We start from the raw sequence: 144,179 nt of genomic DNA, 5'->3' as shown, positions 1-144,179 counted from the left end.
AGTGTCTCACTGCAGTGTTGCTTGCAAGCCCTGAATAATTTAGCTGTTAAACAGAACTCTGTTATCGTTATTCCACTGGAATGCTAGTTCTGTCTTGATATTTATTATTATTATTAAAGCATTTCTACATCAATACTTATTAATATTATAATAATGGTGAAGTTTGTTTGATCACTGGACGAATAGAAATTTTTTGCAAATGCAGAAACTATTTTCAACCGTCTTCAAAGAGGACATTCTCGATTCATTTGTATTTTTTTATGATTCTTAACTCCGTCAGTTCTAAACCGATTAGGAATTTGTTTTTTATCTGAAGGTTAACTTACAGATAGATCCCATAGAAATTTCAACAAAATCCATTCAGTAGTCTAGTTTTTAGATCAAATTTATGATTAATTAGGTATTGTCACAATTGAAGTTGGTTTATTTGTAAAACACAATCTTTAATTATTAACTAACTAACTAATTAACTTACTAGTCATAGATTAATTTTGTAACTATTTGTAATTTATATTTTTCTTACCAACATAAAAAAAATACACGATGGCACATGTTTCCGTGTACTAAATTCAAATATTTTTAAACCAATGGGTCTACAAAACATGTGACTGTGTATTTTGTAATGATTGAAGTTGTTGTTGTTGTTTTTATTTCTGCGGAGCAAAGTACATGTTTGTAAATATTGTGCTCCGTGAAAAATTTTAATTAATATACACGACGACCTTATTATAGTGACATTGAACTGAAATTTTAAATGACGCAAAAACATAACAGGTTGATTGATCCCTCGATATCATTATCGGTCATTGCCTCGAATATCATTGCTGATATTTTTAATAAAAAAAATGTTATGTAAAACCAAGTCTTTTACACGCCTTTTAGATACGTAAAGAATGTTTGAAATCTAATACATTATTATTGGGCGGAAAGGGATTGTTAATAATGGAGACTAAGAATCCTATTGCTAGCAATATACCCAACCAGTCGACCTCCACGCGATTCTCCTTGGAAACTATCATGGTTAATTCCTAATGAATTCATCATGATGGGCTAACTGGCCTGTTTTCATTCTCATCTATCACCCTTCACTGGTGCTACGCTAGCGTATCCCGTTAGCGCAGGCGGGGTTACCATACCATTTTCACCCAGCAAAAAAAAACATTATTATTCGTCGTGTGGTCCTTTCACAGAATGGGCGACTCATTTCTTTCCCGTGGGTGTCGTAAGAGACGACTACGGGAACTTAATGGTCGAGGCATAAGCAGTAGAGTCCCTCTGAAAACATTACCAAAGACTAAGAGTGGTTGCCAACCTGGTTGCCAAGCTTGGCAATTACTCGCAAAACTCCTCTTATAGCAATAGCATATGTTCAGCAGTGATCAATTAATGGCTGACAAGTGACGACCTCAAATGCATTGCAGGTAGTTAGTTGATGGAAGTAGATCAGGACTGTTCTTTATGGCAGTCTATGGGGAAAGCCCATGTTCAACAATGGACAGATAATGACTGAGTTAATGATGACGATGATACATATAAAAACGCAGACGAATTGTGAATTTGCTCGTTTTAGAAGTAGCTAAAAGAAAATTTTGTGTGACAATCTAAATTTGCGACTGTCATGCTAGTAAGTTATCTCCTGTTAAGCTTTTTAGTTCCATTAGCAAAATTCTCGTCTTTTAAACTGTCAAACAACCATTTAGGTAATAGTTGCATAGCAAAAGTCTACAGTTAACCAATGAGATTACTATAAGAGTGAAGAAATTCCGCTAAACATTTGACAATTGAACTATCGAAACATAGAAGACGGTCTTTTAACTACGACAAAAGGTCGTTTTGTGTTCAAGGAGTGATATATTTTCTGGCCAAACAGGAAAAAGGACTTCGCAACATTCAACGACAAAATGGTTTAGTCTCGTAATATTTTACTTTCAGCTTTCACTTCTTTTCAGTAGTCCGCCTTTCGGGGAGTCCCGTATATACGAGATGGGAAAAGAGTTTCTGTAACGGGCACTCATAGTCGCATTGCTAGCATTGTTTCCTGTTAGATTGACCTCCACGTGAATCCATCACGGTGGGTCAAATAACATGAGATTCATCCCACACGTGAGAATTACCATTTCATTGACATCCACGAAAACATCTCAGGAGGTACGAGATGGTCAAAAACATTTGCAATCTCAAAAACAATCTTGAAAAAAGGCGCTGTCAGACTGCGGAGGTCTGAAAATTATGATAGTGTTTTTTAAAGAAATCTAGTTTTGTAATCCATTAAAGCGGTAGGTATGACGATGGCCTTGTAATGCCGTTGAACTTTATAGAACCTAATAATCTTTTTAATCATACATGTAACGACATGATTCATCAAATTTTTTTAATGATTCCTATTTTATAAGTTGATTACGACATGTAGTTGTCCAACTACATGTAAGAACATTTATTTACCGCGTCGATAACAAGTCAACGATAATATTCAGATATTACCAGTAAAATTCAGATGTAGAGTAGAATTAAATTTAGATTTAGAAGAAACAAGAAGAAGAGAAAGACCTTGCTTCTAAAGATAACAAAAGAGGTATAGAATATGAAGGCATCCTCCATACGTAGTGGAAAATTTTCTTTTTTATAGAAGAAATATTTTACGCAACTTGAACGTAAACTATGTGAAAGCATTTGACTTAATTCCACATGAATATAATAATGAACCAAACAGCTCATACTTATCTACTGTCAGATTTTGGTTTTATTTGCACCATAAAATAAATACTATCAGTTGACTTTCCCAACTACTTTTGGAAATGCCATCACCAGATCAAAAGACAAAAAAGAGTTCGGCCTTCTTCTTTGTTATAATTTTAATTTTGGTTGTGGACAAGGTTAGTTATCTTGGTATTTCCATTCTACTTCGTCCGACCTTGTACGTCTTCCTTAGACAAAGCTTTGGCTTTCTTGTCTTCATTCACGATATCCAGGTAGCGTAGTCGTTGGCTGACTACGAGATCTAATACTATTTATTTGTAAATTTAAACATCTGTAACCGAAGTAATCGACAAGTTTCTGCACAACATGGCCATAACATTTAGTAAAGAGTAGTCCAACCTTTTATTTAGAAATCATTAATTGCACAATATTCCTTTTATATTGGCTAAAGCGGCTTCTATTCTTATATACCATATCTCCCGGTCCTTCCTGAAAATTTACAGTTAATTCTTGGAATCCCAACTGGCTGACTTCATTCTACCATACCAGAGGGAGACTTTGTACAAAAGTCGATTGCTTGGGTACCTCTGTCCCATTCGTGTTTCTACCGTGAAACAGTTGTGTTTGCGAGGCTGTGTTTCAGTTTGAAGGGTGGGATATAGCGTGAATTTACTGGGTACAGAGGAATAACACCCGAGTCATCAGGAATGGCAACATATGGGGGGTATCATGGGCGAAACAGTATACTCTGTTATGTCCATGGTACTGCTCATGTCTATAGGTGACGGTTACCACTTTCCATCAGGTGGGCCGTCAGCTTGTTTGCCATTCTAAGTTGTATAAAAAAAAATTAAAATAATATGGAACTCTGTTGTGAGGAGCTGGTATCTGTAATAGGTAGATCACAGGGCCCCCAAACCGATATGTGTTTAAATAATAATTAAACAAAATACTAATAATATATACATAGTAGATTCTGTTTTAATATAATTATTAAAGCAATCGACCTTGCCTGAAACTTATTAATGTTAACTAAATGCGGTTGTAAATAAATTTTATTTTTCCTTGTCTGTAGTGTCGCATTATTAGTCAATAGTTCGTATGGTCGATGACCCTTAGCGGCACGTAAAACATTAATATTTAAAAAGTGCAACATACGTTTCTTATAAATAATTTATTATAATAATCGCTGTACTATAGTAAGATAATAAAAGAAAGAAGACAATCTTTCTTTTCATTTAAGAGTTTCCTCTTGTCGGTGCAACTAATTCATGCATCTTCCTCCAGCCAGCTCTATCCCAGGCCATATCCTTTATCTCCCTATACGACATGACGCCTAGTGTTTCCTTTATCTGTCCCATGTAGTTATTCCTCGGTCTTCCTCTTCCTCTTTTGCCCTCTATCTTTCCTTCTATTATGCTCTTAAAAAAATCGTCATGTCGTATAAGGTGGCCCAGCATTTTGCCTCTTCTATCTTACACTTGTCTTATAAGTACAATAATAATTTAAAATTCCTTTACGTAATTCGACAAACCCAGTATACATATACCTATCAATGAATTCGTCTAAATTTAAACCTTACATACGTCCCGACAGATGTTTATTTTCCTAACACAGTTCTTATAATAAAAAATAACAAACTCTCCTATATTTAGCGCATTTCCACATCATTTGTAAGGTCGTCACTGTATTATCCTACACTTCCCTTGATTATCCGAGGTCGCCTATTTACGGTTCTTTAAAACGTTTGCTAATGGAATTAAAATAAATAAAATAAAAATATGATATCCTAACAGTAATGTCAGTCAGGAATTTAGGTCAGGCCTAATGTTAGGGTCACACAAAATTTTCTTTAAGCGACTTCTAAGAGGAGGAAATTCTTAATTCGTCTACGTCATCATCATCATCATCATCATCACCATATCAGCCATTATCTGTCCACTGCTGAACATAAGCCTCGTAAATATAGTTACGGTCCGGAAACACCTTTTTTTTTATACAACTTAGAATGACAAACAAGCTGACGGCCCACCTGATGGAAAGTGGTAACCGTCGCCTATAGACACGAGCAGTACCATGTACATAATAGAGTATACTGTTTCGCCCATGATACCCCCCATGCGTTGCCATTCCTGAGGACTCAGGTGTTATTCCTCTGTACCCTGTAAATTCACTGCCATATCCTACCCTTCAAACTGAAACAGCCATGCAAACACAACTGCTTTACTGTTAAAACCTACATCCAATTATAACCACTGACTTCCTACTATGTATTCAAGGTCACTCTGGAGTGGTATCCTAATGGAGGTCGTCTTATACTGCGTTTCTGTCTATATGTTACACGATATCTTCAGTAATACCTACTGAAACGATTTCGCAATTCTTTTCTTGCAATTAATGATGTTTCATTAACAAGTGTACGATAATAAATCGCCTGCCAATATTGGCAACTACTGGCAAAGATTCCCTTAGCGAGAGGTCTACGTTTAACAATGAACAGTTAATGGCTGATATGTATGTATGTGTGATATATATCATCATCAGGACGGTGATGATCAGTGAGGGCAGCCATACTTCCCTATTGATTCATAAAGTCGGAGCAGTTTCGTGCAGAATGCAAATGGAAAATAAATGCATCGATGCAATTGTTCAAAGACGACCCAGATATTATAAATCCATGAAATAAATAAACGAGGAACTAATCTGAATCATTCAACGTATTACATGCCACTGTTGTGACCACATATAGTGAGAAGTTAGGACAACATACACTATTGATCACTAATAACTTGGCAATGTTTGAAATTGTTTCATCATCATCATCATTTCAGTCGTTAACTGTCATCTGCTGAATATAAGCCTTTCCCATAAGGAGAGTTTTTTAGCAGTAATTGCCATGCTTGGCAGTCGGGTTGGCAACAACAGTTACGCTTTTAGAGATGTTTTATAGGGACGGTGTTGCCAATTTCTCTACAATTAAGTTCCTTTACGACATCCACAGGAAATGAAGGGGTGGCCTATTCTATGCCGGGACCACACGGTTCTTGATAAAATTGTTTAATAATGAACAATATCAAAATAGCAACGCAGCGAGGGTGGCATGAGTGATACAGTTTACTCTGTTATATTTATCATACAATTCATGTTTATAGGCGACGGTTACCACTTTCCATCAGGTGGACAATCAATCTGTTAGGCATTCTAAGTTGCATAAAAATTAATTAGAAATTTTGGAGACTAGCTGTTATAAAGTTCTTAGCGTAACTTGCTGGTTTAACAATGGATCGTATGGAGAAATGCGTACGCTCTTAAACTGACAATATTTTGACAAAAATTATTTCGAAGGAACAAAAAGATTCACTATTTTTTTAATAACTGAAATATGTATTAGACAAATACTGATTATATTGACTAGGGTGCAATTTAGTAAACCTCAAGGCTCGGTCTAATATTTCTATTTTCACACTATTCTATTCGAGGTAAGCAGGGAAAACCACGAGCCAAAAGCTAAAGTCAAGGACATTAATAAGTAATTACTGTAAATTAAGTCTTTCAATGTGTCGAATGTAAATTATGTACAATTTTGTTTACATTTTTTCTCTTTGCATAATGTTTAATTTTTTTTTTTATTTCCTAACTCATCACTTACATTTATAATACGTCTGAATATTTTTTTTTAATTCGTGCTCAGTCCAAAGTTTATGTAGCGCGCACAACCTTGTGGCTTATCTTAAAGTGAGTCAGTGTTTGGATGTACTGAACAATTCTGTTAACTGTTAAATCCGTGCCCTTCATATATCGTGCTTGTTCGAGTCAATGTTAGATACAATTTTCATATTTATTGGTAATAAGACCCTTCGTATGTAGGCCATTGCTAAATAAATAATTATTATAAACGCTGCCTCTGAGTGGGTTCTAATTAACGAAACATGCCGTATATTATTATGTATATACGTTCACTGGAAATAATATATATATATATACTAACTTTTACCCGCGACTTCGTCTGCTTGACCGGTATATATATTCCAGAGGGAGACTTAGTACAAAAGTCGTTTGCTTGGGCACCTCTGTCTCATGTTTCTATCGTGAAGCTGTTGTGTTTGCATGGCTGTGTTTCAGTATGTAGGGTGGGATATGGCAGTGAATTTACAGGGTACAGAGGAATAACACCTGAGTCCTCAGGAATGGCAACGCATAGGGAGTATCATAGGCGAAACGGTATACTCTGTTATGTCTATGGTACTGCTCATGTCTATGGACGATGGTTAGCACTTTCTATTAGATGGGCCGTCAGCTTGTTTGCCATTCTAAGTTACATAAAAAAAATGTATTTACTGACTGGGATGAAAAATAACCTATGCTGTTTTCCATCCCATAAAGTACTTTTTTTAACAAATTTCATAGTGATTGGTTAAGCCATGAAGGCGCTATAAGATAACAAACAAATTCACTTTTGCATTCATACTACTGGTAAGGATCTTTTAGTTTATAGCACCATGACTCAGTGGTGCAAAACTAAAATTTTTAGATCTCAAAGGTCGGGAGTTTGAATCTGGCTGACGCCAACAATTTTTGTGTTACTGTTCTGCATTTTAAAATTAATCTATGTAATGATGGTAGACTCGCCTTTTGATAATGATGTTGATAATGGAATGGCAACCCCACCCGCGCTATCGGTATACACCGGCGGGGCACCAGTGAAGGATGATAGGTGAGGATGAAGCAGGTCAGTTAGCCCATCGTGACGAATTCAACAAGAATTGTTCACGATGGTTTCCAGGGGGAACCACATGGAGGTTGACCTAAGAAGGCATATTGCTAGCAATGGAGCTGTCAAACTCCATTACTAACAATCCCTTTCCCCCCCTTTTGCCATATTGTATTCGAATATTATGCCTGGTTAGTTGATTTAAATTATTTTCTTTGATTGCAACACTTGAGCACAAAATAACCCCCAATTTAATAAAATTAATTAAATTATTCAAAAAATTATGCTTGGAAATAGACATGTCGAATATAACATTTACTACTTTTAGAGATTATGGTCGTGAAAATATGTTCAGATGCCACAAACGCTCAGGTTATGGAATGAACTCGAACTCGAGGTATTTCCGAGAGACTACAGCATGGGGTTCTTTAAAAAAATTATAAAGAGATTTCTTCAGGGTCGTCAACGCGTGCATAATGCCCTTGGTATTCCAGACGTTCATAGGCTAAGGTAACTGCTTACCATCAGGTGGGACCTATGCTTTTTGACCAACTCAGTGTCATAAAAATATACACTTAAGCTATTTGATGAAGAAGAAAGTAATTATTTCATCTATTCATCAACTACTGAAAATAGGCTTCGTCCGTAAATTGCAATTAAATCGATCCATTCACACTTTTTTCTTTTGATGGGTGAAAATGGAATAGTAACCCTGCCTGCGTTAACGGGATACGCTGGCGGAGCACCAGTGAAGGGTGATAGATGAGAATGAAAACAGGCCAGTTAGCCTATCATGATGAATTCATTAGGAATTAACCATTATAGTTTCCAGGGGGAACCGCGAGGAGGTCGACCTGGTTGGGTATATTAGCAATGGGATTCTCAGTCTCCAATACTAACAATCCCTTTCCTCCTATCCATTCACACTTGTGTCCGTCGTATTTGTGCAGTCATATTTGAGGTTGTCAATATCAAGTATGAGGTCGTTCTACACAACATTTGCATTATCGGTTAACAAATAAACTCTTATCAACGGTGAAATGGATACCAATATAATATTATTGATGCCCGTTCATTTCTTTTGATAAACGTTCGTGTGATATTGTTTTATCGTACATAATCTGATATAAGTCGACATTATTATCAGTAGAAAGTGATAAAGTACAATACACATCCTGCCCTGATATATTTTTTTATACAACTTAGAATGGCAAACAAGTTGACGGCCCACCTGATGGAAAGTGGTAACTGTCGCCTATAGACATGAGCAGTACCATGGACATAACAGAGTATATACTGTTTCGCCCATGATACCCCCAATGCGTTGCCATTCCTGAGGACTAAGGTGTTATTCCTCTGTACCCTGTAAATTCACTATCATATCCCACCCTTCAAACCGAAACACAGGTACTTCGCGGTAGATGTACAAAAGTGGTTTGCTTGGGCACCTCTGTCCTATTCGTGTTTCAACCATAAAGCAGTTGTGTTTGCACGGCTGTGTTTCGGTTTGAAGGGTGGAATATGGCGTGAATTTACAGGGTACAAAGGAATAACACCTGAGTCCTCAGGAATGGCAACGCATGGGAGGTATATAGGTGAAATAGTATACTCTGTTATATCCATGGTATTGCACATATCTATAGGTGATAGTTACCACTTTTCATCAGGTGGACCGTCAGCTTGTTTGCCATTCTAAGTTGTATAAAAAAAAACCTCACTTGTGTTACTGTCCTCTGAGCAAATACACCGCCTCAATACATCTTCTTTTTAATTATTGTTGCAATTTTTAAATATTTATTTACCTGACTGCTGACGAGTTTTGATAGTGGAGGAAGTATACATAAGGAACGAAATTACAGCAACTTTTGGTAGTCTTTCTGCATCCCATAGGTTATATGTATTAATGAGCAATTACGATTAAGCAGTTAAATTGCTATGAGGTAATAAACAAACTCACATTTGTAACGTCAGTAAGGATTTACTTTATATATTTATAATAATTATATATATACTTGAAAGGTTCATATTCGGATATGTTATATCATAAATATAATATAAGCAAATATGTTTCGTATCTTATCATGCGACATAGTGTCTGCCATGTAAGATAGAAAGGTGCATGTATGTTGTAAGTGCTTGATAACGATAGGTAGGTATTCATATATTGTGCTAAGTCTATTTTCGTTGATTCACATTTTCAATCAACTTTAAAAATGGAATACACAATTCGTTTCTGTTTATATGTATACATAAAAATGTCATTTACGACATATTGTCAACCGACTTCAAAAATGGAGGACGTTTTCGATTCGATGTCTTTGTATAATGGAAACTTTATAAACATACTAAGTTTTTCGTTTCCCAATTTGATAAATAATATTTTTTCTAAATTCGGTTATATTTTCTTGTTGTGTACCATATAACTCTGTCATTTATAAATGTATTTTTTTTAACTAAAATGCTTTCAGACTGGTCACATAGAAATTTTATCAGAATCGTTTCAGTAATTTAGTTTTTTAACCAAAGTAATTGTTTTTTTTTAATGACATTTTTTTTGAAACAGTATTGTAAATGTACCCACTTCTATCTGTTCTCCTTTAACCAAAAGTTGTCTGTAAGAGATTGCCCTAGCGATAACACCGCCTTTTGTACATTTATGTGTATATTTTAATATGTATTTATTTTACTGTATTTCACTTGTATTTATTCACTTATCGTTGTATATTTTTGTTTATGGTGCAATAAAGAGTTAAATAAATAAATAAATCATTGAAATAAAATGAAACAGGAGGCTCTTCTGCCGTTCTTCATATTAATTTGGTTATTGGTATTTTCTTTTATATTTCATAATCATCATCATATCAGCCAATAATTGTTTACTGTTCAACATGGACCTCCCTCATAAAGGGGGTTATGTAATAACTTCTTAACATTTATTGGATTGTTATTTTAAAATTATATGAAATGAAATAAAATGAAATTTATTGCGATGAATGTGGTAAGTTTAGGTAATACTAGCGACCCGTCCCGGCGTCACACGGGTGGACATTTTTAACATTTCCCTTCATTGCTCTGCTCCTATTGATCGTAGCGTGATGAAAAGTATCCTATAACCTGTCTAGGTGTATGAAGAATAATTGTACCAAGTTTCGTTAAAATCCGTCGAGTAGTTTTTGTTTCTATAACGTCCATGGTACTGCTCATGTCTATAGGCGACGGTTACCACTTTACATCAGGTGGGCCGTCAGCTTGTTTGCCATTCTAATTTGTATAAAAAAAGGATATTAAAACGTGACTGTAAGCAGATATTACCTATAGATTATTTGAAAAAAAAAATAATAATAATACACAATAATATTATTTTCTTAGGAAAATGTCGATATCGGAAAGTTTATCTTTATTTTTCCATTTTATCGTATTCGCTTCAAACTTTTTAGATAGTGTGAGGACCGTTGGGTGGCAAGTCCTTTGAACGCTCCTACTGTATAAAACCATTAAGGTAGAATATGAAATGAATTAAATTGACGTAAATTAAGTCCAATATAATAATGCCTTCAGGGCACTATTGGAGCTACCTCATCGCTGCAGTACGTCACACATGTTTGCACGAGAGCGTACGGATGATTTTTACGCAATACGGCGCAAACGAATTGTTTCGCTGTTGAGTAGGGTGCGTGTTAGCTCAAACAGTGTCCTGAAGACAATTGCTGATAAAATGGACTGTCCCATTCTAGAACCAGAGGGAGACTTTGTATAAAAGTCGATTGCTTGAGCACTTCTGTCCTATTCGTGTTTCTATCGTGAAGCAGTTGTGTTTAGGTTTGAAAGGTGGAATATGGCGTGAATTTACATGGTACAGAGGAATAACACCTGAGTCCTCCAGAATGGCAACGCATGGGGGGTATCATGGGCGAAACAGTCTATTCTGTTATGTCCATGGTACTGCTCATGCTTATAGGCGACGATTATGGTTGTTTGCCATTCTAAGTTGCATGAAAAAAAATTAAAGTGGGACAGGTTATCAATGCAAGAGCGTCATGAACGCTCATTTACTAACACAGGTTAAGTCAATTTATAACTAACAAAATGGGCCTTATGTTGTCTGATTAAATAAATATTATTATTATTATTATAAATTTCTGTATTTTACAATACCATAAGAAATAAATATACAAAAAAAACATCATCATCATCGTCATATCAGCGGTTAACTGTCCACTGCTGGACGTAGGGTTCGTTCAGTTCAGATTTTGTCAATAACTGCCACGTTGGCGGCCATGTTGGTAGTCCCAGTTAGTCTTTCAGTGAAGTTTAAAGAGAGGCGCTGCTACCTATCTCGCGACTTAGTCGCCTATCCGACACCTACGGGAAAGGAAGGAGTGGTCCGGTCTTTACCTAAATCACAAGAGGCCGCCGACACATATGCAATTTATCTGTAATTTCGAGTGCCTATTGGCGGCGGTAACATGTCTTTTTCTTTCATGACAATACTGAGCGGATGTTAACGCAAGAGACGCTTATCACATAAGTTTTTTTTTTATACAATTTAGAATGGCAAACAAGCTAACGGCCCACCTGATGGAAAATGGTAACCGTCGCCTATAAACATGAGCAGTACCACGGACATAACAGAGTATACTGTTTCGCCCATGATACCCCCCGTGCGTTGACATTCCTGAGGACTCAGATGTTATTCCTCTGTACCCAGTAAATTCACGACATATCCCATCCTTCAAACTGAAACACAGCCATGCAAACACAACTGCTTCACGGTTGAAACACGAATAGGACAGAGGTACTCAAGCAATCGACTTTTGTACAAAGTCTCTCTCTGGTAAATTAGTTAATAACGGGTACCAGCGGCCCCATTGCAATCAACCTTAATGCAGTCAGTCTAAATCGTCTATTAGAACAGAAGGCACAGTCAAAGTTAACCAGCGTGGACGTGACTTTATGTACGTATGGTCAATTTTGGCCTTATCAATACTGATCTATGACCTATGCATATTTATGAATTACTTCAATTTGCAATCCCTACAAGGGCGTACAAATTAATTTGGCCCTGAGTTCATTCATTGGACTGGATTACTACTAGTTGAATAAATCAGTAATTAACTGGACTTACTGGTAGATATGCCAAGCACGCAGATGAAATATTAGAGTCGATATGTTATAAAAGTACTTTTTTTTTATACAACTTAGAATGGCAAACAAGCTAACGGCCCACCTGATGGATAGTGGTAACCGTCGCCTATAGACATGAGCAGTACCATAGACATAACAGAGTATACTGTTTCGCCCATGGTACCCCCCATGCGTTGCCATTCCTGAAGGACTCGGGTGTTATTCCTCTTTACCCTGTAAATTCACGCCATATCGTACCCTTCAAACCGATGATGTAACCCCCATCGTGTAACTTTATACATCCTAAAGGTTGACTGGTAGGGGAAGGGATTATTAGTAATGGAGATATTAGTCCACATTGCTATCAGTATAACCTGTCAGGTCGACCTCCAAGCGGTTTCTCCTGAAAACCATCTTGACTAATTTATCGTTGAATTCGTCACGATGGGCTAACTGACCTACCTTCTCATTCTCACTTATCATCCTCATTGGTGCCCCGCCAGTGTATATTGATAGCACAGGCGGGGTTATCATTCCATTATCATCCATTAAAAAAAGGTTAACTGGTAAAGAATGTCTAAAGCATTAAGTCTGCCTTTAATACTACATTTTAGTCAATAAAGTTTTAAATAATTTAATAAGTAAATGTACCAGAGGGAGACTTTGTACAAAAGTCGATTGTTTGGGTACCTCTGTCCCATTCGTGTTTCAACCGTGAAGCAGTTGTGTTTGCATGGCTGTGTTTCGGTTTGAAGGGTGGGATATGGCGTGAATTTACTGGGTACAGAGGAATAACACCTGAGTCCTCAAGAATGGCAACGCATGGGGAGTATCATGGGCGAAACAGTATACTCTGTTATGTCCATGGTACTGCTCATGTCTATAGGCGACGGTTACCACTTTCCATCAGGTGGGCCGTCAGCTTGTTTGCCATTCTAAGTTGCATAAAAAAAAAATTAAATGTTTCTGTCCACAGTCTGTTTTAATATAACAATATAACAAAAATGTAAACAATAGAATAAATGACTAGATTATAACAGTGTGTTAGTAAGGGAATCAATGGATTTAAAATTTAAGATTATTATTTATTTTTAAATAATGTATGGCTGTAGCCCACCCATACATAAACGACATATCCTTTGGAAAACACACTCTCAATTCTGAGGCGATAAAAAAACGTCACTACAAAAAATCTTGAAATTCCTATCACTGATAGGAACTTTAAAAAAGGGCAAGCACAAAAAATCATGGAAAGGTCGCTATGTCACCGGTTTTTCTGCCTGAAAAAGCACGTCTGTCAATAATAATAATAATAAGAAAATGAATGAAAATTTAATATTGTTATTTGTTATAAAAAAATCTCAATAAGGGAGTGAGTGAAATAGAGAATTAATAGAGTTTGAAAACATCACGGTCTTTCACTTACATAGACATCCAATAGTATTTCATTTCATCCATTACCTGTTCACTGGTGAACATAGGTCTCTCCCACAGACTGCCATAAAAGCTGTCCTGAGCCACCTGCATCCACTGAATTTCTGCAATCCACTGGAGCTCCCCTATCCCCCATTATTGGAGCAATTGCTCCAATGATGGGGGAGGCATATAGTCAGCAGTGGACACGAAATGATTGTTATGATAACGATGGAAATATACGCGTAATTGAAGCTGTTTGTTTGTGGAGCAAAAAATATCTATTTGTTATTATAAAAAGAAATGTGCATGACTTAAACGTGTTCATGCTTATCACAGCATTATCACAAACGACCTTTATGATAGGACCGATACTAGAGATTGTACGAACGATGGAAATCATGTTTACTTTATATAGCGTTGTTTTTCCAAGTAAACAATTAATAGATTTAGATAAATAAAAGTAATACAATTACATATATACGAGGTCTGTCCGGAAAGTTCGTATAAAAGTGTTCTGGAATGCGAGAAAGAGGAGTGGGGAGGCCAGGTAAGCGCAGGACCCCTTCCTTATGTCCCTAACAATGCTTCAGTTCTGGTCTGACCGCCGTGCGGTGCGAACTGGCTTGTCACGCCATCTGTGAAGTTACCTCTTAACGAAACCCCGTCGGCATGGAGCCCGCTTCCGTTGAAGAGCAGCGCGTCGTAATCAAGTTTCTCTCGAAACTCGGCAAGAATGGCCGTGAAATTTTTGCCGATCTCAGAACAGTTTATGGGGATGATGCTGTGAAGGAACCAACCGTCCACAAGTGGCTAAAAAGATTCAGAGAGGGCCGAGAAAGCGTTCAAGATGACCCACGTTCAGGACGTCCTTCCACTTCACATTCCGACGAAAACGTGGAAAGAATTCGAACTTGTGTTAATGGGGACCGTCGTTTAACGGTCAGACAGTCGTGTGGCACGAGTTCGTCCAGAATTGGCGCGAGAGGGGCGTTGGATTCTTCACCACGACAATGCCCCTGCCCACACCTCTCTTGTTGTCCGTGAGTTTTTGAGTAAAAATTCCATTACGGTGACCGAACACCCCCCTATTCGCCGGATTTGGCCCCGTGTGACTTCTTCTTGTTCCCAAAAACCAAATTGGTACTTCGGGGGCGGCATTTGGGGGACATAAATGAGATAAAAAAAGCTACGACGGGGCAGCTGAGAAACCTACAACCAGAGGACTTTCAAGGAGCCTTCTCACAGTGGAAACGGCGTTGGCACAAGTGCATTATGTCACAGGGGGAGTACTTTGAAGGGGATAAAATTGATTTACCTGAATAATTGTAAAATAAAATTTTTAAAAAACTTTTATACGTACTTTCCGGACAAACCTCGTATACTGATATAGCTTTCACTGACCTTATGGTTAAAGTCACGTGTAGGCATAGGTATTATGGATAGCACGCCAATATGTTGGTTTTCTCTATATATTTTTTTATGCAACTTAGAGTGGCAAACAAGCTGACCGACCTGATGGAAAATGGTAACCGTCGCCTATAGATATGAGCAGTACTATAGACATAACAGAGTATACTGTTTCGCCCATGATACCCCCCATGCATTGCCATTCCTGAGGACTCAGGTGTTATTCCTCTGTATCCTGTAAATTCACTGCCTTATCCCACCCTTCAAACCGAAACACCAAGCGAACTTGCGAACACAACTACTTCACGGTAGAAACACGAATAGGACAGAGGTACTCAAGCAAACGTCTTTTGTACAAAGTCTCTAGTAACATTGATATCAGAAAAATGTCATCGCCCATAACTGCCCGATATATATTTTCGAATATTTTAAAAGTCTGTTATCTAATATTATTTTTTGGATATATATATATTCCTATATATATCCTATATATATATATATATATATATATATATATATATATATATATATATATATATATATATATCCCAAAGAGGGTTGACGTCAGGCAGGTGGCCGGTCGTAAAACTAAAAACCAAATCTGTTTGTAATATGGATAAAACCATATTACGCCGACCCCAAATGATTGGGATAAGGGTAGGAAGATGATATATATATATATATATATATATATATATATATATATATATATATATATATATATATATAACGAAATTAAATTAACACTATACATACATAAGCTTCTCTTACAGACATATATTATTAGTGTTTTATAATTGCTTGTGTATCTATATTGTTGATTTTATTACTTTTTTCACTATTTCAATTTTATATTCTTTTTTATATTAATACCCGCCCACTATGTACTTTTTATTACCAAACATTTGTGATTAGTTAATCTTTGCCCACGATACAGGTTCGCCTAGTGTGGGGCCCATTGTATCTTGTTTTTTGTAACTTTGTGTTTTTTTGTCAAATAAAATAAAATAAAAATACTAAGTTATTAAACAAGTACTACCGCGTGGTCCCGCCATAGAATAAGCCATCCCTTCCATTCTAAAAAGAAATCGGTTTTTATTACAATTGGAAACTTTTTTTAAAAAACAAAATATTAAATGATTACTTTATCACCTCTAAAAAATCTATTCCAGTGCACAATAATAGACATGTCCATGCAGAAGTCTCACAATTCTCGTATCGCATATAAGTCATCTCATTAGTTTCCGTAATGAGCTATTTATGTTTATGAATGTTTCTCGCGGTACCGGTGTTGCATTCCAAATTCGTACCTCTCCGGCTGTATTAAGAAATTGTAACAATACGGACTGCTTTAGAGCAGGTAGAAATACTTACGAATATTATAAATGTGAAAGTGAGTTTGTTTGTTTATTACCTTCACAGGTACGCGATCACTATGGAATTTGCTGTACACGTGTTGTATAGAATGAAAAATAATATAGACTTGTTATTTCGATTAATAAACATATCCTGGTCATGCTCACGCAGTCGCGGGTAAAAGCTAATGATAAATTAAATACATTACAACCTTCAAGAAAAGAGCATATTTCTTTTAAAATGGCTGGCAGCACACTTGCAATGCCGCTGGTGTTTTTTTTTTTTTTTTAATGGATTATAATGGAATGGTAACCCCACCCGCGCTATCGGTATACACCGGCGGGGCACGTTAGCCCATCGTGACGAATTCAACAAGAATTGTTCACGATGGTTTCCAGGGGGAACCACGTGGAGGTCGACCTGATAGCTAGCAATGGGGCTGTCAAACTCCATTGCTAACAACCCCTTTCCCCCTATTGTTGATTATTGTAAATAATTAAAAATAAATTTGACATATATATAATATTACGGATGAAGTTGACATTGTTTATTGCAAAATATATTTATTATTGTAGTTATTGGATGGTTGTAATATTCAAATGAATGTAATTATTTTTGTATGTTTATCCCTTATTTCAGACATAATGTACATTGTTTTTTTGAATAAATGACTAATAACTAATGACATATCATGCAATAAAAATATGGGAACTCAACCCAGAACACTCAAAATCATGCCGTTGCATAAAATGTTGTTTAAAGCTGCAATGAATGAGTAGCTTTTTTTTTATGCAACTTAGAATGGCAAACAAGCTGACGGCCCACCTGATGGAAAGTGGTAACCGTCGCCTATAGACATGTGCAGTACCATGGACATAACAGAGTATACTGTTTCGCCCATGATGCCCCCCATGCGTTGCCATTCCTGAGGACTCAGGTGTTATTCCTCTGTACCCAGTAATTTCACGTCATATCCCACCCTTCAAACCGAAACACAGCCATGCAAACACAACTGCTTCACGGTTGAAACACGAATAGGACAGAGGTACCCAAGCAATCGACTTTTGTACAGTCTCCCTCTGGTAGCTTAACTAGTAACTTGATAATAAATACGACTGCAGGCATACTGCCATCATTATCATGAAAGACCTATTAAATATAATCAATATCTGCAGTGAAGCGTATAAATGTATCAATTATTCAATTATAACTGCTTCATAATTCACATTCAACTATGTGTGCTTAGACCACTACAGGGTGATTGGTCTTTCATTCTTTCAAAGAAAACCTACCTGCATGTCGATACTGATACATTAGTATTTGAAAATATTTTTTATTTTATTTATTTGTACTTTTGTTTTTGTAACACAGGGGGCAGACGTGCATGTGGTTCACCTGACGGTAAGTGACTACCGCCGCCCATGATCACCCGCAACACTAGAGGTATTGCAAGTGTGCTGCCGGCATTTTAAAAAGAAATATAATAATAATAATTAATTATTTATTTAGACAACATAAGACCCATTTTGCTAGTTATAAATTTACTTATGTGAGTAAATGAGCAGCCATGACGCTCTTGCATTCATATCCTATCCCACCCAATATTTTAGGATAGGACAGTCCATTTTATTAGCAATTTATTTTAAGACACTGTTTGGGCTAATACGCATCATACCCTACTACAATATACTCTTTTCTTGAAGGTTATGATGTCGTATCGGTTCGGAAATACTGCTGCTGGAAGTTGATTCCAAAGAGTGGATATTCCTTCCAAAAAGACTGGCAACAAACCTGCAATTTCTGTGATGTTGCGGAGTTATGGGCGGAGGTAATCACTTACCATCAGGTGTAGCGCATGTTCGTTTGTCCTATATTTTATATAAAAACAATCCTATTACGATACGGATCATCGAGAATGCTTACTAATGTTACCAGGGGAAGACTTTGTACAAAATTCGTTTGCTTGGACACCTCTGTCCCATTCGTATTTCTACTGTGAAGCAGTTGCTTTTGCATGGCTGTGAAGGGTGGGATATGGCAGTGAATTTACAGGGCACAGAATAGCAACACATGGGAGGTAACATGGGCGAAACAGTATACTCTGTTATGTCCATGGTACTGCTGATGTCTATAGGCGACGGTTACCACTTTTCATCGGGTGGGCCGTCAGCTTGTTTGCCATTCTAAGTTGCATAAAAAAGAATATGTAAAAGGGAGTTTGTTACTTCATATATGTATTATGAAATTTAGTAAACATGTATAATATGGGGTGGAGAAGGAGATAGGCTGTTACTGTTTATCATATCACGGTCAAGCGACCACAGTCGCAGGTAAAAGCTAGTCAAATATAAAGCAAGTCTAAGACACTTCTTCTTGCGTTGCATATTATAATATATAGCTACTATAATTTATTACTTATCGTATTATTTTTGCACTATATATGTTATGCTTTATATATAAACCCTGTAGATACTTGCTCCTTCCAGGTTCTCAAGGTCGACTGGAAGAAATCCCTTTGAGGGATAACTCTGTCTGTGTACATTTTTGTTATAACCTATAATCTATACTATAAGTAAATGTGTATATATAAATAAATAAATAAATCTTTCGTTGTAATTAAAATTTTATTTTTAAGACAGAATGTTTTTTTTATGCGACTTAGAATGGCAAACAAGCTGACGGGCCACCTGATAGATAGTGGTAACTATCGTCTATAGACACAAACAGTACTTTTTTTTTAAGTGTAAAAATGGCATGGTAACTCCGGCTGCGCTATCGGAATACATTGGTGGGGCACCAGTGACAAGTGATAGATGAGGATGTAAAGGCAGGTCAGTTAGCCCATCGTGCGAATTCAACAATAAATTAATCACGATAGTTTCTAGGAGGGACCGCGTGGAGGTCGATCTGATAGGGTATATTGATAGCAATGGGGACTATCCTCCCCATTACTAACAATTCCTTCCCCCCACATGAACAGTACTGCGGACGTCACTGAATATCTGTGATACTCATGACACCAATACTTCTTGAGAAGAAGGGTTTGTTAATAATGCGTTCCTCCAGGACACCAGGACCAATCCCATTACTAGAAATATACCCAGTCAGGTCGACTTCCACGTGGTTTCTCCTGGAGACCATTGTGCTCTATTCCAGATGTCTTAATCGCGATGGGCTAACTGACTTGCTTTTCATTCTCACCTATTATCTCTCACTGGTACCCTGCCAGCGTAAGCCATTAGCGCAGGCGGGGTCACCATTCCATTATCATCCATTAAAAAACCATGGTCCCTTGACCTCATTTAAAAGAATAAATACTCGTTTCCTTCAGTCGTCATCATTCTACTAATCCATTAATAACCCACTGCTGGGCACGAGCTTTTGTCTTAGAAGGTAGATATATCAGTCTACTATTATACCTACTTACCAAAAGGATTAGTGTGATCCTATCTCGAGTTTTCCTTATCATGCATAGTCACAGCGTTTTGTTTCCGTTTGGCATTCACAAAGTCTTGGGCATGAAAGGGGTATTAATATTGTGTTTCTATTTATTTCGGTATATATGGATGAAATTTGAAATATTACATATTTTTAACTGCCTTAAAAAATGTTTAAATTTTCTAGAAATCCTTATTATTGATTGGCTGATTTAACATTTGAATTATCTGGCAATATTTACCTGATGTGCCGTTTGGTCCCGGCATAGAATGGGCCATTCCTTTCTCTCCCGTGGATGTCGTAAGAGGCGACTAAAGTAAATGGTTGAGGGATAGTCATCAGCGTCCCTCTTAAAACATCACCAAAAGCTTAACTGCGGTTGCCAATCCGCTTGCCAAGCGTAGCAACTACTGATAAAACTCCCCTTATGGGGAAGACCTATGTTCAGCAGTGGACAGTTAACGGTTGGTATAATGATAATTAGCCTAACTAATAATAAATAACCATCGTCTATAAAGATGTGCCACCGTAGACCTCCCATATATTGTGAAGCCTATGTCGCATGGGCTTCACAATATATGTGAAGTCCATAGCAGGAGTGGCCAACTGGTAGATCGACTATTAGTCGAGTCGATCGTGGCCAAGCAAAAAATATAATGTAATTCTATTATATAATCAATTTTTACTAGTTATTATTTAGTTTCTCTTTAGCTGAACGGTTTTAACCTTTGTACATTCTATAGTTTTCTTTCAGCTTCTTAGAGATCGACTGTAAGAGATCCCTTTGTAACTCCGCCATTGTATATTAAATCTTTCAACGTATCCAATATAAATTACGTACAATAAAAATTTTACAATAAACATACAATATAATATTTTGCTAATCTAGCGGAAGATGCTCAGACGCAATGCTCACACTAATATAAGTAAGTAGTCACTGAGAATAATTTTTAGTTTTATGTTTTTCCTTTTAATAACAAATACTACAATATATGTATATCTATACTTATAATAAATCTGTAGGGAGGTCAATTCTGTACATGAAATATATTTTCAAAATAACTACCAGGGGGTGATTAGTGATCGATACTGATGTCAAAAATGCAATCAGTAAAATTTTTGTCTGTCTGTCTGTATGTTCGTTATAGAAACAAAAACCACTCGACGGATTTTAACGAAACTTGGTACAAATATTCTTTATACTCCTGGGCAGGTTATAGTATACTTTTCATCACGCTACGATCAATAGGAGCAGAGCAGTGAAGGGAAATATTGGGGAAACGGGAGAAGTTACTCCATTTTTAAGCTTCCGTCGCGTGTGCAGCCTTAATGACTTTTTAAAATGTAAAAATGTCCACCCGTGCGAAGACGGGACGGGTCGCTATTACTACATAATTGTGTACTAAACTATGTTGTTTCATTTGAGAATTCGAAAAGTATGTAAGTAATCGATAGATCTCATAGGATTTCGTCAGTAAACAGTAGATCTTGGGTCTAGTCAAGTCGTCCACTCCTGGTCTACATAGACCATGCCACAAATGGTACCCCATTAGATTAGTACACGCAAGAAGACTATATGTTACGAATCCCGTCGACTCTCACAAAACTCCAACACCAAATATTGTCTGGATATTTACATGTTATCCCCAAGTGACCTCCGCTCGTTTCATTAAGCCAAATAAAATGTGACTTCTTCATCCACGAGGCTATTATTCAAATTTATTACTTTAATTTTATATGCCCTTCCTTATATTAGACATCTCATTACTCATTTCTGATTATGCCATCAGGTTAAGTGTAATTTCATCTGTCCTAAAATTGCGGCGAAATTTCGTCAAGATTAGACCGTTTTATTACTTATGAAATTTAAATTTTGACATTGTGTAAATTTCCAGTGAAAGGGGACGGATATATTGCGTTGAAACGCGACAATAATGTCTTAGTTTGATGGAGGGGACCCATGGACAAATATAAAAAGTACTGTTGCAAATTTAAAATTAATTTTGGCATATTAGGTCATTACTCACTATTTTAAACTGTGTTTTAAAAATCCATCCAGAGGGAGACTTTGTACAAAAGTCGTTTGCTTGGGTACCTCTGTCCCATTCGTGTTTCAACTGTAAAACAATTGTGTTTGCATGGCTGTGTTTCGGTTTGAAGGGTGGGATATGGCGTGAATTTACAGAGTACAGAGGAATAACATCTGAGTCCTCAAGAGGGGTATCATGGGTGAAACAGTGTACTCTATTATATCCATGGTACTGCTCATGTCTATAGGCGACGGTTAATGCTTTCCATCAGGTGGGCCGTCAGCTTGTTTGCCATTCTAAGTTGTATAAAAAAAAAAAATTAGCCCTAAGGTTTCTAATAAGGTTCTTCTAATCGATTCAAGCCTGTCATATCAAATATTTTTCTATTTTATATATTTATCACTAGTGTAGTATCAATTGATATTTTAAATTTGAGAGACATCATCATTATCACCTTCCAACCTTTATCCTATTTATTTGGGATCGGCATAACATGTTTTATTATTCCATTTTTCTCGAGAAAAAGATTTAATTTTAATGAGTGACTTAATATTTGTATATTTACGATTCGTAATAGTTCAGTAATAATTGTTCTTATTAAGTTTTAGACCTCCATACTGCATGATTTATGTTTTATAAAAGGGAATTAACGCTATCATTAAGGCAAAACCCTCAGTATACACCATATACCACAGCACTATTCTGTGGCGACACATTTAGTGTAATGTGTATCAATGAGTGGGTAGAATTAAATACTTCTGCCTCGGAAGCGCAGAAATGACAGCGCCACGTCAGTTTACTCGTGACCGCCGCCGGTGTAACACGGTCGAGACGTCGAGATAATTCAGGCAAATTATCATAGTTTACCTAAATGATAGCTTTAATTTTTGTCTCTTATAAAATATAATTGTTCTTTGTAATTGGAAGAAATTTGTAATTGGAGATTATAAGTACTTATCCTTATGTTATCGATTACTAATGTGTTATAATACCATCAGATACTTACGTTTTTAAGGAAGGAATAATTTAGAATAAAAATCTGATTATTTTTTAGAAACTGATGATTTATTTTTACCATATAATAATATATATTCATATTGAAACAAATTACGATACAAAATGTACATGGTATTTCATAACTACAGTATTGTTATTAATTACTTAACAATTTAAAAGACTACTTATTTGCAGTTAGAATAAGTATGTACCTTAAAGAATACAAAGTCAATAATTTATACAACGAACGAGGGTAGTAAAATAATAATGCGTTGGAACAATTATCCTCGTATCAACTTATACATACAAATTAAACCTCCTAAACTATTGATGGACAAAAGATTTTTAGTAAAATAATCCCTAAAGAGGGTAACAATTTTTTATTTCTTACAAGAGGACCGTGCCTTTACTTAAATCAAATCCTGATCTAATATGTACAATATTTCTGTACCAATCAAGGAAAAAACGGACATTTCCTTTTTTGGTGCGCCAAATTTTCGAGATTGTTAGTGCTAAATCGAGATCCATCGGTAACGGTATCTAAGAGCTTCATTATTTTTTTTGGTATACATTGAATAAAACAAAACTAATAAAAATCAGGTATCAATTATTCAAAGGCCACATTGAAAACACTAGGTTCATCTGGAAGCTGTCAAAACAACAATCAGGTGGCAAGTGAGAGATAACTTTGAAGAGACTAGACGAATCGGATCACACGGACGTGTGGCATAAAAGACTTCCAACACAACATTGTGGCCTTAACAAGTTTATTAATAAGATATTTACAAAGTCCAATGGAAAAGTAATGGAAAAAGCATGGGGGTAATTGCGTGGGTCGAATGTCATCAGTCAATGTTTGGTGTACAGTTAAAGCTATGTTTTAGCTTCGAAATTAGGGTAAAGTTTGGCATACATTACTTTACAACTTTACAATAGTACAAATAGAAGCACACACAAACTTCAAGGTACACTTACATGTGGCTAATCTTAATATTACACGATAAATTTTAATGGACCATTTTTCTTTAATAATTTTTGTTCCTAAAAAATTTGATCAACGAATTATTTACAGTAAAAAAATTGGAATAACTTCAAAAATTCAAACTTCAACAACTCGCGGTATCGTGGTGAGAACAGTTGATCGTTGCAAGTCAGAGCATCTAAAGATCTTATGTAAAAATATAAGTGCAAGTAGATGGTCCAACATTGCAACAGTACGGTAATGGGGGATGAATATGAACACAAGTTTACGATTTACAATATTAATACGATCACAAAGAACAATATTATTTTGAGAAATTCCTTTAGCAGGAAAAGAAATTAAATCATGGAACGTAATTATATCCGCTAACACACCTATAAGATACTTCATCTTTCGCTTAATTAATATCATTAATACCTATTATTGTTACTCCTATATTAGTTCCTTGATTCAGATTGTGCGAAGTTTTCATTTGTTTAATCATTATCATTAACTTTATCATTAGACCAAATATATTTAATGACACAACTACAAGTACGTCAACAACAAAATTGATTACTTTATTATAATATGAAATCACTACAGCTTGATGTTCACATGCAATACATGGGTTATTTATATTGTTTAATTTTTATCATTTATAGACACCAATTAGATACCAGTTAATTATAATAATTACACGTTACATGAAATGTGCTCAAGAATCGAAAGGAAACTGCTTCGTTGTGTCTCGAGTGAGATGAGAGTGAAGTTAACCAAAATCTTAATAGTTAGAAGACACTTATCAATTAAATCAACAATGGCAATAAATACATATAATACACAGATATATATATATATATATATATATATATATATATATTACGATCAATTTTTAAACATAACGAGAATATTATCAACTTTTCAGTTCTGTGAATAAATCACTAACATATTAAATTGAATCGCATTTATATGTCTAACTTTACAAATATATAATTTTATTTTATATTACAAGTAATATATATATATATATATATATATATATATATATATATATAATGTTTGATGACGTTGCTTTTATTTCTTGCGATGTCTCTTTTTCAGAATAATGTTCGACTACTTGGATGAGAAGCGATTTTGTAAGCTTAATGCCATGCGATGTCAATACAATATAACGTAATATTATTTTTTTTTTTTAATAATATATAAGTATTTAGTTACAACCTACAACAACTAACTACGTCCTCTATGATAATTTGAGACGCATATATATATACCCTCTAATGATTCTCACAGTATCGCTTTATTTTGACTTTTATTATAAACAGTTTTATATTTACATTCGTAATTTTAAAAATACCTCCAAGTAATTGAAAAAATTTAAAGGCTACGAAGGAAGAAAGCCTGTGACCATATGCAAAGGATCAAGTAATTAAGGGACAAGGAAGGCATTCTGTAACATTTCATTTGGATTTTTACATCTAAATTTTAAATGAAAACATTAAACCCTGATAATTCCAAACGTTGAAACACCACAACAAGAAGCGCTAATTACAACATTATAAATTCGATGTTGCCTTTATAAATACTTTAGGGGTTTTCTCACACTCCCCCACTAATAAAAATTACGCTGCCGCAACAATTTCTAAACGAGTTGGCGTAATTTCATTTGAACAATTATCGTATAAATATATAAATTGCAAAGACTTAAATTTGTTATTCAGCACAACATATTATAATCATTATTCTAATTGCAACAACATTTTTTGTTCAAAACCGGCATACAATTGTGTCAAAAGTATAAATTTTATTAGCTGAGGAGATATTTAGACTAATTTGAGCTTCGGTCAATATTAATATTGCTTTATATCGTTGAATCGAAGTATCTTACGAGGACAATATTGAGATTAACGTATATATATATAATGTAACTAAACATGATAAGTGGAGAAACATAATATATCCAGAAATATATTCAAGGGAAACGTGATACAAAAGTTTTATAAGAACGTTACCAACTCATACAGTAGCAAAAAATGACGTTTTATTGTCAAAGTTTGAAAATATGGAGGGATATATTACAGAGCCAAGGTACACGATCAAATTGAATGAAATTTTATATTTCCTACTGTTTGTTGTATTCTGTAACATTACATTAGTGAGTGAATGAAAGAAACAAAAATGCATATTCTGGTGTCGAAACAAATCTTAAATGTACATTTTTTTTTCATTAACAGCATCTAATATCGACTACACGCTTAAAAGTATTTTGAGCATCACTAAAAATATACATAAGTATTATGAAATTTCATGTAGTTTATTAGGCACAAATTTATTTTTTTTTCCATTCAATATATATCGCTCTACTACACACAAGACAAATTACTTATAAGGTCGCAATAATGTAGATAACACGTAGTTTATGCAATCATTGTATTTATAGACACTTACTAAATATTACACGAATTTTTTACATATATATTTATAAGAATATAATATAGGTAAAGCATTTTCTTCTCTTAATAATAGAGCACAACGGATCCCTTATTTTAAATTTAGGGACACAGAATATCTACAAATATTGATTTCACAATCTGAAACAGTATATTTTAGGTTTGTTTATCTATCTTAAAAATGAATGAGGTAACATTACCCCCTAACTGACACCATTTTCACTGAATTGACAGATTTTTTAGCTTTTTTTTTTTAAATTTATCAATCTTGTGCGTTACTGTGGATTTAACTGAATCATTAATTGGGAATTTAGGATTATTTTTTACATTTCTTGAATATATTTTTTCATTCGTTTTCCACAGTAACACAAAGTATCAAAAATACGTTTTGAATTTCATAATATAACGGTAAGTATGCCCAGTTATAAAAATTAAAAGATAGAGAGAAGCTAGCGTTGCTAAAACTAATCTACGTACGCGATATCAGTCTCCACTAGAATCTTATAATTTAGAAAATCCATAAAGTAAAAATCACAGAGTTTGAATAGCAAAATATTTAAGTGAAACCGAACTTTTGCATGCCGATCCAAATATATTTCCCACCGTCCCGCAAAACTGTACTTTCCCATTATTGATATGTATCTTCTGTAAACCTTTTGTATTGAAAATGTTAGCGTGAAGGCGTAAAGAAAGTAAGAAGTAAAAGTGTCCCTTCACAACGATCCAAGTGCCATCATTACTATACAGTTAATTCATACCTAACCATTGAAGAGCTTAACCTTACCTATACATGCTAACGTATATTAGATCAACTCGATACATCGAATCAAACCATCGAATCAACCCCTGCCGTCACTAATAAATATTAATTTGAAACATGAAAAAGTCACGCGTGTGGAGAATCCTGAAGTGACATAAAGTTATGCGTATGGTTTACGCGTGACTTTCTCTCAAACTTTGGTAGTTCACGGAGCAGGGGCCCACAATCCAATCATGACAAACCTACTCGAAAATTCCGCACTCCGAAATTCTTGAAAAGACATACCGATTAGCTTCCAACAATAAAATTAAAATCATCGATCTATAAATCTACACGTGCACCAAAGTATAAAGTGGACTTACGTACACAGTTAAACGCAAGACAAAAATGACTATTATAACCTAATCTTATTTTTCTATTCCAATCTAAGTCATTTGAACATAAAATGTAAGTGATGCTTAAAGTACAAATGTTAATAAAGTAAAAAAGGGTTGACATAGAAATTGCGAACTTACTATTTTAAAATGTACTAGAAGCCAAGTCGAGTAATGTACAATTAGAGAATACGGACGCGACAACGCGGTGCGAGCGATGCGGCGAGCGGGAGACCCGAGAAGCGTCGTACTACATCGCTAGGGCTTGACATCTGAGCGATTATTTTAAAATACTTTACAACCCGAACGATGTAGTACCACATTTACAAGAGGCTCTAACTAACCCGTGGCTTACTAACCAGGCGACGGAGTGTAGACGGATTTATTTACTGAAATGCGTCTGAGACGTGCCGTTTGGAAATCACCACCATTATGTGTCAAAAGTAAATGAAACAAAAGCAACACGATAAAACGAGAACCAACTCACAGCCTATGTTAAACCCGATGCGTTTCCGAGTATGACGTTGAAGCGTCGCCTATTACAACGGAATTCGATCTACGAAACTAATCAAGAAATCAATAGAACTGAAGGAGAATGCGACCGGTCGGTCGGTTGACATTAAAATTAAAATTTTCACCCTCGATCCTTATTAAATAACTTTGTACATTGAATCCAAAAATCGACACGTCATTTTGGATGTAGGCACTCTCTAGGCGGGGCGGCGTGTGGTCGCCGCGTCGTCGGCCTCCGTTTGGCGGCTCGTTGGCCGACCGCATGAGATCAGTGGAACCGGCCGGCAGCGGCCGTAGCGGCTGACACCGGTCTACGACGTTGTCAGGAAAGACGAGAACGTGTTGTCGTCCCAGTCGCTCGCTACACCGATATCGCTCAGCATTTCGGAAACGTCTGGCGTGCAGGAGAACTCGAAGTGCGACCCTGACGATGACGATGCCGTCTCAAAGGATTCGATGTCTGTCAGTGCTTCAAGGTCAACTTCGCAGTCCGCTGGTAGCGGAAGCAAGTCCGTGATGGAGTACAGATCGGAGAGATCGGAAGGATCTCGACGAGTGCTGTCCTCATAGATACAGGCGGATTCAGGAGAATCAGGAGAGCCGGCTGGCGACGCTGGCAACGGCTGAGGTAATGGTGTTTCGACCGGAACGCTTGGAACGCTCGGCACGCTTGAAGCGAGTCGCGTTCGTCGTCTTGACACTCCTCTGTTGTTATTTGAGTCTGCCCTTTGCTTGCGCTTTTGTTTCGTGACTGCTCCGGAGCGCTGGGCTGGCTTTGCTGTTTTCTTGCGAGGCCTGTATTTGTAGTCAGGGTATTCGCGCATATGTAGTTGCCGCAGTCGCTCTGCCTCATCAATAAAGGGCTGTCGCTCTTCATCGTTCAATGTTTTCCAAACACGTCCCAAATTTTTTGAGATCTCCGCGTTATGCATATCAGGTGTCTGCTCGCATATTTTCCTACGTTCTATCTGAGACCAGACCATAAATGCGTTCATAGGCCTCTTTATGTGGTTTGGATTATTCTTCTTGGTCTGTGAACAAAAGAAAAGTATCCGATTAGTTGAGATTGTCTTAAAATTAATATCCTTATAGTTTAATGAAAACAAACCGATAAAATAGATTTACGTTCGAGACAGAAAATCAGTGTTATCAGTTTAATTGTGGAGACTACGATTATTATTTCAGGCATGTCCGATTCGCTAGCTCTGGCAAAGAGCAGGCTATATTGAATTAGTATGCATGACATTGCACCATTAAGTCTGCGGCCTTACTATTAATGACATTGTTATCATCAGAATTATTATTACTACAAACAAGTTGAATTATAATTATTCTAATAGTTCCATTACGGAAAATTTTACATAACTGGCGTAGGTTGAATGCACGGCCCGTAATCTAAATCGCGTTCATTTGGTTAGTGTTACTCGTGGCCCAATTTTAATTCTATTTTAACTGATCTACTAAAGCCATAAAACGGACGAGTGTTCTTTCGAAGTGCAGTAAACGCTTCCGCATCTCCATAGAATGTTATAAAACATTGACTAACTAGGATTTTAAGGACAGGGGAAGTCATTATCAAATCGTGCAGGAAGCATTAGGACAATAACGTCTCTACACTACAATCGTTTATCCTTCTTTATCCTTATATGAAAAAGAAAAGCTATACAGGAATTAGATAAGAGTTTCTGTATTCGACGAAATGGAAAGCATATTTTCGTGGTTTAGCCAGAGGGAAACTTTACGGCCCACTATCTGCGGAGCCGCTTTACGTAGAATCATAAAAACAACACCGCGCTGTAAGAACATAAGCGAATATTCTCCTTTATTATTCAAATCTTACTTTCGCTAAACTTCGCTCGGGCGGTCCCTATGGAAGCAGCGAGGGAAAAAACCGCCTCGACTTTATATTTTTTGTTCGTCTTATTTATATTCAGGACAAAAAAAGGGTTTGTCAGATGGCAACTAAATCAAGTTCGGAACGCCCACTCGGAGTCTCAAGGTGAACTAAATAGAGGTAGGCAGTTTTTTGCACTGCCACGAAACATATCCAGGTTGCCGCTTATTATTATTATTAAGGTTTTTTTGTTGGGCCAATTTGTTTTGAACCACAATCTAGACTGCATTGGATTATAAATTAATCACGTGTTTGTATGCAGCTTTTTTTATAGCGATGACTAACGATTTGTTGTTGCCATGTAACATTTAAAAGTGCGTTTTTTATCGGCAGAGTCACCTTTGTATATTTCATATTAGTACAAATTGGTTCGAATAAAATATTGTTTGATATTGTATATGCTCTATTTTAAGTTAATTTGAATATATATCATCAACTGCTTTTTCGATTATTGTTATTTCTTAGATGACCTTAAAGCTATTAGTCCGAATTTAATAACAATGCTGTCATCTGGAAGCATATAAAAATATAAAGTAGCGCATATCACGCTATGACAATTATTGTAAACACGATATACTATAAATCAATGACACTGGTACTATAATGAAAAAAGAATAAAATACATATTGAACTGTAAAACATCCTTTTAAAATACATCAAGATGTTGAATCAAGCACTAGTAGCGACGTAGATATTAATAGAAATCTCACGGATTCGATCGAAGGACTTAATAAAGCGCAAGATGTCGAAAAATTCCAATCTATATTCTCAAACGAAAATTGCTTCAATAATAAGGGTCGGAATTAATAAAAAGTAAGTTTCATATCTGCTATTGTAGCTCATTATTCGCAAACAAAAGGTGCTGGGACCTCATCTGGGCTCGCACTTGGCTTAATACAAAAGGCAGAGTAATCGTCTCTTTTGTTTGATGAAGTTCTAAATGTTGGACTTTGGAGATCGCCATTTCTATTTGTTCGCCCTTCTTCGCTGTCACTTGCCGAGACCGTTGTAGTATTTGTGCAAGCGTTTATGCCAACAAAATTATAATGTAAATATATTGTAATATTATGTTTGGCAATGCATTGAATTTTTGTTGACGTCCCATTCCATTAACCGTCAAGGACTTAAAAACGTCTTTATATTAAAAACATTCTTATCTCGGCTCCAAATAACCTTTATGACAATCATAACGTTTAATATATCACACCTTTGAATAAAAAAATACTTTATTATTATTATTTATAGTACTTGCTTATTTGCTTCCGTTAGCAGACCTGTTCTGTGGTACTATTCTAATCTAATAATTATGGAAATCTCAACGGAAACGATTATTTGACTAAATCTCGCCAAAAACAAGTATCAGTGTATTAAAAACAAACGCTTCCTCAAAGGAAGTTGTTATTAATCATCTTTAAAAAAACCTTATCTCGACTGTGACCTCCATACGTTGCGAAAACTGCGGAATCGAAGCCGTAAGCTACACATACGTACGCTTGAACAACACGGAAACCGACATTTTAACCTTGTAAAGAATCGATACGAACTATTCTAACTCATATACTGTAACGATATATATTTATTTTGTATCGATTACAATTAAATCTGCTGTCAATAATGTTGATCAAAATCATTCATTGACGCATATCGACATTAGATACAAGGAAGTGGTAAAATTATTTCAAATTTATTGACACCTAATCCAAATAAAAAAACATACACTACTCACATCGCAGTACTTTTACAAAATAGTAATTTTGAATTATTAATTCTGGAATAATTCACAAACATAACTTTATTTTGTTCATTAATTTCATCAAATATTTTTTTTTTTAGAATACAGAAGCTCACGCGATTTCAAAAATGGAACGCTATAAAATAAATTTTGATTTATGAATTTTAATTTTGACCGAATACTGGCCATCTAAATTTAGAGTCACACCGTTAGTGTGGAAATCATTTTGATTTATGCATTTTAATTTTGACCGAAATGCGGCGTTCCATTTTGATGTTCTATCATGACAAAATGCATTTGAGAATTGGCAATTTTTGGCGTTATTTTAAGATGAGTGCCCATAGTGGCAAACGGCACGTGTCTCTCTCATATGGTGTCTGAACATTTGTTATTGCGTACGCGTACGAGCGGTGAGACACAGGGGCATCCAGTTCGCTTCCTGGATCAGTAACTGTCTGCTACTATCAAGTAAATGTTTTAATCATGACAATTATTTTGATGTTCTTCAAAGAGAATAGTGTTTTTAAAGAATTATAAAAAAAAGAGTTTCAATGGTTACTTTGTAACTTTTTTTCACACAGTCCAGGATTATTATTTCTAGACATAACTGCACAATTAGTACCTTTTTTATGCAACTTAGAATGGCAAACAAGTTGACGGCCCACCTGATGGAAAGTGGTAACCGTCGCCTATAGACATAAGCAGTACAATGGACATAACAGATATATTATATACTATATACTGTTTCGCCCATGATACAACACGACAGGAATGGGAGTAGTTAGTATAAAGTAATATAGTAATTAGCAGTTAGAATAGTTAGTACCTACATAGCTTTATTTGCTTCTTCTGAGTAGGCATCATCACCCTACCTTTTTATGTCATGAAGCATCGATGTGTTTTTTTTTTACAATGGTGTATCTGAGATTATCTCCCAAGGAGCTTGATTCTTTAAGAAGCTTGCGAATCTTCGCTCGCATCTTGGAGTGGGCATCAAACTATTTCAGGAAGGGCACGGCCTGTCCCTCTAAATATGTCTATGTTTTTCGGTCTAAATGATTCAAACTACATATTATACAACTTGATTCTGCTAATATTACAAGAGCAAGCGTTCACACTGTTACACAGGTTAAACTTATAAATGTGAGATCGATAATATCTTTTTTTTTTATACAACTTAGAATGGCAAACAAGCTGACGGCCCAGCTGATGGAAAGTGGTAACCGTCGCCTATAGACATGAGCGGTACCATGGACATAACAGAGTATACAGTTTCGCCCATGATACCCCCCCCGCGTTGCTATTCCTGAGGAATCAGGTGTTACTCTTCTATATCCTGTAAATTCATGCCATATCCCACCTTTCAAACCGAAACACAACCACGCAAACACAACTGCTTTACGATTGAAACACGAATAGGACAGAGGTACCCAAGCAATCAACTTTTGTACAAAGTCTCCCTCTGGTCTTAAACATGAAGTAGTATAATGATACTAATTATGGCATATAAGGATAAAGGCTACATTTTATCTCAAACAGTAAACATATCCCGGTCCTGCAGACGCAGTCGCAGGTAAAAGTTAGTTTTTTATATAATTTGGAATAGTATATAAGCTGATAGAAAGTGGTAATCGTCGCCAATTAGGTGACATTATCATTGTCCAATTTTGATGAACGCATTGTGGTAATTTAGCTATATTATGATCAAAATTAAAAATTTAACGAAAGTAATTTATTGATAAAGCCAAACCTATTATAACTATTATGTTTAGTAATAATACTATTAAATTGAATTAGTATGTGGGCGTTGTTTACTATAAGCTTAGTGTTTGATGAGAAATAAAAAAATATAAATAGGCAACCACATATACTAGTACGTACAAGTTTATCAATATTTAAGCCAATATTTTAACCGATGTTAAAAATAATATTATAAGAGGCGGAATTTTTATACTTCCTAGCAATAAATTCTGTTTATCAAATAAGCTGTGACGTACCACGGATAACCATAGGCAAAGTGTCAAACGAGCATCGGACGCTCGTAATTGATGTACGACACCGAGTTAGTTTATGATCTATCAATGTCTATAGTTAATTGTATTGGAGATCTGTAATTCTAATGCAAAATCATGGTCAATATCATTATCAGTATCAATTATACGAGTACTAAGCGTACTTTTTAAATGACTTCAAAAAGAAATGTTTTTTTTTTGTTAAGTGATAACTTTATTCAAATTTGATATTTTAAAAATCTAAACTCCCGTGGTCTTTATCTTTTATAAAAATACTGTCCAATTTGAAAATAATTATTTTATTTTTGAAGATACATATAGCGATTAGCGAATTAAAAGACTATGTAATAATGAAATCTGAGGATAAATACCAAGCCACTATGCTGATAGTAAGCTAATAGCTTCCTCTTAAAAGATCACTAGTGGAACATTATTATATAATTAGTTAAGGTATATTAAAAATATTATTTTCAATCAGAGAAACTAAATATAAATATATACTTTTTTGTAGTACTTTACATTTCCTATAAAATATAAAGATTTTATGTCTTTTCCCGTGTGGTCCCAGTATAGAATTGGCCTTCCGTTTCCCATGAGTGTCGTAAGAGGCGACTAAGGGAGGGCGACGGGCAGCAGCGTCCCTCTTAAAACATCTCCAAAGCCTAACTGCGTTTGCCGATCCGCCTGCCAAGCGTGGCAACTACTGGTAAACCCCCCTAGGGCAGGCCTATGTTCAGCAGTGGACAGTTAACGGCTGATACGATTGTGATTTATATTTTTTTATATTAGAACGATTCTAAACTAACAATAAATCAAATATTAAAATCTATTCAACCATATGAATGATACGAGGTCATAAAATATACCAAACACTCGTAATATATGCGAAAACCATAAAATTGATAAAAACAACTTTATGAAAAGTAACCTTGACTGAATAATATATGTATATATATATATATATATATATATATATATATATATATATATATATATATATATATATATATATATATATATATATATTACTTCCTTAAAACACTATAACACTTCCTCTTTTTTCTTATTCTGTGTTTAATCATTTAGATTTTTTCCCATAACAGTCTAACCTTCACAGCCTCGGGGAAGGGATTGTTAATAATGCAGGCTAACAGTCCCATTGCTAGTAATATACTCTGTCAGGTTGAACTCCACGTGATCCCCCCTGGAAAACATCGTGCTGAATTCCAGGTGTATTCATCACGATGAGCTAACTGACTTACCTTTTCATTCTCACTTATCATCTTTTACTGGTGCTTCGCCAGTGTATGGTATACCGTTAGCGCAGGCGGGGTTACCATTACATTGTCATCCATTAAAAAAAATCGTCACAGCCTAAGCAAGACCAGTAGGTTAACATAAAATTACTACCTGAAACAGATTTTACTTACTAGCTGTTTTTACTCTACATCATATGTGTAGATAAAACATATAGCAATTTATAATTTAGACCTTTTGGATCACAATTATGAAAACCGTATTCCATTTGGTGCTAAAGTATTTGTGTGATTTGAGAATATACAGACAGACAGACAAAATTATTAAAATTATTATTTTGGCTTCTATATAAGATATATAAAGACCCTGTATATATATTTTTTTTCTTAAAAAAATCCCATGTACAGACGTCCAGTTACTATTATATTAAATTAATAATGTTTATATTAGTAAGCTAAATTATCACAAATAATACCACAAAAGGCTATGAGAACTTGATATAGAATTAAATTTAAATATCTCAAATATCGTAGCTCTATGTTATATGCTAAATAAGCGGGCAGAGAAAGGCGGTACGGGGAAGTGAATATAAATAGCATATCATTGAACAATTGTCGCATAGTGTGGCATTGTCGATATAGGGTCGTGCTGAATCATTGTAAAAAGTTCACACTCAGCACTACGAGTATTACCACAATACGGTTTGTGATAAATAAAATATTAAAATATATATACTTGTAACTGTATTCTTAATAGGTGAAATCTCATTAAAACCTGTTTAACAGTAATTAAGTGACAGACACCTAAACGTCATTTGCATTATTGGCAGGATTTCTGCAAAGGATTTTGTTATAAATTCATATTACTAAGTTATTAACAAATTCATAAAATATTTTACTAAAATAAATATATTTAATTAATTTAATAAAATATATTAAATTAACTAATTAAATTTTAATAAACTAATTAATATTATAAATAAGAAAGTTTGTATGGATGGATGTAAGGATTTGTTTATTACACTTTCACGCAAAAACTAATAAACTTGGCTACCGTAATTGTTTACCATCAGTCCGGCTGTGTGCATGTTTGTCACCTTTGTAGTATAAAAAAAAAACTTAAGTTCATTAACCTAAGCCGATACGTGTATCAGCTAATAGAATTTTAATTTCTCATAATAATAAAGATTTATTTTATAATGAAACTGCTGTGTAAATGAATTTAAATATTGCAATATTGTACATTTGTAATCATTATGTATTTATATACGATATCACCACCATTTTTTTACCACTGCCAGCACCAATGGCATTCTGAATATGATTGCAAGCAGATTGGCCTGTCCTTGCATTGGTCACTGCTATGTTATCTCGAATGGGATACTTCAGATGTGACCAAATTTGTTTATTATTTCTTTTTTTTTATTTATTTATTTTATTGTAAGATTTAGTAACATTAGGCTAAAATTACGTTACTAACAAATTAGATCACAACGGATTCGCACGGTTTTTTGTAAAATAAAATATAGAGACAAGAGGAAGACTACCGAGCCCAGACGTTTACACCCGAAGATTTCCGAACGCCAACTTTCTTATCAGTGGCGGTGCCGCGAACACTTAAAGATCACGCTCAGCGGGACGAGGCGCACAGTCAGGATCGCCACAGCCGCTCATGATTAAGGGTCCTGAATTGATCCCGAAACTAGTCTAACTTTATCGATTTAATTATATGTAAGTCAAACCTCTAGTTATTGTATTAAAATTAAATATATCTGATGTTAGTTACTAATAATTTAGCTATTTATAAGTAAAATTCTTTTTATTTTTTTAATTCCATTAAGTAATTTATCAATTAAGTAAAATAAATAAATGTTTATTATGTCTTTAGATTATTTTTTACTATTTATTCTGAGAGGGATTCAGTGTAAGATGTGGATCTGATATGTCTACACGTAGATAGATTAGATGTTAATCATACAAGTGTACCATTAGTGGCAATCCATGATGACGCCGAAGATCAGTAATGTCCAATGTCATTCTATTGATGTATTTACGATGATTATTGAATTCTATTGGAATAGTTTTATATGATGATTTCATAAGATTATATTTTTATTATTATACCTACATTTTTATATATATATATATATATATATATATATATATATATATATATATATATATATATATATATATATATATATATATATATATATATATATATTATGAAATACTGGATTTGCTTTGCAGGATCCTGCAGGATAGTGAATATTTTGTGCACTAAATTTAATTTGAATCTGTTCAGCAATTAATAAAAAAAATTAATACATCTAGAAATGTATTAAATTTTTTTAAATCCAATTAAACATAGGTTTGTTTTACAAAATTACATTTTATTTAGAAAATAAAGAATTCTTACTAATAACTGTTGATTGACTGGGAGAGATTGCTATATATGTAGTATTAAGTCCGCCTTTTGCATTAGAAATTTTTTTGTAATGTGGCCAATAAAGAATAAATAAATAATAACGTTAATTATTTAAAATAAAGAAAAAATCTTGCTTCAATTTACAGCCTCTCAGTCACAACACTACGGTTTGTCGATGGCCGTATAATCGATGTCGAGAGTTGACACTCGCCACCGCACAACCCTAGGAGTCACGATTCTCTGCGGGCACACATGACCTTTTCCATGCTACGTCTATTTTGACCCCTTTCGTCATAATCGCCTATTCATATGAGCACACGAGGTGAATTTTAACGGTAACCTATATACGGAGCCATGCGTGTGGTTTGCACGTATGTGGAAAGATAAATTAATCACAAAACGTGAGTTGGTACACTGTGATATTTTTTTTTAAAGTCGCTTTAGCTATCAGGGTTACTTTTAATGGATGGTAATGGAATGGTAACTCCACCCGCGCTATCGATATAGGCTGACGGGGCACCGATGTAAGATGATAGGTGAGGATGAAGCAGGTTAGTTAGCCCATCGTGACGAATTCAACAAGAATTGTTCACGATTGTTTCCAGGGGAAACCGCGTGGAAGTCGACTTAATATACTAAGAAGTGGTGAAGATATAGACTGATATATATACACACAACAAAACCGACGAATTGTGACTTCATCGCTATTGTATTACAGTTGATTTCTTTCTTTTTTTTTACAGTAATTTGCTCCAAATTAGATTAAAAATAAACAGACTAAAGTTAGTTATAATGCAAAACTTTATTTCATGGAATTAATCTCTTATACCGAAATAGTTTATACTCTTGTTTCTTAAGTAATTTATATATCCAATTGTTTGAAGAATTCTCAGTAACAATGTGTTCAACATCCGTTATCGTGGTTTCGCTTCACTAGAATTTTAATATTATGCCCAGCGTCTAGGTTTTTAACATAAGGATAAAATAAACTTGGCAACAAATAGTCCATCAATATATTTATTCGACCATTTATTGTGCACTGCTGAATATACGATTCTCCTCATAGCCACGTGAGTAAAAACAACACTATAATGCTTGTGCCGTTCTATTTCGTGCATGCGGTAGCGATAACGTGTCTGTCGATTGATATATTTGCCACTTGTTTAGCCAACCGAAGTCACTGAGAAAATAATCACACTCTTTTAAGCAATTGGAAAATAAATCTATTCAAATATCAAGAATTATCAAATATATAATAATAAAATAAACTAATTTTCAGTGTGTTGCACAAGTACATGTCTCTGTCCAAAACATCGATATCCGATGTGTCATTAGTGCAACCAGCTGACTGCAATCAAAATGGTTGCATAAATTTCATACGAACATTTTTTTGTTCGAAGTGACGCGGCTTGTGCGTCGATTCGTCTAGTGGGGAGTCGTCACCCTTTACAAAATGACCGATGGGCTCATTACACCATCATACACTGCATTAAGCAGTATAAAAAACCTATTTATTTTACATAGATAAATTGGGTCCCGTTATTTACATATTATACTTTTGTTTACCTCCAAACCCGTGAAGGCTTGCTCCGTAAACAGCTTGTCACTGGTGCCAACCATATATTTACAGCTAGTATTGTACGTTAAACAATAATAATCAGCTTCCATATTGGGCGATACCAAATTTGTATACATACTGACAAATGGGTATCGATTTGTTTGTCCACTGTGTAATAACAGACGTGGATTTGGCCTAGCCCGCACGCTTGTATTAGCATTCACATAATGCAATGATGATATTTGGTGCGTTATACAATGGTAAACTGAGGTCAATTAATATTGTACACGTCAAGTCGACGAAGAGTTTCATGGCGCGTTCCATTTTCGTCTCGAGGGGCACACTCCAAGCTGTGATTAAAAAAAAAATTACAAATGACATCCCGCCAATAATTTATTGAATAAAAATTATAGTCTATAAGTAAAACCTTCTAAATTTAAAGTTCTAAATTTAAAAATTATAGACAATATTGGCGTATCGAGTTTTTTTTCTTAATAAACTTGTTATCTGTTATTTAGCGCTCAGGTATCGCGATATAAGTTTATAATTTACTATCATGTAAATCTATTTTTTTCTTTTCTATGATTATAATAAAATTAATGTACGTTTCTTGTGCACTATACTGTAGTTGCAACTTGAACGCCTAATATCTCAAGGTTGCAAATGTCTTTTTATCAAAAATTGTAAATTATTAAATTATAACAAAAAATCTTTAGCGAACGTGATGTTACACGGAAGCCTTGGCCCACATGTTTCGGTGGTTGATTTCAAAGGTTTAATATAAGTATATAAAAATATGACTGTATTGTTATATTGTTGCTCACGTACTATTAAACGTGGTAAACTTGTCATAATTGTTACTTGATACTAGCTACGTCGGCGACTTCGTTCGCTATACGGAGATAAAAATAACCTATGTCCTTCTCAAAGATTACGTGCATTCCAAACTTTATAACAATTGGTTTAAGCATTAAAACGTTAAATGAGAATAAATAAGTGAAGCAAGGAATACTAGGCAGCTTTAAATTTCGAATCACTACATTAATATTAAACTACATTCATTCGTTCTTCCATTTTTTTTTGATGGGTGAAAATTGTATGATAACCCCGCCTGCGCTAACGGGATACGCTGGTGGAGCACCAGTGAAGGGTGATAGATGAGAATGAAAACAGGCCAGTTAGCCCATCACGATGAATTCATCAGGAATTAACCATGATAGTTTCCCGGGCGAACCGCGAGGAGGTCGACCTGGTTGGGTATATTGCTAGCAACGGGATTCTCAGTCTCCATTACTAACAATCCCTTTCCCCCCTTCGTTCTTCCATTTCATTTCATTCACTCATTCAAAATTTGTTCCAAAGACTCATTCGAACAAGTATCCCTCAAAATGAGTCAAGTTGAAGCAGGTAAAACTTAATACGATAAAAAAACTACTCCTTGAAAACTAAAATTGCACCAAAAGTACTAGTCTAGGCTTCAAATTATCTAGTATTTTTATAGTTTTTTTTTTTTTGTCGAGTTACATTGTTCTCTTTGGTAGCAACGGCGGAATGCTATTTTTATAACTTAATGACTGTAAAAACAGCAATGAAAATGTTACCATATTATTCAAAGCCACATACATTAGATACTTTGTTCACCTAAACTGGATTTAATGTATGACGTTTATCATTTAAAAATGTAAATTAATACAGTAATTGTATATATAATCTTGGCATATAGCAACGCTATACGATAACAAATAATTAAATAATTTTTTTTTTAAAGGATGAAAATAGTATGGTAACCCCGCCTGCGCTAACGCGATACGCTGGCGGAGCACCAGTGAAGGGTGATAGATGAGAATGAAAACGGGCCAGTTAGCCCATCATGATGAATTCATCAGGAGTTAACCATGATAGTTTCCAGGGAGAACCGCGAGGAGGTCGACCTGGTTGGGTTGCTAGCAATAGCAATTCATCGAAACGTCAAAGCTACCTATTTCAGCTATTGATATGTTTTCTCTCTTTCTATTGCACTAGATTCTTAATTTGAAAGAAAGTGACAGACAGAACAATTTAGCACACAGGTTTGTAGGTTTAAATTTTTACGAATAAGGTCGTAAACCTAAATAGGAATTGTGTTAAAAAAAATTTTTTTTTTTTTGGTTATACACATTCATACTATTAAGGTATTATCATTTGTAAATGTATAAACCACTCAGGTAGAAGGGTCTTTTTTTTTTTAATGGATGATAATGGAATGGTAACCCCACCCGCGCTATCGGTATACACCGGCGGGGCACCAGTGAAGGATGATAAGCGAGGATGAAGCAGGTCAGTTAGCCCATCGTGACGAATTCAACAAGAATTGTTCACGATGGTTTCCAGGGGGAACCACGTGGAGGTCGACCTAATAAGGCATATTGCCAGCAATGGGGCTGTCAAACTCCATTACTAACAATCCCTTTCCCCCCTAGGTAGAAGGGTCTAGAGCGGTGTTTCCCAACGTCGGGCCCACAAAGGGACAATTTGATAGTTAAGGAGGTGGGGGGACATTTAAATGCAATGGTACAAGTTGATACCAGTGCCAAATTTAACAGAAAAGTAAATAAAAAAAAAAAATGCTGTAAATATTTATTAGATAAAATTTCGTTTGACGTTACCAAAATATCAACTGGGCGATTAGAGTCGTCAAGCAAACTTTGTCGGGAAAAATTATGTATGGGGGCCATAAAAATTTTAGAAACGTTCAAGTGGGGCACTGCACAAAAAAAGGTTGGGAAACACTAATCTAGAGAAATAACCTTTTAACATGGCTCCCGATTGTTTTACTTGGAAAAATCTTTTGTTCGAATGCGACATACACTTGTTTATTCATTAACATACATATATGCAAGATTCTAAATACATACACGGGATCTTTTCACAATACCGATCTTGTTATGTAAACAAATAAATGCACAATATGTTTGCACGTTAAACAATTGTCAATTACATTTTGGTCAAAGACCGGCACCTTAATTTCTCCTTCCACGGTTCTTGGGTTACATTACAAACAGGTTGACTTTTTGTGCACCGTTTATGTGTGGTAGTGGAAATTATAAACGCACTAAGGCGATTATCTCTTGTACGTGATTGAGATTTGACGATATCGGTGGTGAAGAGGTAGATTCACCATCCGATAGTCGCGGATTCGATCTCAAAGTATACAAATATTTTGCATTCAGGAGGAATCGTATTTTATGTGTATACATTACGTGATATTGTAGCCAAATCTGAATCGGTTTTGATGATTCTTTTTTCCCATTTTATTAATATTGATTTATTTTTTATTATTGGGTAGGTGTAATAGATTTTTTTATACCATGAAGGTGGTAAACAAACATACAGGCCGTTTGATGGTAAACAGTAGCCTATGGATGCCTGCAATACTAGGGGTATCACGTGCGTGTTGCTGACTTTGATGTACTCTTTTTGAAGAACGCCATCTGTAATCTCTAGAGAAAACCTCGGCAGAGAGCTCATTCCGTACCGAATGCGAATTTATTGCTAAACAATCTCTTCCAAGTACCAACCTTTAGACAAAAAAATAATGAGACGAAAAAGAGATAGAACTTCTTGACTTCCTTGTCACAGGGTTCCATTGGTTCCCCCATTCCTTTGACCATAAAGTGATATTAATCATAAAGAGCGATCCGTATCTGAAAGCCTTTATTAAGCTGTCACTTAACGTTAGCTTAATATAAAAGTTATTGACTAGAAAATTACAGAGCACAGAGGACACATTGCACAAATTGCGGTGGACATTTCAGATTCAGGTATGATTTTAGTTTGTTTTGATTACGCATTTTAAGGTTTTTTTTTATACAACTTAGAATGGCAAACAAGCTGACGGCCCACCTGATGGAAAGTGGTAACCGTCGCCTATAGACATGAGCAGTACCATGGACATAACAGAGTATACTGTTTCGCCCATGATACCCCCCATGCGTTGCCATTCCTGAGGACTCAGGTGTTGTTCCCCTGTACCCTATAAATTCACGCCATATTCCACCCTTCAAACCGAAACACAGCCATGCAAACACAACTGCTTCACGGTTGAAACACGAATGGGACAGAGGTACCCAAGCAATCGACTTTTGTACAAAGTCTCCCTCTGGTAAATTATATATTGCTAGCAACTGAATAGTAAACCCTTATTACTACTACTCAATTCCTCCCTAAACAGCGTACACAGATAGAGCGGACTTTGCCATTCGGTTTTCAAAATAAAAAAGTCTCTGTTAAGGGCGTGACCACTAATACAAGTGCCATGGCACTTACAACTTTTATCTTCTCGTTTAACGCTGGCTGGCGGCGAACACTTGACCTTGCGGAGCGCTCTACACCATCTCGGGTACGAAACTGGCCGCGGGCGGCCATTTGTAATTTATATATCATATATACTACCATATTTACTGGGTATTACGTTTTTTTTTACTTTAATAGTTGATAATGGAATGGTAACCCCGCCTGCGCTATCGGTATACACTGGTGGGGCACCAGAGAGGGGTGATAGGTGACGATGAAAAGGCAGGTCAGTTAGCCCACCGTGACGGATTCAACGATAAATTAGTCACGATCGTTTCCAGAAGGAACCGCGTGGAGGTCGACCTGGTATGGTATATTGATAGTGAAGAGGACTAACCTCCCCATTATTGACAATCCCTTCCCTCCAGGGTATTACGTTATTATAAGTTGATGCCAATTATACATAGAGGGCTAATGACGTTAAAATATTTGCTTACATAATAAACTTTATCATACGAGGTCTGTCCGGAAAGTTCGTATAAAAGTGTTCTGGAATGCGAGAAAGAGGAGTGGGGAGGCCAGGTAAGCGCAGGACCCCTTCCTTATGTCCCTAACAATGCTTCAGTTCTGGTCTGACCGCCGTGCGGTGCGAACTGGCTTGTCACGCCATCTGTGAAGTTACCTCTTAACGAAACCCCGTCGGCATGGAGCCCGCTTCCGTTGAAGAGCAGCGCGTCGTAATCAAGTTTCTCTCGAAACTCGGCAAGAATGGCCGTGAAAGCAAAGAGTGGAAGACATCCGGGGAACCACGAACAAAAAAATCAAGAAAATCCCGCTCAAATGTCAAGACAATGTTGATTGTTTTTTTCGATGTTTGGGGGATTGTCCATCAAGAATTCGTCCCTCCAGGCCAGACAGTTGATGGAAAATTCTACGTCGATGTGCTCAGACGCCTCAAAGCTCGTGTGGCACGAGTTCGTCCAGAATTGGCGCGAGAGGGGCGTTGGATTCTTCACCACGACAATGCCCCTGCCCACACCTCTCTTGTTGTCCGTGAGTTTTTGAGTAAAAATTCCATTACGGTGACCGAACACCCCCTCTATTCGCCGGATTTGGCCCCGTGTGACTTCTTCTTGTTCCCAAAAACCAAATTGGTACTTCGGGGGCGGCATTTGGGGGACATAAATGAGATAAAAAAAGCTACGACGGGGCAGCTGAGAAACCTACAACCAGAGGACTTTCAAGGAGCCTTCTCACAGTGGAAACGGCGTTGGCACAAGTGCATTATGTCACAGGGGGAGTACTTTGAAGGGGATAAAATTGATTTACCTGAATAATTGTAAAATAAAATTTTTAAAAAACTTTTATACGTACTTTCCGGACAAACCTCGTATTATATATGAGTGTAAATAAATATGTGACACAAAAAAAATTGCTTTTTTTTGGATGAAAATGGTATGGTAACTCCATCTGCGCTAACGGGATACGCTGGCGGAGCACCAGTGAAGGGTGATAGATGAGAATGAAAACAGGCCAGTTAGCCAATCATGATGAATTCATCAGGAATTAACCATGATAGTTTCCGGGAGGAACCGCGTGGAGGTCGACCAGGTTAGGTATATTCCTAGCAATGAGATTTTTAGTCTCCATCACTACCAATCCCTTTCCCGCCAAAAAAAAAATTGGTTAAAAAGTGTTAAAAAAAATTAACCCCTCATACTAACACGCCAAGTTCAACTGTCAAATTTTTTTTTATAGATTTAATTTCGAAATCACCCTGTATAAATGGTACATATGGCTTGATATTGCATTTTTCCCTACATTAATAACAATAAATTCATAAATATTATATCATAGTAGAAAATTATATGGGAAAGTGCACACCGCAATCCAGTTTACTCAAGTTTCACTCGACCTAAGTGGTTAATAATCGATAATAGCCGGGTTTCGAGTTCGATTCTCGTTTAGAGCACGTTTCTAACTTGACCTAGTACGCGGCAAATGGCGGCGTTATCAAAGTTTTAATTTATAATCTGTACTAATTCAGTAAGTACAGGATACTGTTAGCCACTAGGGGGAGAGGGATTGTTAGTAATAGGGAGGTTTGTCCCCATCGCTATCAATATAACTTATCAGGTCGACCTCCACGCGGTGCCCCTGGAAAACATCGTGACTAATTTATCGTTGAATTCGTCACGATGGGCTAAATGACCTGCCTTTTCATGCTCACCTATCACCCCTCACTGGTGCCCCGCCAGTGTATACCGATAGCGCAGGCGGGGTTACCATTCCATTATCATCCACCAAGAACTGTTAGGTACTCTGATTTGAATAACTATGGTCCTAGTTTCGATTCTTAGTTGAGTCAATTTACTGCATCATCATTGTAATTAAGCTATCCATTGTTCTCTATTATTATTCATTGTTCTACCCCTGTACATACAAATGCGATGTAGGACAACCCCCCACTAGATGGAGTGACGACCTCAAATGCATTGCAGGGAGTCAGTGATGCAAGTGGCTCAGGACCGTTCCTTATGGCAGTCTATGGGGGAGGCCTATGTCCAGCAGTGGACAGTTAGCGGTCGATGTGATGATGATAAAAATGTTTTTTTTTAATCTTTTTTTTTATTCCTATTATCAATAATGTTGGTCAAAGATTCTCTGTTAATTGTACACTTTCTATTGCTGACTAAAGAAAACTCTTAAATAAATGAAGGCCTCAAGAATGGCAACACATAGGGGGTATCATGGGCGAAACAGTATACTCTGTTATGTCCATGGTACTGCTCATGTCTATAGGTGACGGTTACCACTTTCCATCAGGTGGGCCGTCAGCTTGTTTGCCATTCTAAGTTGTATAAAAAAAAAAGAAACTACAGACTACCACAAGGATACACAGTGTAACAAAAAAATAGAGATACATTCGTCGAATTATTCATAAAACTTTGTAAGGACATCAATTAGTAATAACTAGATTATAAAATGTAACATTCATAGGAATATTAGTAAGCACTTATTCTAAAAAAAAAAAAAATTACGCAGGGTTGAACCTGATGAAGTTTAGATTATTCTATAAATGTTAAATATAATTTAAAATAGAAACAAAACGTTTAGTATTGGCCTACGAAATTAACTGATGAAATATTTGTACAAGAATTATTTGCTACCATAGATTCGTAGTTGTTTAGCAAAGTTTTAGCCTACCTAGATATATGTAATTCGAATCTGTAGGGTTGGGACTGTAATCGATAATATCACAGAACTAGTGCTGCCCCACAAAAAGTTACAACAATAAATAAATAGAATGCCAAAATGGCGGATGCAAAATATCATTACAGTAAAATTTATTATTTTGGAAGATAAATTGGATGGCGGACTGGTCGTGATTTCCTGAATGTAATGTATTCGAGCGGAGCCAACGCTGGCTTCGAAGGCTGTCATAGAGTATACAACAGACAAACGTGACATTTGCATTAATAATATCCAATAACAAATGGTTACGTATTTGGGTGAGCATTCGAGGTTCTGACCATTTAGATGTCAGTGAATCCCATGTCAATACGTTTTAGTATACACCGTCGCTCAGCATTAGATTATACTGAAATAATTCTAGAAATTCTAAATTTATAGTAAAATTGACCTAAGGTTTTAATATTTAAGGTTTTACATAACAGCTTTATAATATATTACTTAACAACATCAATTCATATTATATATGTATATCATGACAGGTTACAAGGCCAATTAAAAGTGTTGTAAATGTAAAATTAGTGTGTTACTTCTTAGCACTTTAATGGCTCGATCTGTTGTAAAATTTGGTATATTACTATTATCATTATATTTTAATTAACCAATTACATATTCTATGTACATGAACGAAACTGCGAGAAAAGCAAAATTATATATTTATATGTACTTCTTGTTATAATGTGAAATAGCCGAATTATCTTTGATGAAAATTACAAAGTTTTGTTTTTTATTTAATACTTTATTATACACACAAAATAGTAGATATGAACATTTTACGTTACATTTGTCGTAATATTTTTTTTTTTAACTAATTCTCAATACATTTTACATTTCAATCGACAAAACATAAATAATTCATTGATATTATTGCAACGCATGTGATTTTTAACTTTCTCATGTTATCATAGCAAAAAGCTTTTACTCTGAGAGACAGTTCCGTGTAGGCAAGCCATTAATTACTACGAGTCCATCTATTTAAGTGATTATAGTGCGTCTCACGTACAACACGGTCTATGTGCGTCGACTACTAATACTTGATTTTTTATGCTCGACATTGCTATGTTTATTGAATCTTGTATCGAGTGATCGGGCTCTGTGACTCGCAAAATGGCGTAGGTAAAAAATAAAGGCACATGTATCTGTTTGTAAGACGAGATCGTTGTGATCTTGTTTTTTATTCTAAGAACCTTTATGGTTTCGATGTTGTTAGTGTAATTAATATAACGTACTTTAAATGTTCAATTACATTTACCCTACAATTAGGTGTGTTTATGTTTAGATTGTACAGATAGCGTTCGTAATAAGCAGAATATATAATAAGTAATGTAATAAGTACATATAAACTATATTTGCTTGTACATACGTGTATACGGAATTAATTAATGAAATTATAAATTCTGAAATTCCTTTTGCCTCTGATTAATACTGATCTACCATCAAATTGATAGCAAAAAAATTATTTCAACAAACTTCAAACAGAAGGATAACTTTACTTCGACTGTGATTTGTGTTTAACATACAATCATCATCATTATACTATATCATCACATCAGCTGTTAACTATCCTGATATACACTGCTGATTATAGGTCTACATTTTCCAGTTGTTGCCACGTTTGGCATGTGGATTGGCAACTGCAGTTGGCCTTTAGTGATGTTCTAAGAGGGCTGCTTCTGCCAACCCCTTAACCATTAAGTTTTCTTAATCACCTCTTACGACACCTACGGAAAAGGAAGGGGTAGCCCATTCTATATCGGGAGTAACATGAGCAATATACACTATACACGCAATATATTTCGAACAGTTTCAATGACTTCTTATCGAATGAGTAGCCCCAAGCAATCAACGATTATCGAAAGAGTAGCCCCAAGCAATCAATGATTATCGAAAGAGTAGCCCCAATTAATCAATGACTTCTAATCGAAAGAGTAGCCCCAATTAATCAATGACTTCTAATCGAAAGAGTAGCCCCAAGTAATCAATGACTTCTTATCGAGAGAGTAGCCCCAAGCGAGTTTTGGCAAAGCTAAACGTGCTTTATGGCTAAAAAAATTTTTTTTTTAATAACTACACTAGGAAATCATAAGACCAATGGACTGTTTAGTGTTCCGTATACAGACAAGCATAATTTAGTTTAAACAGCACACTATATAATTATTCCATTTGTATTCAAAATCAACAAGGCAATCTAAATTACCTATCTGCTTACCTCATTAAGATTAAGACAGATACTACAACGAATCTGTTTGTACGTTATTATCTGTACAAAATACGTACTCTTTGCCTTCTACTAAGCGTGTAATAGTGTAAGTAATGACAGAAAATAAGTAGACATCCTGATCGGACACATAGATAGAGTCACACGACAAATAAACGCTTCGCCAAAAAACGTAACTTTCTTATTCTTTATGTGAGTGAATTTTTATCATAGACCACATGCAGATTTATATGACTCCGTATACACGTATGGGGATATAAAAATATTACAGCGTGCAACACTGAGAAAGCGGAAATTCATGGTAAAAATATCCCTTAATACAAACAAAAAAAAAACTGGATTTATTGTGATCATTAAATTAACATCAAATTGAATATGTATCAGTCTAATTTTTTTTATACCCCTCTTGTGGCAAACAAACATACGGCCCACATGATGGTAAGCGGTTACCGTAGCCTATGATCGCTTGTAATACCAGGAGTATTAAGCGCGCGTTGTCGGACCCTGAAAAAACCTTTTTATATCTTTTTTCTCTCTTTTGAAAAACCCTATGCTGTAGACATTTTACAGTAAGAACTATAATATAGCCTTCTTAATAGGTTTACTGGAAGAGAATTATTAGACAGTAAAGCTAATCTACAAATAGATACATGTATTTATGGCTTTGTAATCTGAGGCATGCTAATTAGTTTTTTTTATATAACTTAGACTGGCAAACAAGCTGACGGCCCACCTGATGGAAAGTGATAACCGTCGCCTATAGACATGAGCAGTACTACGGACATAACAGAGTATACTGTTTCGCCCATGATACCCCACATGCATTGCCATTCACGAGAACTCAGGTGTTATTCCTCTGTACCCTGTAAATTCACGTCATATCCCACCCTTCAAACTGAAACATAGCCATGCCAACATAACTGCTTCACGGTAGAAACACAAATAGGACAGAAATATCCAAGCAAACAACTTTTGTGCAAAGTCTCCCTGTGGTGAATAGTGATAAGTTATATGTATTACAAGTCAATAGCAATAAAAAAAAATAGCAGATAATGCATTCAATACCAGTACAGTCAATAACTATCGTATTTTATAATATACATTTAGAGTACTGTAACGTAAATAAATAAACGAATCGACATTATTAAATTGACAATTGGCGTTGGAGTAAACAGCGATATATAATGTAATAAATAAATAAATAAATATATTGAGAACATTAACAGATTTGTATAGCGTCCATTCAGACCAATACTTGAGAAGTTTTCAAAACCTTTTCTCATTGCAGTGTGTCCCGGACAAAATTCAATTTGTCCCGGACATTATATTGCGTCTCTTTCACTTTACATTCACATATAAATATAGGGACTGTCCGTGGATACAATTTTATGAGACCGATGCACTACATCCAGTTCTTGGAGATATTTTATATTTCACTTGTATTTTTCATTATTATATCTGGGAACAGTATTATTCTTTGAAATAGCAAATATACTATTTCGAGAATATAAAAGTTCATTTCTTCTCTCTTTCTCTATCTCTGTCTCTCGCCCTTTCTCTCTAAGTATAATTACAATTATACGAAATAATGTATCATCAGAATTGTTTTTACAATAAGCTTTCAAGTTACATCTATTAAATATGCAATCATTATTTCAAACCATATATAGTCCAATGTTTTAAAAAGGCCTTTTTCATGTTCCACTAAAAGGAATGGTCCTGATCCATTTGTATAACTGTAGCTTTCTACAAGTATATGTAAGTTCTAGACAATCATTTATGGTCACATAAATTGAAGAAAATATATAAAAACTTAGGTGAGATAAAAAACAATTCAATACCAAATCTTGATCAATTTCGAAAAGTGATATGCATCAAATATTCTAATTTACTTTTGCAATTACTATACGATTTATAAATTAATTAAACACAATACATAATGTATCGCATTGTGCAAAATAAATAAAAAAAAAAGATAGACAGCACCAAAGCATTGAATATTTCACGCCGCAACACATTAACGCTGTGAAAGTGCAAAAACAGACCGAAATGGTAGCTCGGTTTAAATTATTCGCAGTAATAAATCCAAAGTTATGAATATAAAGAACAAACAGTGCAGTCATAATGCAATTTGCAATATCATTACCGCAGCACGGCGGTGCAAGATTAACGTCACTTGCAAACAAACATCTTCGCAGACGCGAACATTGTGAAACTTGCAAAGGTCTTCAAGTTATAAGTGAGTAGTCGAAAATGTTAATTTGAGCAGACGAAAATTATTTGAGTGTTTCCGATTATGAAAATAGCGGTGGCAATTTGAATTCAGTGCACGAAATTAATGTCACTTGCATTTTTTTATATAATAGTTGTGGGCGACTAAGGAAACCAGAAATGGTAATTGGAAATACAGTGTATATTGGCCAAAGGAACTTAGAAGACTAGGGCAGCGAAGGGAAGCCAAAAGGAAATAGTAGAGATGCATGTCAATTTCGAATTTGGTAAATTATAATATAAAATCTATAAATAATTTATGTGGCCTGCACTTCACAATGGTAATGGCAAATAAAACTAGTGATCAGCATGGTGGAAAACAATAGTCGTCATCTTCACATGGAAACTTTATGAATATTATAGGCTAGATTGTATCACTCATTACAAAATCTATGGTATCTTTGATGACAGATTGCAGTATGAATACAGATAAAGATATTGATTTTCTTTTTACTTATACGATAGCCTTTACCAACATTTGAGGGTTATTATTGTGGTATATATTATAGGAATAAAGGTTTTTGAGTCGAAGAAAGATTTTTGCAGTGTGGATGACGTTCTATTGAATGGAGTGACGACGTCAAACGCATTTCAAGGAGTCAGTGGATGCAAATGGCTTTAGATCGTTCCTTACGGTAGCAGTATACAAAAAATAGGCCTTTTTCGTGTTAGCACCGTTCAGCAGTGGGCAGATAATAGCTGATATGCTGATGATTATAGCGGTGTTACTATTAAGTATCATAATTATGTATATGTAAATAAAGATGGAGGAGGACAATGCATCTATATAGATATAAGATGTAAAAATATGCACATTCAAATTTTTAATAGAACGACCACAGTAGTTTAACTTTAAAATAACACCTCAATGCCGGGCAAACTTCGTTACAGTATTTCAACGCAATCCGAGAATTCTACATACGTAATAAATGGCTTTATTATCATAAAGCAAAGTATGGCGCATAGAGTTAGAATTTTCTACCTCATAAAACATCCAAGACTTTGTTGATCCCAGTCAGGATTCTCTTTGTAAATACTTCGAGTGTTCGGTTCGTACGTAGGGTTGGCAAATTTATCATTTTAAAATATTGCCTCAAAATTAGTTACAATTATTAGACCACATTAAAAACTTGATTTAAAATACTTTCTTTACTTTTTTGCATTACACAATCTTTACAAAACGTGGACTTATATGAACAATTTTTTTTTGTCGACAGGTTACTCTCGTGTTAATGTTACAGTGATTTCTATAACATTATAAACGGTTTTTTATTTGTCTTTCTCATACTCTTATTGTTGTTAAACTCATATTCTAATCTTCTATTTAATAAACTAGTCGATAATATGACCCTTTAATTAAATCAGAGTGTAAAATTAATTGCAAATCATAAAAAAATATCGTACATAATTCATCATCATTTTTCTATCAAAATCATTGCAGTTTCATATCCGCTTCTGCACATACATAAATTTATCAACGTAACATTAATTTTATTTGGACACGCAAACTGTTCTACCGTTACCATCATGTAGCCATATTTAAGCATTATAAATATATAAAATTAAAGACGTTTTGACGCTGCTGTTCCTGGAAGCGTAACATTGGCTTATTTATTAAGTGAAAATATATTTCTTTCTGTCAGTCAATGATAATAATTGATCGATATCTTTACGCACACAGGTGCAACGAGCGATATGTCTGCATATTAATGCATTTGTTGTAATTAAAAGTAGATTTTCTGTTCTATATTTAAAATGCAGAAAGGAACTTTATTACGGATAGCGTTTCCTTTGATACTGTTTTACATGAAAATTTTAAAAACCGAATTTCAATATTCAAATTTGGAAGATGAACGGATTTGGAGATATTCACCATATCTATGTTTAAGATATTATTATGTAGATTCTAATTTATGTCTCGTTGCTGTCGGTACTTGTAAATTGTATTAAAGAGTTACCTGTGTGACACACTGATGTAATTAAGACTCTGGATGGCTTAACGCATCGTTTCTTGTCTTTTTGACGTGCCTTTTGACTTGAGTTCATTGTTTTGCTCTTTAAACGAGAATTCTCCTCAAAATTAACATTGTTTAACCAACTTTTATTGTACAAGTTTGATAATAAATCTTGTTAAATAAGTTATACGTGTCACATATAAAATGTAAAGGCACAAAATCGTCACAAGTTAAATTTAATGGAAGCAAGCATTGATTTAATTAATAGCTTAATTGTTTTCGTACAGAAGTAATTACAAATGATTAAACTTAGTAAAGGTGACATGGAATCAAATTTATTTCTAACGCCAGGTGGGTGGTAAAATTTGTACGAATGCCAAAAATACTTCACAATCATACTATTTTACGATGTTTACTACCATACCACAGATTTTGTTTTCTAAAATCAATTTATATTTAGTATTCACCCAATAAAACTCTCATGACAGTGAAGCGGACTAGTAGTACGGTTTAGCAAAATCAGACTTGGTTATAGTTATATTTAAAAATACATTTTATATTATAGATGTAGGACATGAAAGCAAATTATTTCATAAGGCTCAAATTGGGCCATACATAGTATTATCTGAAACGTCAAAATTTTTAACTACACTATCGGACCTCTTATATTTTTGTCATCTGTGATAGCTACGTTATAAACTTATATAATAGGATACATGTATCTGTTATTTAAACAACTCAATATGCACAGAAATGTATTACAAATTATAGATTTAAAATAGAAACATTTAATAATAAATTTTGAAGTTTGCAAATTTTAAATGTACCAAATAAATATTATTCTGGTGATATATAATAAAGATAGAGTAATTGCACCAATCACCTAGTTTACTAAGTAGGATGTGTTAATGACTAACGTAAACCTTCGAGACAAAGTACAAGACTTCTTTAAATTAGAAACAAATCCCAATAATGAAGAAGAGAACAAGAATAGTTACTATCACCGGTTAAACGTAGCTGAGGTACTTGATTTGAAATGCTCGGTGACTATAAAACAACAAACTATTATAAAAACCTCAAGTTCAATGACACAATTGAGTACTGATCTATTGAGGCGTAAGTCATTAGGTTCGCTTCTATTGCCGTGAAATGTTATATTTTAAACAGTATCTGGTTCAATAACAATTGAATTTTAGTTAGTAAGAAACCAATAGTTAACAATGATTCATTAGATATAATTTACATTGATGTTATAAAGTATACGTAAAATAAAATAGACACAGTCTAGAAACGTATAACAAATGAACAATATATCAATAGAATAAAATATGACGTAAGTCAATCTAGAAAATAAAATATTCATGAAAATAAATCGTCTACATCAAACATAAATGAAAAAAAAAAAAAATAGAACCAGGAACTAAGTTACTACAAGTTGAAACGTTCGTCAAATTTAAATAAAGCAATAAAATTGTAACTACGGTTAATGTTATAATAGGCAAAAATAAAACGATGTTAATGGTTTTTATAGATCAAACATTATAGCGCTTGATTAACATAAAACATAGTTCATGGTGTCATGAACACAGTGAACGTTTAAACAAAAATGTGTTTAATCCAATCGACATTGGCAAACTACATTCTTCCGTGACAAAATCTACAAAAATAGAGATTAGTAATACAGTAAGTACAGTAAATGGTAAGACATAAATTTAAGTTACATTTTAATTGCAAATTTTCTAACCTAATTATAAAAAGACATCTACTTAATTGATGATTAGAATTGCAAAAGAAGGCATGTAAATGCTAATAAATTTAAAATAGTACAATACAAAACATTCCAGACGAGTAAATGATAATTTCAACTCATCTCTGTTGTTTCAGAAGCGGTAACTCCATTAAATTTACTCCCTGTCAATGCTCTAAGTAGTGAAGTAAAAACATGCAACGGTTTTGCAACCACAACCCTTAGTTACCACAGGGTGAAGCTTAAAATGGAACTTCTTTGAATATACAGTAACCATTCTGATGTAAATTGCTAAACGCTACAGTAGAAATAACAGCAAAAGTACTTATAAGTTTGACAATATTATTTGCAGTTTCATCTCTGTCATATTAATAAGTACCCATTCAAGTAAAATTACCTTTTTGTTTAAATATATAATAATAAAATTTAAGAATCTAATTTATATTTTTATAAGACATTTTAAGTTCAGCTATAATTTATAGATCAAGGTATTTAAATATTAAGTGTATTTTATTTTTAACTGCGTTAATTAATAACTGCAAATGACTAATAAATGTTATTGTTGACGATATAATAATCCTGCATCTAATAAATCTCTACTTTCTATTTGATCGTAAATAGTTTGAATTTAGTCGAGTCAACCAACCGATTATAAATCGCTTTTAATAGAATAAAATCCAACAAATTTATATCACTAATAGAATAAAAATATAGCGCAGTTATTATTTATAAACGAACAACAAAGAGTTTTCTTGCTGTACTAGCGAAAAAACGTACATTACTGGCTACGCTGAAGAACAATTCAATTACTATGATTGCAGCGTAGAACGAGGTTGCTTCTAGCACGTCCAATAACAATAATATAGAATAAGAGGTCTCCGGGTTAGGTAACAGTAGCGTTGGAATTATTTAAAAATGTTCACCAATTTCAACTCGAATGTATAATCGATTTATATTAAGTACTTGCTTTTACCCGCAAATATATGGTTCGTGTATACCAAATTTTGCACTGATGGATTAGCTGTTGAGGCGTTAAGAGGCAACAAACAAACTCCCTTTCACATTTATGATATTAGTATTGCTACTGCATTTTTACTCTAACAAAACGCTATGTAAATATTTTTTATTATATGAATCCAACTTATAATGAATAATGAAGTATTGATTTGTATACTTACTAGTAGTGGGGCATATAATTTAATACTTGATAAATGTAACAGGTTATAATTTTCTAATTACAATACATAACAAAAAAATATATACGTTATAATTAATCAAAATAAAGAAACAGAAAAAAAACGCCCTAAAAATGTAAGTGAGAATTAATTAAATCCTCTCACACAATTAGACAACACAAGTTGTTTTCATACAATTCAAAATCAGCATAAATTTTCCAATGCTTAATATTCTTTCCGAATTTGTAGTGCGTTAATTATGGAATCAAATATATATAACCACGATAAAAGGCAATGGGTGTTGTAAAAAATAAAAAACAATTTACATAAGAGGGCACGCCATTCGAAGATGGAATCACCTAATAATTGGGTACACCAACTAACGCCGTATGAAAAAAAAAAAATTCCACCCAGTTGATATGATCAGCAACATGCGAAAGAATATATTAGCACGTAAGCAATTTTAATTATGCATACTTTTTAAGTCGAGCCTTGAACTTATTTATGCGAAGTAGAACAAACATAAGTACGTGAAATCATTTAATCACTACATTAAATTTTAATAAAAAAATAACTAGAACATTATACCGTAATTGTAATAAATAGATAATTTATTAACTAAAAGATAATAAGACATTTAATTCTCTATACATGTTCGTAAGGAAAATGTTAGAAAATTAGAAGGTATACTTTATATAAATTCATTAATACGACGAATCATCCAATAGTTTTCCACTGATATTCAAAACTTAAATAGACAAGACAAATCGTCTGTCCATCCATATCGTGTAACTGAAATCTCGCCTAGCCTGAAGTTTATGAAGATACTAATAGCAGCAAAGAGCAACTTAGGAGACGTCTTAAGAAGTTATAATCATACTTAAGTCAAGACTAATTCAACTCTTAATTGAGTTAAGTGCAACTTCCTGAAATGTCCCAATTCCAACTCAGCTGACGCGGAGAAAGTTATCGGGGTTTCAATGAAAATTTATTAGTCCAACAACTATTTGTCAAAATTGTCCCAAAGGGGAGCGACCGACGGAATTTTAGCAAATATCAAGTTGAATAGCCAATTTATTTAGACGACCTTCCGACTGTGCGGTTTTCTAAAATATGCACGGTATTTCATATAGCCCAAAGATTTCAGTTACAATATTGGATTATATTAAACACTGTCTTTATTTAATTGGCATTGCGATACCAATAAGAGTACCTTTATTTCTATATTCATTATCGTATAAGTTTAATGATTGACACAAAATTATATCTTTTATATTAACAGAGAAATATCTCAGTTTATAATTTTATTTAGCATTTATACTATCAACTTTAGGTATTGCTACGTCAAGAGAGATATTTTAATATTATAAATCAAGAACGGATATTGGCCCACAACTACCATTTGTTCCAATAGCAGAGCCATGTTCAAGCAGACAACTGTTGCCTTCATTTTATTTTTCCAATAGAAGCCCGTTGGCATGAACGCGGGAGTTGCAGTAGTTTCGCGGTCGACCGACAACACCGTATCGACAAGGCGACTTTTAAAAACTCGACTTTGATACGTTTAATACAGTGCCTAGCCGGTTGCCTTCTGCAAGCGAAACTTAAATAATGTCCATAGAAAACTTGTTTCATGTGACTTGAGGAACGCCCGCTCTAGGCCAACTTTCTTGTTTGCTTTCAGCTACTTCTATTTTATTTCTTCTCTCATTTTTAAATGCTATGCTTTGCACGTCAGTTACAATAAGCTATTTTGATGGTAACCTTTCGGAATTTTATCAAGTAGAAAGATTATTGATATGCTTGATCTTTTAATTTTACCCTCATTACATGGGTTTAATCATAGTAGTAAACTTTAAAAAGTAGTCTGCCTAAAGGGCAATAAGTATAAACACAGCTCAGTGAAATACGTTTGAAAAGAGGTTCACAATATTCAAACAGGGGGAGGCTTAATGATATTCATGAATGTTTAAAGCGAAGCGCTGTTGTGAAATGTCGCTTAGACTTGTAACTTACAAAACAATGACACCAACTTAAACTCGGGATGTAAAGTCGGTGTTATCTTCATTTGATGGCGCACATAAACAACAGATACGGTTTATTGCCACACCGCAATTTTGTATTAAATTTCTTACTTTTGAATTTGAAACTTTAATTAAGCAGTTGGGAGTTATAATGAAGTATATCACCTAAAAGGTACAGTTACTCTCTTAACTAGTGCCAGGAATTCACTTTAATTCCGAGCTAACAAGATAACTCGAAATGAGCTTATCTCTGCCATCCCGAACCTGTCGGAAACTTTAAACAAACAACTAACTGTTAAAGAAAGCTAAACAAATTTACGGATCAACTTATAGCACTCCTGGAAATGAATCTAAAGTCTAACAGCTTAAAAGTAAAAATATCTTTAAAGTCCCAACGGCGAAATAAAAGCATAATCGTGTTGCTTTAACGCAAAATGAAATGACGTCCAGTCCGCAAACGGAAAGAGAATAAATTAAAAGTAAGGATTCGGTCCATTGTTGTTTTTGCACCCCACTTTTTGTGTGTGTTTTCCATAAAGAATACTTAAACATGTTTCAGTGAAGATAAAAATGAATGTAACGGTCGAGAATGGTAGAATTATAATAAGTTTTACTTTGGTCTAAGTCTTATTTTTTTTTATATAAAATTTTCAAGAATCATCAACATAGAAGAACCGAACCGAAATAACCTACTTAAATATGGCAAATATTTTAGAAAGACCCGATGTGTTGTGAAAAGGCTAGCGGGCAGGCAGGTCTGGCCTCAATTCACTTTGTAAGCAAACGTCTGCACAGTCCAAGCTATTTTACTAGTCCATTTTGCTAACAAACACAGAAATGTGATAAATTCTCCCAGTAGCGTACAGAATGACATTGGTGATCCCCTCTCATATTTCACAATTTCCAGCCGACGTTCGCTCGCTTCGTGTTTTAACTCGGATAACACTATACGTGTACACACATCGTTATCTCAGTTCCCCGCAAACATTCTCTTCCTCGACCTCTAAAAGGTAACGCATTAATAACAAGTCTAGACTCAGTCGTCTCGATTTCCCTTCCAATTTTATTTTGTAGTCTCACGTCTTATGTTAAAAAGTCTCGATCGAACCGTCTCGAGCGGAATACATCATCGCTTCACTCCATTATCGTAGTATAAAGCCAGCAAACGGAATTTTATAATAGGTCCTTATTGAAAATAAACGTATAATGACTTCAGAATTCTCTTTACAGAAGGTCCAACAAAACGTACAGCTGGATACAATTTTCCATTTCGCCTTACTTGGGCCACTATAATTTAATATTACACGAACGGGGATTGCAGTGTTGGGAGGGGGCTTTACTCGGATTGTGAGAGTGAATAATTTGACTATGGAGATTTGGTCGGAACAGGCAGTGTGTACGCGGCCGTTTGTAACTCCGCTGCAACCTATTTGCAACTAACGAACGTTAGTGAATGATACATTACACAAATTTAATTCGTGAACCGTGAAATATTCTGTCTGTATCAAGTCGGTTACTACAAACTATTATTCTTGCGGTAACCCCAAGATTGACTATAGTACTGTTCACAATTTTCTCGTCAATTACGTTGGCCTTATCTGACTTTATTACGGTACCAGTAGTAAATGCACTTACGAAATAGGTAATGAGTTAATAACATTCATTTCAATTGTATAAGTAATTTTGTGCATTAAGAAACAGTATGATGCTTGGAATAATAATGTGTTTCAATAATTATATTAAGTTTATTATTTTTTATTTTTTTTATTATCTTTATTCAATTGAACAGAGATATTTATTTTTATTTTAATCATTTTATGCAAACGCATATAATGTACTCTTATTGGATGCAATAATGACCTCAAATATACTGCGGGATGTCAAATGCAGGTCTTAAGAATGATACTTATTTTATTGTATGGAGAAGGCCACCAGAGGGAGACTTTGTACAAATGTCGACTGCTTGGGTACCTCTGTCTCATTCGTGTTACAACTATAAAGCAGTTGTGTTTGCATGGCTGTGTTTTGGTTTGAAGGGTGGGATACGGCGTGAATTTACTGGGTACGGAGGAATAACATCTGAGTCCTCAGGAATGGCAACGCATGGGGGGTATCATTGGCGAAACAGTATACTCTGTTATGTCCATGGTACTGCTCATGTGTATAGGCAACGGTCACCACTTTCCATCAGGTGGGCCGTCAGCTTGTTTACCATTCTAAGTTGTATAAAAAAAGTTGCTCAAGGGCTAAATCGATGTATTAAAAAAAAACGTAAATAAACAATTAAAATTCAGTAATTCCATGAGCATTTTATGGTTTCCCAATGATGTTAATATCTAATTCGTCCCCTATAATTAATATCCAGGTGTGTCGTGAAATAAAATTATAGAATACGACAGTTATGGCATCTAGCATGGGGGGTATCATTGGCGAAACAGTATACTCTGTTATGTCCATGGTACTGCTCATGTCTATAAGCGACGGTTACCACTTTCCATCAGGTGGGCCGTCAGCTTGTTTGCCATTCTAAATTGTATAAAAAAAAGGCAGTGGACAATTCTCAAGTGAAACCAGATGATGAATCATTTTCAGTAAACGAACCGACATGAATAGATAAATATAAAATAAACTGCATAGGATATAAGTAAGTACATATGAACGTCCACGTTATCCATATGTATTATATCTCACAAACATATATTCACGGTACATAAAACTGATAAATCATGCGAACAACATGACACGGGCGATGGGTAATGTCCTATAAACTTATCGCGCCACGAGTATCAGTGTATGAGGTATAACATTGTAGATATGGGCATGCAATTATGTTCTACTGAATAATGTTTTAGATTCAAACATTGAAGGTAAATGTACGGTAAAAAAGCTAGTGATGATTGAAATAAATTATGAAATTAATAGCAGTGCTATAAGTATATATATAATGGCGAATTTAATAATAAATATGAATGTATGACAAAAGTATGTAAAGTAGCAGATTTATATACAATACAAAAAGGTAAAAATAATTTCAATAACACAATGGAAACAATATTAAGTTCATCAACCGAGCACAAGTGAAAATACTATAGAGAATACTATTTAAACAGATAATTATGGAGCCGTTACATTCTCTAATACAATAGTAAACTATTTTTATACATGACGAAATTCATAGTTCATAGATAACTCAATAATTATGAACCAACGGGACCCGTGAACTTTTGCATAGACAAAACAAAAAGTTCAGTATCACTAACAATTATTGTGTAGACACACATAAAAATTTACATAACGTTATTAATAATTATAATTTTTATGAACCGTGTGTTTTTCCTTATGCTTTAAATATATACGTATCTATAATTCATAAGGTCGTTCAACTAAACAACCTTGGTGTTATCAAGACAAGTTTAATCGCAAATGTATTTATAGAAGAATCGCGATAATATTGTTATGAGAAGAAATATGGTTCAGCAAACGTAATTTTAATATTCGCACGTCAAAACTGAACGTTACATGCTTATCGAATATATTATTTACCAAAAAAAAATCTTTGACAATGTACAAGTCATTATTAATCGAGTACTAAATGGACACAGATGGATTTGGACAACATATAGACAAATTCAAAGGTCGATACAAGTATAAATAAGGACATACGAGTATACATAAACAATCTGGAAATTTAATAAAACATTATACGAAGAATAGCACGCAGGTTGCATGTATAGAAAGCGACAGGCGTCTCTTTTCCAGGAGTTACTTTGAGAAATGAAATCGCCCCTACGGCAAAGCGTCAAAAAGGCTTCCTCCCCAATCATGTTAGGTGGTTTCTGAAATATTACTGCTTTTAAACATTGAAGTACTTATTCCTTTTCGTTCAAACGTACGAGCATTGTAATATTAGAAAATGGAGTGCCTTTAAATTTGTATTTTCCCAAATTCAAAGCGATACTTTCTTATAAGTACCGTGACCTGTTGTTATGTTAAATACGATACACTTTTAAAATATAACAATGAATATAATGATATTCTTAAGAATTGTAATATTACATAAATTCATATAAAAAAGTTGTTTTTTTTGTAATGTTAACATTTGAAATCGAATACAGAAACATCGACACGTAATCAAAATTTTAAACAAACCCATACACGAGTACAAAATTTAATTTACCGCAACGGCACACACTGTGTTAATAAATAAAATAAGTAAAAATACATTGCGGAGCCCACGATTCGGATTGCAGTCATAACAGGGCAATAAAAACGGGGCTCGGCCGCCGACCTGCACCAGATGTGCAGCTTCCAATTTCAGAGAAATAATACAAAACACAAACATAAAAACTTCGCTTGCTGTTACGATACCTGAGAACGTAAATAGGGGTTTCGGAGATCGCGATTCGAACGCTCCAGCGAAATGTGTGCCCATTTTTAGGCGTCTACCACCAATATATCCCTTGCAAAACTGAATTTTCAACGAACCGACACGTGAGAGATGATATCTGTTTGAAAATGCAATAGCTGCGAATAAAAATTGCTTTCAACTGACATCCAGTTTCCAATTTACAAACAGCGATGACAAAAGTAATAATGATAAACGATCGAGTGAGCATTAACGTGAACATTATTTAGCATCTTATAGCTCAAAAGAAAAATATAAAAACAAATTTCTAGTAACAATATTTTGAATGGCATTTCAAGTTGAAAATGTTAAAGAACTAATCAAAACGCAGAAAGCAATTACCGTACAGAAATTTACTTTTAGCGCGGACAGTATTTATCTGTCAATCTAACGAATAGAAACAAACTAACATAACAGAATCTGAGCCATCAATCACTGATGACCTTCCACAAAAGTAAGACTTTAAATCACAAACTGCCGCTATTTTAATATTTCGATGACGGGCCAAGATTTGCTGAAATCGAAGTTCACTTTAAACCTTATGCCGAAGCAACAGCAAATTTAATGAGTCGCTATGATGGCAAAGTTAACGATGAATTATAATTTTGCTTTCGCTCAGCCGTATCTCTCATTTCTCGCGTCTAATGTCAATAATGTTAAGTGCTCTTTTGAAATATTGCCAGCCGAAGGAATTACTGGGGGGATTTAGGTACTGCTCTCGAGTTAAATCGGTTGTGCTCTTGAAATTCCAAACATTAGTTGCTTCAACACTATGTCTTGATTATTTACGGTTCATTAGCTATATCTTGTTTTTTATTTAGCAAAAGAGCTTTTCTCTAAATGGATTGTCAGTCGTGCCTTCCTTAAAACAATTTAGTCGAGCATTACTAGAGAAGATTAATGCTTTTCCCTCGACTGTTTAACTTATAATAAATCTCTCGTGGAAATATCTTACTATAACGTTGTAACACAGGTAAGTCGAAAGCTTTTATCGATTGTCGAAATAAATTTTCGCTTCGTGATTGTCTGGTCACGATTTTATGAGACAAACATTTTTTACTTCGTGCTCTTTGGCTACTTAAATATTTAAGTTGTTAAATTGACAGCTTTAGGAAGTATCTTATTATAATGGGACAGTTGTCAAATTGAATAACATGCATAGATAGAAAAATACTATAACATTTATATACATTTATCATGAAAACAGGGATCAGAACGTCAATCCAATGCGTCCCCAATAATGAGAGGCCAAATGACATTTGTCGATACATAAATCTATTATGAGCCTTACGCCATATGTGATATGGATAGCATTCGGTCATCTATAGTTGAACTTATCTTTGGCAGAGCACAAAACATTTATCGAGCGTCCGACTGTGTCTAGCGATAACGCAGGATTAAACATCGTCTGTGTAATCTAGAACAAAATTGGGAACTCGGCATTTCTAGCTTCGGTACTATTGAAATGATCCAGTATTGGTAATTTATGAATGATATGGCCGAGTTTCAGATATTGTGGCGGTACCTATGTAAGCGGGTAATTAATTTACCCGATAAGCCGAGAAGCGAAAGCATAAATGGGAGTAGCTTAAAGGTTAATGACCTAGACCCAAATTGTGTTTCGCAGGGAGGGTCGAAATCCCGTTTCAACCACGTACCAATGAGTTTCCGAAACCAATATACATAATTTATCTTCCACCACACTAGAGGTAAACATGGTGTGGAAGTTCGCACACGTGAGAAGAAATTCGTAATGTTTTGGACAACAACAAAACAAGCTTACGCTAACATAAACTTTGTTTCTCTTGTTTAAACATTTCTTGGGTAATTTTCCAATTTTGCGAAACATTATTCCGAACAATGGATTTCATATTTAGTGTATTTAGAAAATAAACTCTACGCCTACTCGCATTTGGCTTGATTAAATTGCCAATCTCACGTTGGAGAACTTGTACAGTAGGATTCTCAAAATTTGGTTTGTCATCATACGAAACCTCGTATAGGACGCTTGGATTAAAGTGTCCATCGGTGTTACTATTGCCGATCCCGGCTGGAATACGATGATAAACGTAGATTAAAGCCGGATCGACGTCGCTGTAATCCATCGCTGAACTTGATCCGACGCTTTTAATACGCTGCCGTTTTAATTTCGCTGTATGGATTTTTATATCGGCTTAGTACACTGCTGGAGTCCTTAGTTATTCATATTGAAAAATTTTCATAAAATTTTACCACAGATACTGTAGTTCCATTATGTGAAAGGAATTCAAAATAGAAATTAAACTTATAATTTTTTATAAAGGAATACTAGATATGTATATATATATATATATATATATATATATATATATATATATATATATATATATATATATATATATATATATATATATATATATATATATGTTTGTATGTATGATGTGTATATATATATATATATATATATATATATATATATATATATATATAATTTCATAATAAATTTTATGTGTAACTTCGTCTACATGACGTACTACTTCGTCTACGTCTACCTTTCAGAATGAATAATTAAGCTGTAAAGGTGATAAAGGGTAACAAACAGTCTGCTACTTTTATAATATTAGTAAATATAAATAAATTTACAGATAACTGACAGTTTACTTACTACCTTCAGTTACGTGAAACTCATTATCTACAGTTCCTGAAGAGATTTCGATAAGCCCTTTCTTGATAAAAGGCGTGTTTGAAAGAATAGTCAGTCAGGAAAATAATTTTTTGTCATGCACAGTTTAACTTCATAGAAACAGGAACCATATTTATAGGAAATAAAATTTGTAAGTTTAATGAAAAATGGTAGACGGTGTCAAGATAAGGCGGAATAGACCTATTTTGATGTTGGGTTATCTAATTCATAATAACAACTGTCGTATCTAGGTCATACAATTATTTGATAAGCACCAAGCATTAATAAAGGAAAGTAGCTAGAATTTAGATCCACCCCATCATTATACGTATTTATCTGTAATAAAGCAAACAGCTAAAGCCCTTTTTTCCTATATAAAGATACATAAAAGTATAAATATGTCCAATGAATACATTAGTATCAATGAATTGAATGTGTACAAATGTGGTACATTAAAAGGTAGGGCAGCAGTAAGTACTGCTGTAGATGTGAAAAATGATAAAGTTATTAAGGAAATTAGAAAACGTAATACTATGCGAGTATCAATTTTGATGACAGTGTAATGTTCTTTAATGGATTCGGTGACGGGTCAATTATTACGCAGCAAAAGATGGTTTGATAAATTTAAAGTACACACTCTAGCCGTGTACTAACGTAATGTCTCGAAACTCACAAACGTGTTCGTTGCCGTTGCTAAGCTCAATTCTCTAGGTCAAAAGTACAAATCTAAGACTTATAAAGGGCGTCTTGAGACGCATAAGCATTAAAAATTTATATTGGAAAACTTCTACGAACTCTAACCAAATAAAGTATATTTGGTTATTATTTTTTTATGCAAAATAACGTTGAGATGAATTTTAATTAGTAATTATTTTTACAAATTTAAAAACAAACACATACAGTTATAATCTCAGATAGGGTAGACAGCAACTATTTATGTAACGATATTTTTATAATATTAAAGAATATCGTAAATACCATGTAATGGATTAAATTTAATTTCTTAAATATTGATAATATATTATTATACAGAAATAACATTAAATAACATTTTCCTTAACGATTGCAAAAATTGTGCGCAATACCATATGTATCGAACAGTATACGATTAGTAACTGAAAATCATCGAGTTAAACTTGAATGGGTAGCAGCTGCAAAAACATTGGCGTCTATACATTCAAATGACACAGATAATCAGGTCAAAGACCCGATGATTCGAGTAGCTACGCAATAGATGTTAAAACATTTGAACAATGTTAAATTAATGGACACGACGAAATAGAAAAAGGAAAATATTAAATAATGCCCACTATAATATTTGTATGCTAAAACGATTACATTAATAATAGATATAAGATCTTAAAATCTCTTGCAATTTATTATCCAATTTAGGTTTTGGCATAACGACACAACGTATAACAAATGGATCAGATTATTACTGCTACATATTTATATACTAAAAAAAATTTTTAAGGTAAACTAAAAAAAAGGAATGATGAGATAAAATTAATAGGCGTAGAATATTTTAAATTAGAACGTAAATTTAAAGACAAGATTTTTTACCGAAAACATTTCTAACTACGCTATTACTTTGTAACAGATATCAAATCCGAAATAACTTTATTTGACACGAGTCTTGAACTAGAACAGAAATATTTATATTGTCATAGTAGTCATAAGTAACGATTAATGGTGAATTTGTTTTAAAAAATCTGACAATAAAACTGTTGAAGTCATTGAACGTTATGATCACAAGTTAAAACGAGTCCTCTCTGCGAGGTTGTTAACCTTTAACCTTACTTCAACAACGATTGCTTAATTAACATTTAGAAAATCTATAGAATCACGTATCTGTATGAAAAGGCTTCCCTCTTAATTATTGCTTGGAATTTCATTTAGGTTTTTAAATAACATTCTAGATGCAGATATCGCCGTGTACAATTACAGGTTATTTACCTTTAACCTGGCTATGACAGTAAAAGAACTGTAACGTGTATGTTGAAACAGAACTTTTGCTAGAGGATTATAGTGAATCAGTATTAGTCATCGAAACTATATATAAAAAAATATTTACTGTTAAAAATGCAATATTAGAAGACATTATACATTTTGCGTGTAGCAATCATAATAATGATATGGAAGCGAATTTCAATCACCCTACGCAACTATGTGACGAAAATGATTTACAGAATTACACGCGAAAAATGTCCCATATATTATTCAAGAGAGGACTGTAATGAGGACATTGAACCGCGTGTTCTTGGCCAATCGTGTACTACAGCCGATAAAATGGTGGAACGGATATATGTAGGTGATGTGAAGATATTTTAACTGTCAAATTCAAGTCACTTTAAATATTTCTTTCCACGCCTTATAATATCTGAAGATATTTCCTTGTCTAGACGAGCTATCAATGTTCAATGTTCATGAGCGAAAGCTCTGTTCTCGAAACGACTACGTGAATTTTTAATCCGTTTGTAATGTAAAGAAAAAATGCTCACGACTATAATCTCTAATGGGGCAGCCAGAAGCATTTGTGGACTGTTAATTTTATGGTAATTCTCTTGATTTCTTCAATCACACATAAATGTTACTTTAAGCCTGAATCTTTATATTACCAAAAATACTGAATACTGCTGAATTCTTCTTCTAAATTCCATGTTTTTGATTGTATAGTTGCCGAAATATCCATAATTAAAATCTTATTTTTAAAATTTTTATTAACTTGTCTTATAAAATATAAACATTTTAGAAATCTATTGGACAGCCACTCACCATGACGTGGGCCGTCAACTTTTTAAGTTGCATTGTAAGTGCATAAAAAAAAACATGAAAAGAAATGAAAATTTTTTAAACACTTCATGTCAAAAATTCATAATACGAGTATATTGCATATCAACTTTGTGATTTAAGTAAAATATTTTAGTAAAATATAAGCTCTATATTATCTCACTACTACGAAATGGAAAGAGTAGTGTGACCTAATATTATTTTCTATAGATTGATTCTTTACTCTAATGTGATATTTCTTGTACTTACAACAGCATCTAGATCATTGTAGCGGAACTTCTCTTTACCTGTAAATAAAAGAAAATCCATTATTCATCGATGTTTATTTTTTAATATATCAATAAAATATTCTGGGCTGACATCTTTTGTTTCCAAATCTCCATGTATTTAAATCTCAACAGTTGAACGACCGGCCAAATTTTTAAATCTCCACCCAGATATCAAAAAGTAAAAAAAAATGTTAATAACATGTGGCGGCGACATTGAATTATTCATAGTTTACTGTCCATACGTGTGGTTTATGACTATTTTTCACGTGAAACCCATTCATGTATTCGATATATCCGATCTAGATATTTAAATTTCGATTATAGCCACCTCTGCTGTATAACGAATGATTTTATTAAGATTGTGTGATGTTTAAATATGCGTTAGACATTTTCTGGGTTGTAGCTTCCGTATACGCTGATAGAACGTACCCTAACATCTATTCCATGCATGGCTGCCTCCCCCCTTGCCACCCTTGAGGAAGTCGTGGTTGTTATATCCATGGCCACTCGTAACGTATCCGCTATCGTTCTAATATTCGCCGAAAACAGAATATACGTGTTTAATATAAAATTTCGCTACGCTCAGCTTACCTTTACAACACGAATATTATATTGTATTCACCAAATATTACCGATGTGTACAATGAAATCTTATTAAACTCAAGAAAATCCTATAAAGCTTTCATGGATCCATTTATTTTCGACTGATCGAACCGAAATTACATTACTCTAACCAAAGTATAATTCACAGAAAATTCTATGCTGAAATCTTTAATACCCTCTTTGAAAGTACGAGTCGTGTTTATAGAATGTTATAAAATTAAAATGTAATGGTTATAAAATCTTCATAAAACGTGACTGAAGATACTGTTGCAACGCTATTTCCGTCCATTTTACGCTGGACATTAAATGTTAAAAAATGATCGCTTACGTTTTTTCTTGGAGTGAGACAGATGCATGTATTCGTTTAGCTATAAACATTTTACAGCAGGTGAAGAGGCTGACGGAACTGAATATTCATTCAGATCATTGACACTTCAAAACTTTATAGTTTAAAATTTGTGTTCCACAAAAAAAAAGACTTCAAATGCGGCAAAAACTAATCTACTGGACGGATTTTGATAAAATTTCTTTGGAACCAATCTCTGAGTATATCCCTTCAGATAAAAGACGAATTTTCCAAATCGGTTTTTAACTGATGGAGTTATGAGGTAACAAATATAAAGAAATACAACTAAATGGAGAACTTCATTGTTTTTAAAGTCAGCTGTAAAGAATACTTATTTTAGTCATTGTAGATTTATAATTTTCAGTGATATTAAATTGTAAATAAATAGCTTTTTGGCAAAAGGATGGAATAATTAAACGATTATGGAGAGAAAGAAATTGGATCCTTAAACATATCCATCAAATGAGAACGTGATCAATCGTGGCACTTTGCAATAGTAAAAAAATTCATTACTTTCTCTTTCATTATTTAGAAGGCCATAAGCTTAATTCCATAGCAAATAATGTATGTCGAGAAAGAAAAACCTCATCAACTTTAACGTTAGGAATTGAGAACAGGAGCAATAATATCACGGACGAAGCGTATATACCCCATATAACACAAACATGAAGTGAAAAAAGCAAAAGCTAATGTCCCAAAACTGCTGTGCCGCTGCGTAAGGAAGCATTTAAGGAATTTACGAGAATTCCCGTTAAAATATACATATAACGAAAAGGGAAAACATTTGCAAGTTTCCAGAGATGGTGCCCTGGGACGGGAAGTAATAAAAGAACATTGCTTTAGAATATTTTTTGTACAGGAAGTTTTTCGGTTTTTATTATGACTTTTTTTTTTCTTCGGTTGAGATTTAAAGAATATTATATATGATCCTATTGTGGGCGTGAGATTTGCCTTTCTAAAAGTTGAGATTGGGCACTGTATATTCATGGTATTGCCGAAATCACAGAAAGGGAAATGAAGTAGAAACGTGCAGACTAACGACTACATATTGTACAGTTTCTAGAGAATTGTGGTGAAATAGAACGGTAGATAAGATGTAACAGTTGAAGTTAATCAAATAAGATACACAAAGATGCACAAAGTTGCAAATAAATCCTTAAATAAAAATATTATGTTCGCGTTCTTCTAAATACAATTTTTATATTATCTAATATAAAAGAAACTTTTATTATTTTTTAATATATATAATTTACAATAATTATACCAAGGATCTTACAGAAATATGCGTTACCCATATTATTTCCAGCAAATAATTAACTAAATATTTACGTTCAGTGCGTGTCTTACCAATAATTACCATAGAAATTCACTTTTTTTATTTCAGATTACATGTTTACTATAATTAGGGCGATTAAAAAATACAATCGAAACGTATATAATTATTATGTAACGAAATAGGCTATCACAATAATATAGTAAGTCCTATAAATGAAATATTCCATGTGGAAACATGTAAAATAAATTTAAATGTCCACTTTGTTAGTTCTAGAAACTACAACCAAATATGGAACAGCTTCGGGGCATAAGTCAAGTACAAGATTGTTGCTATAGGTTTATTTGAATATTATAAATATGAAACTGATTGTTATATAGATATCAAGACTACATTAACCATAGCTATGTACTTGTTGATATCCAATACTACTATAAATGGAGTGTGGTTTGTGTGTGGGTGTATTCATAGTAACAAACGAGCATTATAAAAAAATGAATTTCTAAATTTATGGTGTGTTTAATCTAATGTTTGGCCTTGCTTAAATAACTTGTTTTTATTCATATTTCATCACGGTCTAATGTAAAATGTTAGTTTTGTTTTCAGGCAAGTAAACTTGTTACAGTTTATTTTTTTTTGAGAAACTTTTTCACGCCTACTTGGAAAACCCCATGCTGTAGTCTCTTGGGTGAATCTTTGCAAGAAGCTTGCTCTATAAAGTTAAGTATCCGCAAAGTTACATGAGTTTAATGCAATTTACCACATCAACCATTATTCATGTTACAATTTGGAACCTAATATAATGTAAATTCAAATATTGTATAAATTAATATACTTGCAAAATTATGAATCATGTTTTTAAAAGACTTCAACAAAAACGGAAGTTTTCAATTTGTATTTCTCTATTTCTTGTTATCACCTTATTTATGCACAATATTTCATCAATACTGAACACATTTTGATAATAATTCTTCTTACAATCGACAGTTTAGTTACATGTTGTTCTAATATTAACTTTGCCACTATTAAAGTCACTGATATTATATTTAATGTTAAGAAACATATCAGTATTGTTCATACTTCTCCTGATGTGTTTAAATTGTACACATTTCAGATTATTACATCTGAGACGTATAATATTGAGCAACAAAAGAGACGCTTTTATTAAATTTCTAAACGAGTACAGTATCAGTAAATTATAAAATCTGTATAACCGACCATCTATCGGTTGCCAAGTGATACGTGAAACTTCGCCCATCGGCGTGGAAGAAACGATTAGTGAACGGTCCAAGGATCATATTTCGTAGACCTTGGCTTGTTAGATCGCTTGAATGATAACGCTGGTATTGTATCGGGCTTTCACGGAAGAGATTAGTCTTGATCGCTACGTGATCTCGCGTTTTTTTTTGCCCTCTTTATGTTCAATTGACGTACCTCTTTATTGTTTTTCTCTCAGTGTAGGGTCAAGCCCTTTTACGATTTCACCAATCTTACGATTATTACTTTCCGAATTACCATAAACATCGACTTTTACTGTTAGAATCTCGAATGTATTCATTTTTTTACGAAAATAACGCAGTGTTACTACTGGAACGGCTTTGGAAGTGTGTGTGCGAGGAGACGATAAAATAATACTATGTTTTCACCAATCGCGTACTTTATGTATTTTTCGACTGTCGTCTCTAAGAGTAGCTTAGTCGGTTTTTATTTAAGTATAGAATTGTTGTTTGAAGGTCGATTAGGTCGTGAATAGTCGTTTTAAACTAGTGCGTTTCTTCCTAGTAACGTCACCTTGAGATCGATTAAAATATCAAGTAAATGTTACGTGGATTTTATTCAAATAAAAATATATATTATTACGAAAAAAGCATAAAAATAATTGGAAATCCGTTATTTAATCACAATGATCGGGTTTAAAACAAATTTAGTATTGACGTAGGATAATTTATTTTATCGTAATTCACGGGACAACGTCGTGAACTAAAGCTAGTAAGCGAATAAATAGCTAGATGACGTTAAAATCTTTAATTTTCGTTTTACAGACATTTCAAGGTGTATTTGGATTTTACAATGTTGCCAACCATTATCGAACTATTATCCAGTTTCCGAATGATTCTGAACACAGTCGAGTTCAATTATATTGACGTCGGCTTTTATTAGTATCGTCTCGCACGTCGCTTCATTTTATATTTTGTTTTGTTTTTCAATCGACTCCAAAAAGAAAAAGGTTTTTCTTTCGGTCGTATTCTTTTTATGTTTGTTACCACATTACTTCGTCAGTTCTAAACCGATTCCCAAAAATTTTTTTTATCTGAAAGAACACCCTTACAGATAGGCCCTATAGACATTTTTTTCAAAATCTGTTTGGTAATTTAGTTTTTAGTTTAAAATAACAAATTTTGTCACGGTCGAAGTCGGTTTTTGTGGGTCACAATATTTGATTATCTTTTATAAAATTTACTTTATTCTTATTAGAATTCAATCGTGCATCCAACTCTACTTTTTCAGTATTACAATTTTCTATTACATTGCCATTAAATAAAAAAGAACGATAATATTTAGAGGTACCAATTATAATTTTAATATTACATGTAATAGGTACGATTATTTAAAAAAAAAACAAAAGGTCTGTTGTCCCCAATTTAGTGTTTCAATTCAATGTCTTTATATTTTTCCTTCACGCTCAGCACTTGGAGCTTATTTCTTAATTATCATGACGTTATAGGAAAATTAAAAATAATTTGTATAAATCAACGTGTTATTACAGAAATAATTGGTTTCTACACTTGTTACATGTAATTTAAATATATACAACATTTTTGAAGCGATCTTTATTAATAAAAGCACTCGTTGCACGGATTTGGAAGGACTGAGTAACGTGCGATTAGCGATTCTGTAACTGGAGGTTTTCAAATATGTCTTTGATTGATTGACAAAATAGTTCTTAATCATTAATTACTTTTTAGTAAATTTTAATTAATTAATTACACCAATGAAGCTTTAAATTGTACTTTTTACAAAAATAATCTCTTAAAAAATAAACTAATAATAATATATATTTTATGAATTAGTTTCATTGTCAATTTGTTCAACCTATTCGTTCGTACGCATCGATATAATAAGTGAAACAAAATCACTATTAAATTATAACTCTTTTTTAATAATCACATTTTCCCCATGAATCGTAGGGTTTCCTCAACTCGATTGCTACTCAGAAACAATAGAATTATAACAGTGGAGTTCCATCCAACTTCCGACGGCGGAGCATTTCGTCAAGTCATTCGAGTTTATTAGGAAAAAATACATCTGCAGTGACCGTGTCGGATATACATATGTTTTTTAACAATTGACACGGTGGGGAAGGGTTTGTTGGTAATGGCGACTGGCGGGCCCTGTCCTATTGATAGCATATACTCAATTAGATCGACCTCCGCGCGGTGCCCTCTGGAAGCCATCGTGATTTATTTTTTTGTTAAATCCGTCACGATGGTCTAACTTGCAAGAGCGTCTACAATGAAATGTTTTCCGAAATATTGGGACCGAACGAGATAAACATTTGATATTAAAATTAAATATTACATACTATTTAAAAATGTTAAAATATCATTCCTTTGAAATTTTATGGTAGGATTTATGACGAATAAAACGTTACGATCAATTTACTGGCCTTGATTTCGAAAATTTGAAATTTATTTTATGCCAGACCTCCTGTTTCATCCTGCATCATTCCTCACTGGTGCCTTATTAGTATATACCGAAGCACAGGCGGGGTTACCATTCCATTATCATGTATTAAAAAAAAAAAACAATCCACTCGCGTCCAGCCACACAGAGTCCTTAACCTTAAATAACCTTTAACAATTCGTATTTTTAAGCACATTTCGTAACTAAATACCATTCATTGCACAGATAAAAATCTTGAAGAGTACTGAGGCTTGCGTGTTACCGCTTCCATGTTCCAATTTCGGATAACCTTATTAACTCGCCGTTTAGAGTAGCATGTGCTACCTTAACACAATACATAGAAATCGGTGTTGTTTTAAATGGTAAGGTTTTTGGGGATAAGTGTCGATTAGATAGAAACCTTTTTCTATAACTTGAATTATCTTTGGCAGATATCTACACCATCATTTCGGCTATTATCCGTCCACTGCTGGACATAAGCCTCTCCCATTGACTGCCATAAAGAACGGTCCTGAGCCACCTGCATCTACTGACTCCCTGCAATGCATTTCAGGTCGTCACTCCATTTAGTGGTGGGAAATGAAATTGCTAGATATATTGAATATACTCTAATAAATGAAGCAATACCAGTATATTTCAGTTTTAACTGTCCACTGCTGAGCATAAGCCTCCCCCTTAGGGGGTTCCGGCATAGAATAGGCCACTCTTTCCTTTCCCGTGGGTGTCGTAAGGGGCGATTAAGAGAGGGCAACGGATGAGTAGCAACGTCTCTATTAAAACATCTCCAAAGTCTAACTGCGGTTGCCAATCCGCCTGCCAAGCGTGGCAAATACTGGCAAAGCCCCTAGACGGAGGTTTATGTTCAACATTGGAAAATTAAAAGCTAATATGACGATGACGAATATAAAGCCTCTATCTATACAAAAAAATTCAAACATCAATATTTACATATAAGGAACCCTCGTATGAAATTACCGACTCGATGTAGAGTTTTTTTTTTCACTCTGTTAGAACAATGGATGCGTGAACTGTAATTACAGCGATTTAGTCGTCAACTTTAAAGTGAGATGTTGAAATATTATACGTATTAAGTTAAAATGTTCGTACTTGTTAAGTGTCGGCTATGAATACAGTCGTGCTATTTAGAAACAGCGTGCGGTTAAAATCAGTATTTGGTTATAATAAAACTAAACATGTGTTAACATTTTTCAATTAATAATGTTCAATTTAAAAAAGGACTTTTAAATTGACTTTACTCGTGATAGAATTACTATAAAAACATATCGTATCTTACTGAAGGCAAAAGAATCATAAAATCGCTGCTAAATTTGGCGAATATATATATATATATATATAAACAGAGAAATACAGTAGTATAGAGACTCTCCATACTTGGGTGTCCCTTTTAATTGAAACTGCTTATAAAACTAACCGGAACCACTCGTTTTTTTTTTTATTCAATTCGTTTAAACCCAAACTACTTAGCGCAGTAAAATCCAATTTATTTTTAGTAAAGTTATCTATTCACGTACCGACAGTTTGTGTGGCTAGTGTACTTGAGTTTTATTGCTCGTTATACTGATATTGGTAGGAGCCATGAGATGGAGGTTAGTTGGTTTACTTCCGTTGCCATGGCAACAGGAGTCCGACCAATTGCTTCGTTATTTGGTAATCCACAGTCGAGAAACTTTATATCGGTGATAAACGATTGATGCTTTCAGAACTGAAAGTCTTCACGACTTGCGGAAGCCTCTTATCATCAGGCGGGGCGTATGCGTAATTATTTTCATTTCTTAAAAAAGAGGGAAACTTTGTATAATAGTCGTCTGATGGCTACCTCTGTCCCATTCGTCTTTCTGCCGTGATTAAGTTATATTTGCATGCCTGTATTTCGGTGTAAAGGGTGGGATATGGCAATGAAGTTACAGGGTACAGAGGCATAACACCTCAGTTCGGGGGGAAAGGGATTGTTAGTAATGGAGACTGAGAATCCCATTACTAGCAATATACCCAACCAGGTCGACCTCCTCGCGGTTCCCCCTGGAAACTATCATGGTTAATTCCTGATGAATTCATCATGATGGGCTAACTGGCCTGTTTTCATTCTCATCTATCACCCTTCACTGGTGCTCCGCCAGCGTATTCAATAAGCGCAGGCGGGGTTACCATACCATTTTCACCCATAAAAAAAAAACACCTCAGTTCTCAGGAATAGCAGCGCATGAGGAGTAAGTATCATGGGCGACACAGTATACTCGGTCAGTTTGTTTGTCATTCTAAGTTGCATAAAAAAACTGAAATAAATGTGTTAACAGTACATACATACATACATATCTGTCACGCCTGTCTCTCATTAAGGTAGGTAAAAACAATGGAACGCCAAATGCTTCGATTCAAACAAACCTCTTTCGCTTCTTCCACATTCATCAATCTTTTCATACACGCTCGCCGGTTACGGGTACTTTTAATTTGGCCCTTCTTCAGCACGTCGCCTATATGGGCGACATACGTCCGCCTAGGGCGGCCCCTACCGACATCTCCATTCATTCTTGCTCGATAAATCTTTTTTATAATTCTTCTTTCATTCATCATGTCCAAATGGCCAAACCAACGCAACATTCCTTTTTCGATTTTTGTCACTACATCGTCTTGAAGTCCACACTTCTCTCTAATCACACTGTTTTTTACTCTATCTTTTAATGTAATACCACACATAACAGTTTACCAGAGGGAGACTTTGTACAAAAGTCGATTGCTTGGGTACCTCTGTCCCATTCGTGTTTCAACCGTGAAGCAGGACTGTTCGCATGACTGTGTTTCGGTTTGAAGGGTGGGATATGGCGTGAATTTACTGGGTACAGAGGAATAACACCTGAGTCCTCAGGAATGGCAACGCGTGGGGAGTATCATGGGCAAAACAGTATACTCTGTTATGTCCATGATACTGCTCATGTCTATAGGCGACGGTTACCACTTTCCATCAGGTGGGCCGTCAGCTTGTTTGCCATTCTAAGTTGTATATAAAAAAAATTTTGAAATATTAAAAAAAGACACTTTAAGCGTGTTTTACTTAGAGGGCCGCTCACAGTCGAAATATATATTCACACACAATACATATTCAAACGGTCATTTACATACAAATATGTATGTAATGGGTCTAATTGACACGAACCCAATATTTAAAGAAATGTATTTAGTTGTCAATGTACTAATTATACTAAGTAAATATAATAAAGTATAACATTTAATCATCATCATCAGCCTTTAACTGTCCACTGCTGAACATAAGCCCCCCCCCCTTTAGCAATATACCTAACCAGGTCGACCTCCACGCGGTTTCCACTGGAAACTCATGGTTTTTTTTGATGGGTGAAAATGGTATGGTAACCCCGCCTTCGCTAACGAGATACGCTGGCGGAGCACCAGTGAAGGGTGATAGATGAGAATGAAAACAGGCCAGTTAGCCCATCATGATGAATTCATCAGGAATTAACCATGATAGTTGGGAGGAAAGTGATTATTATTAATGGAAACTGAGAATCCCATTGCTAGCAATATATCCAACCAGGTCGACCTCCTCGCGGTTCAGCTTAGTCGCCTCTTACAACACCCACGGGAAAGGAAGGGGTGGCCTATTCTATGCCGGGACCACACGGTTAAAAAAACATATTATAACTTATTTAATTGTATATAAAAACTTAAACGTTTTAAAAATTGATTGAAGTATGACCTCGCAGTAGTATTACAAAACATCATTATGACGACAACGTATTTATGAATAAATTAAATAATAAATTTATATTATAGATAATAAAAAAATATATATATATATATAATTTATTGCTCGTTCAATAAAGAGCCAATTTTTTTATTTATATTAATTCTAGTTATAGTAATAAATAAAGATTGTGTTCCACAAATAAAAAATCTACTTCAATCGTGATAAAATCAGTTATTTTGGTTTTAAAAGTAAAATGCTGAAACGATTTTGATAAATCTTTCTATTGGACCAATTTGTGAGTATATCACAATGTATATAATAATAATTTTCTAAATCACCTTTTACCTTTTTCCATCAGGTGGGCCGTCAGCTTGTTTGCGATTCTAAGTTGTTTAAAAAAAAAAAACTTAGAACTAACGAAGTTATGAATGTAACAAACAAACAAAAAAATTACAACCGAATTGAGTACCTTCTTTTTTTTGAAGTCGTGATAGCGACGAATTCATCAAGAATTCACCACGAATGTATCCAGGAGGAATCGCGTGGAGGTCGACCTAACCATTTCTAAACAACCTTTCCTACCTGCTGTCATCACTCGGGTTAGTACATAGTGTTCTCTATCATCGGAGAGTTAGTCGAAAATTTATACATGTGGAAACACTAAGTAAGTCAGGCTAGTATACCAATAGGTCACGAGACGACCTCCAACAAAGCAATGCCTATTAAATAACAATTGTAACAGCGAAAGTGGTGTAAGTCAAAAAATAAACATATTTGTGACTTCGATTTTTATAAATTCAACTTGGCAATTCGGAGTCAAATAAGGTTATAGGTGATTACAGCAAGCGTGACCCATAATCAACTTTGGTGGACCTTTCAACTTGTACAATGCTTCCCTCTCATCCCCAGAATAGCCAATACCCACGATATATACTAGAAGAAGAATTATTATGTAAAATACTTTCTGACAAAAAAATATTATCCAAGGATTCGAAACGAAAAATCACTCAAAATTATAATTAGTCACAAAAATCACAGTCGCTAAAAATCACAGTGATTAGTTTAATCTTTTTAAAGTAACAATCGTATAACCTCGCGCGTGAAATTACGAAACACTGATATACCGACCGTTCGCATGTTCAAATTACGTGATCATTGTACGTTCTAACGCCTCATTATCAGGGCCATATGAATCGCCAAAGAAACTTGACCTTCTCACGTTTTTTTTTTACCTCGAAAAACGAGTAAAGGGAGCACAAAATTAAATCATGTAGATTTTTTTTTGCTGCAATTATTTCACAGTGTTCTTTTTTTTATGTCGTGTTAAATTTACGATTTAAATAACCGTTATATTATTGGTTATTGCAAGATTTTGTACTTAGAACACGTTTTTAATGTTTTATTACCAAATATAATTAATGCTTGGCCAGTGGCTACCGTAATTTATACAGTCAAACGTTATTATTATTATTATTAATTCCTTTATATTTATTATTATATTTATATTATTTATTTTGTATTAGTATACATTATTAATTAGAATAGAATAGAATAGAAATCATTTATTCAAATAAACTTACATTGAAGCACTTTTGAAAAGTCATTACATTTTTTTTTAATTTACCGCTCGTTCGGAAAGCTGTCTCATCACAAGAAGAACGAGCAAGAAACTTGCGTGATGCTCTTTTAAATAATTTTATTATTATTTTACATTTTTAAGTTTAATTGTGTGAATACAAACCACCAATTAGCACTAATTCAATTAAATACTCAAAAAGAAAAAAAAATTGAATACATAACCAACTGGTTAAACAATTAATAAGAGGAAATCAGTCATAGTGATTAGAGCAGACCAGTCCCTACAAGCAGCACCCGTTCACGAGTACGACGGATGAGCCAGCCATCACTGCGCTCGATTAATTAATCGACGAATTATTTCTTTACCTATCCCAATAATGAAGTACCGCGTTCGTGATTCACTGTTCATCCCAAAGGTTGTCTGGTAGAGAATGCTACTAGCATCAAGTCCGTATTTTTGGACTTTATTTTATTTTGGTCATTTTGTTTAAAGTTATTTAAATAAATAAATATATTTAGCAAAAGCAAATATCTGTATTTGCTAGCAAAACAGAGAATTGTATTCATCAAACTAGATGGACTTGATTCTTATGATTGGAATATATTTTGATTGAATAAGACTATACGTCTCATTCAATTGATGAATTAAAATACCAATATAAAATTATTTTATAATTTGTATCCTTCATGATCATCATCATCATCATACGTCTGTCTATCAACTGTTCACTGCTGAACATGTTCTTCACCATGGAAAAATTAAATACCATAAACAGTGAATTGTAAAGCTGGTGAAAAACAAATTATAAATATATTGTATAGGTATATATATATATGTATATATATATATATATATATACGAGGTTTGTCCGGAAAGTACGTATAAAAGTTTTTTAAAAATTTTATTTTACAATTATTCAGGTAAATCAATTTTATCCCCTTCAAAGTACTCCCCCTGTGACATAATGCACTTGTGCCAACGCCGTTTCCACTGTGAGAAGGCTCCTTGAAAGTCCTCTGGTTGTAGGTTTCTCAGCTGCCCCGTCGTAGCTTTTTTTATCTCATTTATGTCCCCCAAATGCCGCCCCCGAAGTACCAATTTGGTTTTTGGGAACAAGAAGAAGTCACACGGGGCCAAATCCGGCGAATAGGGGGTGTGTTCGGTCACCGTAATGGAATTTTTACTCAAAAACTCACGGAACGATCTTGGCGCAAATTTTTTTCATTTGAAGTTCGTTTCTTAGAATTTCGTGGACCACGGTTTTGCCCAAATTAAGCTCTTCAGCCACCTGTCTGACCGTTAAACGACGGTCCCCATTAACACAAGTTCGAATTCTTTCCACGTTTTCGTCGGAATGTGAAGTGGAAGGACGCACAGTGGGAACTCTCCTAAGAAAGCCATCTCATAAATACTTTTTCTAAAACTCTGTGGATATGCATGTATAATACCTCAAATTGTAGCTAAAGAGTTACTCTATCATTATAAGTATGATTCAAATCTGTCACTGTTCATACTTCATAGAACAGAGCATCTAAAGTCAAGGAATGAAAAAAATACAAAAATAATTATGAAACTTAAATTTCGTTTGGTATAATTTTATAGTATCAAAACAATAGAAGTCATATAGTGTGATACCATTTTAAAATGCTTAGAATGTGTACTTTACTATAAAATAAAAATATATTTAGTTTAGTACAATATTACTTAACCAAAGAACCATATATCGTTATATGTATTATTTTCTTTTCTCAAACTTTCAGTTGGAGATTTGACAGTTGCCGAAGCTTGCCGAAGTTCTGATTTTGGTTTAATTTATTAGGAAATATAATGTAATTTGAGGGCAAAAGATTTTTTTTTGCAGTTTTACTGCGTAATATATTTAAATCTAGTATAATATCATGGTGAGAATGTTTTTTTCTAAGTACGTATATTAAGATTTTTTTCTTTATTTGAGATTATCTGTCTGGACACTCAAAAAAATACTTTTGTCTCAATTATTACTTTATATTTTATCTTTTACGTTACTTTTAACAAGTATTTCACATAGTATTTAGTTCCCATTTCCATACAGACCTATTCTTTACCGCATAACCGCATAATGATGAATTTTTTAAATGAAGTAATTTTGCACACGTCTATGATCATTATTAAGTATAAAATAGTGCATTTACATATGAAATATTACAGTTCTTTATAAGCATTTGTTATTTCTAAACAATTGTTAATTACTTATCTCTCCGCAATAAGTGAAGTCTCGTGTACCGGACGCGACTTAAGTCTCTTATTGTTGAAAGTGATACAAATTATATTGATTATATCTCAAACTATGTACGAAATAATATTACCGAATCTTCAGATGCGAATATAGAATTTTTGCTATATTCGCAAGTATTTAGAAGTCCTTCATAACTCAGTTTCGTCAACGCTATACGAAATGTGGTCGAAGTGGGGTCGCCAGTTTTCTCAAGGAACGTAGCATTAAGGTCGTAGTCGACGGTGCATGCTCTGATTTAAAACCTTTGAATGCTGGTGTCCCGCAAGGCTGTGTACTATCTCCGACTCTGTTTCTTCTGCATATCAATGATATGTTACAGATAAGTAATATTCATTGCTATGCGGACGACAGTACAGGAGATACATTATATACCGGTCATGCAAAGATCTCGCGGGCACATACCGATGAGTGCCGGAATAGACTTGTGTCTGAAATCAAAACTTCACTCCATCAAGTTTCGATCTGGGGTGAACAAAATCTTGTCCAATTTAACCCCAAAAAGACACAAGTCTGCGCGTTTACCGCAAAAAAGACGCCGTTTGTCGTATCTCCTCACTTTCAGGGCACTTCCCTTGATAAAAAGTCAAGTCTAGGAATTCTGGGCGTTGATATATCTTGCGACGTCCAGTTTTGCGGTCATCTGGAGGAGAAGGCTAAGATAGCTTCCAAAAAGTTAGGAGTGCTCAATAGGGTGAGACGATATTTCATGCCAGAACACCGCCTGAAATTATATAAAGCCCAAGTCAGGCCGCATATGGAATACTGTTCTCACCTGTGGGCAGGAGCGCCACAGTACCAACTCCTTCCGTTAGACCGCATTCAAAGTCGGGCGGCTCGAATTATCGATAGTCAACGCCTTACTGTCCGACTTGACCCATTGAAACTGCGCAGAGATGTTGCGTCTCTGTGCATCTTCTACCGAATTTATCATGGGGAGTGTTCTGAGGAATTGTTCGGATTGATACCTGCTGCTGATTTTCACCACCGTACAACCCGCCACAAACTAAAGTTTCATCCCAATCATCTGGACGAGTGGCGGTCTTCCACCGTGCGTTTTTCAAGGCACTTTCTTCCACGCACAACCATTCTTTGGAATCAACTTCCAGCAGCAGTATTTCCGAACCGATACGACAACATAACCTTCAAGAAAAGAGTATATTCCTTTTTAAAAGGCCGGCAGCACACCTGCAATGCCGCTGGTGTTGTGGGTGATTATGGGCGGCGGTAGTCACTTACCATCAGGTGAGCCGCATGCTCGTTTGCCCCCTGTGTTGTAAAAAAAAAAAAAAAAGAAAGAACAGTTTTTAAATCAAAATAGCAATTGGTTTAATGTCATTTTCACTGTAAATCTAGAAAAAACAACATGCGAACCTGAACCTACTACTTCGACAGAGAAAAGAGGAAGACCTTCTAAAAGATACAATGACAGTTCAGAGAGTACAAAGAAACGGAAAAACAAGGGACTGCTTGATACCTATGGACTTGATTTCATACTGAACTCATATGTACAGGGTTTAAGGTCACGTGGTGAATTAGATGAAGCATTCATCGTTGATATTTTACGAGCATGGCCGTCAGAAAAAAAGAGTGAAATACGCAGTAATTTTCTTAATGAACCGACAAATATAACAGCATATTCAAAAGATGAAGATCTTAGCATTTTTATAGAATTGGATCTGAACAAGGCACAGTAAGAAAATATGATGAGTTGTTTGATAGCAAAGAATTGCTTATTGTTTCCATCATACAAGTTGATTCGTGAAGTTACAGAATCTTGCTATCCGCAAAATCACAAGGTGTTGATTCATTGTGAAAGTGTGATACGTTACTTTTCTGTCTTGCCTTTTGGGCAACTTTTAGAAGATGATCAAGAGTTACGGAACAAAGACTATAAACAGTTCAGGCTTCATCATGCAAGACAATGTTCGAGGGTAGCCACTAACGAAGATGTTCTACACGCACTTTTATATACCTCTGACCCATACATACAAGTTTAAGAAAACCTTCCAATAAAAAATATTTAGAACTTTTTGATGAAGTAAAGGAGCTCTTGAGTGACTTCTAAGTTATCTTTATAAGAGTTTTTGTTTTTTACGCAGATACTTTTACTTATTCCTGTATAAATTTCTTAGGACATAAATGTAAGCCTACAAATTTTATATTTCTTGTATTCCTATATTATTTATAACTATTAGAAATACATTTTTACTCACAACGCATACATAATTTAAAAGCATATATATTTAAGATTATCAGGAAAAAAAATCATGTACATATCTTTATTAATACGGAAGTTATAGATTTATGAGATGAAAAGGAGTTAAAGTTCCCACTGTGGGACGTCCTGAACGTGGGTCATCTTGAACGCTTTCTCGGCCCTCTCTGAATCTTTTTAGCCACTTGTGGACGGTTGGTTCCTTCACAGCATCATCCCCATAAACTGTTCTGAGATCGGCAAAAATTTCACGGCCATTCTTGCCGAGTTTCGAGAGAAACTTGATTACGACGCGCTGCTCTTCAACGGAAGCGGGCTCCATGCCGACGGGGTTTCGTTAAGAGGTAACTTCACAGATGGCGTGACAAGCCAGTTCGCACCGCACGGCGGTCAGACCAGAACTGAAGCATTGTTAGGGACATAAGGAAGGGGTCCTGCGCTTACCTGGCCTCCCCACTCCTCTTTCTCGCATTCCAGAACACTTTTATACGAACTTTCCGGACAGACCTCGTATATATATATATATATATATATATATATATATATATATATATACATATATAGATTACCTCATGTATAATAGCAATTTCAAATATAAACAATATTGAGTTAAACGTTTACAGTAATAACTTAGAATGTCCATATTTCGTAACATTACGTGTTAACTATACTGTGATGTATATTCAATAATTATGTAAATACTGAACAGAAGAAGGGCAAACAGGCTAGTGTTGCAAATCAATGCATAAATAAACCTTGGGCTCCGATGTCGCATAAAACCACAATTAATATTACGATTAACGTCGAATTTGCGTTCATAATGTACGTAAAGTTAAACGGCTTGGTAATCGATGAATTGCTTTTATAACAATATTAGCCCTTATACGATTGTAAATAAGAATCATATTTCTACGAACCATTGATATAGAAGAAAGACTGTATACACATAACTTGAGCCCACGCTTTCCTTGCAAGCATTGGAACTAAGGTACGTTCAATTTCATATTAATACTCGTAATATATTTCTAAGTGGTAATCATATGCACTGAGGGGATTATTAGTAATGGAAACTAAAAATACCATTGCTAGCAACATACCCAACCAGGTCGACCTCCTCGTGGTTCCCCCTGGAAACTGTTTTTTTTTACAACTTAGAATGGCAAACAAGCTGACGGCCCACCTGTACCAGTAACAGTGTTTCAACCGTGAAGCAGTTGTGTTTGCATGGCTGTGTTTCGGTTTGAAGGGTGGGATATGGCAGTGAATTTACAGGGTACAGAGGAATAACACCTGAGTCCTCAGGAATGGCAACGCATGGGGGGTATCATGGGCAAAACAGTATACTCTGTTATGTCCATAGTACTGCTCACTGTCTACAGGCGACGGTTAGCACTTTCCATCAGGTGGACCGTCAGTTTGTTTGCCATTCTAAGTTGCATAGAAAAGAAATATATACTTGACAAAATTATAGTGATAGATGATAAAAATAAACATGTGATACGTTATCTGTGATGGGCGCCATAAGGGTCGACTGTAACATCCAATTAGTGGGGGAAAATGGGTTGTTAGCAATGGAGTTTGACAGCGCCATTGCTAGCAATATGCCCTATCAGGTCGACCTCCACATGATTCCCCCTGGAAACCATCGTGAACAATTCTTGTTGAATTCGTCACAATGGGCTAACTGACCCGCTTCATCCTCACCTATCATCCTTCACTGGTGCCCCGCCGGTGTATACCGACAGCGCGGGTGGGGTTACCATTCGATTATCACTCATAAAAAAAAACATTCAATTAGTATTACTATATTACTACCATCATAAATATAAAATTATCATATTGTATCTATAAATCATGTACATACACCAACCTTGGTTGGAACCATCTCGCCGACCCGTGTGGGTGGTACAACGGAGGTTTTGTATATACAGTGACACATTTTGTAATCGCTTGTGCAATTGTTAGCTCAAATAATCGGCTATATTACCCAAGACTGGCAAAGTTAGAGTAGGTCATATCCTGACTTGTTCATACAACTTTTGAACATAAAACTTTATTATTTCGACTTACACCCGCCTCGTGCGGACCACCATCTCTTTGGGGGTTTACACTTCGTAACATTTTATTCGTCTCTAGTGATAGAAAAGAAACGGTAATCTTGAAATATTACAATTTTGAGTTACGCCATTTCAAGCGTGAGATTTTATATTTTTCTAAAAAATATTTTTATTTTGCGAAAGATAAAAATGTGAATAATAAAGTATTTGCACAATCAATAGCCGTGTGGTCCCGGCATAGAATGGGCCACCCCTTCCTTCCTTCGATTAAGGGAGGACGTGAGATAGACAGCAGCGTCCCTTTTAAAACTTTTCTAAAAGCCTAACTGTGGTTGCCAACCCGCCTGGCAAACGTGGCAACTACTGGCAAAACTCTCCTTATGAGGACGGCGTATGTCCAGCAGTGGACAGTTATTGGCTGAAATAATAAAAAAATATAAGACACGTGACACCCCGTAGGGACACCCCAATTCACAAAGAGAGAGGACCATCTACTTTTGATAACAGTTAAAAGCACATTATCCATTTTGTTAATAGATTTTAAATTTTAATACGACTACATAAGATTTATATTTACCGAAATATGATTTTTATTTCTCGAAAGATAAAAATGTGAAAGACAAAGTATTTACACAATCAATAGGCGAAATTTAATAAGCGATAAAATAAATTGTGCGATCATAAACCTCTGGCGTCGAACGAAAAAGTCGCAATACGCAAAACTTCTACTCACGAGCCATGAAAGTTAATAAAAATCGCTCCCAAATGACTGTAGCAAACTTGGCCGTAAACAAACCGATACTGTTCCGATACTGTGAAAAAAGTAAACCCACCCTTATAAACAAGAAGAGAGAAAAAGTAATTTGTCAAGGAAATCCTCACGGGCCCGCATTTAGTTAGAATGGAAGGCATAAGGGCGGCCATTCACGGCCAAATAAAGGGGGGAAACGTCTCTAAAATAAGTGGCTGTGGCGCATTTCTCGTTACAACAGATGAGGGAATAAACAGTACCGCCTAATTTATGGTAAACTGTGCCGAATAAGGTTGCGAAAACAAACAAATTTATCAAACATCAAACGGGCCCTCTATTTCTCGTAATGGTCATATATTTATTGAAATTATAAACTGTCCATTGATATCACATAACGTGCTTTTCTTTTCATATACGTAATGATGAAAGTTGGTGTCGTGTCGTGTCGTATCGAGAGGTACGTCAAAGATGCTCGCTGAAAATCGTAGTGAGTGGCAAGAGCTGCGTCGAAAAGAGCGCAGCTCTTTAATAGAAATTAATCCTTTAAGAAATCATTAAGGAAAGAACCACAATATATCAACAAAAACTCTAATTAATACTCTATATAAAGCCACCAAACTAAAAGTAAAGATAAAATATCATTATGTCGTAAAGAGACTAGTAGACAGTCTTCTAATTCGGTCTTTAATTAGAAGATAAATAAATAATTTAAACGATTCGACATTTTATATCACAGCGCCATCTAGGCCCCAAACTAAACAGTTGGTGTTTTGTGTGATGACAATTGATAGTACATACTATAGTTATTTTTCTTTTTAAAAAATATTTGTACACATTTTATTGTACAATAAAGAATAAATAAATAAATATTATAAAGTAACTTTCACATGCGATTTTGCAGTTGTGACCGAGATATGTTAAATAACTGGAATAAAAAATGGCCTATGTCCTTCTCCCTCCCATATAATATGCGTATACCAAATTTGATAGTTACGGTTGAGTCGTTTAGGCGTTAAGAAGTAAAAAACTCACTTTCACACTTACAATATTAGTAAGAAATATGCTATGCCCATATGTAATTTTCGAATATATTATTTGTAGCAATAACCGATAAATAAATTAATCTTCTGCGACTTGTCGCAATTGTATGGCGAGCCTTAGAATAGAGACGTAAGTTCAACAAGGGACGCGCGGACGTAGGGTTGTCCCAATGTATGATTAATGTCCCGTTAATGATGTATGGGGTTTGAGATTAAAAGTGACATTCCATGATAATGGCATGGCAATGGCGTTTGACAGAATTTTTAACTTTGATATCTACCGTAGCCATTTTATAATTGCATTATATTCCATATACTTTTGTTATTAAAAACACAAAAACACTTTTATATGAACATTTAAACCAATAATAGGGTCTTAATGATCCTATAAAAACTATGTCCATATTTTTTTTATTGGATGAAAATGGAGTGGTAGCCCCACCTGCGCTAATGGGATACGCTGGCGGGGCACCAGTGAAAGGTGATCGATGAGGAGGAAAACAGGCCAGTTAGCCCATCATGAAGAATTCATCAGGAATTAACCATGATAGTTTCCAGGGGGAACCGCGAGGTGGTCGACCTGGTTGGATATATTGCTAGCAATGGGATTCTCAGTCTCCATTACTAACAATCCTTTTTCGCCCATACTTTGTCCATATTATAAATGAAAAAAATAACTTCATCTGTTTATTTTTTTTTTATTACACCTTATTGTTTTAACAGCTAAAACAATCGTTTAGTATATATGCACAATTTTGAAGACAGAAGGTCATAAGTTACGTCGTCACTCAGACGAAGTTATGTGTAAAAACTAGTATATACATATCTGTACATATTGTTCTATATTATATCGTGTAAAGGAAAATAATCTTTATTCCTCCAATTACTAAGTCACATTTACAAGAATCGTAATTTTGTTTATAAAAAAAAATAAATAAATAAAAGGCAAGGTAAAAGCCAGAAACCGTATTACCGGTCCGGAAGAGGTATTTTCCTTTACTTTCCAAATTGCTTCTATTCTGTCAAATAATTATTGCAAGTGAAGAATATTTTGCTAATTTCCCGTTGCTTTATATAATCTTATTTATTTATATATTTATAATTGAATAGGAAACTTGACTGTAAATCGAACTGTAAAAAAGTTGAAAGATATATGAAATGAAATGAAATGAAATGAAATGAAATGAAATTTATTTGCTAGACACATTGTAGAAAAGGTGTTGCATTTGTGAATTTCATTTCATTTCATTTCATTTCATTTCATTTATAAGTTGTAAGTACTATGTGTTATTCTCTTTTTCGTATATAATATAGTATATTTTATATATGTGTAAGTATATTTGTTATTTATAATATATTTACTTGGTTATATATGTAAATTTTAGTATGTATATCAATTAATACTGGTACGGTATTCGAGTATTCTAGCACTTCCCTATAGTTGACTGAGAGAGAATGCTTTTAGCATCAAGTCTGCCATGTACACATGTATGTTTTAATAATAAAATAAATTAAATAAATATATAAATAGAAAATGTAAAAAAAAAATACACAACCTATTTCAGGTCGTATTTATTCCACTTTGTAATCAAAAAGTAAATACTTTAGAATGAGGGTATTAACAAAAAACTAAAAAAAAAAATTAATTAAATTCTCTAATTCTTCTCTAAATAGGCATATTTATAGTAGTATATTTTCTTTGTAATTGTTATTATAGAGTCCTTTGCACAATAGACTTTACAAATACATATCCTTTATTGATTGATTTCAAACGAAATGATGATTCTAAACGAAAACATTATAATCAACAAAAGTTAATCTTATTATTATTATGTACGCAGAGTAAGTTTTGTTTTACTCGACTTCCGAATTTGGTACATTTCAGACGATAATAATGCTTCGAATAAGTACGAATATAACCGATCAAACAGAAAAGTTTACATCATTAGTAACTTTTGGCAAGACTATCAGTGTGATACTGATAGCTTTATATATAGGGTGCTCCTGTAAATACAAATAATTATATATATATATTATATATATATATATATATATATATATATATATATATATATATATATATATAAACCTGCTGAACATAGGCTTCACCCATACACTGCCATAAGGAACAGTTCTGAGCCACCTACATCCACTAACTTCGTGACTTCCATATAACAATGCACAGCTGAAAACGCTGTACCAATATTGAAAATAGGATCTTTATACGGCGTATGTGAACAATAAGGAAGCACTTATCAAAATTATACACCTCTAAAGTTGTAGAACTTCCAAAATCCACGCGTACGAAGTTGTGAGCAAAAGCTAGTCTCATATAAAATTTAACTGATACTCCAATACCGTATATAAGTTGGAGTATAAAAAAATTAAAATACAACATTTAAACAATAACTAAGTTTAAAACGATATATAACTATGTATGTGTACATATACATATATGTATGAGAAACTGTAAGTGAAGAGAGCAATTCATTCTTAAATAAATAAATAAATAACCAAACCCAGTGTAATGATATGCTTTTTTTTGACTGATCCAAAAATCCAATTTCCCCAGTAACTTTAGAGGCGATATCGATAAATTACAACATATCTCAAATATGTTAAAACAAAATATATAATTTTAAACAAAAAAAATGAACCACTAGCAATCACAGAACGTAACTCGAAAGAATTACAAGTAATTCATTTTCAAATAATTACTTTATTAATTCCCCCCCAACCAAGTTACGGAACACAATCGTTATATTATCACGAAATGAAAACAAAAACAAAATCAGACTGTAGAAGGGGGGCATCCGAGTCCCCTCCTGTCAATTACTGTGATTAATGGAGCCCTAGAATATTGAAACGTTTATTCGGCCAACACAAGTATAATATTTCTTTAGAACTGCGGCAACGTCGGTGCTCACACTGTATCAACTTTTAATAAAGTTGGTCCGAAAATTGCTCCTTGCGAGACTTACGATTATTTTCGCTATATACACATTCCTCTTTAGTGAATTTATTTTGTTGACTGGAGAGTTTTTTAAGCTGAAACACTGGTCGCCCCGGGGATATGTGAGAGCGATGGTAAATAAGAAACGAAGTACACTCCCCCGTTCACGATGTAAAACATTACTTTTAGCCGTATTACAAACGGGACCCGTTCATTCAAGGATGTATGTTTAATTCGGTCTCGTTACAGCTTTTATTTTTAGCAAATTTTTATTTTTAACATTTCCTTTTTTTTATGTTGAATCTGTAAATGTATGTTAAAAAGTATCTTAAGTTGTCAAAAACAATTGTGGCGAACAAAAAAGTGGTGTGCTCCGTGGAGTCGGGCGGGCGAATTAAATGTTTTCCAAGCCGCACCGCAACAAAATTAAATTATAAATTCTGAATTGATTTCAAATCTCGCCCGCTGTGATTTATTTCGAAACGTACCAACAGATTCGAATCTATTATCTTACGGTAGCGAATAGTGGTTTACATCGGCTACAAATAACAGTAATGAAAGTATTAACTGACCTCGGAGGTAGCTTAACGACTCCAAGAAGATAGAATGTAACAAATTATTTTAGTAGACCGTGTTAGACCAATACCTTCGATGTCGTAAGCCCTCGTACTTATTACGTGTTGGGAAATTAACATCTGCCGTATAAAGGAACTTGGAGAAACATTGTCACCGGATAAATCTTACTGGTATAATTCAAATTCAAATTCAAATTCAAATTCAAAAATCATTTATTCATGTAGGACATTTTAGCCGCTTATGAACGTCAAATTTTTACATTATAATTTTATATTTACCCTACCGTCCAGTTCGGTATATAGATCCAATTGAGAAGAACTGGCAAGAAACTCAATTGAATTACTTTTTTTTTTAAAGCCAGTTTATTTACAATGTATATTTATATAGGTGTCTATGTCTAACATTAAATGAAAATTCAGTGCATGAACAACTATTGCCATGCACACTCGTCATTCAAGTAATCGTTTAGTGAGTAATAGGCTTTGCTCAGTAAATATGATTTAACAGATGTTTTGAATTTATTTAAGGGTAATTCCAACATATCCTTTGGTATCTTATTGTAAATTTTTATACCTATTCCCATAAAAGACCTATTAACTTTTTCTAAACGATACTTGGGGACAGCAAGTTTGTCTTTAAATCTAGTATTAATATTATGAATATTGCTGTTTTTTGGAAATAAGTCAAGATTTTTATGAACATATAGAATATTTGAATATATAAATTGAGAAGCAACGGTGAGAATATTTGCCTCTTTGAATTTCTCTCTTAATGAGTCACGACTCTTCATACAGTAGATCGCTCGAACGGCACGTTTTTGTAATATGAATATATTCTTAATATCTGCCGCTTTTCCCCATAGTAATATTCCATAAGAGAGTAAACTATGAAAATAACTAAAATAGACTAATCTAGCAGTATCAGTATCAGTGTACTGTCTAACTTTACGCACGGCAAAAGCTGCTGAACTTAGTTTCGCTGCAAGGCTTTGAATTTGTGCACCCCATTGTGTTTTATTATCTAGTGTGATTCCTAGAAAGACAGTAGATTCTATAAATTCGAGAGATTCGTCATTTAATTTAATATTGCAATTAGTATTAAAACTTTTAGATAGAGAGAAATTAACACATTTTGTTTTTTTTGCGTTTAACATAAGATTGTTAGTTGTAAACCAGTGCAGGAGACGCCGCAAAGCACTATTTACATCGTCATAATTATTATGACGATGACATATTAATACAATTGCAACTAGACAATGTTTGGGAGATGTATAAGAAAGATTAAACCAAGAAAGATTAAACGACCAATAGCAGCCTAATCAAAATCTATTAGAAATTTTATCTGCTTGTTCGTCTGATTATGATGCAAAAATGACTGCACCAAATTGTGCACAGTTTTCATAGTTGTATTTCTGGAAAGTTGGTATATGTCTTGTCGTGATACGTTATCTTCAAGTGGTTTATTGGTTTTCCTATTACTGAATTGCACGCGTACGACGTAGTGGGCGAAAAGTTAGTTTACTATATAAACAAAATTCTACATAAAAACTAAACTTGGTAAATTGGTAAAAGCGAGGAAGGAAACATCAATTCCGGACCACTTAAAGTGCTTCTAAAGGCAATTGTCTCATGATATCGGGTGGCTGCCAGGAAAAATAGTCACTTTAGAGGGGCAACTGTTTTTTTCCTAGTTGGCAACCCCCAGACATTTTATAGCGACACTTAACCACAATCAAGTGGATCATTAGCCTGTAAAGGCCTGCCAAATATCTTTATTTTGCTTCTTCTGTTTTCTCACCCCTTTGCGTGAAAAACGGTGTTATACACACCTTTTTTGGACGAATCCTCGACAGCAGTTGCCAAGTTTTACTTTTTTTCACGACGTTGACATTGAAACTGGTTCTTTTTCCGTTTCCATTTTTTAAAAATAAACAACAATTAGTGACTTCGTTCGTATAACCAGCAATAAAGGTTACATTTTAATTGAGATTTATTTAGGGCGGGTTTTAATTACGCAAGCAGCAATGCGACATTCTAAAGTTGGAGCCAAATGCAAAACTAAGGAAATCAGTCTTTAGGCGAGAGGCAGCCGAAAAAAACAAAACATCAATTTTAATGGGTCGAAAACCGGGAATTTTCTCTTCCATTTAGTGAGCAATATTTTTTCTACAACATTTAATCAGAGTAAGATGTGAAATGGTAATTTGTATGGACCGCTCGATGTAAATTTTATGCAAGAATACGCCCGGTGCTCCCCTCTCCCTAAAAGGGGAAGATTTTTGCAGCGGACAGAAAATTTTGCTTAGCCAAGTGAAATTTTAACTGCCTCGACAGAGACAGCACTGGAAATGCGAATACTTAATGCTAACTTACTTCCCGTTGGTTTATTATACTTCATAATTTTAACAGGAAAAAATGTAATTGTGATCCAAAGGGTGATGGGCGATTGAGATTTGTAACCGTCGTCAAAAATGGTGACTCTATAATGGGATTATACGTTTTTTGTATGTGAAATGAATTTTATAAGTATTAAGTTAAAATTACCTGAAGACACCTTCAGATAAAACGACAATATTGATAACAGTATCAATTTCGTTTATCCAACCAACTACAAAAAAGGAGCTTCTCAATTCGGTTGTATTTTTTTTGTTTGTTACCTCATAACTCCGTCAGTTGTAAACCGATTTGGACTATTCTTTTTTTATCTAAAAGGACATAGACTGACTGACTAACTAGTATAGAACACCGTCCGGTGTTAAGTCCGCTAAATGTACATGCATAAAAGTTTAAATACATTAATATACTTACAAATTGGTGCCATACATTAATTTTATTAATAATAATATATAATTATTCAGCAGTTTAGTTTTGAAAACAAAGTAATTGGTTTTACTACAATTGAAGTCGGTTGCTTTCACGGAAAACAATCTTAAATTAATACAAATTATCTCGTTTCTCCTTTGAAAATTAATATACATGGATATATCTGAATGGTAAACTTCATGTATAGGCCCTATGAGGTAATTTACTGGTAATTAACATACATTCAAGCACCCCATTAATCCTAGTGACGGCGGTTGCCTGCCTCCTGCTGCGTTGGATTCAAATATACTCGGCGACATGTAGGCACCTTAGACTATATAGATAGAGTGTCTGCATAGAAATGTTTCTAGAAAAACGGGTCAACTTTTTCATACAATTTTGCGTGATAAATAGTGAGGAATGATTCCTTTATAAATTTTATATTTTTCTATCTTTCTATATCTCTCTTTTATAATAATTTACCGAGAGTTTATTGTATACTAGCTTTTACTCGCGACTTCGTCCGTGTAAACGGTTATTTTATTTATTTATTTTTAATGAGGCACACATAACAAATTATAACCATGTTAGGTTTATATATAGGCGATTATGGTTTTAATGCTAGGTTACAATGCAAAAAAAAAAAAACCGTGTGACCGGGATATGTTCATTGACCGGGATAAAACGTAGCCTATTTACCTTGCCCACCTCATATAGTATGTATACACCAATTTTTTTTGTTTCATCAGACTGTTAAAGCAGTAAAAAGTAACAAACAAACAAACTGACTTTCACATTTATAATATTACTATAAGATCATATTTTTCTTTAAATTTTTTTAATATTAATGAATTAAATCTAACTTCTAGTCTATTCAATGTACTTACTATTTTTAAATTGAAATCAACTAATTTATTAACAGAAGACAGTATTACAAAGGATCCCAATAATAAATCATTCGTTCACTGTATCACAACTACATTTACTTCATACATTTATTTTTATATCTTCACTCGTGTAAATCTAGACACTGAACGTGATTGCACTAACGCAGGTCAGTGTTGTAAAAATAAACAAATATCTATACAATATTGTGAAATATAAACAAAATAACGAAACAAAGAGAAACAGCAACTGTACACTTCTTGAGAGATTAAATGTTTACTTTGTACTTACTTTATAAAGCTATTGTAGCGTTTAATTAAACATTAAACATAAATATGCCATTTATTACTGCTCATAACATAAACAGAAACAGAATTAATTATTGTATATCTTACAAGCTGTATCCCCTGACGATGCCCGTGGTCGTATCGTATCGAAATGAGCTAATAAATACAACAAAAAAAAATTCAAATCCAACTGGCAATTCAGAGAATACTGCGTTAAAAGAAACATGTCTGCTTTATTACATTAGTATAAGATTTAATAACAGAACATATTTTTCTATATTAAAAACATGTTTTTTTTAAATACTATATGTTATTATTATTTTAATATAATAACTGACAGTTTAAGTTACGTGTGATTTAGATCGAGAAAGCTCGACTAGTTTCGGGATCAATTCGTGATCCTTATTCATGAGCAGCTGTGACACAAACGCGAACAATAAAATGATGCTTACGAAACTTTTAACGTTATTATCAATCTAAATATATATTACAAAGTATAAATAAAATTGTTATTTGATTCTGAAACAAATTTTAAAATGAAACAAAACTTAATTATCATAGAGCTGTAAAACTCGATCATCGAACAGACCAAAGGCTCGAGTGATTCAATTCGAGTTTTCATAGTGAATTAATGGGTCCCGCCTCTATTGGATGGCAACTCGAAACTTTCATAGCCAACTTTCCGGTTTATTTCAATTTGTCAAGACTGATGGATATACAATGGACGACAATAGGGCTTTTATAATAATAAACAATAGATATTAGTCATTTGGCCAAGTTTTGTGTACCCGAATGTTGTTATGACATAAATTGATGCAAACAACGTGTTTTACAATGTTCATCAATTGTTCGGACTGTTCCTTGCGATTCGATAGTCGTTAATTTATAGAGACATTAGTAATGTTGTTACAAATTAAATTAGAATTAAACATTTATATGACATGACACGATATTGTCTTATAAATTAATACATAATAGATTACTGCAAAAGCCCTTACATTAGTTAAACTTAAGATTTACCAACTTGAATTGGTAAATGTAAGGATTTTATAAAAAAAAAGATCATTTTTTGGAGCTTATAGCAAGCCAAACCTACCTTTCTGACGATGAATATGACCACACACGCAATAAACATCTCGTCTAAATATTATAATGTTCGGAGTTTGGAATCAATGGAAAATGTTTCATTAGAGATTTATGAAATAGACGTACGATGCAAAGGGCACAATACAGATATTGGGCGAGATCTAGACTAAACTACACTGGCCCAATAGACGTCATTCTGAGGGAGGGATTAAGATTCTCCAAAATCTGTATGTATGAGGTTTAAAAAGTGAATGAATGTATATAAGACTGGAGAACCTTGGCAAATAATTTAGTCTATTCACCTCACGAGAGACTTAAATAAATATACGTGTACTTATATGTAAATATATGTTAACAAAGATTTAAAAGAGTAACTGTTGAGATTCTTGCGGGCTCTTCTCAACAGATAAGAATTTTCCAAACCCTGCACAGTAAATTTAAAAAATTATGATTTAAAAATGCTTATAAACAAGTATATTTCAATAAAGAGGATTTGAATTTGATTTGATTTGGCGTAAAGATAGAATTTACGCTAACCCCGTGCTGCGTTACTGAATTGTTAATATATACCCACGACTATAACGTAGCTGCACAGTTTGTTAGTGAGCGAGTATAAATAGAACACCTAATAGATATAAACTGACCTATTAAAATATCGAGGTGGCTCCTGGAGCGACATTAAGTGGACGAGCTAGAATAAATAATAACAAAACATTTAATGAGGAAGTCGCTACTTAGAGTCGACGAATTAATAACGTCACTTAAAAAGACATAGAGCAGGAAATTGTATTTTTAACGCGAAACCTGCATTAGCGCTTGTTAGTACTGGTTAGAATTAATCAAATCTGAATTCGGCTACTCCACTGTGGACTTAATAGATGTAACCTGATATATGAAGGTTGCCCTGGGAAAAAATAGACGCAGCGGACGTCTGTGACTCAAGATATTACACATGTTTGCTTTTTTTTTCTGTCACAACTCCATTATAATTCCATAAATTTGTCCAATTAACACAAGTAAAAATATTGTATTCGAGTTTTTGTATCATGTACAATATCAGTTTTGTTGATTTTCTTATTATTATTAGCTATGTGATCCCGGCATAGAATAGACTACCCCTTCCTTTCCCGTGGGTGTTGTAAGAGATGACTAAGGGAGGGCGAGGGACGGGCAGCAGCGTCCCTTTTAAAACACCTCTAAAACCTAACTGCGGTTGCCAATCCACCTGCCAAGCGTGGCAACTATTGGCAAAACCCACCAAGGAGGATGATTATGTTTAACAGTAGGCAGTAAGAGGCTAATTTGATGGTGGTAAGTACTATTTTTTTTAAATAATACATGTATTTTGTGAATGATAAAATTGTAACAACTCAGTAATGTTTATCGAACAATAATTGCATTATTTAAATGCAATGCTGCAATAAGATACTGAAATGATGTTATTCTTTTTATAAATATACTTATGAACTAATCCCTCACAGTAAATTAGCATACAAATGTTACAAATACACATATAGAAGAAAAACTGTATGTTGTTAATAAATACTCGAGTGTAGGCACACGCGATAGTCGTATTAATCTACGAGCTACTAGTCATTTCTGTAGAAACTTTCAAAGTCTGTACTGGGAAGTTTTTAATTGCTTTGTTCCCTCAGTGTCTGGAGAACATTGTAAAATTGAATTATAAAAAATTTACAAACTGTTATAGACAAATTATTTTCTCGTGGTCAAGTTTTATTTTTATCGGTTATTATTAGTTAATTTTAAACAAAAAGATGAATAAGTTATTTACTTTTACATTAAAGAAAATCTTTGCTTAATTATCTTCCTATTCAATTTTATAAATTCTTCTAACTAACGCATTAGAGATAACAATTGTGATATGTGATACATAATATTATCTGCATTAACCGTTATATCTGCTAAGAAATATTTTCTCGAACCTTCCATCATAACAGAAGATATTAAGAGCTATTATTGTAACACTTATATTTCGAAACAAGAGGGGTAACTTAATCTTGGAGGCCGCGATTACATTTACAACGGTAATGAAAAATATTCAACACAACGGTCATGAATTAAACTCGTGAAGGATGAGTTGTTAAACGCCCCGCAGCATATAGTGGAATGAGCAAAGTTCTTGCAAATTTATTGTTACAGTTTAGTTAAGAAAGGCAATAGCTTTCGCAGGTAACGTAGAAGTAGTCGTAAAGGACTCGATATAAAATACGACGAGTACTAACGTAATATACGAGGGTAGTTACCGGTATGCTTGCATCGCCATCGCGTTCTTTATATTTACCTGTAAAAGAAGATACAGATTAAATTTCTTGTTAATAAATTAACTAGAATGAAGTAAATAAATCTACATTCACAGATACCGATCAAGGAACTGTGCATAATGAAGCAACATATTGCTATATGTGAGCTCATGACAAGGAATTGTGAAAAGTAAATGCTGTATCCAATGTTATGAGCTATAAAAGATTTAATGACACTATATACTATTAACTACATAATAATATTATTGCTGACAATATTAAATGTCAATGCCAAGACAGATGCCAATGTGTACGAGAGTCTGATGCTGGAGATTGTTGCCACTTGACGGAATTTGTAATGCATCTTTATAAGAGAGAATACTTATTCAATATTACATATTTTTATATGCTACTAGCTTTTACCCGCGACTTTGTCTGTGTGATTGAGATAAAAAGTAACCTATATCTTTCTCTACTTCATATAAAGTGCGTGTATATCAAAGTTGATAAAGATTGGTTAAGTCGTTAAGGCACTAAAAGGTATCAAATAGAATGATATACAAATTATATAACTGGTTTTGCTGTATCAAGGTATTATACTCTTATGTTTTATGTTGTAATAGATATTTATAATTTTATCTAACCCCTAGTCGCTCATTTAGGACTTGTGTAAAAGGAACAAGGTCCAAAATCAAATGTAATAACGATGGACAGATTTATCGTCGTAAACTTCATTAAAAGCCAAGAAAAGGGCAGTTTCCAGCGAGGTTGACCTCGGAGCCGTTTAGAAATTCACGCGTAACTTTAAGGTCTATGAATCAGTCTAATGTGTTTCTCGTACTGATTTAAATAAACGTACAGTACAAGTGCACATTTACACAAGCTAAATAAACGAGCGGGTTTAACTGTTCCCCGTTAAGTTATGCGCCATCACGCTCACCATCCAGACGAGAAGAAATGAACGGACAAAATAAAGCGAGGACATCCCGAAATTTCCTTTGAAGAGGCTTATACAATAAATCTTTTAATCCTCTTATACAATTTTATCGAGATTGCCCGAACGAGAGAATACCGGACGTTTTTTTCCCAACACAAATGCAGAGTTTCGAATTTTTCTAATGGCCGCCAGCCTATAATTGTGTTATCTTGATTGTTTCTTTGTTATTGAAATTATGCTTGAATTCTTCTTTTTGTGTTCTATTTATTCAATTATTTACGCTTTGTGATCAAATATATAAATAACAAATATTTAAGAATAACCATAATATGTAAGTATTATGTTATTTTAAACCAATGCTATTAATGATAAAATCAATGATACATTTTGTGCTTATACAAACATACTTTGATAATAAATACATTTCTACTTTATAAATGCTAAAGTTAGTAAGGATAGATGGAAGTTTGTTAGTCTTTTACGCAAAAACTATTAAACTGATTTCAATGAAATTTGGTACTCGAGTAGATTATATCATAACTTAGCACATAAGATAGGACTTTAAATACGGATTCATTCGTAAAGCCACAGGATACAGCTAAAAATTTATAAATCTTTTCACAATTTACGAGATAAAAAATGTATAAAATAAAGTTGATAAAGCTTATGACCGAGATGCAGTCATTTAAAATAATAAAATATTAAATTTCATTATACAATTAAACCCGCTCAGAGATAAAGATTTCACATTTTCAACGAAAAGGATATGAAAAATTCTCACAAGAATATACCCGGGTTTTAATTGTATCAAAGTCTTTCAAAACTCGATTATAAAAGTCATACCGTTGGCACCCGAGCCCGTCAAGCTTTATTAAGAAGCACATCAAACAGGATAAGATCCTTAAGTATTTAAAATACATCCATCAAACGCAGCACAGTTGGTAGACATTGTTGCTGGAACTTGGGTTGATAAAAAAAATGTAATTGATGAAGACAGGTAGTCGTACATCTGATACGTATAGGGCATTTTGATGTATTGTCCTATTAGATACATATCTTGCATACGCACCTCGTTCGTCAAACGGCCAGTTAAGATAATAGAAACGTACTGTATATTCATTTCGGGGGAACTGACAGATATATCGGATTATTCGTATATTTCGTGTCACAAATGAGTTACGATATTCCATAGATATTCTTTTTTCATAGTCAAACACTTTTGTATTTATAAAAGAAACGATATCCAGACATGTAACTAGACGGAAAATGTCATGAATATTAGAACTGTCAGGGCCCACTCGTGTTCTGTAGTAGACGTTGTATAAAAATGGCTAGAGATAGAATAAACAATTGTCCCGGCCGACACGAGGATCGAAAAACGTGAACAAAATTTATATTTTCATGCAACGCCGTAATACATTGTGTTGAGATTCATTTAAAAGGCATCGAATATGACAAATGTGCATTACTATTCCGATCTGGATGATGTCCAATCGAGATTTTACAAGTGACACAATACAAAAATGCCTGTATCGGCTTTTTACGTTTGTCATTCGCCCTCATGTTACCAGCACAATAAAACTCGACCTTATCTCTTCCACTATGTTTCCGTTTAAAACATTTTTCGTCCTTCATTTTTTTAGTCTCAGCTACCGTATTTACGCAACCTGTATTACTGTTAAAGAAGTTTGTACTTTAAAACAGTATTACAAAGGGATCAATTATTTTAAACAGATCGCGCAACTTTGTTTTTTGTTTTCTGCGGGTTTTTTTTTGCGAATAGTCTTTATCTGTGTTTCAAATTTGCACATGTGTTTTTATCATCTTAAAGTTGTTAAAGTTATGTTGTTGCTGTTATTAGGTAAAATATAATGTTTCCTTAAGAAAGGGCAGCTAACTCGGTTCTTTCTGTCTGTTATCTAAGTCCCTTATTCATAAAAACCTCTCATAAACCTATTTTAGCCATTGAAATGTTTTGTCTTTTTCTTTTGTACTAAATTCTCAGTTTGAAAAAAAGTGACAAAAAATTTCAATAGCTATAATAGGTCTGCTGGAGGTTTCGGTTTTTATGAGTAAGACGGTTATTGTTTATCTTGTATACCCGTCTCCGTGAACAAAATCCCTTTTCTTAATTTTATACAACAATTTCGGGTGAACATTTTGAACGATGAAACATTTGTTTCACTCTTTGAATAATAAACTAAACCATAGGTTTAAAATTATTTATTCAACTGCTTAAATGCGGAAAGGAACTGCCAAGCAACAACTGTTCCAAAAAATATGTCTGCAAATGAAACAGATGGTTGGTATTCAAATGGAAAAATGTAGCACGAGTTATGTCAGGTGGTCCAATTGTGACCTATAATTTGGAGCCCCTTTTCAATGACTAATACAAGAAATACTTCAAAATACAACTGGTTCAACATCAAAATCAGAACAAGGAGTTGTTAAATTCAAGACACACGATTAAAATCTGTTAAGTTTGATGCTATAAATTGTGATCTTTCGGATAACATCACAAATCGCAATAAAGATGAAAGAGATTGGCATAAAATCAAGGAAGTTATTACCGAGACAGGAGACGAATGCAGTTTAGGAAACAACTAAAAAGTGAAATTGTATAATTTTATCAGAATTACAGCTGTTACTTTACTAGGAATTTTATGAGTCATAAAATTTTATCTGGATTAATTCTCAAAGCGATTTACGTTTTAAAACCTATTTAATTTGATGTCGACATCGAGTGGAGGGAAGGGGGGGAGCTCACAAGTAAATATTGTTTGAGCAAACATTTGGATTGGAACTTACAACCTTGCGCGCGCTATACACGTACTTATCTATGTGCAAATACTGATTAGTGGTGACGAATGGTCTATACAATAGACATAGCGATTTTAGAATTATTATCAATATAGAATATCGCTTCAGATATGCTAATGGGTTTTCTTAGAAAAAATAATAATATGAAATTGGCATTAATGATGTTTTTTTCGTAGAACGAGCTGATAACAAGTTCTTATCGAGTGTTGTTACAATAGAGTAGATAATTCATTGTTATTGTTATGTATTCCATCCCCTATAAGAAAAGAGACCTGTGCAGAGTAGAATACTGTTAAGAGATTGCAATGACGATAGTGATTCTTGCAAAAACATTGATTGATAGTACACAGTCGATACTTAATATCTGTACAAAAAACAAAAGAAACACTTTTTCATACGAAGTTTACTTACCGCATTTAAATAGAAAAGAAGTAGTTATAAGAGAGAACATGAGAGGAATCAAATATTTATCGTTAATATGAAACTCCATGTCTAGACGTTATAATTTTACAAAGTTTGCAAGAATATGTCCGGTCTGCACGTTCAACTATAAACGTTGTTGTTCAATGGTCAGAACTGAGTACAGTATTTAATTAAATGCGTTCTATTCTCAATTCTACATTTTTATATGCAACTCAGAATAGCAAATAAGCAGACGGCCCACTTGATGGAAAGTGGTAACCGTCGTCTATAGCCATGAACAGTACTATGGACATAACAGAGCGTACTTGCGTTGCCATTCCTGAGAATTAAGATGGTAGGCTCTGTACCACAGACATTCAAATACATTTACTTCACGGAAGAAACACGAATAGGACAGAGGTACTCAAGCAATCGACTTTTGTACAAAGTCTCCCTTTGGTCTTAATTCTTTTTACATCTCTGAGTGTGCATCTAGACTTTTTTATATCGATGCAGAATCGGTACAAATATGAACAATCGCTCACGCTCTTCACTTAGCTCTACGAAGATGGCTAGTTACCCGCTCAATATCAAGCACTTGATTTAATCGACTCAAAGCTTCAGATATCTATAGTCAATAACTCCTCAAGGATAATGCCACATAACACTGGCGTTATACATAAACACTTAATATTTAGTCATATAACATTATGTACAAACAATATAACAAGTGCTCCTTCAAATATCATAGGGTCTTTGCATGATCAAATTTCCTTTTGACTGAAAAGTGACAAACAGACAGTAATTACGGTCATAAACTATAAAATAGTAGTGCTAGAGGACATTTGGAATAAAATCCTATATGAGGTAACCTAGTTATTAGTGTTGCAGGCATCTATAGACTACAGTGACCGTTTACCATCAAAAGAGCTGTATTTTTTTTATATACAACTTAGAATGGCAAACAAGCTGACGGCCTACTTGATGGAAAGTGGTAACCGTCACCTATAGACATGAGCAGTACCATGGACATAACAGAGTATACTGTTTCACCCATGATACCCCCCATGCGTTGCCATTCCTGAGGACTCAGGTGTTATTCCTCCGTACCCAGTAAATTCCCACGCCATATCCCACCCTTCAAACCGAAACACAACTGCTTCACGGTTGAAACACAAATGGGACAGAGGTACCCGAGCAATCGACTTTTGTACAAAGTCTCCCTCTGGTTGGTATACTTGTTTGCCACCTTCGTGGTACAAAAAAAATAATGTCCTCTTTGTATGAGGAGGCATTCATGCATAAGGTTGTGACGATAACTCCAAATCATTTAAAATTTGACTAACCTTTTAACTTAAAATGTAACTAAAGTTTTATACAAGAAAACCAGCTAATGATCAAATAAATTTTAATAAACATCAAAATATCCGAAAGACTCTTTTAATCTTCTTACTTTTTTGTTGCACTTGCCACTCCTTTAACAGAGGGGGAGGGATTGTTAGTAAAGCGGACTACCAGTCCCATTGTTAGCAATATAACCTGTCAAAACCTCCACGTGGTCACCCCTGGAAACCATCGTGTTGAATTCTAAGTGTATTCATCACCTGCCATTTCATTCTAACCTATTATCCCTCACTGGTGCCCCGTCAGCGTATACCGTTAGCGCAGGTAGGGTTACCATTCCATTATCATCTATTTAAAAAGACCTTTCCCATTAAAGGCCCTTTTTACATGTATATAAAAATAATTATTTATATCTCCTGTCCAAAATAACTTTTTACGCATATTAATTTTTATATTTTTAATACTTAGCGTAATAAAAATAAAATTAAAGCCAACATGCATAAAAGCAGTTGAGCAACAAAATTATGGAAATTAATTATTACCTTAATTTTATTTATGTTACTTTTTTTTATGAAATGTTAAGTAATTTGGGATAATAAAATACAAGTACAGTGGATGGGTCCGGAACAAAACCGATTTTGAAGCTCAAAATCCTGGCAATGTCGTGTCTAATAAAAATATTCATCTTATTCACTAGACAGTCTGGCGTGCGAGAATTAAAAAGAAACTACACAAAGACGAAGCAAAGGACAAAAGTCCACTGGCAATTGAATTTAAAAAAAAGAAAAAAATTACCACAGAAAAAGCACTCTATTATGAAATGTTTATTTCTTTAAACGTCTATTGTCTGTCTACAAGCATAATATTTCTCTTTTAATTTTCTCTTTATTACCGTTATTTTTTTTTTTTTCTTATAATAAACGCTCTAGACATTTCAGTTCGATTTACAATTTTAAATTTCGAACACCAATTCCATTAGCGTTGGAAAAATAACATTGTAAAATATAAATGTGTATTTTATTTTACGTGACGTTATTTTAATTTAAAAATATGCAATAAAATGTTTTATAACAATTTTAAAATGAAATTATAAGAACCGGACCACGCCGCGTCGTGTGTAGTACAATAAAAGTAGGATATTTTGAATTTATTTCCCGCTAACACGAACCAAGGTGCAGGTGATATATGAAATAACGTTACTAGCAGCGGTTAGAACTATAGCTGTACGACCGAGTATATTAATGCAATTGTTTTATGGTATTTAGTAAAGTGTACTCTACCTAATGCATGTGATAAATAAAGAAAAATAAATATGGTCACAACTGCAATTATATTTTTTTAATTTTTGTTTATTTTGGTATAAACAGTCATTACAAAAAAAATGTAGTAATTTTTTTTTTATGTTACCTATATAAAAATAGACAATGACTACCGAAATATATACACTAGTACAAATTTACATGGTTTATTTTTATGTGGTAGTCAGAGGTAATACGTATTCAATATGCCCACATTTTGCAGTGCATTGAAGGTTTCATGGGCGAAACAGTGGACAGTACCATGGACATAATAGAGTATCTGTTATGTACATGGTACTGCTCATGTCTATAGGCAACGGTTACCACTTTCCATCAGGTGGACTGTCAGCTCGTTTGCCATTTTATATTGCATAAAAAAGTGCATATTTAGAATCCAAAGTAAAGAACGCGCTGGTGTCACTCTGATTAATTTAGTTTGTTAACGGTGTTATCAATCACCGAAGAGTTAGTCGAAGCCTTGAACTTGTTATATGCAAATATTGACGTCTGCCAGATTAGAACTCACGACCTTTGAGGTCTAAAGTCGAAGTAGTTAGTACACAACTGGGCCACGACGTGCTTTTTTAAAAACAGCTGGAATAATAAATTGGAACTATATGTTAATTGTTTTTAATAAATTATAAATTATAATAATTAAAATAGAATTTTTAAATCCCCTAAATAAATTTCTCATTTCAATTTCGACTTTAAGCCTATGTCATTAAGAATTAATATGCTTTAAAATTAGCCCAACAGCTTTTGGTTTTATGGAAAAGCAAGCGGACTGTAATGTAACTAATGTGTAAATATACATTTGTCGTTATTAGATAAGCTCATTTGTGTATTGTTAAATTATTTTTTATTATTTACCTTTTTATTTAGAAAAAAGGGATTAAAACGAATTCCTCTTACAGATTAGAGATCGAGTTTATTAGGAAAGTTCTTGCTAATATCTGGGACTATTTAAAATAAAAATATTATCTTAGTGACCATTCAAAATATAAAATTTTTTCCAAAAAATTAAAAAAATATTAATGTATAATTATATTTTATGGGTCACACTTATCATTGAGGGGTATGAAAAATAAATGATGGCCCATTCTCAGACCTACCCGATATGCACACAAAATTTTATAAAAATCGGTAAAGCCGTTTCGGAGAAGTTTGGTAACAGACACCGCGACACGAGAATTTTATATACATATTAGATTAATATTAAATAGATGTATGTATATATATACTACCGGCCCGCCCCGGCTTCGCACGGATGGTCATTTTTGCAACATTTTAATAAGTGGTCATTGTGACATAACGACAATAGTTGGACATAATAGTATCGCGAAGTTTTTTGTAGTCATTGATATTTTCTTCAATATTGTAGAACATACTTTTGTTCTGTCACCAATAGTTTCCGCAGCGCACGCGACTAAAGATATTTTATAGCATTTTTACACCTCGAGTTACGTTACTAAAGTTTTAGTAAGGATACCTAGTCTTTTCTAACAATAAATATAGCCTATGTTACTCAGGGTGAATGTAGCTTTCTAATGGTGAAAGAATTTTTGAAATCGGCAAAGTAGTTTTTTGTGTTTATTCATTACAAACATACATACACACAAAAATACAAATCTTTCCTCTTTATAATATTAGTGTAGAAAGATTATATATTATTACATAAACTCAATTTACATACAGATAAACGCTGTTCTAAATAATTATTTTTACGATTATGACGAAATGGTTACCGCGATTGTTAATTATCACTTTATTACGCATCATTAGCCTTCTCTATGTTATCACGAGAACGGCCGGAGAGCCATTTCCTTTGAGATACGAGAAACGAGGTAATTGCATTGGGCCCCGGACCGATTTGGACACGAAATAAATAGATTTTGCTTAGCACTGTGTTCTTGTGATATGCATTTTTGGAAAAAAAAATATTAATGATGTGAAATTAAAATGTAAATATTTTTTTTTATACAACTTAGCAATGGTAAACAAGCTGACGGCCCACCTGATGGAAAGTGGTAACCGTCGCCTATAGACATGAGCAGTGCCATGGACATAACAGAGTATACTGTTTCGCCCGTGATACCCTCCACGCGTTACCATTCCTGAGGACTCAGATGTTATTCCTCTGTACCCAGTAAATTTACGCCATATCCCACCCTTCAAACCGTAACACAGCCATGCAAACACAACTGCTTCACGGTTAAAACACGAATGGGACAGAGGTACCCAAGCAATCGACTTTTGTACAAAGTCTATGTAATTCCTTGTTCTCAGTATTATCACAAAATTATTACTTTTTTTTTAACCCCCGGAGGTGGTAAACAAGCATATTTCACATCTGTCAATATAAGGCCTAATGGTTATCTCTTTTTTTTTTTTTAAATTGCAAAACAATAAAAACAACAACATAATTTTTGCAAGAAAAAAAAAATTATATATATATATACTGTAAATTATAGTTTTTTAAAGTGACAACATAAATTTGAGTGAACAATCAATAATAAGTTTACTGGCCTCACAACTTATTCGGTTTCATTCCATAAACGAAACGAGAACAGCTATAAGCTGGCCGTTTGTTTGATTCGCCTATATCTAGGCGTGGTATTATAATGAAATCTTTGTATCTAATATCCGCATTGAATCTAGTTTGTAAGCCAGTATGCAACGCGAGTCGTTTATTTATCATTATTATGTTGCTGTCACGGTCACACCGGTATATCTGTCTCGTTCGTGTAGATAGGTGTTAATTTTATATGTGCATTTAGTATTTATATTCAAATATCAATGACCGGGCGTGGAAACGACGAGATTACATCGCATACAAATAATGATATTATATGACAGATCTTGACCAGTTCGCCATTCGTGTGAAACGCACTGCTAATGTAATACGCCAACTAGAGTACGGACGATAATGTTTACACAACGCGGGTGTCACTATCGCATTGTTTGTAGAGAGAATAACGTCAGATTATGTTCGATTCGTGATTTTTTTTTTTTTTATACAACTTAGAATGGCAAACAAGCTGACGGCCCACCTGATGGAAAGTGGTAACCGTCGCCTATAGACATGAGCAGTACCATGGACATAATAGAGTATACTGTTTCGCCCATGATACCCTCCATGCGTTGCCATTCCTGAGGACTCAGGTGTTATTCCTCTGTACCCAGTAAATTCACGCCATATCCCACCCTTCAAACCGAAACACAGTTATGCAAACACAACTGCTTCACGGTTAATAATAATAATAATATAATAATCATTTATTTACAAAATATTGGTGATTGCCAGTAGCAGATCTTAAGTTATTGTTAAGTAATTGTTCAGCAATATTTACCATTTCGGTGTGTAAATGTTTTTTTTTTTTTTTATAATATCCAAAATAAGTCAAATTAACATTCAAATTACAATCACTAATAAGCTTTTACAATGTCAAGTATCACAAATTACATCTATTCAAAAAGTCTTTCACAGAATAGAAACAACCATCAATTAAGTAGTCAAACAATCTTCTCCTAAACTGTGTGTTGGTCAAATTTTTAACATTATTAGACAATTTATTATATATTTTAATAGCCATGCAATAACTATTTCTTTGAAACATGTTAAGTCTCTGTGTCGGTATTTCTAATTTATTTTGAAGTCTTTGACTTCTATTTGTGTATTTAATTACAAACAATTCAATATGTTTTCGGATGAACAAGCAAATTTCATATATGTAAAGAGCTGGTAACGGTAAAATCTTTTTTCTTTAAACAATGGTTCACAACTATCCAGGAAATAAGCCCCGCACAATGATCTGACACATTTTTTTTGTGCTCTGAATATTTTTATAATATCGACAGAGTTTCCCCATAGTATTAAACCATAGCGTAATTGTGAAGCAACATATCCATGGTATGCTAACATTGCTGCTTTTTCGGAAACCACTTTCCTTAGACGATTTAATACAAACACAAACGAATCAAGTTTTTTACTTAGGTTGTGAACGTGGTTTTTCCAATTACAAAATTTATCTATATATATTCCTAGAAATTTTGTTGAATCTATTTCTTTAATTATTATATTCTTATAATTTATATTTAGATTTATATGTTTACTATTGTATGTTTGAAATTGTATTAATTGTGTCTTAGTTATGTTTATAGTCAAATTATTAGCTTCTAGCCAATTAACGGCTCTTAGTAATGCTTCATTTATGTCATTTTCAAAAGTCGATGCATTTTTACATTTAACAATAATTGTTGTATCATCTGCAAAAAGCATCGTTTCATGATTTATCGCCTCTGGTAAATCATTTATGTATAGTATGAACAAAAGAGGCCCTAGAATACTACCTTGAGGAACACCACACGCATTACAAGTTTTGTAGTCCGATTTGTTTGTTATTTTATTTTTCCCGACAATTTGGGTTATCTCAACACACTGTTGTCTATTTTTTAAATAGCTTGCTAACCAGTCGTGTATTTTGCCTCTAATTTCATAATTATAAAGTTTATTTAGTAATAGTTTATGTGAAACAAAATCAAATGCTTTGCTCATATCTAATAGTAGAGCAGCAACTGGAACTTTATTATTTAAACTTTGTGTGATTGTATTGATCAAATTGAAACAAGCTAAAGTAGTAGAACTCGATTTTCTAAAACCATATTGGTTAGGATTTAAAATCTTATGCTGTGTTACAAAAGAGTTTATTTTATTATATACAATTTTTTCAAAAATTTTTGATAGAATTGGGACTAATGTAATTGGGCGATAATTTGCCAAATTTAACGTATCACCTTTTTTATGCAGTGGTCTAATCACGGAATATTTTAACCTCTCTGGAAAGATACCCTGCTGAAAAGAACGGTTTATTACATGACAGAGTGGTTTTGATAAATCTGTTGCACACATTTTTAAAATATTTGTATTTATTTCGTCATAACCTACAGCATTTGTATTCCTTAGGCTGTTTATAATTTTATAAATATCATCTGCATTTACTGGAGTTAAAAACATAGTGTTTATATTTTGTGGTCTCTTTATTTTTGAGTTACATTTATCTTTAGTTAACCTAAGAAAATAATCATTAAAACATTCTGCTATGTATTTTGAGTGTGTATATGTTCCTGTATCAGTACTAATTTTATTTATTAAGTTTGTAGCATTGTCATTGAAACTAAAATTATTTTTTATTACATTCCACGCTGCTTTAGATATGTTTTTACAGTTTGAGATATAACGCATATTTATTAATTGTTGTGATTTAGTAATACATTTTCTTAAAACCTTGTTATATTCTACGTATTTTTTTAAATTTTGTTTTTTGTTGCTTTTGTCATATTGATATTTTAAATACAGTCGTCGTTTATTTAAGCAAGCTCGTTTTAAACCTTTAGTTAGCCATTTTGTCTTTACAGGTTTATTATTTATTTTAACTGTCAATAGAGGAAAGCATAAGTTATAAAACATGGTGATTAAGTCATGGAGTTTGTTAAATGCAATATTTGCATCATTTTCTTCAAACACTTCATTGAAAGTCAGTGACGAAATACAGTGTTTGAATTTCTTAATGTTCTCCTTGTTGTAGTCTCTTCTTTTTTCAAACCATGTAAGTGGCTTTTTGTATATTCTTTTACACGGTTTAATAGTACATGTAACAGTTTGTCCTGTCTCGTGGTCAGACAGTGCTAATAGATGTATTTCTGATTTAATATCTTCTGCATTACTAGTTATCAAATCGATACAAGCCCTTTTACGTGTAGGCTTATTTATGTGATTTCTAAAGTTATAATTTGTCAGAATTGATGTTAGTTCATTTTTATTCTTATTTTCCTTAAATAAGTCGATATTCCAATCGCCACAAATAATAACTTTTTTATTCTTTTGCGACGTATATTTGTTTAATATTTTAGTAAACTGCTCAAAAAATATTCGTATATTTGAAGTAGGGGTTCTATATATACATATAATTGTCAAATTAAAATTTGATAATTCTATTCCACAACATTCGAAGGCGTATATACTTGAAAATTCATTTAAATTTAGTGTTTTGTATTCTAAGTTAGATTTGATTAAAATACAAGTACCGCCCCTTTTTTCTTGTTGTCTACAGTAATGGGCAGCTATATTATAGTTTTTAACTTTTAAGTTATTTATAGAACCCTCTTTTATGAATGTTTCGCTTATACAGATAACATCTATTTTGTTTATTTTTGAATTTAGTTCGTCTATAGCCGATTGAAATATATCTATTTTATTCAAAATACCTCCCATATTTTGATGAAAAATTGTAACTTTATACACTTTTTCCACGAAAAAATGATTGTTCTATTTTTGCTATTTTATTTTTATTTTTTATTAAATTAAAATAGTATGGTATTGTCCCTTTTTTATAGGTGTTCATATTTTTGTCTTGCATTTTTTTATCGGTCAATGAAGGTTTGTATAATCTAGTCAAGTATTTATTTTGATAGTCATTCATGTCAATTTCATAATTAATATACTTGCAAAATTTACTTCGCATCACATGTCGATTTAAGTTATTATCTTTGTAATAAATATATTTGCAATTTGTGTAATTAAGTGTTAATGTTTTAATATGATAATTTAGTAAATTAACATTTAAATGTGTGCTTTTGAGAACCTGTAGAATAAACACTGTCGTATGTCTCATATTATTTAATTTTAGCGTTAAATTGTTAAGTAGTTGCATAGGGTTCTGATCATTTGACCCTACAGAAAGAATGACTCTGTCGTTATTATTCAATCCCGATACCAAATTGGAACAAGTATTCAGTATATCAGAGCTTTGTGCATTAGGCTTTACAAATCCCTCTATTTTATAATCATTATTCCATTTATTTTTACGAGTTCGATATAATTCTAAGGCAAGACCAGCAACTTGCTGATCACCGATTATTATAATTCTCTTTTTTTTATCGGTTTTATTGTTTATGCAGTTTTTAATTTTCTTTTCGTTGATATTATTCTTCTCATAATTTTGATGTCTGTCCTTTTCTAATATTTCTTGGTTTTGTTTTGTAATTTCTGTTTTAAACTCTGGATTATTCAAATGCTTTAATACAAAATCTGTGTCCGACTCTTCATTATATATAGGATTTTTCTTTGGTTTTTTAATTAACGTTCGCCGTATTGGAGTACATAGATCGAATTCATTGAAGTATCTGTCTTCAGTTTTTTCTGTTTCTAAAATTTCACAGCCAGAGGATAATCTTTGTTTTTTTTCAGATAATGTAACTTTATTTTTTATATGTATGTTGGACGTACATGTATTTGGCGAATTCATCGATTTGTATATTTTAATAGTTACGTCCTTTTTTTCTATAATTTTTTTTAAAGTTCTATTTTCCATGCATAAATTTTCTATTTCTTGATGGGCTGAGTGTAATTCTATATTTAGTGTGTAGATTTGTGCTTTTAGTTCTGTAATTAAGTCTACATCTTCCACAGAAATATTCGGAAGACTTTTCATACTTGAATATGGTGAAGATGATTCTGATTCTGATATATCGGTTAGTGATTTTGCTCTTCTTGGTCTTGTGTTAACTGAATCCATTTTAATATATTAATTCCTATATATTTAAAATAAAATTCATATATTTCTTCAAATAAGCATGATTCGTCATATGCAAAAACGAAACGTAAAATCAGTGCCTTTTTTTTTTTTTTTTTTGTTTTTTTTTATTACTACCCTCCGTATAATATTTACATAATCAACTTCATTTAGTTCAACATTATTTTAATTTAATCACTATATTTTTCCACAGTTAATTCACTGATTATATGAATACTCTTTATAACATCTTATTTTAAGTGCTTTTAACTAAGGTCACAGTTCACCATCACTTGGGTATATAAAGTTTAGTTATTTCAATGTATTCATATATAAACGTGTAGCATTTATATAGATAACACTATCACATAATTGTCACATATTTTCGCGTGTTTTATAATGGTTTTCAGTGGTAAAAAGTAACTTTTTATATTTTTTAAATTTAAAATCATGTAGATCCAATGTGTACGTGACTCTGTCAATCTGACAACGTTGAAACACGAATGGGACAGAGGTACCCAAGCAATCGACTTTTGTACAAAGTCTCCCTCTGGTATGTGTATGGTATGGTGGTGAATTGGTATGTTTTAGGAATTCGTGAAGTCTAGTGTCCATTGTTGAATTAGGCCTCCCTCATAAGGGGAGTTCTGTTAGTAGTTGCCACGCTTGGTACATGGATTGGCAACTGCGGTTATGTTTTGGTGTTGTTTTAAAAAGGACGCTATTGGTCATCCCTTGACGATTGTGTTCCTTTAAAAAGGAAGAGAGTAGATTCCCTCATTACATACATACATATCTGTCACGTCTGTCTCCCATTAGGGTAGGCAGAAACAATGGAACGTCAAATGCTTTCTATTCCCCCATTCTATTAGACAATTTGTGATATAGTTATGTTGAATAAGATATTACGTTACAGAATATATTAAATTAACAGAATACAATAAATAAGTACATTTAAATAAATACACATAATGTTAATGGAGATTTAAAACAGTAACAATCTTAAGAATGTCTTGCAAGTTACTCTTAGCAACATACCGAACCTTGATTTTGGGGGGAAAGGGATTGTTAGTAATGGAGACTGAGAAGCCCATTGCTAGCAATATACCCAACCAGGTCGACCTCCTCGCGGTTCTCCTTGTTAACTATCATAGTTAATTCCTGATGAATTCATCATGACGGGCTAACTGGCCTGTTTTCATTCTCATCTATCACCCTTCACTGGTGCTCCGCCAGCGTATCCTGTTAGCGCAGGCGGGGTTACCATACCATTTTCACCCATCAAAAAAAAGGAAAACATACCGAACCCATGAATGGAGATGTTGGTAGGGGCCGCCCTAGACGGACGTATGTCGATCAAATAGGAGACGTACTGAAGAAGGGCCAAATTAAAAGTACCCGTAACCGGCGAGCGTGTATGAAAAGATTGATGAATGTGGAAGAAGCGAAAGAGGTTTGTTTGAATCGAAGCATTTGGCGTTCCATTGTTTCTGCCTACCCTAACGGGAGACAGGCGTGACAGATATGTATGTATGTATGTACCGAACCCAACATGAGAATCTTAAAAAATTACCACTTAAAAGTGACTGTAAACAAGTCTATATGAATACGAGAATAAAGATAATTAGATTTTAAAAAACCTGGAGACCAAGAATCATTTCTGTTCATCAAAAAAAAAAAAGTTTTCCCATTTGTTTCATGGAACTGAAATACAATTGTTATTCGTACACTGTTTCAGGGCAGACAAAAAGTACAATATCACCTTGATATTTTCATCCTAAAAATACAGAGGTTAAATGAAATTTAGCAATTCTAACATTGAGTACGTAAACATTCTAAATCAACAAATCGCCCGTGAAAATGATAAAAGTCGACACGTGTGCCGTTGGAAAACACAAAATCAACAATGTTACGATTTGTTATTATCGGACACGAGTAAAATATTACGTATAACATTCAGAACGTTATGTACACGGTCTGTGTAAGTCTGACATTGTGTCAATGAGTTATTACTTGTAAACATGTCATGAATTTAAACAATGCGATTGCGATCATTTAGAATCAAGCAGTCGTCATCATTTCAGCAGTGGACGGTCCAATGCTGAAAGCCTCCCCTTTGGAAAGTTTTGCCACGCTTGGCAGGTGGATTGGCAATTACAGTTAGGCTTTAGAGATGTTTTAAAAGAGATGCTGCTGTCCATTCCTAGCCCTCCCTTATTTGCCTATAAATAATATAATACAAAAGAAATTTGATAACTTATAATAACAAAAAATATAGATTTTTATTTTTGTCCATAATTTTCTCGAATCGACACACTGTGCGTACTTACTTTCTTCGATAAATTAATCTGAATCCGAAATTAATCTGATTAGAGGTTAAGGAATATCGAAACCAATGTCAATTTAACCATCATAATACTTGACAAGATGATGATTCTTATTACTACGCATTACACACTGCCCTATACGAAACACAGGCGGCACAGTACATACACTGTGACGCCCATTTCACACCATACAGCCAAACATTGAGATCTATTAAAGCCAGCTATGTTAATACCTTCATAAAGTATTATATTTACGAAATTACGCGGAAGAACAGCGTTGGCAAACATCGCATTTCGTATCTAGCAGGATGCAGGCATATTTGCATATACATAATACGGAATACGTTACAAAATTATGTTTATTATATCACATTACTGTTGTCCATGTGTTGCTATCTAACATACGGACGAGATATGGACGCCAGTGCACGAGAGCGAGCGGTTTTGTTAACTAAGAAATAGCGGGAAAATTAAAAATAATTAAATTTTTTCACTTACTTAAAAAACAATAATTTCTGTTCACATATATATTTTGTGTCTATCATTTTACACACAAGAAGCCAATATTTTGTTAACCGATTTTGATAATACTTTTTACGATATTACCGAATCGAGCTTCTAATTTCAGCTCTACCGCATACGATGAAGTTCTCGAGTAATAAATTATGAATGAAATAAAAATACGGACCGAGATACATTAGAAAGCATGTGTAAATAACATATAAGGTGATTTTATTAAGTCCATTTTATTTTTTGGTCGTATCATTTTCTAGTTACTATTTTTGGTTGTAATACTAAATTAATGCTATATAACTTAACATATTTAGTTCATTAGGCCCGTAATAACTTTAATATTTATAATCTCATAGAGTTTTAACGATATTTTTCGCGGTAATTATAATAAATTTACATATTTGGGCTTTTAAATTATGGTGATTATAAACTATATATGGATTTACCACCACCATATAAAGGTAATCGTTGAAAATATTTTAAGGCACAGCATTTTTCAAGAGAGACCAGCAACAGTGCCAAGCTAGTCTTGAGTTGGCACTCTATCAGGTAAGATCTAATCGACTTGACAAATACGGCATATTGTGATATTGGAGCACATTTTCTTATCAAAAATTAAATTTACAAGTCATTTAACATATTTTTAAGCCACTTTAGTATCTCTTATTTAGTAATGTATATATTTATATTTAGTTTTTAATACTGCTCAACTGAATTCATATTCTAACGTATTAATTATATATGTCTTATGGTATTTACATATTTAGAATTAAGACCATATTAGTATGCAAATCTTCTTATATATAAGTAACAAACACTACTCGCTTTCCAGCAGTATAATTTTATTATGTAAAAATATGTTTTGTCTTATTTTTATTACATTAACCGTTAACTGCTGGATATAGGCCTCACCCATAAGGGAGAGGGGGAGGAGATTGCCAATACTTAACTACGCTTGGCAGGCGAGTTGGCAATCACAGTTAAATTTTAGTAACGTTTAAGAGGAACGCTACTGTCCAGCCTCCGACAAGAAGGAGTGACCCATTCTATAACGATACTACGATTTTTTTTTTGTCTTAAAGAGCTATTTATTATATAAAAAAACTTAATCACTATTATATTATGACTTCTTAAACACATATAGATTATTGTTAATCATAAAAAGATTGCTCCGATCCATCTAACCAAGCGATACGATCGCAATTTTATCTCGCGCACTTCTAGCACATACGTAATTTGAATCAACATTGACATATCCGCTGACGCTTATAACGCCTCGCGACCGCGTCAACCCCATAAACACATCCCTATAACAGCAAGCGCACGTATACCGCACACGTGGTTGTTTATTAATAAACTCGGCGCAGGAGTGCGCGCGCGTGTAGTATAACTGCGTAGCGATACTGTTGACGTTCCACGTACTATATCGGTAGGAACTCTCGATCCGTCGATACTCAATCAATAACAGTTTAGATCGTGATTTAGTAGACAACAAGTCACAACTTTGTAACGTATTTAACAAGCGAATCAATAACTTATTAATTGACGACAATGATTAATAAAATCTATTACGTTCTCTTAATTATATTGTGCTGTTCCAACGAGACAAATTAGATTATCATTAACGGGAAAACAAATACAATACAAAAGGGCGTAGCATCGACAACCCTTGAATTAGAACGTCTATTATTCATTATATTTATAAACAGTGAACGCGACTTTTCATTAACATCCCCTTCGGAGTAATTAGTAAGCCCATTTTAGTCTACGAAAACAATTTCTCAAAATGTCAAACACTCAACGTTGACATTGGGGTAATCATTATCATGCCTCCCCGTATCCATGTGGATAACGGAGTAAAACATAATTGTATTATAATTACAAAATATAAATATTGTCTGACGTTTTAAAAATTTGAAGAAATTAAAGCAAAATTCAAGATAGGTAATCAAACAAAACTAAATCGTTTACAAAATAACAGCTATGTCAAAGATAGAGGTTAAATTCGATTCATGCTAATCCAAAAAGAACTTTTTGTAATATCAGATCGATAAATTTAAATTAAGAACATTAAATTTGCTTCTAGTTTAGTCATTTGAAATCTACGATCTATGAGTACTTAGTTCATATGAACTGCACATGATCAAACTGCGACACTCGGAGCGTATCTGTTGCGTTGCCACTCTGGACAACAAACGTAATATTATAAATACTATTAATAAAAATATGTGCACTCTATTTTAAGAATATAGAAGTGATTTGTGTATAAAATTATTATTTGCAGACAAACGCATCATAGTCTACTATACATATCTCTGTTCATGAGGGGAATATTTTAACCAGACATTACAATGTTTGACAAACATCTAGACATAGATATTTGAATTTCACTTCTTCTCTCTCTCTCTCTTGTTTCTCTTCCTCTACCACATCTTAATTGTAATTCGAAGTAATGACTTCATGTACTCTTATTATGTAATTACCCGAATATAAATGATCATTTAACGATCATTTTTGTGGAGACAAAACGGTTTCTATCATTCGAGAATATACACAAAATTACAATGTTACAAAATAGATATTCGGTTTAAGAGATGATTGTAAAAAGGCCTATTCCCTTGTAAATAACAATAATGTGCACAAAGACTTTAAGACTTAATCTCAGATCATCCTTTCTTAGAAGAGAAGGGTGAATAGTGAGTTAATAAGGTACGGTAAGCAAGGGTCGAGGCCCGTTGAATAGACCGAGTACAAGCGAACCATCTTAGGTATATCAAAGTTGTTTCAAATTACATTCTGTTATATTGTATTGTAATACTTGATAATATATTGTGATTATTTAACAGTATTTAATATGTTCTGTTGGTTAGCAACTTAGTTATTTATATTTAACATTTACTCCAATATTTTTAAGATAACGATTACTGTGCATACATTGAATATTTGGTTAATGCAGTAACTACATTAGTTACTGATTCTAGATATTTAGAAGTTAGTTAACTTATTTAATTAAAAGTTAATTGTGTTAATGCCAAATATTAATAATTATTCAAAGCCAAGAATGCAATATTATTCTATAGTTTTTGATGCCGCCTATACACTTGAACAGTACTGTACATTTTACAAAATGTATATCCAACTAACGTTTTAATTATACTTCATAACAGTAATTTAACTACCATAATTCATATTGACGTTTACTTCCCCGTATTGAAATTCTCCTTATAAATATTGACATGTTATAATATTCAAAATCAGTTTTAAATAACTACAAACAACGACTGTTATTTTCAACAAGTTCTAAAAACAGTTCAGAAACAATTCCAATTACGAGAGTAGCAATCGCGATACGAACTCGCGGGCATTTAAAACGGATTTTCAATCGGTTATCTACAACTTCATGGTTTCCGTTCCGTGTCTCTATAAATTTCACTTTTGGCAAGCACCAGCATATAGAGAGAACACCGTGCCTTGCTCAGACAAACCAATTCTTTATTGAGATAACGAGAAATTGGACGGAGAAAGAATAACGATAGATGCGGTGGATTTCGCTGCAAGACTTGTGGATGTATCGGAGCTTAGTGACGCTGGATTTGATGCTGGGATTGAAATATTGAGCGGCGATGAGCTTAAATCTTTAGATTCTGTATTTATCATAAGGCATAAAGGCGAATTTCTTGGTTTAAAATAACGCATTGAAATTATTGAAACGATTTTGTACGTACCAGTGTATTTTATTTAAAACTGAGTAGCGAATGTAGTTTTTTGAATTTAGAATGTAGTTGAATTTAAACAATCTGTTCTTGAGATAAATAATTCATGATCTGTGATTAAGTTGGGAAATGTTTAGTTGTTGTAATTAGTTTATCAAAAATATACTTTCTTTTTTTTTCTTCTAAATACTACAATACCCTTAACTCTTCTTTGTATAATGGTGGAAATTTCCATCATAACATTGAATGCCCAAAAATTATATAAAAGAACAAGTTCACTTTAAATTGATCGTGTCTGGATATCTTTTTAATGTCCATTGCAGAAAAAAAAACATAGCTATCAAATTTATTTTTTAAACATTTTTCTTTAATTTTGAACATGAATTATACACTTTGAACTATTTCACCAATAAAAAAAAATCATGCAAAGAAAGATCAAATACGATAGATTGGGGGGAAAGGGATTATTAGTAATGGAGACTGAGAATCCCATTACTAGCAATATACCCAACCAGGTCGACCTCCTCGCGGTTCCCCCTGGAAACTATCATGGTTAATCCCTGATGAATTCATCATGATGGGCTAACTGGCCTGTTTTCATTCTCATCTATCACCCTTCACTGGTGCTCCGCCAGCGTATCCCGTTAGCGCAGGCGGGTTTACCATACCATTTTCACCCATAAAAAAAATACGATAGATTTGGATAACCTTTTGGACATTTTACAGAAAGTGTGATCAATGTTAGACAATCAATTATTGAAATAATATTCAATTACAATATTTCAAAGAACTTTTAGACATATCTCATTTCTTTTAATTCAATATAACATTAAAAAATTTAAAAATATATATATTTAAAGATAAAAAATTTCTTTAAGATCACTGCCAGCTGGTAGGGTGCCTAGGATACTTGCTGCATTTCCACGCTGAATAGCAATGGAAATGCGTTGACCAAAGTATAGGCCAGCCTTCTGGTCACCAGAGGTTTCCACCAGCCGGCGTGAGATCTCTTTGAAAAGATTCATGGCCTCGGGGCCCCACGGACCCAGAGTTTCAACTCCAAACGCCGCAAATATATATCCATTTCCAAGGGATGAATATTTACGGCGCTTGATAGACTCCTGGTGTGTTGCGGCGGCACCAGCCCTCTTGGATGTATTTTGAAGGTGAGACGGTGCCACCGTGTCGACGCAGGTGAAGTCCCATACAAGCGGACGTCCCATCCTCCAAGGTACCAAGGACATCCCGTCAGGTCTCTTGCCATCGTCACGTATCAAACCAGGAGGTTCTAGAATGGCAGGCACGCCCGCGGTGACAAGAGCCCGACGGAGAATGTCATTAATAGCTGAGTGGCGCAGCAAGCGCCCAGCACTCTTAAGGCAAGATAGGCCATGGTGTCCCAAGGCACTGACGTTGTCCCCACACCTGCAGTAATGGGGAGCATTCGTTTTGGCCCCCAATCTGAGAGAGATTGAGAGTCTAAACGTTGCGTTATCCAATAATGTTCCGATATGAGGTGAGGGAATTGTGTGTAACCAAAGGCCAGATTCCCATTTGGACACCGCGAGAAGACGGGCGCTTTCAGCAGAGTTCTGGGAAGAGTCTAGTAACGAAGTTCTGTATAAATCATTAATGGGCTCATCCCATTGCCTCTGGATTTTGGGATTTATGGGAGAAGCTACGTTGGGACAAGCCAGAGACCAAGCTTTTTTAGCCTCAGGCAGGTAAGCTATCTCGAAATCACCGAAAAAAGGTGTTAGTATTTTTTTCACGAGATTCTGCGTACCGTGCGCTGATGATAGAAAAGCTGGTAGGGAGATATGGGAGATTTGGCGGATTCCCAGGCCCCCATGCCTGACCGGCAAAGAGGCCTGAGTCCATATACGGTCTTCGAAAGTGATATTAAAGAGGGAGCTCAGAATGCATTTTATTTTTTCATCAAATTTTGCGGTGAGGTCTGGATATTTCCAAAAGGGTGTACTACGAAGAACTTGAGTAAAATTGGGTACAAAAAGGCAGTATCGAATAATATTATATGCGATGTGAGTGTTGATATTTAGGAGGCGGTCGGAATTTGAACAGAACTTACTAATTTTGTTTTCGACAAAGCTGGGGAAAGATTCATCAAAAATAGGTGATCCAAGGAGGTGAAGTGAACTTTCATTTAATATTTTAATATTTGGAGCCAGGGTGTTAAATTTAGAGATTACTTCATTTTTATTAGATAAACTATCCGGAATGAAAAGTTCACATTTGGAAAAATTTAGTTCAAGCCCAATATGTTCGAATTCTTGTATTAGAATATGAAGGTCATCGAATACGGTGTTTACACTTCCTCCTAGGGTACCGTCGTCTAAATACCACACATTGAATTTCGAATTTAGAAGCCGAATAATTGGGTTAATTCCTAGGCTAAAAATGGCTGGTCCCAGAGGGTCGCCCTGCTGACAACCAACAGCCGAGAGTAAAGTATTATTTAAATACATAAGTTTAGTAGGTTCGCTATAACATTGCCAAAGGAAGTTGTAAATGTGAGGAATTTTTTGTTTAATTTGAGTTAACAGGGCGTCCCTACTAAGTGAATTAAAGGCATTCTTAACATCCACCTTTAGCAAAATATCGTTGGTAGATTTGGTAATGTATGTGCGGAGAGAGTGTATGGCTGCTTCACACCCACCCTTGGAACCGAAACCGAGCTGATATGGCTCAAATTCCTTTTTCAGGTTATGTGATATGGCTTTGCAGCAGATTTTAGCAGCAAGCCGTCTGTAGGTAGTACCTATTGCTATAGGTCTAACACCGCCGTCTTTTTTGGCGAGAGCGCAAAGGTTTGCACCGTATAAAATTTCGGTTATGCTCTCATTTATTTTTCCAGAGAGCATTAGGTTTACAAAGGCTGTTAAGTCCTCCAAAAGCGAGGTGCCGGCATCGCCTGGAGTACCATATAAGAGGTCTTTAAGGTGCTGAGGAGTAAGTCCATCTAGACCACCAGCAGACCCACTGTTGAAGGACTTAACTGCATGCAAGACATCCTGGGTTGAGGCGACGATATAGATATCTGTGTTTTCGGGTGCGTCAGGAAGGTTGAGGTTGGATGGCAAAGGTGGATGTTTAGAATGTAAAGCAGCAAGTGTAGATGGGATATTAGGAGCTACAGCATCATTGGAAAAGAGGAGACGGGCCGCACTTTTGACGTCTCCGTCATGCACTTTGCGTTCAACTTTTGAAATTTGAAATAATGGAGTTGTATTTATCTTATTGTATAAATTTTACATGGATGGATCTAAATCCACCGCAACATTAAACTGACTCATTAGGTCAGCTGTTTCCATAATAACATAGGAATTACTTCATTCAATTGCGGTATATTCTTTTCAAACGCAAATAGAAGTGACATTAATGTTTACAATAGCTGCGGTAATTATCTGCCGGTCATAATGGCATAGCACTGTTACTCATACAGCATATATCAGTTCTGGAATTATCCTTATTTTATTAATTCAGTTAATGTTATTAAATACAAATATATAAGTTGAGTCAATATTGATAATAAAATGAGAACAAATATTAAACAAGGACACTTAATTGCGCGAAAAAGGAGAGACTTTAATGATGACAAAATTAATAGATATTGAATTAATTAACCAATGAGTATACTTTATTTATATTTTATAATATAGAGCAAGGAGTCCCAAACTTATTTTGTCTACTGCCCACTTTGAGAATAAATTAGTTTTTAGCGTCCCCACTTTTTTTCACCTACTTAAAACTCACTATTACTTTAAGATCAACAAATCACCCCCCAACCCTCTACACGACGTCCCCATTTTTCTGGATCTCTTACTGCTTTAGGCCTACAGCGCCCACAAGAAGGCGTTATCACCCACTTTGGGAAAGGCTGATATAGAGAATGAGCAAGACAATATTGACAATTTAATCTGAAATTGGAATAGTAAACAAACGTATTGACTAGTAGTAACTGTTGCTTGTAGATAAAAACAGCATTACAGGCTACAAGTCTGTACTTATAAAATTGTTTGTCCTGATTCCTAACTTTATACAACCAAAACTACTAAGTCTATAAATCTGGAAATTGGAACATAGTTTTATATATATTCTTTATTGCACTTAAACAATATATTCGACAATTAGTTTAACAACTTGTTAGCAAGGGAGGACTTATCTCTGAAAGAGATCTCTTCCAGCCAACCCAGTGTAGTTACAGAGAAAATGATTTAATTTGGGTAATCCAGTGCAGTTTTAATATAAAAAGTAAGCATCCACTAAAGAAAAGACATTTGAAAATATCAATATAAAAGTGCAAAACGAGAGACGACAATTAGTACAAGTATAAAGCTTCTAAAATACATAATTGGTTGCGTATTTTAGATTTTAATATTTAAAATATAGTGGAGATACAAACAAAAGAAAATGACTTCGAATTAAAAACAGATGCTACATTTCTGTACAGTTTTCTAAATGTGCTGACTTAGAAAGCGAATATACTAGTTGGGCCATCTATATAATTGTAGTATTTTAGAACTTTCTGCGTAGTAAGTGGCTAAGTACCACGCGTGTTAGCTTTCCACGCCGCGGGATGGTCTATTTCTGACAGCAAATCGCTCGAGTTTACGTATGAGCCGCTATATAGCTAGACTTTCACCGTGTAATGTGGGATAAACGCTGAGACATTTTTAAGACACTTCGAAAAGGTTTTTATGAATTCTGAACCGACTTTGACAAATTTATTGCAATCGTTTGGGTGCAATGAGTGGATTAAAAATGATAAAAATAATCTATGATAGTAAATTAATTTTACCTGCGATTTTGTTCGCGTGACTTTGATGTGTTTCACTGAGCAAATTAAAAAATAGCTCAAGTCCTTCTCCATCTAATACAGTATGTGTATAAGTAATTTCTTAGAAATTGATTAAGCCGTTAAAATGCTAAGGAATAAGAAATAAAGAATCTCACTTTCACATTTGAAATGACTTTTAAAAATTAAATAATTTACAATTAACTCCATAATAAACCTACAACGATATAGTTACTTCTAATAATTTTGATTAAATTTTACGACGCAGCTTTAAATTTTAGTGTTGAAAAGAGAACAATAGATAAAATTATTTTGACATTCAAAGTCACCACAAAAATACGAGCCAATTGACCTATATTGCGCAAAGCTGTCATGAAAAATAAATAAACTAATCGGCCTATAGCAAAACAAAAACCTACACAACATGGCAACCCAACCGGTTTCTATTAAACAATTACTGCGTAATCTTTATTACCCGTATCGAGTAACGAATGATGCCAAAAACATAGACCACTGCCTCCTAAATACAAACACAGCATATAAAATTAAAGAAATCGAACGATTCGCAACGGACTTTTAGATCCGCAATTTGATATATTACTTCTCGATGACATCATGTTATAACTTATAATTTCAGAGACACAGTAACGCATGGGAACAAAAAAGAATACCGTAATAAAACAGTAATATTCTTAGTATTGCTAATTCCAGAGGTACGCACTATACTTGTGCTAACGGAGCTAAATGCGACTACATGCGTCTCCCATATTCATGGGAACGCGGTAACAAGCATGCTAGACAGTTTATTACTGCATGCTCGGTGCGGATAGACGTTAAACACTCGTAAGGGATTTAATTACTAGATAATAGTCTGACATATAGAAGCGGTGAGTTTCATTACGTCGCCCAGTCAGCTGGGCCGAGTTTTACAACGTGGAAAGTCATTTGATTCTCGTTTGAGAGGTTCACGGTTAGGCATACCATTATTGTAATCACGACAAATGGTTATACATGAAACTCTCAAACAAGAGGCTTAGCTGTACTAGTTGTCACGACCGAAACCTACATAGAAACGTAATTATAAATACATTAGCGTAAGTGCTTTACTGTTCGCTCAGAGAACCGCCACACAATTCTTTTCGTTCTGACTTAATGGGGCTTATGTCTCGAGTGCGTTTTACGAAAATTCCCTACAAGTCCTTTTTAATCTTTAAAGAGTCCCGAATGCTGGGACGCAATAATGGGTACACCAATTTATGTAATAGACTCTAGACTAAATCTTTTCATATTTACACAATGGAGTATAAATATTAAATATTTAGTACGTATAAATCAGATAAAGACGTATCTAAATAGGAAAGCCCTGTGTTACAAAATTCAATATCTTCTTATCTTGCGAAAGATACTATTGAGAACAAAAGGAATTTTGATGAAAGGGAACGGAGTAAGCTGAAAAAAGGGTAAGGAGCCGTAATAAAGAAATCATAGACGTCTAGTAAGTAAATTGTTTGATACGCTGACTGGACGACTGCGGTGAGCCAACGCTGGGAGCCGAATCGATTTCGCGCAAAGAAATTATTACCATCGGAAGAGTCGGGCGCTCCAATGCAAGCAATTACATTTAATGATAGTATTACGGAAAGGGCATAAGATAACATTACTGTTGATGATTCATCATTTGGTTACAACTTATTGTAATAGCCCAGCGAACATTAAACCGACTGTTTCTATTTGTTCTTAGTGTGACAGAAACAAAAGGAATTTAATTTAGTACAAGATCAAAAAGGTAAGGGATGCAAACGTCCAAATTAACGGGAAGGTTGTATTCACAATCGAATTATTTCTCTTAGGAGAGTTTCTCATTAAACTTGGAATTAGTTACTTGATTCTCGGGGCCCCCAAACAGATGGCTATGACTGTCTTTGTATTCGAGTTAATTCGAACTTTTGGATCTTAAGATCAAAGGTATTAAGTTTAGTGCGCTTGCTCGAAAAGCCTCTTTCTTTCATTTCCTCAACGTGGAGGACGTCAGAACTTTTCTTATTCCCGAAAGCTGGTGTGTTCGGGAAATGAGGGACATTACAGAGTCAATAGACTCTGGCATAAACCGAACGGAACAGTCAATAAGATCCTCGCTTTTGAGCCGGCCCCGTTTAGGCTAACTTCTCTAGTTACGGTGTGAGGGGAATTCGAAACTACATACTTTATGAACTATTTACAGATACGCCGCTGGTGCGATGCTTGTCATCGAAGTCGTTATCTCGTGAACTGTATTAGGAAATAGAGGCTGCTTCAGATAAAGGAATGCAATACAGAGTTGATATTCAAAGCGAATCTGTCAAAACTTCAGCCGTGAGGAGCATGTTGGACGGTTCTTCGCATTTCACAAACTTCGCGGTCCCGCGGGGAGCCATAGTGCCTGTTCGTTTGAAATTCCACTTGAATATTTTGAATGCATTGCTCGCGACATGTGCTAGTGAACCGATGTCGCCAGATGCTACCAATCAATAAGTCTATCCAAAACGGACGCAGATGCGAATCGTCCAAACATAAACCCGCACCAATGCTTTTCTATCCAAATTGAACTTTTTATTTTCACCCAACAAAGTGGTCATGTTTCTGCCGTTGTAAATGTAAAATTTATAGCTCGCATGCGCTTAAAACTACCTTTGCACTCATAGTATTCCTCGATTTGAATGTTTATGTATCTAGTAAGTGTTTTTAGTTCATTTATCAGTAATAGTGTAGATCTTTTATAGCTTGCCGGCTGAATACATTTTAATTTGCGCTAGATTATATAGTTAAGAACATTAAGAGTTTAATAACACTGTGACGTAACGTTATAGCTATAATACTATAATGGCATGGATGAAGTACATATCTCACATTAAAATATAATTGGTTATTCAATACAAGACGTGTGAGATCATAAGATTAGAGTTTTAATTAATTTGCCCTACAACAGTCATTTTAACAGTGATGATGATAGGTTTAATAATCTATTAATCATGTTGTTTTATTGCGTCATTAAAATAAAACGTCTTCTTTTAGTCTTGTTTTTTTTTTAGTATGTTCTATATATAATTACAAGAATTGAATTCTCAACAACAAGCGCATCTCTAATGCCATTAGGCAAATAACCGTTAGGCATTGAAAGTGTAATGTATCCAGAGACTATGTACGACAGTGTTTGTGCAACGAAACGTCCCGGCCAATTCCAACAGCCTCGCCAGTCGAGCAAATATTGGTACTGTATTAGTGAGCACGGCAGTAACGAGTCACTTTTCAACTGCCTTACAACGTTTGCCTTCATTTCTTTCTCCTTTTACCTCAACTGTATCCCCTACACTTCCACTCCTAATTGTTGACATAACTGTACTCCTATATTCGTGTCTGGAAAAACAACTTTACGACCGTATATTTACATTTCAATACCGTCTGAAATAAATTCTCGATGCCGGGTGGTCTTCCGGGCTATTTGCAAATTTATCTTTCATCTAAAAGGGGAGGCACTAAAAAAAGTTTGAATGAAAACGCTCGCGACGATGCCATATTTCGCTTGGCTTTCTTCATAAATCGTCAGCATTGAGTCGAACTCATCTACATATCCTGAAATTGCCAGAATTTGTTGAAGTTGGCAGGACAGATTTTATGGTAGTATTTTAATGCTTTTATATTCGTGAACCTCACTCGAGGGAATATGTGTGTCTAATAGTAAAAATGTTCGTATAAAAGGTAAATATTTAATTGGAGGTCTCGTTATTGCTATCATAAAATAGAAGTTTGAGACGTCAATTAAAAGCGAAATTTGAACGTTCTCGGCACGAGTGTGTAATTAAGTCGAGAAGCCAGTCTCGTTCGGTGTTATTGAAAATTCAGCTCTGAATCAGAAGAGGGATTACTTCTAAATTACACCTAACAAATAGATCTACACGAACATATTCTATAAAAAAAAAAAGTTCGGTCTAGTCTTTGATGAGGTCACGTTTAATAACTAATTATATATATAAAATACCTTATACAGCGTGCAAATCTTTAAGTGTTTTAATACAAGTTTATAAGGATATCATATATTTGAGGGAGAATAATTATTATGTTATTTTTGAACTTTTATATTTAGTACACATAACAAGTATGGTTCGCCAGGTCTTAATACGACTTATTTAATGGTTAATGAACCGTTTACCTCTATAGATATTTTGATTAGGCCGTAGTTACAACGAATGCCAACAAACTTTATTTCTAACAAAATTTGGATAAATAAATGAATTCCGTGGTATAACCAATTCAAAAGAAAGTCGAAAAGAATATGTAAATTATACAATAAAATATCTTTAAAATCCTATTATAGACAGTCTGAGGTATTCAACGTTGGAACAACAATCGATCACGATAATAAACATGAAAATTATATACGACTTGATATTTTTATAGAAGAAATAAAAGTCGACTATAAAAATATCACTTATACTTATGTTTACAAAAGAAACACTTAAAAGAGCAAAAGAGAAGAATCAAAACATCAACAGGGATCAAAATTAAAAACACATCCAACGACTTTTGAAAGTTACCTACCAACGTGGAACAACTTGATTATTGAAAAGAGTAGCTCATGCCTTATTTGGATCGCCTCGAGGCAAGAACACACCGGTCTCATTGGAGGCGAACAACTTCACTGGAAGTTCAAGGTCATACAATTGTATTTATAAATACATGTTTTACTTTAGCTTCCTTGTGCCGGTTCTGTTGTCGAATTAATATAGAGAGCTTTAATACTATAGAAATAAAGTTAACATTAATATCTGTGCAGGAACGTAATTATAAATTAAATATTTTTCGAGCTTAATATGCAAATTCGAAACCATCGTTAAATAGAGCATTATTATATATGTATACATTTTATGGATAACGAAAGTGAAATTGTTTACTTGAAATGTAATACAATTTGTTCATGAATTACCAAAAATCTAGTCTGGATAAAAGTTTCTACACTTGTTCGTTGCTTGTTTTATTATTATCGTCAACTTACACAAGTAAGTGACAGATCATTGTTACAAGAAAAGATCCCTAAAGAGTTACAAACAATAATGATGATGTATTTTCCTGGCGTATCTAGAGATTACCATGAGATAGGCACACAGACGCGTGCCGTGGAATTAATTTGAATAATTTGTTATTTCTAATTCTACATATCTATTAATTGACGATAAATCAATGTAATCCTATTTCTAATTGAGCGTTTAAATATTGGTTAACTAAATTGATCGACTATTAAAAATAAACATGCCCACGATTATAATCCTTGAGGGGATAGTAAGAATCATTTATTGACCGTTACCTTTGTCATGTTAACACTCGATGCCGACCATGTTAGAATTTAATATGTCAAGGGTGATCCTTACTTTGTTTTAATAGAATTAGTGAAGACATAATTAGAAAGTGACCAAATGCGCAATAATGACGAATAACCAGTTTAATCTAATTTACAATCCGATAGCTTTAAATCTATTTCCTTATTTAACAAAATAAGATATATAAAACTAGTTTTATGGAATAGAGTACTTTACTTTTATAAATTAGTTAATAACTTTAATGAGAACAGAATTGGTAATAACATCAATCATACACACAAGAATTGTAATACTTATTAGACGTTGAACATAAATGCATCGAATGATATTATCTGCAATCTTATGAGATTGGATACGTTCTATCGGACCGGTTCGGTATGCCTTTAATGTTTATTTAATACATCACTTGAATAGATAATAAAAAACACTGCATTAGATATATTACTATTAGTGTTGATGTTTTTTTGATATGAAACTTAGCAAAAAGTTACACTAAGATGGGTCCAAATCGATATCATATCAAGTAGACGTCAAATGGATGTCACTTTATATTTTATGTCTATTCCATGATTAGTATTTAAATCCTAATTCTATTACAACAAAAATTACCACAAGTTGTGGACTAATTGAATCTATAGTAAAAGTTAATTTAAAATTATTTGATGGTTCCGATTCTATACAAGATATAGTTGCAGATATAAACAATCGCGATTTTAATGCTATTAAGCCTGCGATACCGGTTATGGGCGTGGCGTTATGCCTTCCGTGTTCGATTCCCGCGGGGACAGAAATTTGCAAGCGCAAAGCAATTATATTGGAGGCCGAGTATTTTAACCACATTATCACCATTTATAATGTTACATGGAACCGTTTATTTGGCAATTCATTTGTATAACTAAACACTATAAAAGGAAATAAGTATATATATATATGTTAAAAAATTAAAAGACAGCTTGCAATAATTTTATAACTATTATTTACTATACTCTATTACTTCAAATCGAATTCAAAAGCACAATTTGGTATTTATTAACAAAGATTACACTATTGTTATAGGAGAAATGTCAGAGTTCACGGTGCTGTTTGAGCAATGGACAGTTCTTACAATAATACAATTGATGGCGACTAAAGGTGAGGGCCGATGGACAAGTTCAAAGTTATTATAGTTAAAAAGGCTGTAATAGATAAAAGTAATTGATGATTAAAAATGGATTTTGTATAGAAACGTAACAATTGTGTTCTATTGATTGAGAAACTGAGAGATTTTATCAATATAAAATTACGTATTGTTATAATGGAAATAGTTTTTTTTTTTTTTTTAATAAAAATCCTTCACAACTGTTAATTTTTCAATCGATGTCGACTATCAAGTTAATAACGTCAAATGATATCACTCCATGAATAGATCATTGTATAGTGTCATAATTAAATATATTTGTATAGTTATCAACAGATAATAGTCGATAAATCAAATACAATATATATATAGTTCCATCATAATCCACTAATTTGCATCGAGGTCGGCAAAGTGAATCTGCCTAATGTGGAGGGGTATTACCCAATACTGCCTTATATGGTTGAGTTTATTGTTTTATTTATAAGAATCTTACACCTATAGTCGTAAAATAAGAAGTTCATAATTTAAGACATCATGAATTTTAAACTGTCTGGTTGTACACTGTAGTTATAAAAGTCCTACAAGGTTCAGATCTTACAGAGACATTTGAATTGAGAACTTTGTGTCAAAATATAGAAACGAAACCAAATAATGAGAGTGACCAACATTACATAAACTAGTATAAACTGGCAAATACGAACATCATTAAAAGCGAATTTGACTAATGATTATTAAATTACGTAGCCTAATTAACACAGATAATAATGGAGCTGTTGTTGATGCAATGGTCGTAATGACCGGGAACTGGTCACATGTGAAACAGATTAGCGATATAAGATTAAAAGTTTCATCAATATTTGAATATCTTTATGGACTAACTGTAACCCACAGCAATGTCTATGTAGATTTAGATTAAAATTACTCTAATATCAATCCAAGATAGGATCTATCTCTTTATCAAATTTTATTCAAATCTGTTTAAGCGGTTTGTGCAATAAATTTCCAGATATTCATTACTTTGACTTTAATATTTCTAATATCAGTTGGAATGATTATGGCTTATGCTTTTAATGTAAGTGAACAATACAAAGTAATGTAGTTATACTATAAATTGTGACAATATTCTTATTGAATCAATATGCGAGCAAATCTTTTGCAAACAAACTAAAAATGTAGGAATTGCTGATTACTACAACAGTGGCAAAGAAGTCAATACGAGAGTACTGTTATTGAATGAAAATGAAAAATCACATTAGAATTGGCGAAGATATCACTTAACATATACACAAAAAAAGAAAACCGAATTGAGAAAATCTTGTTTTTGAAACCCTTTAAAATACAATAAAAACATAAAGAAACTCAAGGTAAAAATAACAATACAAAAGATATTATACAGTTACCTGACTAGCAATCGTGGTTGATAAAACGCGGGTGGATATGGAGTGATTAATTTCGTTGGCATTCAAAGGATTCGAACTCCGTTCCCCGAGTCACGCTACTGTTGCTGTAAATCATCAGAGAGCTACAAATCCAGGGTTGCTCAACCCGAACATTACTACTAAATTAATAACTGTGAAACTTTATAATATGAGGCAGACTAGTGAAATATAATAAAACTGATTCTAATGTATAAAGTAAGTAATGATTAGCCAAGTACAGTCCCGGGATTTTCGGGGCCAGAAAACAGCCGGTATCCCGGGATTGTATTCTCTTTTAATGATGACTATATAGAAGATAGAATATACAGATGAAACAGCGAGATCTATCTAATTCAATAATAGACTATAACGATTTTTTTTCGAAATTCGCCACTTTAAAATAAGACTAGAAATAAAGTTGCACAGCATTTTTATTTCAGCTATTTGGTTAATGTACTATAATTAATAGTATGACAAAAATTTGTTACTAAATTTGCCAAGTATAAAAAAGAAACTTATAATACTATATATGTAAGAAACAATATATAAACCATATTGTACGTTAGTAACAATTTTTAGTTAAATTTAGTTACACTTGGACTCACGTTACAAGCACGTGCGGGCAACAAAGCGGAGTAACACGACAATTAGCAACTTTAAACTTCCGCAACAACAGCTGATTCAATTAGAATGACATAAGTGTACAATTGGTGTTTAATACGTGTATGTAGTTTGTTTATTGTCCAAAAGCTGTTTGGTCGCTACTTCGTACGCGCAGATTATTGAAGAAGAAAAACCAGTAAAAAAACCACTTCTAGATGGCATTTCGAAATAATACATAGATCAGTTTTTAAATTAAATATTCAGCAACGGAATAGTGAAAACTGCATTCATTTTGATGCAGTAATTTTTGCGTGATGAAACGGAACAAACATAGATAGATGGGTTAAATTTCCATTGTCCATATCAAGACCTTCATCTAACTTAAAATTTGGTGTATGTTTTATATTGGTACAATTTTTAAAAGTGGTTATTTCATCAGAAGTAGGACATACTTCTGAAATCCATGCATAAGAAGTAGAGAGCAAAAAGCCTGTTTCTCCTACCGTGTTACCCTCATATTAATTTTGTTAAGTTTGAAGTCTTTTTTATAGGAATTTTTCTTTTTATTTAATCTTATTTAAAAATTTTTGTTAAACTATATGCAAGTATGAACTTGTAGAATACGATAAAACTGATCCTATTCTGTCGAGTCGACAATGGCATTGCGGGCCGTTGTTGACAACGTCTGGATTTTTTGATAGCGTTTTCCCTTTTTCGTCCGTGCCGTTTTACCGTTGAAATGGTATGCTGAACACGCGAAAGTGCCAAGAATTCTGTTTGGGAATACAAGTTAGAGATAGTATTTAATAACCATTTAATAATAAACTTTTATGAAAGGTAAGGTTTTATACTGAACAATCCTATATTGATATAACGTCCTCTATTGATCTCCAGATGTCAGTAGTCTGGGTTTTGATGGTCTGTATTCTTGCAAAAGCCGTTATAGAGAAGGCAGAGAAATTCGAATTCAGTTTTTCATATGGTAACAACTACAAGTATATAACGTTATTTATTAAGGGCAGGCCATACTTTATCATTTACACTGCCAGGAAGTGGATTTAAAGTAGTAATCGTCGTTTGCAGATAAAACAGAGACATGACAAGGTATTATTTCGACAATAAAACTTCCAATGATATTAAAAGGAGATTGATACACAATCAGAGACTAAAAAATGACAATACATATTAAGCGTATTTATCTAACTTATGTAGTCACTTTTAACCTATCAGTGACGATTGTAACTAAACGAAATGCCAAATTTTATAATAATAAAACGTTCAGAGTAGCAGTTTCATGTTTCCACTAAGTATTCGACATCGATCTTGGCCTCGTCTTTATTGTATAACTGTGAACAATTTAAAATGGAACTATTGTTTCTAGTTGCATGTGAATCTTGAATTTTTTTTGTATATCGATGAATATTCGTTATACTTTTCATTATTAATTCACGTAAAAGAACAAATACAATGTAAAAACTACTTTTACAAGTAGTTTCGTAAGATTTACAATTATATACACATAACCATAATAATTTGTCACTATTTGAGGCTACAACAGGAAAACAATCACGTCACATGACATTTTGTCCTGAATTAAATCATTTAGAGTGACTCCATTAAATATAAATTAAAAGTAATTAATTATTCGAATTAAATATTAGTCATTATAAATAATTAACATTTTATTTTTATGGGTGGTCAACTAATTGATATTACGTACAGCGCAGAATATTTGAACTCTACTCGTATTAAGATTGTGTTAAACAGAAAAAAATCTACTTCAATTCTGGTAACATAAGTATTTTGATTTCAAAACTAAACTACTAAACTGATTTTGATAAAATTTCCATGGAACTAATCTGTGTATCCTTTCAGATAAGAAGAAAAGCATTTTCCAAATCGGTTTACAAACTGATGGAGTTATGAGATGTTGCTCGTAACTCCGTCAGTAAAAAAACTATAAACGAATTGAGAACCCCCTTCTTTTAAAGTTGGTTGATAATAGGGTGCGTTCATCTATGAGAAACGTTAATAATATAAGTATTAATAATATAATATTGTACGCCGATGTATTGTAAACTCTAAAACATCGTAATCTAGCCGAGAATAAAACAGACAGAATAGACAGAGAGACAATTTACAAACAATACTACGAAGAATTCCAATCGATCAATACATCTAAAACCCTACCAACCCTCTTTAAATAGCGTGATGGTAAAACACAATCGAGTTCTCGTTTATGAAAGCGCACTGCCCTAATGGAACCGGTTATTCGAAATAAAAGTGTCTGCTCACACAAAGGTCACTGGCGATGCGCTGAGATGACTTCAACTTTAAGATCTCTATAAAGAAATGCAACGTCAGTGATATCCCGTCGCTCACGTTTTCTATTAATTAATATTATTTTTAATAGAATAGGTAATAATTTACGTATTTCAGTAATTTGCATCCGAGACGCTAATCGTGAGTTAGATTAGCAAGTCCTCCAAATAATACGTTACGTGACATCATAAAAATTTGCGCACAACTCACGGAAGTCATAATACCTAAGATACGTACAAAAAAAATATGTTTTTCACATTAAAATTTGAATGCCAATCTTATCAAAATCATTAGAAATTAATTGCTTTACTAATAATAATAATAATAAAAATTGTGCAAATCATCACGTTCTACTAGCTTGATGTCATGAAATAGAATTACGATCCTTGATTTCACATCCTGGATCACTCTCACGCAATAAAATGACGGAGCTGGCCTGTAAAGAAAACTCGGAACCAAGATAGCATGAACAAAAGAGAAATTTATTTTTCGAAAGCTACCGGGATCGAATGTCGTCCTTTTTAAAAGCCAGTCGTAAATTTTATCGTTTTTAGTGTTCCGTACAGAAATGAGGAAACGAAACGTCAATGCAATACTACAGGACCGTAAAGTCGTACCATTTAGTTAAATAGCTATTAAAATGGATAGTTTTATTTAAATAATCAATTATTGTACAGAACACAACGGTACACTTGGTACTAAACGTAAATGTAGTGTATTAACTGCATGATATTTGTAACATATCATATATCTTTACTACGTTTATAAGTAACTTGCCAAGATTGACTGCTGGTTTGTTAAATTTAAAATTTTGAAAAGAGATTTGGCGAGTTCGTATAGTTGAAACCACGGTTGTTTCTACGATGATAAATTTGTTGTTACAAATTTATATTTAAAAATGTAGATTATTTAATTACAATGTAATAAATTCATAGAGCAATAAAACGTAATTTATTTTCTAGATTATTTATAGTAAGAGAAGTAAAATAAGTATATTTAAAAGTAGTGAAACATGTAGTTATCTGTTACCATGAACAAGAACATCAAAACAAAGTTCCAGTAGTAAATCTCGCAGCAAGTAAAATCAATTACTGTTAACTGTAGAAAGAAAGCTATTTATATAAGAAGCCGCCGCTGAAAACATCCTTACGATTTAAGCAAGAAAAGTATAGTTGGCAAACAGTGATAATGTTACTTTTATGCCCTTGTGGCCTTCCATTACATTCCAATCAAACTTCTACAATAGAGTTGCTACATCTAAAAACACCTAATCAACGTGGCGTGAGCTTTAACAAGGAACTTGGTAAACTTCCCTCAAACCCAATCAGCATACACAAATCGGTTAATGGAGTAAGAGTAGGCATTCTCGAATGATATTATACAAGATACATGAGCAAACATCAGTCGTAGTTTCAGTTTGTTCGTGTGTTAAATGGCTTCTTTTGCTTTATTATGTTTTCTTTTATAGTTCTAGTTGTTATGAATCGATACAACTCTTTCTAGCTAGGAAAATGTATATATTTATTATTGTGGAATAAATATTTACAAATCCATTCGTAGTACAAATACGTGATTATGTTTACGACATCAGTAAATTTCGTCAAATGCATTTGATAAAATTACACATGAAAGGAAACATGAAGCTGTAAAATAGATAAGAACGAAATACGTTATATGTACGTACAAAAAAAAAAACATCAAAACAATACCTACGCTAAGATAAAAAATGATTAAATAATTTCTAGAAATAGTTTATTATCGAAATATATTTAAATAATATTAGTGCAACAGCTGCGAATGTAGAATAAAACATCGTACAAACAAAACCTTATGCGGAAAATTCAAGTGAAAGATATATGGTTTATTTTTGTTGTTCCACCATGAAAGTTGGCCGTCGCGATTTTCGTTCTGCGTCAACGTTGCTCGGCCAAATTTATAGCTATTTGCAGTTCAGACTTTCTGTTTTCACATGTCAGGGTTTGCGATCGCAAGTTGTACAGTATGAGTGAGTATGAAGTATTCCAATCCGGCCCAAGGTGTTTTTCTCCTAAATTCTATCGTTGTAACAGCAAATTTGTTTTTTCTTTATTTTTATACGGCTATGATAAATTGATTTTACCACGAAATGAACAAATAAAAGAAATTCCTTCAGTGATATTTCATATAAAATATATCCCTGGAAATTTGCAGCACATTTCATATTTTTAACAAACATCACAGTTGTAAACACTTCTCGAAACTCTCACCCAAAAGTGAGTCGTGTTGAATAATTTCATAATCACGAATCCACTAATTTTTATTGTAAATACGCACGATCGGTGTTGTCTGTAAGCAGAGGCAATTGTCTTGGGCAACATTCGCCGTAGTATAATGGTACCATTAAAACGCCACCCACAAGTGTAGAGTAAATTGCATTTGCCGACATAGGTTCGTATTTTACAATCAAATGTTGATTTGCACTGAGCTGCCAACACTGCATTAGGGTACATAAATTTGCTTACTTAAACGATAAACTTATGCGAGGATAGGCTTGAACACGAAATTGTTTCTGAAAGGTAACCAGCAGCATTAAATGTTAATTTATTATCCCCAATATAGAATTGTTTTGTTATTTTAGGTCACTCCGTTAAAGCTACATCGTATCAATTTCAACTTATAGCCTCGACGTGGATTTCAATCAAAACTCTGAATAGGAATGTAACAGGAATTCTCGAAATTTTAAAACCGAACCTTTCGTGATCAACAGTTGTAAGAAAATCAACATTATAGTAGACAAGCACGAAGGAATGGGTGGCGTTGGACTTGTTACGCGAACCTTTTCTTTCTAGGAAGTGCTTAAAGTAAATTAAAAGCAAGCAAGGCGTGTTTTTCAGTCTCAAACGTATAATCTAACAATCAGCCGGAGAACGGACAATCATTATTCGAGTAATAAAGGCACACGGAGGCGTGAGGCAACCTTGGTCGAAAAGAACAGTTGCCATAGCCAGTCGACAACAGCACGGCTACATATTCACGGTAAAAAATCTAACAAAAACTCAACCGACTCGAGTCCGCAGTTTGCCGTTCAGATTATAATGATCCGAAACCACGCCCTAAGTTAATTTTGTTATATCTCGTACTTTGCATCGAGCTCGAAGATGCTGTTGTTCTTTTCGTACATAATATTGATTTCTTAATCGCATAATAGATTTAATGAGGAGCATCATACTCCGACAATTAGCATCATGGCAATTGAAATAGCGATAATTATACAGCCTATTGTAGTATAATTATAAAAGCGTACGTACGACACAATTGGAATAGTTTCCTCATATTACTGAGATAATTTGAGTTATAAATGTGTCGTGATTTGATATCAGGAAGCAAAAGATTTCCGCCGATGCCTACGTGATAAGTGGTCAGGAAAATTCGCATTTTAAACATTACGAATGCGACGCGAATGACCCAAGATTACAATTTCCTAGTACCGAGAGCGTGTCATACAGACGAAGCGGACACGCGCGATACATTGGCCGTACGTACGCGAAAGGCCACTCACACTACGGATGAGACTAAAAATATTACGGGTTGACATTGAAATGTTAATGCACCCCGAGGGTTCGCTCGCGCACAAACGGATATTTTGTTCATAGCAATAAAACCATAAGTTTTTACTGTCCTATTGATTGTTTTGACTTATATACCAACTTTAGTTGCTAGAGGTGCGATAACGCGAAAAAACTATAGGCAATGGTCGTTGATCTCCTGTCTTTTACGCAGCAGAATGCGTCATATCAACCACGCCGTCTAACTGCGTCCACATTGGTATCGGCTCATTTGTTTTATTCAATCATTACTTATTGTTCATATTCAGCATCAGCAAATAATTGTTTTGGTTTTGTTTGAAAAATAACTATGAACCTATGAATGTGGTATTCCCCTTGGCTGTTTGGTATATTTTAGTTCGTCACATTTAATTTAATTTGTTGTTTGTATTATTTAATTTCGCGTTGTTTCATTTCAGTCTGTTTAATCTTTATTTATATGAAATTAGCAGAATTGACTAGTAATATTTGATATCACATTATCATGGTATTATTCCCCATTGCTGTTTTTAAAATCTCAGTTTTAAATATTACAAGGTTGGTTTTATTGCTAAACTTGAAAGATTGTTTAACAAAATTTAATTATAATATTACACGGTATTCCCCAACCCTAAGCGTCCGGAAACTGGGAGGACGTGATTAGTAAAGTATTTATTGCACAATATTTTAAAACACTTTCATTAGGAACATGTTCGAACATGTCTTTTATAGATGGAAGGACGAGTGGAAGGACAGATAATAATTTAAATAGATATCAATTATTGTACCTATTTTATTATAATATTTCGCTTATTAAATAGATAATATTTATGTATCTACATTTACAAGGATATTTGCAAATTTATTTTTCCTCGAGCCTGCCTGACTAGTGACTGCATTCTATTGCATGTTCCTACTTCATTACTCGTTGCTTGTAACTCGTTTAGTGAGCGAATTGAAATTCCCTATCTCGCCAACAGATTTGATGGCCACTGTACTTAAAATTAATTATATTTATTTATAAATTACTTAATATATTTTTTTCATAACTATAAGGTATTTTGTTATAATTAGTAGTCTTCGATAATTTATGCATTTTAGTCAAAACTATCAAATATTAAATAATTTAATTTAAATATTAATGTACGCAATAGATCCGTAGAACGTGATTAATAATTTATGTATTTTTGAAAAAAATCGAATTATTCTTTTTAATAATTTACCTATATTTAACAAAATTAGCAAATATTAATATCAAGAATACATCAATCAACTAAAATTATGAGATATTGAATACCTAATTTGAAATAGTTGATTAATTAATTTGTAATTATTTAATCATTTATTTACTGTACAAAATGAATTTTTGGAATAATTAATAAAACATAGTAGAGTATGTGTTTTATATTTTTTTATTTTAACTAGGTTCAATACAAGTTGGTCATAATGAAATATTGAGTTATGTACCTATTAGAGTTTCATTTTATTATTTTAAACGGTTCTCTATAACTATAAATAGGCCATTAAATATAGTTACACAAGTTTTAATTGAAGTTCTCTAATTAATAATTAATCTCTAATTAAAACAATTAATCTGTAATTAAAAATAATTATAATTGAATCTTTCTCTTATTTTTAATGTAACTACTAGTAACTTTTAAAAAATAGTTAAAACCTATAAATAAATCTAACTAGCCAAGTGCCTGTTTTACTTTTCAAGTGTATACTTGTAAGTTACAGATGTTTATCAATAGTTGTATTATTTACTACATTTTTATTACTTTAATGTGATAGGTACGTCATTTGAAAAACATGTTTACAAAATAGAATTACATTATTATTTTTCGCCATGCGCCGCCTGGAGTGATAAACTGAACTGCGCATTATTTTATTGTTTATTTTTTATTATGTATTTATAATTAATTTGTGATTTTAAATTAAAAGTATAATATTTTAACTTAACTTTTAATTTCGTATATTCTGTTTATGTAAATACACAATTTTAAATAAGTAAAATATATTTATTTATAATAAATTAGAATTATTTTTACTTAAACATTAAATTAACCACGTTTATTATTTTAAATATCCAATATGTTTGTATTTTAAGTAATTATGTTAGGATATCCCATTACTTCGCTAATTCTAATTTTTTCTGTGTACAGTAAACTTATTATCAATTTATGAAATAGATTTAAATATTTTTTTCTAAATACTTTTCGAGGTATTTTTTATACGTTTGATTTAAAATAAACACTTTATTATTTATTTTTGTACCTATATGCTATTTTTTACTAATTTTATTTAATACATTTATTTACCTACTTATTTTATTTCTGAGTAGGTATGAATTTTTTTTTTCACTTCTGTTGTATGTAATTCATGTTTATGTTTATAATAATTTTATAAAGTTTATTTTATAAAGAAAGAAAAAAAATTAGTCTTAAATTTTTACTTCATTTAAAAAATATGATAAGCATTACTTTCTGTTTTGATTTTTTTATATGAATAAAAACGTATCTTTTTTATTAAAATAACTATTTATTTTATGTTAAATATATTGCTGTAGTTAGTCATTTAAAATTGTTTTTATTTATAAATTATTTTAACTAGCAAATAAATTAACTCAGTCTTTTTAATTATTTTCATTTCATATAATTATTATTTGTTAATAATTATATTTGAAATAAACGTCTAACTAATGTTTAATGAAAATTTTATTATAATTTGTCTTAAATTAAATAATAATTAATTTATTTTATTTTTGTAATTTTTACATTTTATTATTTTATTTAGCACTGTGTTTTTTCTACATCCTAGCAGGACCTACCTGTGTGGCATCCGTATACGGGGTTGACGAGTTTTTGTCGACCAGCTGGGAACCGAACACCGGTACTCCGCTCGAAGTCGGCGTAAGTGATCGCACATCCGAAACTTGCTGGGGCACCATTTTCATTAATCCAGTATATAAAAAAATAATAAAAAAAAAATAACCAAGCAACTAAAAACACAAACACAGTTCACGTATTGCACTCAAAAAAATCACTAAATACTAATTTGTTCGAGTTTTTAAAAGTTTATATTATTATTATTTTCAGTTTTTATTGCAGTCCGAATAGCGCTAGGAGTTTGTGATTTTTCCCGTACCGAAGCCTCTCGGCAACCGACGCACCGGAGAACTCCCAGTACCTGGACACTATCCTCAAAGCTTTCTCTTCCAGAAGGGGATATCTACTGCTTTTTTCTTCGCCGGCGATCGGTCCAAAAGTCATAATTTTAACGGGTCCCAACCGCAGCTCATCTATTACTGCGGGGCGATCGTGACAAAATCAATCGAGAAATGTTATTTCGTAGCGGCTACGTTCGCACTCCGCAGTGACAGCGAACCTACTGAAGTACTGAGCGGCAACGTGTCGAGCGACTGTCAATATACCCGCGCGCTCAGCTGTTCGCCCCTGCCCCGCGCCGCGCAAGCGTACCTCGCCCCCCGCTTCGCAATCGCACTCGGACGGCCGATGTGGTTGCACGCGCCAATATTTACACACAACGAGACGATTCCACATTCAAATATATCGTTATTGTCTTGACAGATCTAGGGATGTACTCTTACTCGATGAATTATTTATTATGTTTCATTCGATTTATTATTGAGTTGTTGTTTTTAAATATAAAACATACTACGTTGTTTTATAATACAATTACGTTTTACAATAATTAATTTACTTGTTACAATATAGTACAACGTGATATCAAGTAGATAGTGAATACACTTCTACCATATTCTGCTGTTTTCAACGTACTAATATTTGAATATTTTAATTAATATAAGAATTATTAAAACACCTAAATTGATAGGTATAACTATAAAGTCTACTAAAACCTAATTTTAAAAACATTATTCTTACGTGAATATCATATTTTAATATTTTCTTATATTGAAAAATAAATAGAATCTGAATTTTCTAATATACTAAAACGTAAGATTTAATTTTTAATTAAATATTCAATAGTACTTACTTTTTATTATATTTTTGTGTAATATTATTTAAATTTTATTTAAATATTTGATTGGTATTAACTATTCTATGATTTAATTATAAAAAATAGTTATTTAAACTTTAACAGTATCTAATAAAATTATTATTAATTTTTTTCTTATTAATTAATAAGGAATCCAAATTTAATTGATGATAATAATAATAGTAACACACTTAGGTAATGCATTATTATCGAAATAATAATAATAATGCACTAACATCTAAACTACAACTATTAAACTAATTTAAACAAAAAATAAATAAAATTAACAATTAGACAAAATAACCTTTACGATACCAATATTCTCATAATATATTCAAAATATACGCAATAATTCAATTTAAAAAACAATAATGCGCGATTAATGATTTACTAAGTTTAAATGAATATATAAATATAAAAAAATTACCTAAATAAAAATTTATATTTAATTAAAAAAAAATCTTAATTTATACTACATCCAAGTATATAATTTAATAATCTAAATTGAATTATTGATTATCAACTATTCAACAACCTATTCATGAATTTTGATCTATTATTATAAAAGATTGTGTTGTGAATTTTAATTTCCATTAGAAAAACGGTAAAAAAAAAACTTATCGTACAATAGCAATCTTAACGATCAATTTGTTCGAGGATCACGCAGACGAAGCCGAAGGGCGGAGCTTGTTTATTAAGAAGGCTGATTAATATTAAACAGGCATGGATGTGTACAAAAAAAGACGAATTCTAACCACTTAACCGGCCATTCTTTTTGGAAACTTGTCTTTTATAGACATATAAGGTGTAATGATGCAGACGTCAATGGAAACAAGTTTTGGCGTTTTGCATGACTAACGTAAGTATAAATATAATAATAAGAATAGGAGGGGGGAGGGAGGGATTGCTAGTTATGCGAAAGTTAGTCCCTGTTGCTACCAATGTACCCTGACCGGTCGACTTCCAGGCGTTCCCCCTGGAAACTATCGTGACTAATTTATCGTTGAATTCATCATGATAGGCTAACTGACCAGACTTTTCATCCTCACCTATCACTTCTCACTGATATACCGATATATACCGATAGCGCAGGCGGGGTTACCATGTCATATTCAGCCAGTAAAAAAAAATAAGAATACAACGAGGCACAGCAGCTTCTCATCACAACATATTCTGATGTTACACACTACACCAGAACGGGAGACAGTAAATATCTGCTAATCCATTGATCTAGGTGGAAATAGTAGACTTGACTGTGGCTCCTTAACACAGATTAATTAACCTATTTAGGAGCCCAGTTCTATAACCACAAATACTGTACCCATTTAAAATTATAATAATATTAGTAAATTTAAAAAACTACAGTTATATTTTTACGAACGAAATATTTCTTATTTTACATACTGAGAGTATGTTTTTTTTAATGGGTGATAATGGAATGGTAACCCCGTCTGCGCTATCAGTATATAATGGCGGGGCACCAGTGATATATGAT

At 33.7% G+C, this 144,179-nt stretch overlaps 1 protein-coding gene across 1 annotated transcript; it reads right to left on the bottom strand.

Moving 5' to 3' along the window:
• Positions 1-23,222: 23,222 nt before the first annotated feature.
• LOC113521604 (transcription factor Sox-12-like) lies at positions 23,223-142,077 on the bottom strand. Its single transcript, XM_026907181.3, has 2 exons — positions 141,495-142,077; positions 23,223-29,267 (listed from the first exon to the last, which is right to left on the bottom strand). The coding sequence occupies exons 1-2, from the start codon at positions 141,618-141,620 to the stop codon at positions 28,548-28,550; spliced, it is 846 nt and encodes a 281-aa protein (XP_026762982.1). The 5' UTR covers positions 141,621-142,077; the 3' UTR covers positions 23,223-28,547.
• Between the last annotated feature and the right edge of the window lie 2,102 nt (positions 142,078-144,179).

This window comes from Galleria mellonella, unplaced genomic scaffold (genome assembly GCF_026898425.1).
Source record: "Galleria mellonella isolate WM207_F2 unplaced genomic scaffold, CSIRO_AGI_GalMel_v1 utg63, whole genome shotgun sequence".
Classification (NCBI taxonomy): domain Eukaryota; kingdom Metazoa; phylum Arthropoda; class Insecta; order Lepidoptera; family Pyralidae; genus Galleria; species Galleria mellonella.
Note: the sequence above shows the minus strand (reverse complement) of the source record. Positions and strands in the feature narration are given on the sequence as shown.

Coding starts and splice junctions, on each gene's coding strand:
- LOC113521604 (XM_026907181.3), bottom strand. CDS start 141,620: ATGAAAATGGTGCCCCAGCAAGTTTCGGATGTGCGATCACTTACGCCG. Junction 29,268..141,494: donor CGTATACGGATGCCACACAG/GTAGGTCCTGCT, acceptor TTTTGTTCACAG/ACCAAGAAGAATAATCCAAA.